The sequence below is a fragment of the Lepidochelys kempii genome, chromosome 10, assembly GCF_965140265.1.
Source record: "Lepidochelys kempii isolate rLepKem1 chromosome 10, rLepKem1.hap2, whole genome shotgun sequence".
Taxonomy (NCBI): Eukaryota; Metazoa; Chordata; order Testudines; family Cheloniidae; genus Lepidochelys; species Lepidochelys kempii.
In genome coordinates this window covers 78,062,667-78,205,424 of record NC_133265.1, presented here as the reverse complement: position 1 = coordinate 78,205,424, position 142,758 = coordinate 78,062,667, and the positions used below count along the sequence as shown (strand labels likewise).

The window sequence follows — 142,758 nt, the reverse complement described above, 5'->3', positions numbered from 1 at the left end:
GGTTCCAACCCTTGGAGAGGGTGCCAGATAGAAGGTCTGTGCATAGAGATTGTGCCTAGGGACCTTGAGATTGGGGCAGGGGATGAGCTCCGTTCAGGCTCTAGAAGCTTGAAATACCTCAGGGAGCCAGAGGACAAAGGCTTAAAATTCCCCTCACAGCAACCCTAGCATGTGGCCAGGCAGGGGAACTCATTAGGATCTGTGACGCAGGCATAGACGAGACAATCAAGACTTCCTGAGAAGTGTACCTGGTCCATGGCATGCCATAACAAGAGAGAGTCTTTGCCCCAAAGAGTCTACAGTCTATTTAAAACAGACAAAGCGTGGGAAAAGTTTACCTCCATTTCATAATTGGAATTAAGAGATTGTACAAGGTCCAACAGGAAGCCTGTAGCCGAGCTGGGAATTGAATTCAGGTCCCCTTGTTCTGGTCTAGGGCCTTAACATGAGATCACCCTCTCTTTCAAGAGCCGGTGTTCCAGCCCTGCTGTGACACCTCAGGAGGGTGGTAGGATATCAAGCAGTAACAGAGGGGCATTTTCTAAACAACGATATTTAAAACTATAAATGGGAACATGGGGGAGAAATGTAAGGACAGATTGTTTAACTCAGCTGAAATAGATTGCACTATGAAAGCTTTTGGAAGGACACAATGGAAAACGGTAAATATTCTGCAGCTAATTAAGGACTGTCCCTGCTAAGTTGTGCCAGTTGGCATTTTCATAGGAAAAGACACAATAAACATATTTAAGAAAAAAAAAGAAAATATCCCTTGCTCACAAGCAATTACATCTATGACTAATTCAAAGGAAAATCAAATGCTTGAGTTCATCTATGTGACAACATTATCCCTGTAATGTTGCAAAGGGCAGAGAGGTGATTTGGATCAGTTACATTCTTTGTATGTCAGTTACACCAGAAAAAAAGCCTACATCCAAATTTTCCAGATCTCAAAGACTGTGCAAAACTTGATTATTTGAGCCACCACTTCCCACCTTCTGGAATTGTGCTGCTTCTCTGCACTTTCTTCAATTGGACACAGAGCAGAATCTTTCCTTCAGTTCTCTTCCAAATTTCATGAAAATTCCTGTTCATGCAGGGCATACGTCTTGCATAAGCCATATTTCATCTTACTCGATAAACATGATATATTAGTTATCAACAAAATTACAACAGAAGCCTTTGTTCTTCTCTTACACTCAGTTAAATATTGTATTCATTTTACCTTTATCCTTTTAAATGGGAAGCCAATGTTATTAGGCTGAAATCTAGAATTTGGTTACACACTTCAGACAGGAGGACTCATCTCAAGAAAACAGGAACTAATTTTCTGGGGAAATGTCCTGCTTTTATAAAAAAAACAAACAAACAGAAACCTTTTCTGTTGGCTTGTGTTGTGTAAAGTTCACATCTGGCTATATTTGCTGGTATTGTACTGAGGAGGCCATGTTTTGCAAAGCCTTGTAAGCCATGTCCCGGTTTTTGCAGAATTTAAGCCACATGGGGGCTTGGATCCAATTCCATTTTATCCAAAACAGTGAGATAAGATAGTCAAGGTGCGCATGTGGAAAGTGGGGGTACGGAGAAAAGTTTCTGATATAAAGCCACTGCTATGGTACAGTGACAAAGCCACTTGTAATAGATGTTCACAGAAAGTGAGGCGAGAATGAGATGCAACTTTAATGGCTTATTTCTGAGGGGCTATAGTCATGTCTTTCACTAAATTAACAGCCTGCATCTAGAATGAAACTGACACACATGGGTCTATGGTGGTGGTCAGTCTAGAGATGAAAAGATGTCACTGTTACCAGAGATTTGATCCCTGTGTTCGTGTCATCAGCTCTTCAAGTGCCTTATCTCTATGATTCTCACAAAGCAGAAGAACCTCTTTGATTTCAGCTTGCTGGAAACCCATATCCTTAAATTGCACTAAAAGATGCAGGAATTCAGCTGCCTGGGGGGGGAAAAGGAACAAGAAGGAAGTTATTGTATCATTATCGATTCAAGGAGAATTCATTGTAAGGTTTCAGCAGAAGCAGCAGTATGTGAAAGGATGCAATCGATCTATATGATCTAGCAGGATTAATTACATTTAAAGAACAATGTTGAAATCAATGGCACAGAATGTGGATGGTAAAGCCCTGATTCTGAATGCTGCTCCTTACAGGTGAATTCCTGTGCTTAGGCAGGGCCCCAGGGAAGTCAATGAGGCTCCATATACTTGCAGGGGCTGCCCATGCAGAACCAGGAACAGAACAATTTGAAAACCCTGGGCCAAATTCACCACAGATAAAAGTGGACACCTGTCCACTGATTTAATGGAGTGACACCTGCCGGCACCAGTGGTAAATCTGGTCCCATCTCTCTAAAAGAGAGAAAATGTCCTTTTTCTGGACACACGCCATGGATGGAACTGACAAAGAGGCTAGCTTTTAACGGCAGGTAACAACTATTGTTTCTTTATTTCAATACTGTTTGTGATAAAACAGTCACTCACTTCACCAATTCCAAAAGGGGGTCAGTCTGGTTCTAAAGTGGCCCCTATCCAACAGAACGGTGAAATACTCCTAGTTTGGGGGAAAATTATGACTATTATCGAGTAACGAAATAGAATTTCAGTCTATATTAGGAAATAATTACATGAAAAAGATACATCAAATCAGAAAAATATACTAAGCACAAGCTGGTATTTATTTCCCCCCCCCACCCCATACCCTTCATTCTTGCACCAGATCTTTACTGGCCTCAGTATTTTCCACAGCCTCTCATCTGCAACTAAATCAGCAGAAGTGAAAGGTACAATCCTGCATGTTGTGAAATTCGGGGTTCTGCCAGACAGTCCAGACCCGAAGGTAGGTAGTGTTTCTCCTCTTCCGTGCCAGCTTTTCACACTGTTAGGGGCACCTCCCAACACCCTTGGCCAAAAGTGACTTCACACACAGTCACGGTGCCATGGCTCGGCCGTCTGGGGAAAGGAAGGCACAGAGTGGAGAGCCTGCATAGGGGCCTTGGCAACTCATTGTGGAACTAGTAGGTAGATGGGCCACAGGGGAGGCTGGTGCCCAGGCAGTATAGAATTCATCAGTGCAGGGGCTATAGAACCATAGTGTTTCCACTGCAAGGGGCGGGGGCAGTAATGGAGCCATTCACAAATACTCTGCACTCCCTGTGTGAGGCAGAGCTGGATTCCTCAACAGCTCGGTGTAGCCCACAAGGAAAGGGGTTCTGGAGGTCGTGCTGGGAGTTTGATTCAGTCCCACCTCTAATACAAGGCCTAAGCAACATGACTCTTTGCTCTGAAGGCACCTAACCTTCTTCTCCGAGTACTGGAACATTTCCATGGCTTCTTCCACCTGCCCCTCTTCATAGCCCTGTTTCAGCAACCTGTCGCAGGCACTAAGGTAACTGAGAAACTACAACAGAGAGACAACAACAAAGAAACTGAGTTAATATAACCTCAGGGAGAGAGGGTGAGCAGCAATCAAAATCTATTGCCTGTATATGAAATCTTTGATTGAAGGAGTCTGCCTGCCCACCACTCCAAAGCCCTGCAATATGGAGGCTCTGTCTTGGAGGTTGTTCTTATGATTGAGGTGTTACCAGAGCTCCTCGAGGGGATGAGGATCTTATTACCCAGAGCCAGATGTACAGGAAGGAACAAATTGTTCCATCGTGGTGGAAAATCCCTAAAGGCCTCGAGTGCAGCTTTCCTGGTTGAGAGGCTGGGTCCCCTGCTTCGTAAAATTCTGGCCATTGACTTCAGTAGAGCCAGGATTTCAGCCCTGGTGTTGTATGAGGCTTATTTATGCACACATTCCCTCAGGGTGGGCCAGATCTTCAGCTGGTGCAAATCAGGGTAGCCTGAGTAAGCTACACTGATTTATATCAACTAAGGATTTGGCCCTTTACTTAAAAAAAAAAAAAAAGTGTAAAATTGGATGTTTTTCTTAATCAGGCCTAAATTCTTAGGTGCCCAATGGTGCTAACGCTGGACTGTTCAGATTGAATTTGGGATTGGAGAATAGACTAGGATTGTAACAAGAAAAGCATGGAATATAAGTAATTTGCGCATTGTACCATTATCCCACAAGCTGGCAAAAACTGTATATTACAGCCACACTTCAGGAAACTAGGCCTTTTGTCTTTCAGTCTCCATTAAGGTCAGCTGTATTTTTGCACCAGTTTTTAGTAGAGGGAGGATCACAAATTTAAAAAAAGAGATGGGAAAGAGTCAACACAAACTTGTTCCATTCAGTCCATTGCCTAATGTTTTGTTCCTACGAGTTTTCAGTGACTCAAGCAGCAGGACTTTCATCACTTCCCTGGAGAAGATAATCATCTAAGATCTTCCCATTCTCTGGGTGTGGGAAATATGAACAAATGGAGAGACTTCCCCTCCCCCGGGGAATCCAGAAATCTGAACTCTACTTGATGTGGGGGGAAAAAAGTATTTTAAAGTTTGTTTTTTTAAAGACTGTACCATTAAAGAGCTAGGTGGTGCTGAATTCTAACCTGCCATGCTCACAGCGTCACTCCTGATGTTCAAAACTTCAACCCTCTAAGGGCTTGCTCCAGAATTCTGAGCAGAATATGCCCCTCAACCCAATGGAGGCCTGTTAGCTGTCATTACTGAAAGCAAACAGTTATTTTTGGCTTTCCTCATTGTTCTTGGAGTGCTGACAGCACAATTCCCAGTGGTATCTTATAAATACCACATAAGCCATTCACTGCCCAAAAACTTATGTGACAAACAATAAATGAAATATACAACGGTAAAAATAGCCAGGGCCAAATTCACCACTTGATGTAAGCGGGTGCAACTCCATAGACTTCACTTGAAGTTGTGTCTGTTGATGCCAGAGGAGAATTTGACTTATAATCTACAAAGTCTTTACTACTAAAAGAAAACAAGTGGCCCTCCGCCAGACTAACAGCATCAAAGCCAGTAGAAGGATTCACTAAAAGATCATAAAACTTGCTAAATGTCCAAAAAAAAAAAAAAAGCTTTCTAAAGCTAAGAAAAAAATTTGGCCGAATACTCATTTCTCCCGCAGTGCGGTAATGAGGATTAACAAGAACAACCTAAATTCACTTGCTATTATCAAATCAAATATTACAGCCTCTATTTGCTTGCCATTTACGTGAATAACTTGCTGTTTTTATTGGTCTCATGACCTTCCTTCTTAAAAAGCCAGTTCTGTTGACAATATTTCTTTGACCATTAACAGGGACATTGGCTTACAATGTTCACTGCAGAAGCAAACAATTCAGAGAATCTGACATTTTGTGTAAGCATGGTGTGGAATTGTGCAAAACAGGATGATTTCAGCATTATAAAAAAACATCAGTAAGACTAAACAAAAACAGGTTTCTAAATATTGTGACCTATCAACCTTCATGGTACAGTATAGACTAATCTTTTGCCTGTGGAGGTGGAGAAAGAATGTAGCTAGCTTATCCTGGAGGAATGTATTTAGGAACAACAAGTTTTGCATTTGGTTTTCAAGAATATTAATGCACCCACAAAACATTAGACAGGCATGTTCTCCAAAACTAAAACTAAACACATACACAGTTTTAATGCTTGCATCTATCCTAAGCTGTTCTCTCTGGGTTTTTTCCTGTGTCTTATAATAAGGTTAAGGATGGTTATAAACACCAGGTAGCCTCAGTGCGAGCGTCTTATATCAAAGAAAACTTCTCAACAGAGTTTTTATTCTGGCATTATTATCTATGGAACATACTAAGGTACAAACCAATTTTGAAGTTCTTCAGTACACTTGTAGCTTGGTAATTCATCTGTCCCCCTGCCCCCCCTTCATTATGTTACCTGTCATGCTATGCAGAACAATATTTGTTTTTTCATATCAGAGAAAAGCAATGCAATGACTCAAACAAGTTAACAAGCCCATAGCTTACACATTCACTTGAATGTATTCTCAAGATTTCCATTACAAGTTTGTTTGACCTTCACAAAAAAGGCCTTTCTCTCCTAGGCCACCAATTTCTGATGGTTCCACAGGCGGCTGCTTAAAACAGGATGCACTGTACACTGGTTTTAAGTGTCTTGCCAGCCAAATCAGAGAGCAGCCTGTAAGTTCCAGCATCACAGCCAGAGATGAAGCACAGGAATGGCATTGACTGCAAGAATAGGTCGAACCAAAATGGAGAAAAGTGATGGCTTCAAAATGAAGGATGGGGGAAAACCATTATTCTTCCCTGGGAGCAAGCTCTGGACCAAGGGTGGGGAAATCCACTGTTAAAAACTTCCCTAAAGTATTCTGTGTCACCAGAACAATAAGACAGTCAAATAAGTGGAATGACAGCAAAATTTAAAACTGACAGAACTTTTTTACACAATGCATAATCAGCCTGCGGAACTCTCTACTACAACAAAATAGTATAATTGAGGCCAAGAGTTAGAAGAAGTTTTTTTTAAAATGGGCATTTAGGCAGATAATGAGAACAGTTACATTAGAAACAAAAAACATAACAGCAGCCATACTGGGTCAGACCAAAGGTCCATCTAGCCCAGTATCCAACAGTGGCCAATGCCAGGTGCCCCAAAGGGAATGAACAAGGACTATCAAAAAGTTTTGAAGAACTGTTACTTCTGTCAGCCATAAGCCACCCACTAACTGATAGGGGTTAGGAAGAGACTTCCATTATGGGCAGGTTATTCCACAATTGTCCATCCACTTTGGAATTCTTCCATATCCCTCAGAACCATGTGATACTGGTGACTGGTGGAGATAGGATACTGGATTATATGGCCCACTGACTCATTATAGCAATCCCTATCCCTGTATGAGCCTTTTAACCATGTTCTTTTGTCAAAATTGGGGTGAATGTTGCCTCTTTAAGGCTAAAGCTTGAAAAATCTTGCTTTGGGAATCAGGGTAGTTTCTGGCAGATTTACTCAACACCATAAAGAATGCAGTGATTTTTGGCTACCATATGATGTTACTGTCAATCACCCTGCCTGTAGTTGTCAGCACCACACTGCAGCCCAACATGACACTAAGGAGCAATGAATAGTCTTAATTTTTCTTTTCTTTTTAATTTTTGGTGGAAAAATTTTTCCAGCAAGGTCTTTAGCCTAATTTGGTCAGACTTACACCGGTAATTTGAGCCTGGAAGTCTTCATAGCTAACCATTATATTTCATCTGGGCTGTGCCCCTACACAACCAGAGAGGAGAGAGGAAATCATGCTGGTGAAAGAGAGAGACCAGTATAGGGAGCAGAAGGATACAACCACATATTTAGCTAAGGGCTGCACTGGTAACTTTGTGAGAACCTGAGTGCCACAGACAATTTGCATAAAATGGAGCAGATTGCAGCCAACCTCATCTGTAATATGAAGCACTGCCTGCTGGGATGTATAGCCTCTGTGGGCTGTACCCTCCATATTAAAGATGATGGCGGCACCCATGGTCAGGAGCACACTGCATGACTCCATTAACTACATAGGGCATGTAGGCTGCACTTTGCCCACTTCTCTGTATGTGGCTTGTTTTAAGTCTTTGTGAGTAGAATAAATAACATTCACCAATTTGGATTACAGAAATACTTGCATTAAACAGCAGAATTGGTCTGGGAAGGATGATCTAGTGGATAGAGTGCTAGCCGGTCACTTGGGAGACCTAGTTCCAATTCCCTCCTCTGCCACAAAATTCCTGTGTGACGTTCAGCAAGTCACTCTCTAGGCCTCAGATCCCCATCTGTAAAATGGGATAACAGTACTTTCCCGCCTCATAGGGTTGTGAGGATAAATACATTAAAGATTGGCATGTGCTCAGATATTAGTTAGTGCAGAGAGGCATCCACTAAGATAACTATAAGTGATATGTATGCATTGGTGACAAATTAGAATATTTCATGACCCAGTATAATGCCAAGGCATTATTTGTACGTATCCAGTGACTAATCACCATTCTGAAACAAATTCTTTAATTCTGGTGAAAAAGCAAGAAATCTTAGTGGGAATTACACACTCCAGTTCTGACTAGATGAGCCACGGCGATAAATCATATTGATCCAATGACTGAGAAAAAAAAAATCTGTTAGCAAAAATGTTTCCATACCATGAACACAAAAAATCTTCACTTCAAAATAACACTGTGCTTTAGGTCACCGATGTAGGTTTTTGGTTCTATATAATAAATAGAACACTATAAAATAGTAAAACAGCAACTAGTATTACCTATGGGAATGTGGCTGAACATAATGCAAGCCAATTTTATTACTTAAAAACTGAAGATCTAAGGCAAAAATCCTGAATTACTTCAGTTCTTATTAGGACGTATGATAAACTACTACAGTTTCCCAAAAGCAGAACTGGGCGTCTCTTTTAAGACTTGGCTAGTTACCAGATGATATTGCACTAAGAAGCTTCTTACAGGATTGTTCTTTATCAAGTATTTTCCATACCATTTAAGTAAAGCAATACTGGCTCCACTAACCTGACCTAAACTTTGTCTTCCAGTCTTCTGAAGGGCGAGGATTGCTCTGCGTATCGGATAACCCAAGGCTATAACTGGCTCAATAAGGTCACGTTCCTCTTGGCTTAATGCCGAGAGGAGGTCAGCTGTTGAATCTGGATGAGTTCTGTGGGAACTTGGATGTCGCAGAGCCCCAGAAGGGGGTGGAAGACAGGAATAGGGGCTGAGGGACTGAAAAATAAACACAATACTTTATGTTCGCTAATTAAAACACATTCATTTACAAGATACTAGCATTTAGTACTATGTGGAACTATTAAAAGAATACTTTTTCTCCTCTTCTAGAACAACAAGGTAATTGTGGAGGTTCAAAAGCATCATTTTGGCATTTGTCATTTAACATAATTTCATTAGACAGGGCAACCAGAGGAAAATTCCAATAAATGGAACAATTCCCTTCTGGTTCTGTATGAGAGCGTATAAATAAATGATTACAGTACAGGTTAGCTATCATGCATGTGAATTTGTGTGTTATATATCCTGTTCAAACATATTCTAAAGTTAACTTCAAATGACCTTACTGAGATCAAAATTTATGTTTCCAGGGAAACTCTGAACAGACCGAGATGACAATGTCTGCACACTGGAAATTTGGGAAAACTTTAAGCTGTGCACTCTAAAAATAAAAACAAACAAAAGAACCCAATCTAGTTATTACGTGGGGACAGCTACAACAATTTGTCCACAGGCTCTCCCTTCAAATGAGACTAGACTTAATTAAGTCTAGGCATGGATTCAAATACAGATCAAAGGATGCTGATATGGTAAACTGATCACATCCAGCTTCTAATTCTCAGGGAATCCTGTTCCTAACTCCAATAAGCTCTTTACTTGTCGTTGGTTGGCCAAGCAGGAAATTATTATAATATCAATGAGATGATAGCCAGGTGGCGAAGACTTAAAAAAAGTGACCGTCTAAACACTTGATCTCCTATTTAAGAGTGTGTTGTGTGTATAAAGATATAAAACCATAAGCAAGAGAGAAAGACAAAGCCATCTGAGATCCTAGAAAATGTCTCATGCTGAGAAGTGCTCACCCCGTTTAGGGGCTTACGGAATACAGTATGATGTATGATAGCTGAATAGATTGGGATGATGGATAAGTAATTAAATTTAACAATGGTTTAGTTTACAAGAGTACGCATAGGCATATAACCACCCCATAATTACTCTCTCTAAATCTCATGCAAGTAAATATAACTTGAGGTTGCCTTTCATTTATTTGGTCACTGTACCTGTGGCTTTTAAGTAACAAAAGTCTGACATCTCTCAAGTAGTTATGATAGAATTTGAAAATTTAAGATGACAGAAACTGCAACATTCATTCTGTCATTTTGTGGTACTTACTCTATGCTGACATGATCAGACATTATAATGTAACTATGGAACTAGTTCATAATTATTTCTTTCCTGTTTAGACTTTTTAAAAGTGAATTTTGTGCAAGTAAGAGGTGCCAGAATTGGCAGCAGTGAAAGTTGAGGTCTTTCTACCAACGAAACAGGGACAAAAGAGACAGTTATAGTGTAGTACTTCCACCCTGAGCTGCACCTTAGGGGTGAGAAAGTAGTTTAGTCTTCATGTTCATTCAATCCATGGCATCCCTTCTGAGACTGCCAAAAGAGCGAACTGAGGAGGCAGCTGTGTGTGGGATACAACAAGAGATGGTTGCGAAATGTATTTTATTTCCTGCCAAAAATGTCAAAGAAACAAAAATTGTTTACAGTTTCAGGTTTTCATTGAAAACCAAAAAAAATTTCCGTTGTTGAAAACTGTTTTTTCATTGCCAGTTGGCAATAATCAAAATGGTTGTAGTTCTTTGATGAAAATGGAAACCGTCTCACAAAAATGTCACCCAAAAGGCATTTTTTTCATTGAAAAAAATTTTCAGCAAAAAGTTTAGACCAGCTCTGGTGAAAGCCTGTCCCCCAACCACTACTCAACTTTCCTCAATTAATTTTTTCAGTGTTTTCAGCCTCAACATATAACGAAGGCCAAATGCTTATGATTTCCTCAGCTCCTAAGTTTGGGAAATACTGCTATATAGCTTGCATTGTCCTCTTTCTCTCTCACACCACTTTACATGGGGCTGTGTGACTACTATCGGTAGCACTGACAAAGGTACACGGTATCAAAAAGCCGTATCTTACCGCAACTGTGGGTTTATGGTTTCTTATTGGAGGTATTGATCTAGCAGCAGAAGTTGTCCTGGGACTACAGCAAGGGGTAGGTGGAGGTGTTGGGGTTAAAGTTCCCATCAAGGATACATCCGAGGCAGGTCCGTATCTAAGATTTCTGCTACTTCGAGAGCGCTGGTAGAGAGAAACCGGTCTTGGAGCCAGTTTCCTTTCAACAGATGCTCTATTTAAAGGATGCACTAAAGCAGCTAACTTCTTTTTGGCTTCTTCCAACTCATTCTTCATATTATTAAATAAAATCATGGATCTTCTCTGCTTGATCAGATTTGCGGTAACTGGCTCATGGCAGCAGTTTTCAGAAGGTGGATCTAACAATACCGGAGAAGTCCTTGGTCTAAACTGGTGAACTCTGGAATGCTGAGGCATGGCGCTTTCAACAAATTTGTTATCCAAAATGTTTTCTTCTTCTTTGTTGCTTTCTTCACCAGTAGTTGAGGAATACTCATCGTCCTCAGAATACTCATTCTCTTCAGAGTACCAGTCCTCACTTTCCGTCTCAGATGGGGCACCTCTGGCTGTGGAAGGGCCATATTTCACATCAGCAGCACTTAGGCTTACACATCTCCGAACAGAGGTTGTGTGTGTCACACCATCCTTTGCTTTCCCATCAGCTCTCTCCTCGTTCTGTGTATTGATGACATAGTTTTCTTTAGGATCAACCAAAAGCAGCCAGCAAGGTGGAGCTGTTGGCACAGCACCAGTAGTAACTCCATACCAAGGAGTTTCTTGCCCAGAAGCAGCCTCAATCCAGTAAAGCACCTTTCTTTCTAATGAGAAATCATGCTGTAAAATAGCAGTAAGCAGAATAATTCAGTATTTAAAAAAAATAACCTGATGTGATGTCAGTTAAAAGACTTTTATGGGTTCAAACCTTCACTCTTACTCACCTGAGTAATGCTTAGAATAGAACTAATTGCAAGATTAAGGGGTGCAGGACTGGACACAATGGGCCACATCCTCTGCTGGTGTAAATCAGCAGAGCTCCATCTCAGGCAAGGGAGTTATGCCAATATCCACAGTCTGCCCCAGTATCTGTAATCCTGAACATAGACCTGTATCCGCCTCTCAGAAATAATTACATCCAACTCAAATAAATTCACACTGGAACTTCGGGGTTTTTTTTTTTAATCTTTGAGTAATGCTTAGAAACCAAATAGCTTCCAGAGTTGAGCTCACAATCAAAACCTTATGCTTTGTTTTAAGTATTTATCACCTACAGTACTGGGGAAGGGGAAACACAGAACTGTGGACTGAGGGTGTTGGCATAGAAGTAGAAGAGGTACTATTTTCATATACTTTGTTTTAAAATGTAAATATATTTGTGATGTAAGTCTAAAGACCTGATTGAACAAATAAATCTTATATCATGCCCTGGAGCTCGCCAGACTAGAACTCTCATGGGCTGTCAGACAAATATATCCCATAGTCAGACCACAAGTTCTGTTATTACCACTTACATACAATTAGGCCCAGTACTTGCTAGAGTTACGACTGGAGATGGACCTGAACCAAATCCCCAGAGCGAAAACACACCAAACTTTGAGGAAAGATTTTTAGATCCAATCTTGCAGCTTTTATCAAATTCAAGTGAAGAATAATATTGTTTTTTTCCAAAGTAAAATATGAAGGTCAGAATTTGAGAGAAGGAGGCAACTGGTATGCCTGTGCAAACACAAACGTGAAAATCAGGAGACTGCACACCTCTCAGCCGTCAATTACCAGTTTTACACATGGTGCATAAGGCACAGATGCAGCAATCTCCTTCAAAAAACTATTCTTAGCATATTGGAGATATTTAAAATAGGGAGCAAAGCAGAGCTGAGCAACAATGAACTAGTGAAGAAGTGCGATGTGGTTTTTAAAACTTTGCAGCTCCTCCAGGCAAGAGTAAACAGCATCAATCTCTGTTACGAAGAGTCCTACATAAGACAGGCTTGCCAAGAATAAAGTGCAATGACTCCGCCTATTGGTGAGAACTTGTGGGACATCTCTGAAACCAAAGCAGTTCTTTTTACAAAGAGGACTCCAATTAAAATCCTGTCCATCCTATGGTTGAAACTGTGCTAGCAACAACTGTAACCTAGGAAATCTGCCCTAGTGGGTTCTGGAATAACCACCACCAAAACGATAGTGATAAAAAAGTACTACAGCCAGCCAATGGGGAAAATCCACAGTAGTTTCCTATGACGGACAAAACTGTTCTAGCAATCAATGTGTGCATTTAAACACAATGTTCAACTGTAATGTGAACAGGGTCTAAGTCTGTCAGAATACACCACACTGCAGCATATGTCCTAGCCAGAGTGGGTAGTTTTGGCTGGCCAAAATTCCCTTTCAGGTCCTGGGGCACAGGCCAAAGCAGGATCTGGGCTTTGCCCTACCAATCTTTGGCCTTGTATGAGACTGCAAAAACAGGTGTCTGTTTAGTCCAGGAAAGAAATATTTCAAGGATTTTTTTTCCTTTTCAGTGGGAAAAAAATATTAAGCTACTCTTAATATCATGGATATTAATATGAGATCAAAATTAACAAAGGCTCTAAGAACAGAGACTAACCTACCAGTGTGCACATTAGGATCTCAGTGCAGTCAGGAATATCAAAGTCGGCTAAACTGATTAAGTTGGTGCCTTCCGCAGAGTCATCTTCAAAGCTCTTGGACATTTTAAAAGGTATGTCATCCAGACAGCTCATATTGTCTCTTGATATTTTGCAATCTAACAGAAAATGAGTGAATAAAAAGAAGTCTCAGTAAATTTAATGTGAAACAGTAGGGTAATAGCATTTCACATGCCCCATCCTTAAAAAGACATGAAAGGAGAGGCAAAGTAGATATATTTTAATGACTGTGAATAAAAATAATTTAGCTTTTGAACATAGTTTAGAGAGAAGTGAAAAGCACTATATGCTGCCGATTCTGGTAAAGTAGAAGAGCAGTGTCCACTATGAATAACACTGAAAATCTTAAGAACTGTATTTGGTGTCAGATACTAGAAATATTTACATAAAGGACTAAACTTTATTATTAGATGAAGGAATTTGCGATGTACACAGAATAGGGGCCAAATCTCAAGGGTTCAGGTTTTGGATGATAGAAACTGTTGCAGAACCCAAATGTGATTCATATTGAATGAACGTGTGAACACAGTTTCTTCACTTCACTCACAGAACTCAGACTGTTGATCTTACGCCCTGTAATTTTGCTGCACATGTGGACATGCCTGACCTATGACCCACACATGGTCAATGCTCAACTCTACATTAGTGACATACTGTTCTTGTGTGGAATCAGGTCTGTCCACTCACACACACACACACACACACACACACACACACACACACACACACACACACACACACACACACACCCCCCTTATGCTCGCTGAGGAATGGACAACTAAGCTCTTGCCATGGATAATTAAAGGAGACAAAAAGAAAAGGAGTACTTGTGGCACCTTAGAGACTAACCAATTTATTTGGAGCATAAGCTTTCGTGAGCTACAGCTCACTTCATCGGATGCATACTGTGGAAAGTATAAAAGATCTTTTTATACACACAAAGCATAAAAAATGGGTGTTTACCACTACAAAAGGTTCTCTCTCCCCCCCAGGTGCCACAAGTACTCCTTTTCTTTTTGCGAATACAGACTAACACGGCTGTTACTCTAAAGGAGACAGGTTTTTTTCCATTTGCCAGTTTGCATTCTGCTAAACAGACTAAGTTCCAACGCAGTGCACATCTATACACATCCAGAACGTGCCTGGAGCCAGCTGATCTACCTTCTTGGCCCTATATTTCTAACCTCAAAAGAAGTTCTTATGAAGAACCAGCATGCAATTATTCTTTTATCCTCTTTCCAGAGAAGAGCCTGTAACTGCAACTCATTTGATCATTTGCATATGTGAACTTTCAGTTTGTTAGTTTAAATGGCTTTCCAAATCTTTGACAGCCAACAGTCCTCTCTTCTATCCACTGATCAAGTGTTCTTTTTTGATACCTATGGTAAGTGATAACTTGAACAGGTGGCATATAGTCACTAAAAGTCACCTAGACTTCAGCTGCACTTGCAGCATGATCAAGACTCATTCATTCTCCACTTCCATCCGCCACTATGTTCAAGCTTAATTCCCCACATATTTTCAGTACTCTCCATCCACTTCTCTTTCTTCGTCCCCTCACTATTCCCAGTCTATTCTCAACTGCCACATACCTCCTCACGTCATCCATCCATCCATCCACCCACCCACCCTTCTTCCTTCCATTCCCTCTCCCAACCAGAAAGCGGAGAACAGGGAAGGAACCAACTGGCAGTTCTTCTGGAGATGCAGGCTAAAATGGCATCTCAGGAAGCCACTGCTCAGCCTCTCCACCCTTTATGCAGTTTAAGGATGACCCTGGGTTGTGGGGAGGGGTAGGCAGTTTCAACCATGGACTGGTAGCCAGTGGCCAGGGAACAGTAGAGTGGAAGCACAAATAGATGTCCTCCTAGCCCAGTTGACATGACCCAGCAGCAAGGTCAGAGCTCCGCAGCACAATCCAAAGGGCTTCCCCGCACATGGTTGTCCCACTAGGGGTTTAAAGAGCAGGTGGAAGGTGACTGCTGAGATGGCACTGGGGCATCTTAACCGACGCACACAAATCCAGATGAGATTACTGGAAAGAGGAGAGAATTGCTGACATTACTATTGGGCGCACACGCATCCCTTTCTCCAGCTATGCCTCATGGGGAGAAACGCCCGCCCCTGACTCAAATGTAGCACACTCACATTTATTCCTATGAGTTATTTAAATTTAAAAAAAGCAGAATAATGAGGGTCAGCCCATACAGTTTATTTCTACGTGATTTAAAATCTCTCTCTGCCATACCGGTCATTTTTTGGAGCCCTTCATTTGGGAGGTTTTGCCCACATTGTTTTCCAGACCTTGCTATTGTGAGGGCTGAGATAACAACCACACTTCTTGTTAGAGGGATGTTGCTATTATATTATCTAGATAAACTTTACAAAGAAATCAAATAATGTTTAGTGTGGTAAAGGTTTTTTGGGGTTGGAATGGCAGGGAGAGAAGGGCGGAATCTGGTGAACTGGGATTAGTGGCATGGAAAGTATTCCTACAATAGTGCCAATAGATTTAGGCTATGAATGACTCAGTTAAGTGAAAAATAAAGATTCTGTTGCATAGGCAGATGAAGAATCCCAGTTCCCTAATGTCTTATCTATGATGGGCTGATAACGTTTTGCATAACGTTAACTGGCAAGTCTTGATAGCAAGACTTCTAACAAGACTAGGAATCTAAAGTCTGTACTTATTACAAAAAAAATCCCTACACAGCAATTGCTTATAATCTTTCTGAAAAAATAAAAAGTAGCTGGAATCATGTCAATTTTCACAAAACTGTTCTGCCCATAATTTTTCCAAATAAGAGGGAGGGTTTATTCATTAGTAAGGATAAGTACATCAAAAAAGAAGCAGAATTTATACAAAGAGGACATAGCAGCACCTATGAACAATGTGGATCTCACAAAGAAGAGGCACCTAATCAACTCACAGCCAGACTTCCATTCGTTAGGAAACAAATTTAAATACTGCTGTTACTAGACTAAAATATCAATGTTCCTATGCATAATTCCTAGGTGCAACTGACCTAATTAACATACCCAGTTTATATTAACATTACAGAAGGGTTGTTATTTGGATCGTTAATACAAGGATTATGTGCATCCAGGGCTGTAGTTGTAGCCAGATGGACAGTAACCAGCTTTGCAATGCTACACGTGTATTTTCATTAATACATTTCACGTGCAACAAGTTGGAATCCTACACAGGCATAGACCATCTGCTCCATACTTAAAAGAGGTTCAGCATAAGCTACAGCTTGCGTAAGTGTCACAGAAAAACAGAGCCAAACTGTATCTGAAAAGAAATGATTGTGAAACATTGCTCTTTCAGTTACCAGGACTACATATACTTAAGAGTCCACACTTATGTAGTCCACACTTATGTAATATTATGTTAATATTATCTTGCAGACATTGCATACTGCAGGAAGAGAAGGATGTTCCTGTAGGGTTAAATAATGAACAGTCTCTCTCTCAAAATAGGTGCAACTTCCATTATTGTCAATGGCAGTCAGGTATGTATATGGGAAAAAAAGGACATTTTGTTACCTTTTCCTAAAGAAAGATTTTTAAAAGTCACTTTTATGGATTAAATGAAGAGAGTTAATGCAATCCCTAAAGCCACTGTGAACATAACAATTGGTGTTCTGACATCTGTCTGAAATATTTGCTATCCTGGATTTGCCAAAACATGGGCTTGTCTATACACAAAAGTTAATCCACTTTAACTATAGTTAAAGCAGTACAATCCCCTTGTATCATACAGTCATACTCATATAAAAGTGCTTTATACCAGTATGGCCATTCCCATACAAGGAGAATGAAATATACTGGTGGAACTGTATTCATAGCAGGAGTTGTACTGGTATCACTATTTTGATTAAACCCCTTCCCCCATTAAATAATTATACTGGTACAAAACCTGTGCGTACATCAGACCTAAGAAGTGGTGACTACTAGAGACACACTAGATAATGGTCTGTCAGTACTACAAATATTTTCAGAGGTTCATAGCTTAGATTATAATGCCAAATGGACCATTATGATATACTATAAAAAATATATATATAACTGAGGCTTCCACTTTTAAGATTACAGGGAAGCCTGCCTGCCTAAAAAATAAAAGCAGAGTTACCAGTAAATACTAATTTATACCAAAACACACTTGTAACAAGGATTCTGAACTCATTCATCCAGTGACATCTTCACATCACTCTTAGTCAGTTTCACACTAGAGGATCCAGGTTGACAGATTAATTAATACACATCAAGTCAATTAAAAAAAGATGACACTTAGTACAGGAGTGGACAGAATGTCTTACAACTATACAAAATTGAAATTGAATTGCGACCAAACATGGAATTGGAGCCAAAGGAGCCATGAAAATTTATGATCAACCTTCTTTTGAGCCACAGTATTTTTCTAAACCTCACAAGGTAGCAGGAAAATGCCTTTCTGGACTCAGCTCAGTTCATAGGTTTCATCAGATGAGTGTTTATTTGAAGACATTCTTTTAGAATCAAACCACAAACTTGGATATAATAGTTACTAAGTGGCACAATATTTTAAGAGTTCCTCTTCAGTTGTTAGCTCAAACATCAAAACACGTGTTCTTCATTTGAAAAATCAAAATATTTTAACAAGGAAAAGGAACAGACGTCTATATGAACTATATTAAAACTACATAACTGGAGTATATTTTGCTCTATAGTATATCAACTGGCATTTTAAATTTTATGTTTATAAACAAGATAGAAGTATAAAGTTATGCGTACCTTAAAAAGAAATCATGCAGCTTTTCCCATGAAGTAGAGAAACTTGCGCTGTTTTACATACGCTAGCTGTTTATCCACTGCTCAATTCTTTAAATGCTTGCACACACAAAGTCAGGTGTCTGAGTTACGTTTCTACAATTTTAGATTATAGCTGTCTAATCAGTTAGCCTGCATCACATATCCTCTGACACAATAAGGAGCCTAACCACTTATGCTGAACATCCTCTGGTCACTCATTACCTTTTATAATTTGAGGGTGCTGCTGCCACTGTTTTTATAGAACTGAAGTTTTGTTTTAGAGCAGAGGTTCTCGAACTGTGGTCCGTGAGCTCCACTCAGGTCGTCCGCGGATAATTCCCTCTAAGGTGTACGCCTGGATGGCTGCACACAAGAGAACAAAGGGCCACCCACCTAATTAGTGGAGCTGCGCAGGCGTGGCTCCGCTAATTAGGTGCATGGACCCTGGAGAAGACACACATATAAGGTGAGGGGGTGGCCTTGGGAGGAACAGGGGGGAACAGGGGGTAGGTGTGAGGGAGCAGTGGAGTTAGAAGAGGGGGTGGGGGGAATTTGAGATGTGCAGGGCTGCGGTGGCCAGAGAAAGAGGTGACTTTCCCAGCTCCAGAGCTGTGGCTGCCAGGGAGAGATGGCCCTCCTTCCCAGCCTCAGCTCTGTAGCGGGGGAGAGATCCCCCCTCCTTCCCAGCCCTAGCTCAGGGGCTGCTGCGGTGGGGAAGAGAGGGCACATCCATTGCATTAGAAAGGTGAGACTATGAGTTGTGTGCTTTTATTTGTAGAACAAAAAAAAAAATTAGATTTTTTTTTTAATATAGTGCTTTTATCCAAAGTGCTTTACAATAGTTAGCTAACGGTACAAACATTTGGAAAGATCATTAAGTGGTCCGCCGAGACCCTCAGCAATTTTCAAGTGGTCCGCAAAAAAAAAAAAGTTTGAGAACCACTGTTTCAGAGCAAATACAATTCTAGGGTAAAGATTTCCTGTGTAACAGGAAGCTATAAAGAGCCAATTTTTTCCCCCCTTTTGTAAACCAGAAACCCTGGCATTCCCTTTAATTACTTTATGATATATATCATCATATGGTGTTTAAGGTAATACACATGGAAGCAACAATTGCTGCATTCTCTCTGGCAAAAAAGTCACACTCTCATTTTAACCCTTTCAAGTAAGTAATTCTCAGTGTGCCCATACTGACAGATCTCAACTCTGGGCACAAGTTTCAGTTAAAAATTATGAACATTTACTTGTAAAGCCACAACATAAATGATGTTGAATATGCCACTATATTTTAGTCAACCATATGCTGATTTCCTGATGCAGTTTTAGGGTGAAATGAATTTCATCACATGGAGTCTGAGTAGATACTTTCTATACAGTTGATGTAAGTGAGTTGGAAAGGTTAAATCCACTCCCTCGCGTTGGGGCCAAGATACAGGGTTGAAGCCTATGGGCTGGAATAGCAACTGCAACTCCGAATCACTTGCATAGATCTGGTACGTAGAACTAGAACCTGCATAAACACGGATCCCATTCCATGCCCCCATCACTGTCCTATATATTGGCCTGTACACAAAACAGCTGCAAAACAGAACCTTCTGTAGTGCTTAGGGAAAAGAGCTGTGGAGGTTTGCCTGTATGGCTACTCTGCCAGCAGCCCTCCCCATACTATGGAGATTAAGTGATGCAAAGGCTTGTGCTGGTCCTCTGGTCCATGGAAAATTTCCCCCTCAGAGAACAGGTATTTATGACAGTTTCCATTATTTTTTATTTCTTTAAAGTATAAAATGCACTTACAAAATGAGAGTTGTATTTTTGATCAAATTATATTTTACAAATAGTATCTACTTACAAAGAAAGCAAGTAACTAGCAAGAACAATTACAATAAATTAGACTTCAGCTTTTATTACATTTTTTTTTCTAGTAGGCTTATTTATCAAGCTATATACAGTCACATGGCTAGTCTACCTTTTTGAGCATGATGGTACAATTATGGATTGTCAAGATACTTATATTAGCACCATACCCAAATACAATGTCAATGGAACAGGTATCACATGAATATTAGGCTCGAGTGTCTAGTCTATAGGAGATTGAGCACATACAAAATTTCAGGTTTTATAAGCAAAGCGTCTCTTGGACACAGTGCAACACATGACTATCCAGAGGGGGAAAGACCTTTTCATTCTTATAAAAAACCTGAAAACAAGACTTTAAGCCCTTCATTAAGCAAAAATAACTGATTTTGAACAGGAGACAATCAAAGAGCTAGATTTTTAAAGCTGCATGCATTATTACTGCATGTATAATGCCCAAAAGCTGGCTACTAACCTGCCTGAAAGAAAGAGGCCATCTGTGGAGCTCACACTTTTTATTTGGGAAAATAATCTTAAATTTGTGAGCTACGTTTGATGTATAATGGCTAAACGGCATATCAATTCAAGTAATACTTAGCATTTTAAACTCACTATACAACATTAATCCTTGTGAGGTAGGAAATTATTCATAATTTTGCAGTTTGCTTAAATAGACAAAAAGAGCTTATTGACTGCCAAAGGCCACAAAGCAAGCCAGTGGCAGAGTGAAGACTAGAACTCAGGTTGACCACAGTGACTCTTAGAAATGTCTACACTTCTATAATTATGTGGTGTTGACTGTTTGTTTGTTTTTTGTTTTAAAAAGAGATCTGGAACTTCAGGGTCAAACCTTAGATCGAGAGTGTTCACTGACTTTGATACTACTTTTGGAATAGAAATTTGTTTCAACACTAGTTTTCTATGGAAATTCACCTCTTTTGGCGATAGTCATTCACTATCTCTACAACCAGAAGAGTTCAGAGAGAAGAGATGACTGCTGAACTGAAAGCTTACATGCTAGGGAAACAGCTAAATCTGATGTCCAACGTGAGCATTTTGATTGCACACACATGCTCTGCAAAAGTATCAGCCCACTTACAATGCCCTCAAATTGTAAACAAACTCACTCAAATCCAAAGGCTAGTTAAATAAAGGCCCATAACAGAACTGTAATTCTATAGCACCACAACATTAACAACAAACATGGCTTATACTATCTTTTACACTTGGATATTTATCTGTTAATCCAGGAGGTGGAAAACATTTTTCCCTTATTGTTTTTCTTCACGAAATTCCAACTCCAGTATCTTGCCACATGCTTTACAATTAAAAAAATGAAGTGGTGGTGTAGATTTCAAGGAAAACTTGGGACCTACCTACCTATATGTGAAATTCCTACCACTTCAGACTGACTTCTTATAAAATTATCTAACAGCAGTGGCCCAGGTGTCACTGGTAGGGAGACTTGGAAGGACCCAGCCTGGAGGGATGCAGCTTCCTTCAGGATGATCAGCTGGTACCAGATACTGATCCCATTCATGCCTTTAATAGAAAAAAAAGATTAAGATAGGCATTTGTTCTGTTCCATCTCACACACCTTAATAAAATACATTCACATACATGTTCTTTTTTCATACTGTTTCATATACAAACACATTATAAAATGTACTTCTGAATTACATCTTCAAAGCAAAAACTTGAAGATACATTTTTAAACCAACACGAAATGAGCATGAGTGAGCATGCAAGTTTCTAGCAATTATATATGGAGATTCACTACACTTTATGCTGAAGCCTACAGCATATTTAAAGAGTCAAAAGCATAATGTTCCTGAATTAAATTTAAATGACATCAATATATATTTTTTTTAAATCACGTACTTTACCCTAGTAAGTATGCTGCCTTCATTTTATAGGTTGCACCATTATACACAGTTATACAGTAGTTTAGGATCAGGAGGAGGACACGGACCCTTCATTTCCACACTGGTTTTATGGCAGCTTGGATATTGCAAGTCTATGCACTTTATAAAATGTAAAGTTTGTAAAACTTAATTTTAAACTTCCTATGAGAAGGTAAGCATGCTCCCATGTAAAAGCAGGTCAAGTGTTCCAGGAAGATTCACAAGGTTTTTTTGTGTGCAGAGGGCAGTAATATTGTTGACTTGAAAACGAGGTTTTTAGCAACCACAAGTGCGTTGGTGTGATTATATATTATGATTGTAGTGAGCTAGTGCTTTGAAATTAATATTGGGTGTGAAAGTTGCCTTAATTTATTATTTGTTTGCTTTTTAATGTTCAGGGTGTTGTGAGGAAATATATTTCAGCAATTATAACTATGTTAATGAAGTTTTTTGGGTGGGAATACATTTATGTTAGCTGAAAACGGAGTTAGGCAAACAGAGCTGCCAATTTTATAATCAAAGTCATCTGATGAGAATTCATGGTATAAACTTTATACTCTGGTGGGCAATGAAACAACAGACGATGTAATTTTATCTTCACAAATCTCTACATGACAGACTACCACCTCATTACCACTAATAAACTAAAGATGTTTGCTCTTACCTTATCTGGATAAGGGCTGGTACAGAATGCTCAGCTTGTAAATAATATTGTCTAAAGGGTTGCAGTAGATGATTAAGAGGAAACTCATCTGTTAAAACACATACATAAGAAAACTGTTCAACAAGATATGACCTTCAATATTAAAAAGTGTTAGGATCCTTAAAGGTGCCATATCACACTTGTCACGCCGTGATTACTGTTTAAAGTTATTTGCTAATTAATATATTCTTGTTACAAAAAGTATTATGGGATTTCTGATGCCTACAAGTGGTTAGGACTTTCTCCACTCTTACAAAAGACAATACTTCCAGTAGCAACCTCCCTCCCTCGGAACACACTGGTATTGGGGCTGTACTAAAAGGAGTAATGACACCTGCTGAATCACCAATACTAACGTATCAACATGTTGTGGGACATCTTCCATTTAAATACCAAATTCAGACTAATCCTGCTTGGCTTGTAAGGTTTGGTGAAATCATAGTTTGTGATACTGTGACTATACTCCTCCTACATAAAGTAATTTTCCAATTCTATGAACATGATAATGAAAGGGCATGAATGAACTTGTGTATCTTGTCTCCTGCTCTTCATAGTAATTTCAGCACATGGCAGCTTTTCCAGGCAAAGTTGTGTTTACATTTTAATCTGACTTGTTTTGAAAAAAACCTCCCCAATACTGAACTAAAATATGCAGAAGTGTACCTGGATCCCCAAATAACTTGGAATCAATGTCACGTTTTTGCTGTAGAAGCTTTTCCCTTTCTTTCTTCTGTTTCTTTTCCATTTCTCTTTTCCTCTCTTCTTCCTGTTCTCCTTCTAACATAACTCTTAATGCTCTCTCCTCAGCTTCATACAGTTCAGAGCGTTTTCTGATCAGTGTCCTCAGCCTCTGTATGTGATGTTCAAAGTCTTCATCTGCTGAGGGTGGAGGACAGACACCTATACAGACAGTGAATTAAGTTATAATTTTCAATCACAGAAATGGTACTAATTTCAGTTTCATACTGAGAGTGGAGTTTGCAGAATCTCCAATTAACTTATATCTGGTCACCCATTTTCCTCATGACTATCCTCCAATAAAATGACGTGGGTCAAGAAGGAGTTTGGAAAGAAACGTATATCATGCAGAATACTACAGTTACACACAACAATCTTTCAGAGATACTATCCTATAAGAATGGAATTTAAGGTAACTGCTCAAGCAGTATCTTCCGAATCCTCACTGGCCAGGTACTTTATTCATGACGTTTATTATTTATGTACAAAATGGTGCCGATAGTCTGGTTATTGGGTACACTCAGCACATACTGCTTAAATAAATATAACTTACGATTGTTAATAATACCACCTAATATAAAGTAATTATTCATTATTATTATTATTATTATTACTGTAAAAGTTTTATCATTGGCACATTGGGAGAATGGGAGGTGCTGATAAGTCAAAAATTCTGGTTAACTAAGAGGGAGTGAGTTTTGGTGCGGGAGGGGGCTCGGGTTGCGGGACGGGTGTCGAGGTGCCGGGTCCTTGTGGCTCCCCGCAAGTGGCGACGTGTCCCTGCTGCTCCTAGGTGGAGGTGTGGCCACTCCTGGCCAGGCAGCTCTGTGCGCTGCCTCTGCCCGCAGACACCACCCCCGCAGACACCACCGGCTACGGTCAATGCTCCTTGGTGGAGGCACAGCAACGCAGCTCTCCGCGCTGCCTCCGCCCGCAGGCACCACCCCTGCAGCTCCCATTGGCTGTGGTCACCAGCCAATGAGAGCTGCGGAGCCAGTGCTCAGGGCACGACCTGCGGGCAGAGGCAGCCCGCAGCACCGCCTGGCTGGAAGTGGCCATGCCTCCGCCTAGGGACATGTCGCTACTTGTGGGGAGCCGCCTGAGGTAAGTGCCTCCTGGATCCAGCAGCCCAAAACCCCTCCTGCGCCCCAGCCCCCTGCCCTGAGCTTCCTCCTGCACCCAAACTCCCTCCCAGAGCCCACGCACCGCACTCCCTCCTGAAATGCCGATTTATAGAGCTTTCCGATTGGTAAAGTGCCAGATAACACAGCTTTTACTGTATTAGCAAGTCATTAAGAAAGTCTCACCAACTGAACCTGTTAAATAAAGCATTTGGAATAAATGCAGGAAACCTATTGAAGTTACTAATTTGGCAGAGTCAGGAGCAAGTAAAAAGACACTGGTGCTACTGGAGAAGTCCTTATCAAAATACCTTCGGAAAACCCACTAAAGGCCTGATCCTGGGATTTGCTGAATCAGGTCTCCAAGAGCTTATTGTTCTTAGAAATATCTATTCTGCTGAAATATCCTGAGAGCAGAACAGTTTTACCCAAACAGTAAAGAGGAAAGAAAAAGACCCAAAACCAAAAAAATACCTTGCGACCCAAGGCCCTGATCCTACAAACACTCACGCACATGCTTAGCTTTACTAGAATGAGAAGTCCCACTGATCTGTGATTTCAATTAAAATCCATGGGACTACTCACAGCAGTAAAGTTAAGCATAAAGTTGCCTTATGGGGACCTCTGCAAATAAAACCCCCAAGTGACCACCTGGGTATTGTCTACGCTGCAATTAAAAACCCACGGCGGGGCCATGTCACCTGACTCAGGCTTGTGGGGCTTGGGCTGGAGCCTAGGTCCTAGGATCATGGGAGGTGGAACAGTCCCAGCTCGTGGACACCATAATTAAACAACCCCATAGCCCGCCAGCTGCGGGTTTTTAATTGCAGTGCAGACATACCCTTTATTTACGAAGCGAGGGCACCAATTCATCTTATAGGCTATTTGAAGTCTCCATAAACTTAACAGAAGTTTTAGAGCTTGGAAGGCACCATTATCATATCCCATTTTTAGTAGAGAGTTTGTATTACACAGATAATTACACAGGGCAAGCTTTTGCCAGCCTTACTCATGTTGCGTAAGCCTTTAATCCATAACAATGAAATAGGGGTAATCATGAAGAACGGAACTACCTAATGCAAGAATGGAAAATTCTCAATATTATGGAGTTTTGCAAAATTAAGACATTTGCTAGCTATATTTGAATCCCTATATAATATTTGTCTAAAAATATTTTATTTCTTGTATTTCTGCATAGATCACAAAGTGCCAATAATTTACCTTTTCTTCCTGCTGCCTCTTTTCTCAGTTTTCGAAGCTTTTCTAAAGCACGCAGGATGTCCACCATTCTCTTTGTGTCTGCCTGTTTTTTCCTTACTTCAGATAAGACACTGTCTGCTGCAGCTTTAAGTTCACGTTCCTGTGAACAGAAGAATGTACAGAGAAAACATGAAATTACATACATGGGCAAGAATTAAAAAGAAAGCTCATATAGAATAAAGGGAAAAATAAGTGAAAACAATATTCCAATGATGGAGATGAAGTAAATCAGTCACCTGCCTATTGTGTCACTTTTAATGGAAAGAAATAAAACAGGGCAAAGAAGCCTAAAAAATTGGAGAGCAGCAGAGTAACACCAAAGCAATGGTATCAGAGGCTGCTGGTAAATTCATAAACCGTAATAAATTCTGTCCTCAGATCATCAAAATGATAGATAATGTATGTAGATTAAACAAAACTGGGATCCAAGTCCCATGGTAGGATGCACTATGGGGTAATCAACTATTTTTTGTCAAGATCCAAATGTCTTGGTGAACAAACTCCAGATTCCAAAGAAAATAATATAAAAATAATAATAATAAATGATAGTAATAAGTAAATAAAAAATTTCCTGGTCCATTCAAAAGCATCTGGTGGTCCGGATTTGGCACCCAGGGTTGATGTACTAGTTTGTAAGTAGAGCACAAGGTTAAATGTATAGGGTCAGATCTTGAAACTTACACTGCATGCTTTGTAGCATTCTAGTAACACAACACAACTGTATAGTGAGTGGATCTGGTATCCTAAGTAACTCCTTGGTGGCATAGAGTTAACATTGTGGCTCTTATGACACCCCTCTTCAGGCCCCTAATGCAGGATAAATCTTTTGCTTTAAGAAAAAAAATTATATAAATAAAATGGAGAGCTAAAAAAATGGGAAACACTTTTCCAAACTGCTTACAGTGAGAATTATGCTATGGAAATGAATGGAGCTTTCAGTTGGTCAACAACAGTATTGCCAAGCCCAAGTTTTCAGAAAAACATGGCGTTAAAAAATAATTCACTCTAGGTTCTTCTTCTTTGCCTTCTGGTTTCTAAAGCCTGATATATTAAAATTTAGCCTTACCCAGCTACATCACTCAGGGGTGTGAAACATTCACATCCCTGCATGCTAGTTAAGCTGACCTAACCCCCAGTGTAGACATGGCTCAGTCAGTGAGAGAATTCTTCTGCCAACCTAGCTACTGCCATTTGGAGAGGTGATTAACTACAACGGTGGAAAAACCCTTTCCATTGTGTAGGAAGCATCTAGAGTATGGCGCTACAGCTACACAGCCGAGCTGCTGTAGTGCAGACACGTCCTGAGCATCTAGAGGATACTCGGGTCACATTCTCAAGCTTTTCTCTGCAAGCACAAGGGCTAGAAATGTACTTTAAAAAAAAAATTTGAAAGCAAGGATTTTCACATAATCCCTTGACTCCAGGAAGTGGGGCTGTAAGAATGTTACTAAATTTCTTGCAAAATTTCTTGCAAAACTTGCAAAAAAAAAAAGAGAATTATAATTCCTGGTTTTAGAGTAGCAGCCGTGTTAGTCTGTATTCGCAAAAAGAAAAGGAGTACTTGTGGCACCTTAGAGACTAACCAATTTATTTGAGCATAAGCTTTCATGAGCTATAGCTCACTTCATCGGATGCATATAATAATTCCTCACACTTCTTGGAACTTTCATTAAAGAAGGGCAAAGCATGGAAGCATACGAGCACGCCAGTGAGGTAGCTAAGGGATACAACAAGGATCAGTGCACTCTCCAATTTAGCCACTTGGTACATGGCAACACAATAGTTTAGGACAAAAAAGGAAGAACTGTGTGCAGGGAAAATTTTATGTAGACTGAATGCAATCAGCCATGTCAGGATTTGGCCAGAGCAGTGGAGTCAACGCCCACAATGGATCTTTAAGGCCTACCAATGGTCAGGACCATCTCAAAAAGCACAGCACCCCCACAGGTGCTGGAAGTCGGGGTGCTGCCGCACTCCCTGGTTTGAAGTAGTTTCGGAAACCACTTCAAACCAGGGGGTGCGGCAGCACCCTACCAGGGTTGCCAACCCTCCCGGTTTCACTGGGAGTCTCCCGGAATCGGGCTCTATCTCCTGGAGGCTACTGAAACCAAACCAGTAGATTTTAGGCTGCTGAAAGTCTGGCAGTGCAGCGGGACTAAGGCGGTCTCCCTGCTTTCTCTGGCCTGCTCCCGGAAGCGGCCAGCACATCCCTGCAGCCCCTATGGGGGGCCCCAGAAGGTCTCTGCGCACTGTCCCCGACCCAACCGCTGACTCTGCAGCTCCCACTGGCCAGGAACTGCAGCCAATGGGAGCTGCGGGGGCAGCGCCCGCAGGCAGGGGCACCACGTAGAACCCCTTGTCCCCCTCCCTGCCAGGGGCAGCAGGGACGTGCTGGCCTCTTCCAGGATCGGCATGGGGCCAGGGCAGGCAGGGAGCCCACCTTAGCCCCTCTGTGCCCACCAACCAGGAGCCATCCAAGGTAAGTGCCACCTGGCCGGAGTCTACACCCCTCACCCACTCCCGCAACCCAACACCAGCCGTGAGCCCCATCCCAGAGCCAGTACCCCAAACCCTCTCCTGCACCCAAACTCCCCCTCCCCCCCGAGAGCCTGAATCTCACACACCACCCCTGCACCTCAACCCCAGCCCGGTGAAAGTGAGTGAGAGGTGGGGGTGGACAGAGCGAGAGGGGATGGAGTGAGCGGGTCTCAGAGAAGGGGTGGGCAAGGGGGCGGGGCATGGGCGTTTGGGTTTCTCCGCAACAGTTGGCAACCCTATAGACAGGGTTTATAGGTTGGCTCAATGGCTCTCAGCACCCCCACGGTGTGAATGGCTCCAGCACCCCTGAGCACCCCTCCATGACAGCCCCAGGCAGTGGTACGGGGGGAGGGGGGGACGCAGTACCCGGGTCTTCTCCTCCACCTCCTGGACACACTTGGCTCGCCACTGGTCGATCCTGGCCTCCCTTTCCGCCGCCCGGGCCGCCTCCTCCTCCCGCGCCGCCTCGGCCTCCTGCTTCCTCTTGTGGAGGCGCAGCCGCCGCTTCCGCGCCTTCTCCGCCTTGCGCCGCAGCTCGCCCAGGTAGCCGGGCTCCCGCAGGGGCCGCACCCGCTCCTGCAGCTCGCTCAGCAGGGCGCGGGCCCGGGCCTGGGCCTGGGCCCAGCCCGCCTGGTCCCCGGCGGCCTCCTGCTGCCGCATGGCGCGGCACAGGCCGGCGAGCTGGGCCACCGGCCGCAGGGCCCCCGCCGCCAGCTGCCGGGCCTGGCTGAGGCTCGGGGCGCCCGGCGAGGGCGGGGGGAAGCCCCGGGGCCGGGGCCTCCTCTGGGCCAGGAACTGGGCCAGCCAGAGCTCATCGCGCTGCCTCAGGGCGGCCTCCCCCTCGGCCGCCTCCCCCCGCGGCTCGGCGCTGCCCTCGCCCCACGGCGGCGGCGGGCGCGGCGGCCAGGCCGGCGGCCCCGGGGCCGGGAACAGGAGCCGCGGGGCCGCCTCCCGGCCGAGCGGAGCCGGGCCGCAGGCGCCCCCGGGGGCGGGGAAGTAGGGGCCGCTGCCCCCCGCGGGGCGGTGGGCGGGGGGCAGCTCGGGGGCCCCCGGCGGGGGCGGCAGGAAGGGCGGCGGGGGCTGGGCTCCGGGGAAGGGGCCCGCGGCGGGGGAAGGCGCGAACAGCCCCCCCGGCGGGGGGAAGCAGCGGTACTGGGGGGGGGGCGGCGGCCCCGCAAAGCGGGCGGCGAAGGGCAGCGGCGGCTGAGCCATGAGGGACCCGGCTCTCCCGTGGCCCCGGCGCGAGCGCTTCCGGCAGGGCTGCGCCGCTCACAGCGCCCCCCGGCGGCGGGGAGGAGCCAGCACCGGGGCCGCCCCAGGAGCGGTCGGGGAAGGGTTGATGGATATGGACGCCGGGGGGGGCGGTGCCCAGCCTATGAATATTTATGAAGGGGAGGGGTCTGAGCAGAGCCCTGAGTTTAGATGGGGGGAAAGGTGAGAGGGGCGATGCAGGTGGAGGAAGAAGGGTCTGGGCAAGGGCTGTGAATACATAGATTAGGGAACCTAGAAATACGTGTGAAGGGAGAGGTGTGTAAAGGGCGGATGAATGGGCACCACTCACCCTAACCTCTTCCCCCATCCGCTCCCTTCAGCCAGTGACAGCCGAAAGCAACTGCAACAACAAAGTCATTTCTGAAACCGGGGCCCAGCCTTTCCTAACTCACCGCTACTGCTGCAGCCTGCTAGAGGCGGTCCCACATTGCAGAGAGCGCAGCGCGGAATGGGCGTGATCCCTTCCCACAACCCAATGAGACCTTGTGCTTTAACAGCAGCTCCTACTGTATTACAGGACACCTTAAACCTATCCACATCACAAGCCTCTATCTTCCTCAGCACTAGAGCTGCTCCTTATAGATGCTGGGAAGTTAGACATCGAGTTGAGCAACCAAGACCCTGCATTGCTCCAAGAGATCTGCTCTACCACACCCATAATGAGGCAAATGAAATCACATTTTCTTGCCACCCTTCTACCCCTAACGTTGTCACTCAAGCAGACACAGGGTCAGTTATTGCAAACGAGCAGAGAATGATCCTGTAGCCTGTGCACTCTGGCACCTACCAGTCAAGCACCTACCACCTCACGCAATCAGCCCTGGAGTAAGTGTAAGGCTCTACCAAGTTCACTGCTGTGACAAACATGTCATGGACCATGAAATCAGGCCTCCCCCGTGAAATCTAGCTCCTGGAAGGGAGAAGGGGTAGGGGTAGGGGCACCCCATCTGAGGGGCTACTATCATGGCCCTGGCTCCAGCTGCTAGTCTGGGAAGGTATAGGACTTACTCTTCCTATGCACAGCCATGCTCACAGGCACATCAGAGCCACCTTCCTGAACCTACCCCACTTACAGGAAGCTCTTGGGCTAGACAGCAGCCCCAGAGCTTCCTGCAGCCGCAGGAGGGTGCCAGAGGTGGAGGTAAGTCTGATCTCCCCTGTGCAGCTGGGAGCACCCTGCAGCTGGGGGAGGTACCCAGAGGTCGGTCTGATCTCCTGCAGAGAACCACAGTGTAGGCAAAGAGCAAAGCTCAGCTGGGACTAGCAGCTAGGAGTCTCTAGTTGTGGTGCTCCCAGCAGCACAGGGGAAGACCAGACCCACATTTACCTCCTGGAACCTCTTGCAACTGCCAGAGGCTCCAGTGCTGCTGCCTTCAGTACAGAAGTGAAGGTGGCAATCCTGCCCCCCCCACACAACCGCTTTGCAACCCTCCTCCCTCATGACTCTCTTTTGCATCAGGACCCCCAGGTTACACCACCAATGAGTTTTCAGATGTAAACATCTGAAAACATGTAATTGACTAATTTCCAACTCCTATGGCTATTAAATTGACCAGAATGGACTGTGAATTTGGTAGGGGCCCAAGTATATGGCATTGCCTTAATTGACTCCACCTTGGAGTTGGCCAACTAGAATCACAATGGTCAAGTGGGGCTACATAGCTGGCCTCAATACATCTGCAATGCCAGCTGCTTGAGTGCAAATTCTCTTCCCCTGACCTAACAGAGTGCAATGATCAGACTATTGCATGTGCACAGATGCAGCAGGCAACAGTAGAACGTCACAAGAAGGAGCAGAATTAATGCACAACAGAAGTAATTACAAAACATTATGTAGTATTTGACTGTTACAAGACATTTAATATAGCCAAGTCAGAAAAATACACGTGTTGACACGATTCGCTACTAGTATGGCCTTGTTTGCTTCAGAGAAGTGATCAAAAACTTGTTATAGTGTACCAGTCTACTCCCAGCTGCTTCAATATGTTCATTCTAGCCAAACTAGCAGTTGAAGAACTGCTCTGCTGTAGGTTTGCCTGGCCCAGCCACACTCCTGCTATTCTAAATCCTTTCAGCTGCAGAGTATGGATATCTATTCCATTCCCATAAACCCCATCCCCAGCTCAGTGTCCAGGAGCAGTGAAGCTGTGATTGCACAGACAGTACTAAATGAAACAGTGAGGTGAGGGTCTAATTGAACCTTTTCAGTTTCTCGATCCACAACAGTGCAGAACCGATTTGCTTTAATTTGAAACGTTTTTGAAGCCTGCTGAAAGTCTTCTCCAGCTGGTTCCTAGAATTTCCCCTCACGCATTTGTGTCCCCAGAGTAATGAACAAATAGTCAAATTTGTAAAACTCTTTGCAAAAAGCCAAATCCAACCTCTTCTCCTAGACCTTTGGTGGGGTCCATTATGCAACTCATTCCATCACAGTGCAAGGAATTGACACAGATAACTGCCACAACTGCTAATACAATGTACTTTCTCAATGGAGATGTATACACATGTAAAACTCTTCTTCCCTCTTTCCATCACAAATATTGGTTTGATGCGTTTCAAAAAAAAAAAGCAGCACTGATCTTCACTTATACCATCATTCTAGCCTTTTTATTGCTATTCTGGACACAGCATTTCATTTAAGTCTGACATTTCTCTTGGCTCAGTAGTATCCGAAGAGATAATAGAGCAAGCATTTCAGTAAGGCAATTACTGACTGTAACTGACTATACAGAAGGCAGCTCTAAAAAGGCTCACTCCCCACTATATCAACTTGAGAACAAGATTTCAAATGAGCATGAAGATGCAAGAGGGTGGCCCTTAAGAACCTATTATAATTAGGTAACTTTTTAATTAAACAGTTAGTAGAAGAAGCATTTACCTGGCAATAATAATGGGGATAACCGAAGGCAATTTATATTAAACAGATTTCATTTTCCCAAGTTACAGCTACTTTGCTTTTTTATTGTACTTTTGTTATATGTACCTTTAAATTTTAAGACTATGAAAATAGTTGTGATTAGCTTGCATAACTCCCAAAGAACCATTATTCTACTACATAGATTCAAAATTGTCTAAAAATATGTAAGTGGACTCACAACTGTGAAAGCTCAATATGTAAATACTGTATATAACTTAATTCAGCTTTTTAATAAGGATCCTGAACTCAAAACATTTCCCAGAATGCGTAATCATTTATGTGCCATTACTTAAGTCTCATATTTCATCTACCGAAATCTGTAATTCATGAATATTTGCTTTGTTTTATTCAAATGCCAAACCTATTTTTGAAGTACAAATTGTAGTTCTACTGCATTTGTTTAAACACATTTCTTGATTACACATTAAACTAAGTTGTTTAATTATTTTCACTAAAACATTTCTCAATCATTTAAAAAAAGAATTAACAGAATTAAAATTTGAATTTTCATTCTACAAAAAGGAAAATGAGGTTAAAGTTACCAAAACTGTCAGATAAGTCTATATTATAATCTACCATTGCTTCTCCTGGAAGTATCCTGAACCCTGAGAGCAGCCTTTCCTGAACCATTACTGGGTAGTTTAACTAGAAGAAAAACAGAAATTGCAACAGAAATTCTGTTGCATCTGATTAAATCTCTATTTATTGTGTCCCATTCTATACAACCATGTATGTATTACCTGACTGACTTAAACCATGTTAATTCTGAACTACGAGTGAAGAAATGAAGGCGTGGGCCAATAGAACAGTACCTGTTCTGATCTAAAACATTCACTGTATTTCTAGCCTAAAAACAGTAGGGGTGTTTTAATTAAATTAACTAGCTTGACTCAAAACTTAACAAAAAAGTCAGTATAACTTAGAGCCACATATTGCTAGGAAGAACAAAACAGCGAAGTTGTCAGCATAGATTTTAATTTCTGAAATAATCAAAAAGATACAAGTCCCTTAGTGTTTTACAAATGTTTTCCTAAAGGATCAATTTAATTAGAGTGTAAAACAAAGTTAGGGCTTTTTTTGCTTTGCTGAAAGTCTAAAACCAAGAAAAAAACCCACAAGATGCAGCATTTAAGCATGTAACTTAAAAAAAAAGCACTGTCACGTGAACAGTCTCTACTGATTACATCAAAAATACTGTACATTCACTTTACTTTCTTTCAACTCTTAATGTTATAAGAAGATAGGTGGGCAAATATCTGGCATCAAAAAACTGATGCATGATATCATGTTCCAATACTTTAAACAAAATGTACTATATAGAACATTAATATTTAAATTTTTAGGCCATTTAAAAAGTTTAAATGCACATGGTCTACTACTTCCTGTAAATTGTTTCCTTCCAAAAGAAATTCAGACTTCTGGTTCCACTTGCTTTCACAGTATTCTAAAGGATCCATTAAAACGTACATGTGATGCTAAGGTAAGTAAATAATGATATGACATTTGGTACTGCAGCCAATTATTGTAACAAGTTAGTGTTACATTTGAGCAAAGCTGCATTAAAAAGTAATAAAACATCTGATTTTTTTCAAAATCTAGTTTCTAGGGAATTTTTCATGACAAATGTAACAAGTCTCTCCAGCATCCATCTGGGTTCCAAATGGACATAAATCTAACACTGACATTTACAGTGAATGAACTTAACCCGAATGAAATATATGCAAAATTAAGTTTGCTTATCCTCTATTTTATATTAAACTTGTTTTCCCATTTGTAGAGTAACATTATTGTAAAATGTAACTATTTGCGACACCTGCATCGTTTAAGCAACACTGTCTTTGCTTTCTAGAATTGTTTGTTAAAGCACATTTATTTAAAAACTGAACAAAACGTAATGTACAATTTATATTTGAACGTTATGCTACTGAAGTCCATATAATGTCCACTGAATAAATCAAATGTGATGTTACAATACATGATCTGATTTTTTAAAAAAATATTTTAACTTTTTTGACCATGTATTATATCCAGGATAGATCCAATGCCTTCAGTATCAGACTGTAATGCCAGATAATGATCTTAAAAATAACCAAACACACTATATGCAGGAGAACATTGACACTATTTAATTGTTTGCAGCATCTGCTTGACGAGGCCAGCCTTCCTCTTCAACTCCTGAGTCATACTCTTCTTCAGAAGTATCTTTAGTCGGAGCCCTACAATTTAAAAAAACAAAAAACAAAACAGGTATTCCAGAAAGCATCGTTTCAAGTTGGATATGACATGTGTGCTGCTTTAAATACTGGTCTCAAATGTCTCTTGGGAAGGTAATTCACTGATTAAACCTTATTTACTTTCTTGAAAAGGAAAAATTATTTACATTCTTTATCACAAATTAAATGATCAGAAATAAACAGGGTAAAGTTTAACTTTCCAATAAACACTGCAGGCTCCCAGTTATTTTGCAGTGCACTTCCTAACACTTAGCGCAAGTATTACTGAAGATAACACTTCGCGCTTCAACAACCCCCTCTCTACCTGCAGACTGAGCTCCTCAGAATTAAGCCCGAATACTGATTTGATAAATAATAGTATTGTCTCCTATGATGTTTTTGGGAATCTGTCTACGTACAACTTATGACTGCCGGTTGATGATATGAAATACTTTAATGTGTTCAGCAGAGGTCTCCAAACTTTTTGCTGGCATGACACCACTTCAGTGAAATATTTCCTCATGGGACTCCAGACAGCATGGAGGATGCCATTTTGAAGAGCATGACCTCACACATGCTCATGCATGCAAGGTCATGCTGTGTGAAGCAAAATGGCATCCTCTGCATACTAGGGATTTCTGCGCCCCATCAGCTGATAGCGCAACTTCAAATCCCACAGTTCAGGAACTGCTGGTGTAGTGAGTCAGCCACCAGTTGGCAGGTGCTGTGTCATGTACCTTCTAGCTCAGGGATGGTGCTGAGTTGTTAAATTGTAATGGGTTGCCTATTCAGGCGGGAACCCATTGGGACAATAGGCTGGCTGGAGCTCAGAGGAACAGTTCCCTGAACTTCTCTGCAGGGAGGGGAAGGTGGAAAAATCACCAAACGAGACAAAGGGGCAGGGGTGAAAAGCAGGGGTTTAAAAAGGATTCTCATAGAACCAAGGGAAAGGCTTTTGGACAAAGCATTGGTCAGGAGAGAGGGGCATGCCTTTGTAACAGGGAGCTGTTTTACTGCTGGATCTACTGAGGATGGAGGAAGCTAGCTGCATTAGAGGGGGCAGGCAGAGAGACAGACACTCCATGATTTTGAGAAGCCATGTGCAGAAGAATACTGGGCACCCCAGAAACTTTGTCCTGAGACCAGAGAATGCTCTAGAGCGGTGAGGAAACTGAAACAGGGGACAGCATACAGGTTATAATGTCTAGATGTGTGTCTCTCATTCTACCCAAGTAAAAAGTAATTGTGTTTAGAAACCCTTATAAAGCCTGGGAGAGTGTCTGTTTTTTCTCACATGTCCCTGAAGAGGTGACCTGTAAAACCACAGTACCTTCCAGGTGGAACTCTGGAGAAGAATGTGCTTAAGCCATTGTGGAAAAGTTAAATGAATTCTTCACTGCACAGGATGTGAAGGATATTCCCACACCTGACACATTCTTTTTAGGGAGTGTGAAATCTGAGGAACTATCCCAAATTAAGGTGTTAATAGTTAATAATAAATTGATAAGTTAAACAGTAATATGTCACCAGGACCACATAGTATTCACCCAAGAATTCTGAAGGAACTCAAATATGAAATTGTAGGACTAACAACTGTGGTATGTAGCCTTTTACTTAAATCAGCTTCTGTATCAGATGACTGGAAGGACAGCTAATGTGATGCCAATTTTTAAGAAAGGCCCCAGAGATGATCCTGGCAATTACAGGCCAATAAGCCTGACTTCAGTACCAGGCAAATTGGTTGAAACTAGAGAATCACAGGGTTAGAAGGGACTGCAAGGGTCATCTAGTCTAACTCCCTGCCAAGATGCAGGATTTATTGTGTCTAAATCATCCAAGATAGATGGCTATCCAGCCTCCTTTCGAAAGCCTCCAGCAAAGGAGCTTTCACAACCTCCCTAGGCAGTCTGTTCTGTTGTCCTACTGTTCTTACAGTTAGGAAGGTTTTTTCTAGGATTTAATCTAAAGTAGTAAAGAACAATTATCAGACACATAGATGAACACAATTTGTTGGGGAAGAGTCAACGCTCCTTTTATAAAAGAAAATCATACCTCACCAATCTATTAGAATTCTTAGAAGGGGTCAACAAACATGTGGACAAGAGTAATGCCGTGGATACAGTGAACTTGGACTTTCAGAAAGCCTTTGACAAGGTCCCTCACCAAAGGCTCTTAAGCAAAGTAAGCAGTCATGGGATGAGAGGGAAGGTCCTCTCATGGATCAGTAACTGGTTAAAAGATAGGAAACAAAGGGTAGGAATAAATGGTCAGTTTTTAGAGTGGAGAAAGGTAAATAGCAGGGTCCCCAGAGATCTGTACTGGGGCTAGTGCTGTTCAACATATTCATAAATGACCTGGAAAAAGGGGTAAACAGTGAGGTGACAAAGTTTGCAGATGATACAAAATTACTCAAGACTGTTAAGTCCAAAGCAGACTGTGAAGAATTACAAAGGGATCTCACAAAACTGGATGATTGGGCAACAAAATAGCAGATGAAATTTAATGTTGATGTTGGAAAGTTACACATACTGCAAAACATAATCCCAACTACACATATAAAATGATGGGGTCTAAATTAGCTATTACCACTCAAGAAAGATCTTGGAATAATCGTGGCTACCATAATGTGCAAACATCTGCTCAATATGCAGCGGCAGTCAAAAAAGCTAACCTAAGTGGTTAGGAACCATTAGGAAAGGGATAGATAATAAGACAGTAAATATCATAATGCCACTATATAAATCCATGGTATGCCTATACCTGAACACTGCATGCAGTTCTGGCTGTACTAAAAAATGGAAAAATACAAAAAAGATGCATCAGAAAAGGAAAAAGTAGAGAGAAGGGCAACAAAAGTGATTACAGGTATGGAACAGCTTCCATCTGAGGAAAGATTAAGACAACTGGGACTATTTAGCTTGGAAAAGAAACAACTGAGATGGGATATGATAGAGGTTTATAAAATCATGACTGGTGTGGAGAAAGTGAATAAGGAAGTTTTATTTACCCCTTCACATAACACAAGAACCAGGAGTCACCCAATGAAATTAATAGGCATCAGTTTTAAAATAAAAACAGGAAGTACTTCTTCACACAACATACAGTCAGACTGTGGAACTCATTGCTAGGGGATGTTGTGAAAGCTAAAACTATAACTGGTTTAAAAAAATTAGATAAGTTCATGGAGGATAGGTCCATCAGTGGCTATTAGTCAAGATGGTCAGGGATGCAATCCAGTGCTCTGGGTGTCCATAAGCCTCCAACTGCTAGATGTTATGACTAGACGACAGGGATGGATCGTGTAATAATTGCCCTGTTCTGTTCATTCCCTCTGAAGCATCTGGCATTAGCTTCTATTGGAAGACGGGATACCGGGCCTAGGGCTACTTGGCCACATGGTCCCATTTCTAGTGCTTGTGCACAGGAAATGAGTCAAGAGGCCAAGGAGAGAAACAGTGCTGATGCCTACAGAGACCCCGGAAAGCTTAAGAACACATGGGTCCAGTGTGAAAGGCTGAGTACAGCAGCCTAAGTGTCCAGCCAGGGGGAACTCTACCAGTGCTGTATGTTACATCTCCAGTGCACAGAGAGGCTATGCAGCTTCCTAAACATCACACAAGGAATCTTGCCAGAAACAGGAACCCCGACTCCCAGTCCTATATGTTAAAACACAAAACTGTCTCTCCCCTCTCCACATCATCTGCTATTTATTTAGTTTGGGAAAAAAAAAAATCCAAGATCTAATAAAACCATTAAATCCCAGCAGAATTAAAGTAGTAATTTCAACAGGAACTCAGCCAACCAGACATCTACCTGCAGGAACACCTTTTTATCCCATTCCCTTCATCCCTGTGGCAAGCATACCCTCTGCCATCTCAAAAATATTATCAGACAGATGTATTTGGCAACATGCCTAGATCATCAAATTCAGCTATTTCCAACCAAGGAAGGGAGAGCAAGCTCCAGTGTCCTGGGGCCCTCACAGAGCACAGAATTTTTTTCTTTTCAGCAAATATGACACTACCATTCACTGAAATAGCCTTAGTGATATATTCATAATTTACTCATCATGCACTTTTTCCCCTCTGTTTCTAAAGAAACACACACTGGGAAGAGTTAAAAACAGAATGTAATACATTTAGATTTAATACGTAACAACAGTAATAAAAAAAATCCAAAATCACTAGTACAGAACATGCATTAAGTGCCCTATATCTACCAACTATGTATGATATCCACAAAGTCGGAAGATTATTTTTGGAACAGGTATGTGTGTAGAACTTTATTTTATTTAAAAAAACAAAAACAAAACATTTGTATGGGGCACGGATGACCGACAGGTATTAGGACAACTGTCTAGACTATTAGTCTGGTTTGGAATTGCAATTCCTATGTTACCTAATGTATCCTGGTTCTTTTTTGCCATCCACAACTTCTTTGTCAACCTCCACACACACAATGTCAGAATTGGGTACTTCAAACATGGGCTCCAGCAATAACTTTTCCTATGAGTAAAGAGAAGAAGTAAAAAAAGAACGTATACAATGCTTTGCACAAAAGTAGTTCTGAAAGTCACTTCATAATAGTGGATACCGTACTGGAAGAAATCTGACTAGCTATTGTCATTAGGAAGAAATTTACTTTGTAGATCTTAATATCCCGCCTAGAGATCCTTTTTTAGCATAAGTTGTCTTGGCAAGAAGAATACTTACATTCAAAATACATTATCTACACCTACTGAGGCCGATAATACCCCCTTAAAAAGGCTGCATACTTACCATTATAGATCGAAGACCTCTTGCACCAGTCTTTCTGTCTAGCGCCAGTCTGGCTATAGCCTTCAATGCATCCTCAGTCACAGTCAATTCACACTACATACATAAGAATACATTACACTTTGTTAAATATTTCATTTGTAACTTTCCTAAATCCACGGTTTACCCATCTTTCATTTAACAATAAATACATTTTGCAAAATAATTTGATAAAAATATTATTAAATAGCTAGTTCATTAAGTAGCACTTCTAATTTGTCTTTTGGAAATTTTACCCAAACAACGTATTCACTATAGAACAGACGTTAACAGAAGCTCTTTAATGATTTTGTCATCTTCTGCTCTTGCACCTCCCACCTTTCAGGGGGTTTTTTTGTTTTTTTTTTAAGTTTTCTTTTGGACAGGTTCTTTGAACTGTGCAAGTAAAGCAACAGGAAAACCACAACTATATACATACTAATGCTAGTGTGTATTAAAAAAACATGGGACAAATCTGCACCTAATTTAGAGGGCTGACTTATGAATGGAATAAATTATGGTTTGCAGATAATTTTCAGTTTGTTTGTATTATAGATAAAAAAAATCTTCAGTTATCTGCTTTTCAGTTGCAATTACAGTATGTTTTCTCCTACCATTTCAATATGGCTGCATATTGAGACTAGGATGCATTCAACACAAAGCAATAATGATGAATAATGGGTTATGAAGGCCATTTGCTTAGTTCTGCACCGGTGTATTTACTACTGGCCTCTTGTCTACACTACAGATCCAAACACTTGTAACAGAACCATTGAATTTAAGTACAAACCAGTTAAAATGTTTCCCTAGAAGCCATTTAATTTTAAGACAATTACTTTAAGTTTTGCCTTGCAACCACACACCAGTGCTGTCCTAAAACATTTCCATTGCAAAGCCCTCTGCCCATTCAGGGAGATTTCGCAAGACCACTTGTGCATGCTTGGACTGTAGTGGAAGGACGAGTTGAACTGTTTCAACTTGTCTTCATCCACAGTGGCACTAAACTGGTTCAGACTGAACCAATTAAGTTGTAACTAGTTATTAAATCTTCTGAAAGAATCTGGTCTAAAAAGTGTGGGAAGAACATTGGAGGCTTCTATGGGTGTGAACAGTGTTCTACAAATGCTGCAGGAGCATCAAACAATGTAAAATTTTCTAGTATAGATCAGGCTCTTGAATTAGGCACTAACAGGTTATAATACATGTTAAAAAAAGGCCAGATTATTATTTTTTCCATAGTACCAATACACCAGGTGCTTTATAGAGACAGGTATGAAGACAATGTCCCTGCAAAGGGTTTACAATCTAACTAGACAACAAACAAATGTGGGGATGGGGAGTGAAGGAAATAAGCTACTATAAAGGCAAGCTGATTTAGTGAAATTTAGCACGTGCCTTGGAACTTTTGCAGTTTCTAGAAAGAATTTCAAGCATCTCATACTTTAACACTTCTGAGGGGAAGACTACGATTAAAAGGCCTATTTCCGAGAAAGCAAATAGTGGAGACATAGCAGCTTAGGAGAAAACCCATTTCCCAAGCCATAAGCTACTCAAATCAAAGTAGCTTTGAAACCTGTTTCCAAAATAGAACACAAAAATATCTAGCTAATGGAATAACGCTAGTAATTCCATTATATCTTTAGTGAGACCAGGCAATGTTTTCCTACACTGAAGACAGATATTCTGAAAATTCAGCAATTTTACAAGAAATTACAGCATACACGGTTGGCCAAATTCGATATAGTGCTCTTAAGATATTGAAAAGAAAGAATACATTTGTACACATTTCTCATAGTTTTTTGATTACTTAAGAGAAGCCCAATAAATGTAATAAGATCTTGCTAATCTCTTTATCCCTGAAAATTTCCAAGCACTGGCAACTAATGTAGTCACTGAGGCAATGAATAGGGATTCTCCCAATGAGTGGAGATTTATGCAACTTCCATTACTTACCATGCTTTGATAAGATGAGTTTATTTTCTTTAGTCATAAAGCAGACAGTATATCTTTATACTGAAAAAGCCTTAACATGAATTCCATAACAAGGATACCAAAAGGATGTCAATTAGTAAGACAAAAAAAAAATCTAACCTTGTCCATGCTGAATAATGCCTGGTATTGAGGAACCACAGCATTTCGTGGCTCAGTAAGAATTCGTACAAGTGTTTTCTCATCCAGGCTATGCAGGGGAACCACCACAGGTAAACGTCCCACAAATTCTGGAATCATGCCAAATTCAATAAGATCTCTGGCTTCCACATGCCGCAACAAGCGATCTTTTTCTTCACTATCTTGCTGTGTATTGGACTCCGCACTTATGTTAGCGAGGTCAGCTGCTGCAGCAGCCCTTCTGCCTTTCCCCAAATTAGATGGCGTGCCAAAACCAAGATACTGCAAAATAAACACTGCATGTTCATGAAAGAGCTACAGTTACATGCTTGCTTTATATAAATCTGGTTGCATATGCATATTAAAATACACCAATGACAGCACTAAAACGGAAATGACCAATCAGCTTTAATTACAAATTAAATGTTTCAAGAATGTATGTATAAAGAGCTTTAATTTTAATGTTGTATGAATCAACAGAAACCTGTTGTAACATTTAGTTCTCTCAGCAAGGCACTAACAAATAGTGACTACTGACAGGGCATGAAAGAATTATATATACTTTTCACAAATTAAAATATGATTACATTACATACCTCGTACTAAGTAGCTATGGGATACGAGTACCCTCTAACAATAAAAAGTACTCTTCCAAAGTGAAACAGATGAACCTCTGATAAAAAAAACTACACCAAAAAGCTTTACAAATACCCAGCAAGCTGGGGTAAAAACTTTAGACATCTGCTGGAAATAGAAAACTGACCCAATAATATAGCTCTACATAGGCTTATTATGTCATCCAAAAAAGAGCAGTTGTGTGTCTCCAACTGCTGATAAATAAGGGGGATTAAATATAATATTAAATATAAAGAGTGTGTGTGCGCGTGTGTGTGTGAGAGAGAGCGAGAGTTTCCAATCCTTGCTCTCTGCTTCAAGCTTTCTGCGCATCATATCATACATTTTAAGGAAATGTGATGGTAGGACACCTCCCCAATGGAATGGTTCACATAGGTACCCCATTTTTAAAAATTAAGGGACGTTACAACACCTTCACAACTAACTTTTTAGCACTAGAATTCAGTTTTCTAGGTGCAGTTAGAGGGTTTTAAAAATACATTAGCAAAAGAGCCACTATACATTCTTTCAATACAGCTAAAAAGAGCTATTCTAAAACTATGTGTTCTCACCTTTTCATTTTTCCTCCTGCTGATGATTCTGTCAAGACCATTAAAGGCACCAGAAGCTACGAAGAGGACATTTGTTGTATCAACCTGAACTGTTTCTCCACGTAACTTACGGGAATTTTTTTCTGGAACATTTACTATTGTACCTTCTAGTAACTTTAACAAGCCCTAAGTAAAAACAGAGACGTAAAAGCAGTAAATAAAGAATCCACATTATAGCTTTAGAACAGAATGCACATCAAATCCTGTAAACCTACTCACACCTGATTCAATGAGACTGACCACCTGATTATGACAAGCAGGACTTGGCCCACAGGTCTCGAGTACTTGAGAATTTTATCAAAGGCCACATCAACAGTCAGGGGCAGAGATGGGAACTAAACCTAGATTGCTCATCTTCTACATGCCACCTCCCATATGAGAAGAATTGTTTCTAAAAATGTTTTTCAAATTTCTCCATGAGACATCGGTGATGAAGGGTTTTGGAGAAAGTGAAAAAACTGCACGTCATGTTTTTTAGTTTATGTAACTTGATACTTGAAAGCAGATAAGGATGATTTCTAATAAAACAATTCCACTGAGGGTTTTTGGGGAGGTGGACAGGAGAATGGGGGATAAGGGGCTTTTGATTAACCCTAGAATTTAATGAAATATGAATCTATACACATACAATATCTGCAACATAACAAGACAATATCAGAGACTTCATGTACTTTAACGATTTGATTTACAAGGCTGACATCAAAATAACTGCATACTTACTTGTTGGACGCCTTCTCCTCCTACATCCCGTAACTGATGAATGCCTGGCACACTGCCAATCTTATCTACTTCATCCAGAAAAACAATTCCTAAAAGCAGAAGGAACATATTTAGAGAAGATTATATTTCTCTTACAAATAGCATCTATGCACAGAGAAGAGTGCCATCTTAAAAAGAAGAGATTACTATAGCAATGTTACAGAATGCTTCATGTTACATAAGCAACTTGCTGTATAAAGGAATAACTTGTTATACCTGTTCATAATAGTAAATTAATTTTAAAAATTCTTATTAATCAATCAAATAAGAGTCAAGTATACGTACCAAGAATGCTAAATTATTAAAATGATTCTTGACACCAACTTACAGAATTTAATTGGGTCATGCATATTTTGCGGACAAACATCAGAGAACACATAGTTCAAGTTTACCTTGTTGAGCTTTTTCAACGCTGTAGTTGGCATCTTGCAGTAGTTTTGCAATAACAGATTCAATATCTTCACCTACATAGCCAGCTTGAGTCAAGGTAGTACAATCACAGATAGCAAAAGGTACATCAAGGCATTTAGCTAGAGTCTGAGCCAGCAGGGTTTTACCTAAAAATTAAAAAAAAAAACAAAAAAAACCCCCTACTACTTGTTCTGTAATATTAATAATTTACTTCTGTGGCAGTACAGAAGACCAAAAACATTTTTCCTCAATGAACATAACTAGTGTGGTATTCTTTATCATCAGACAGCTAAATTGAAGCCAAAATGTTCATATATTCATTCAACAAAAGTTTTCTGGGTCAGCTAGCTTTATCAAACAATGTATGCTGTCATCTTTTGATTCTGCCAAGTTGCATACATTTTAATGACAATCTATTACTTTGCTCAGGATTGCTATGATACATACACTACAGTTAACACAAGTTTGTGTGTTTAAATATTGGAACAGCGTGCCATATAAATGAAATGTTAAGTTATTGCCATTCATCTGTTAACTTTCAGGGCACTGTGCAAACCTCATTTGTTTATTCAGTGACATATTTTAAAAACTGAAATATAATTTTTCCTTTTTAGACCCAACAACAGCTGTGGCTTAGAAGGTGAAATGGCATCTTTTTCTAACCAGGACGTATCATCTTGAGCTTACCATGAGAAGTCTGCAAACTATGAACACATTTTTTTCTAGCTACATGACAGTTATATTTTTAACATGGTTTTAATGACAGATTAAGGGGAGAAAACTGAGTAATGAAGGAAGATTCAGTAACAGCCTTCTTCTCCCTTCCCAGCAACGCTAAGCACAGGTGGGTACAGGACCACTGAGTCATAAAATACCATGCATCAATTGCAGCTGCCATTTAGGGGTACGAATCACAGAGACTGTCTTCGCAGCTGCATTTTGTTGTTTAAAAGATTTTTTCAATTACAGCTATGCACATGGGCACTATTTTTCCTCTAGTGTTAGAGTGAATTAAAATCAAAAGAGCGATGCCTTAAAATGAGTGAACCAAAAAGGTAACAAGCAGGAAGTCAGTTCCCTATGGAGTGACTGACATGCATGTCTATTACTCACACTAAGGACTTGACAACACTTAAAATGCTGCACCATTGCAACTGCGCTGTTGTAGCACTTCAGTGCAGACACCACCTAAACTGACGGGAAGCGTTCTCCTGTCAACGTAGGTAATCCGCCTCCTCAAGAGATGGTAGCTAGGTCAATGGGAGAATTTTAGTGCTGTTCTACACTGGGGGTTAGGTTACTATAGCTGCGTCTGGCGTTCCCTCTAATTTTTCCCAACCATGTATAGAATTAATTTTGTTACGGGCACCAATATGGAGATGATGTATGACACGTGACCGTCACATTGGTGCCCATAACAAAATTCATGTGGTGGGCGTAGTGCCAAAGGGTTCGGAGCATGGGAAGGGGCTCAGGACTCGGATAGAGGGTTGGAGTGCAGGAGTGTGAGGGCTCCAGCTGGGGATGCGGACTCTGGCGTGGGGCCGGGGATGAGGGGTTAAGGGCCGGGGCTCTGGCTGGGGGTGTGGGCTCGGGGGTGAGGCCAGGGATGAGGGGCTCAAGGCTGGAGCAGAGGGTGGGGGTGGGAGAGAGAGGGCTCCAGCTGGGGGTGCGGGCTCTGGGGTGGGGCTGGGGATGAGGGACTTGTGGTGCAGGAGGGTGCTCTGGCGGGGAGACAGGACTCCCCCCAGCTCTCTTCCCCCGCAGCAGCACCTGGGCTGGTGGGGGCGGGGGGGGGAGAGGAGGCGCCTCTTCCCACTGCAGCAGCTCCGGGGCTGGGGCCACAGGATAGGTGCCCCTCCCCCATCAGGTCTGGTGCTGGCTGGGTCCGGGCCGGGCCACCCCGCCCAACCCGTCCGCGGCAGGTCCGGGCCGGGCCAGGTGGGGCCGGGGATGCGCCGCTACCCCCGCCAGTCCCCAGGCGGGTTCCTTGAGCACTTGCTCAGCACTAAATAGGCTGCTGCATGGCCGTGCAGCTTACGGGGAACTTAGGTTGCATCTCTCAGGGCTGTGGATTTTTCACACCCCTGAGAGACATAGCTATATTGAAGTAAGTTCCCAGCATTTACCAGGCCTAAGTCACTACATTCATCAATAACCTGCTCCTAAGAGGTGGGAACATCTACACAATACAACCGGACTGCACTGGGTATTCCACATCTCTGAAGATCAGGTTCCAAGTAGACACATTAATAAATATGGTTATGACATGCAAAATAAAGCACCTACAACAAATTGGGTTTAAAGAACTGATTTTCTGAGCACATAGAATTTCCTGATACTGAATTTCATCCACGCAGAGTGCGCTTTGATTTTTTTCTTCCCTACCTGATTCCAGACTATTCTATTTCCACGCTATCAGTCTTTATAGTAACTGTTGTTTTTCACTTCTAGTAGCCGAGGTATGATTCCTATAATGGATTCTAGCAAGGTATTTATATGATCGTTCTGGAAAACTGCCTGAAGCGTGCAGTACAATTGACTTTTGACCAAGATGAGCCACTCTCATTCCACAGTACGGAGGTACCTGTGGGTAACACCAGATGGTCACCTGTCTTCTTGGATTTGAAGACCTTTGAAAATATGATTTGCAGGCACCATTATCAGGATATAAAAACTGTGCATTGTACTTTTGTCTTGTAGTCCAATGATTACACTCAACATTGTCCTGTGCTTGAAAGAAATCATCAAAATGTATGCATTTGAAGTATGGCAGAGAGCAAACTGGATCAGACAGGTAGTTGGAAAGGAGGGAGGTGTAATATAAGCTGGCAGTACCCAGGTCTGAAGTGCAGAATTAAATGCTAACTTTATTCCATGGAGGAAACGTTAATTTCAATCTGTTTTTAAGTGAACTTCAACATGCAGCATGTTTCAATATAGATTTCTTGTCGTTTAGGATAAGAACATACTATACAGCGAAGACTGGAGTTTAGCATTTCTACTTCCTGCTGTTTTTCCTGTTATTAACCAGCTGCAAAAAAGAGCCACCGGAGACTGAAATTTCTTAAAACAGGACCTCAAAATCTGTCCTCGGTCTGGTTCTAGTCAATATCTTCAAAAATTATTTGGATAATGGCATAGAGAGTATACTTATAAAGTTTAGGAACAATACCAAGATAGGAGGGGTAACAAGTGCTTTGGATGACCAGATTAGAATTTGAAATGATCCTGACAAGCTGGAGAAATGGTCTGAAATAAATAGGATAAAATTCAATAAGGACAAATGCAAAGTATTATATTTAGAAAGGCATAATCAACTGCATAAATATAAAATGGGAAATGACTGCCTAGGAAGGTGTACTGCAGAAAAGGATCTGGAGCTTATAGTGGATGACAAACTAAATGAGTCAACAATGTAATACTGTTGCAAAAAAAGCCAACATCATGCAGGCATATATTAGCAGAAGTGTTGTCAGCAAGACACAAGAAGTAATTATTTCATTCTACTCAGCACTGAAAAGGCCTCAGCTGGAGCACTGTGTCCAGTTCTGGGCACCATACTTCAGGAAAGATGTGGACAAATTGGAGAAAGTCCAAAGAAGAGCAACAATAATGATTAAAGGTCTAGAAAACGTAACCTATGAGGAAAGATTGAAAAAAATGCATCTTGTTTAGTGTGGAGAAGAGAAGATTGAGGGTGGGGACATAGTCTTCAAGTATGTCAAAGGTTGCTATAAAGACGAGAGTGAAAAATTGTTCTCCTTATCCACCTAGGACAGGACAAGAAGTAATGGGCTTAAATTGCAGCAAGGGAGATTTACGTTAGACATTAGGAAAAACTTCCTCACTGTAAGGGTGTTTAAGCACTGGAGTGAACTTCCTTAGGAGGCTGCGGAATCTCCACCATTGGAGGTTAGACAAATACCTGTCAGGGATGATCTAGACAACATTAAATCCCGCCTCAGAACAGGGGACTGAACTATATGACCTATCGAGGCTCCTTCCAGTCCTACATTTCTATGATTCTATGCCATGGTTTTATTCACTCAACTGGTAACATAATAAAAATATTTTTATCTTCTGTTCCCAAAGTACTCAAAATCTAGGGAAGTGTTAAGTTACATACCTGACCCAGTTGGTCCAAGCAGCAAAATATTACTTTTTTCAAGCTTTATGTCGTCATGGGTTGAATCTAGTACTTCGCCTCCTCGTTTCTCCTGAGGCATCTGCTGGTTCACTTGTTGCTGCATTGATGCTCCTAAAGCATTACCATGGGGACTTATTCCCGCAATCTGCAGAAGTTCTGAAATTAACAATAAAAGCATTGTTTGAGAACCAGGTTTAACCTGAACTGGCAGAATCTGACACTACTGTTGAGCACGTAATTAAAATTTTAACTGATGGTTCTTGTAATCTTTCAGTAGTTTGTTCTGTGAGCCAGTAATCCTACCTAAGAAAGTACTGCAGTCTACAGACAGGATTGCAACAAACACAGTTAGCATAAACACCAAAAAAAGAGGAACTGCATTCACATACTGTATGTTTCCATAAGCAGATTTTTACATATTTGAGAAGATATTTCAAACAGAAATAGGAATTGTATAGTGACTTATCTAAAGCATTCTAGTATATTAAACAAGTGCATGCAAAATTCCTAGTCCACACACAAAGCAAGTTACCAAGTATTTTCTCCTATACATAGATATATAAAAACAAAAGGCACTTAGATACCATAATGCTGGCAAAAGTATAAGAACTTATATAAAACTGGCAAACTACTAATATACACAAAAACAATGTACAGTTCTACTCTAAAAATTGACTATATAAAAATAACTCCTAACAGATCTGTGACCCGTGAATATTTAGTGGTAAATTAAGGTCTTTATTTTTTAAACACTCCTTTATTTGTTAGTACTGCAGTGTCAACAGAAAGATGGGAGTGTGAACTGGATTCTATTCCTTTTCGTCCATCAGCAGAATTTTAACTAGTTCCAATTGCAAGGCAGAAATCTGTACTTGAAAGAAAATGGAATTGACCAGGTGTAACTAGGATTATAAATTGGTCTGCAGAAGCCTTATTACAGATGATGGATGGTGCATGAGGCAAGAAGAACCCAGTCTGAAAGTCAGCTTGCAGTTAGAAAAAATACTTTAACTTGTGAGCCGAGCAAATGTGACCAGGTGTCAATGAGACAAACATGGAACAGCACAATGCCATTTTGACAGTTACTTTTCAGAGTACAACTATGTTGTAGCAAATATATTAACATAGCATTGAAGGATTAATACTATACAAAAGTTGGCATGAGGCATTACCTACTAGGCAGTGATTCACATTTCCCTTTGCCTTAGACATTTGGCATCAGATAGAAATTCAAGGAAAATATACTGCCAATATCTCAGACTGAGTAAATAAGTCTAAACTTTCACTCTTTTTAATCAAGGTTAATTCTTGGTACAAATACTTATTTAGAAACTTGTGGGTTAACACTTTACCTGCCTTCCATGTAGAATTATATACAAGGTCAAATCCTGTCCGCCTCAGTCACAAATGCTCTTTGAAGTCAATGGACTACTTGTCTGAATAAAAGTAAGCAGGATTTGGCCCATAATTTCAACCAAGCCACCACTAAACTACTGTTCGGATGTTAATTTCAAGAGTAAATATTGCAGAGGAGGACATGAGGAGAGTTCACTTACTTGTAAATCTGTACTCATCCTCCCGTCTTCTTATTTCTAATTCTAAGAGAGAGAGGATGAAAACAGTAATATAAAAATATATATATATATTTGCTCCACCTCTTGCCCTCTTCTGAATACATTTCATGGTGTAATCAACGTCTTACAAACAAGAAATCCCCATGTTAGCTTTTATTTGTCAGATCTAAGAGCTCCCTATTTGGGACTACTTAGTCATCTAGTTTTTGAAAATGTTTGCTTTTATCTAGCATTTATGTCTATATATCCAACAAAATCAGTAAGGAGCCAATAATATATTCTTCATGCAGGTATCACATGCCACTGAATTCATCCCAAGTTTTACATGTACAATAACTGCTTGCATTTATTATAGCACCATATATGGCAATATTGCATGAGTACAGGAAAAAAGTCCACAGAGACAATATACTTTATCAGAAAAATATGAAACATTCTACAAACCTCTTGGTGTTAAAGAAGTCTGCTTTTCAACTTCTGCTTGCTGTCTCAGATTAGCTGGGATATTGTTGTATATTCTTTTGTAATGATTGTACACAGCAACTGAAAGCACCTTCTTGGCAAAACACTGACCAACAACATACTTGTCGAGGTAGTTGTAAATCTAAAAAATAAAATTAACTTAATAAATAAATAAAAATAATTATATTTCTAAGCCACCCATGCACCATCAAAGCATTACAGGGTGCCAGAGGTACAAAATTAACACAGAAGACAGATATCTAAAACTGAACAAAACCTGAGTTTAAGAGACATCAAATTCTGAAATTCTAATGCATAAAAGGAGCTGAACTCCAAGGCTTTTGGAGCACAATGTGCATGGCCCATAAATGGAGACTATACTAACTGACCTAAACAGATTTGATTTTTAAATTTTGTTTCATGGTCTGTGATATAAACTAATAAAGGTCATGGAACTAAGTATTAACTATCCAATACATAAATACAACCAAAGATTATGAAACTAACAAATTTTTCCTTCAATAAAATACTTCACTATGTCCTATAGAATACAAGCAGAAAATCTTTAAATCTGGGAGAACTAATTTATCATTTCTTGGATTTATGTCCCAATTGAACGTTTTAATTTTAAAAATCTGTATCAAAGTTTAACATTCAAATATGCTATAATGCAGATAAGCAAACTGCAGTGAAATTAAGAACCATACTTTTTTCGGTGGAGGAGGTGGCTTTTGTTGGAATGCCAATTTCACAGCTTCTGCTGCTGATTCAGGCTCTTTAATGATGCTCTTCTTTGAGTCTGCCTCTGACAGCACAACAAAAAAATGGTGACATTTTTCACACTTCACAAAACGGGTGGAAGCTATAAAAAAAAGTAAAACAAAGTGGTAAGAGACTGTTTAGACATTCATTCAACTTTCTACTTTCATGCTACACAGAACATAAACACCTGTAATAAATTTCAGAGTAGCAGCTGTGTTAGTCTGTATTCGCAAAAAGAAAAGGAGTACTTGTGGCACCTTCGAGACTAACAAATTTATTTGAGCATAAACTTTCCTGAGCTACAGCTCACCTCATCGGATGCATTCGGTGGAAAATACAGTGGGACATTCTGTTAATTCCCTCCTCTGCCTCCAAGTATATTTTAAGTTGGGATAACATCAAATCTAGAGACAATATTAGTAAATACTCTGCATTTACACAGCACTTTTCATCTGTTCACCTCAAAAGCTTTACAAAGCATTTAACAGATGGTGATATTCATACAGAGAGGCAAAGCAATTTGTCCAAGATCAGACAGTGACAGACCTAGGAAAAGAAGGCAGGTCGCTATTTCCAGTTTGGTGCTCTGCTCAGTAACAACTGTATTCAAAAGATGAAATTCACCCAAGTGTGGCAACCCCTTTCATGCTACTTGAGATATGTGGAGGGAGCATAAAAAACACAGGGAGCTCTGTAATCCTGTATGCACAGGGGAAGGCACGTAATTTGGCTCTGAACAGACTAGCACAACTGAATCCACAATACACAGAGAGAGGTAACAACTACTGGGCCTGGCCCACAAGCTGAAAAAGTAACAGTGCCCCCTTCATGTGTGCTCCCCTGCATGGAATTAATCAGGCTATCGCGAAAGGTGGACATTGGGGTCTGGAAATTTCCCATAAGACCACAGACTATACAAAACTCTGCTTTGTGTCAACGAATGTCTAATCAATTTTGAACAATTTATATCTAATTAGTATTTCAGTTTCTTTTAATGTAGTATGGCAGTATATTGAATGGCTTCAATCCAAATATACTAACTCAGTAGTGACAATTTTTCAATTAACACATTTAGACTATAGGAAAATGTGAAGTATAATACATATGACTTCCGCTCTCCAGTGAGCAACATTTGGTTATCACTTAAAAAATTAACTAATAGTGTTCTAGATTTTTTTTTTTTGAGAAGTCATAATAAAAACCTCAAGAACAAATAATAGATTTTCTTAAGAACATTTTGCTGCCTTTGGGAATCAATTTTTAGGACAGCAGCAACTCAGACTTCAAAGGAAGACAAAAAATCAGATTCAGAAATACTTTATAATAACTTGTGGACTTGCACTATTAAAGCTATTGTCTGTTTCAGAAAAGCAAAGAAAATGGCATCTGTTCTAGATTATTTCAAAGAACAGAACCATAATCCAACATAAGTGTCAATTCCTGCTCCAGCACTTGAATGTCCTCTTAAGTGTGCCAAATAGGTGCAGTATGACCTACTTAGACAAATAACTACTCCTTATTAAAATGACCAGGTGAAGAACTCTATAACAATCTTCTGAACTTTTAAAAAGTCTCTAGAAAACAGATTACACAGCCAAATTCTGGGTAATTTTATTGTCGACCTATGATAAGAACCAAAACATTTTTGACATCGTGCTCATGCTTCCCATAGAGCAGATGTTAGGAGAAACTCATCCAACAGAAAAGATACATACGATTCAAAATTCTGTAGCTGCAAAAATAAAATTAGATTTTTATTAAAAAAATATACAAAACTGTTCATTTTAACAGATTATCGAAGTGCTGCTGCACTGTGGAAACCTCATTCCTCTTAATCCTATTCCTTTAAGCAAAGTGAACAGAGGAGATGGAACACTCCAGGGATAACAATATGAACCGCTGATATCATAGGAGGGAGGGGGCAAGTGAAGAAGAGCAAAGGTCACTCGCTTGCAAGCTACCCTCCTATGATAGTACTATCGATTGCCAGTATCACAGGAAGAGTGTGTGCACTTGCACAAGCTCAGAACATCCCGGACATCCTTATTGACTACAAGTACCATGGGAGCATTCTCCTCCCTCACATAATGCTAGCACTCAACATTAGCACCACAGAATGAACATGAATATAGGTTTCAGAGTAACAGCCGTGTTAGTCTGTGTTCGCAAAAAGAAAAGGAGGACTTGTGGCACCTTAGAGACTAACCAATTTATTTGAGCATAAGCTTTCGTGAGCTACAGCTCACTTCATTGGATGCATACTCACTCTCTTAAGCATGGGAACAAAAGGAAAATAAAGGAGAGGCATTATATTTTGCACTTTTACAGCAGCTTTCATTGGAAGATCTCAAAGTGCTTTACAAACATTAAACCTCCCAATGCCCCTCTGAGGTAACTACTTCCCCCATGTTACAGATAGGGAAAAATGTGGCACAATGGTGATTTTCTCTGAGGTCAGAGCAAGTCAGTGACAGAGCTGAGATTAGCACCAAGATCTTCTGACTAGGAGTTTCATGCTCGAACACGAGTTCATGCTCCCTCCCACAGCTGTGACAAAGGAAAATAAGATCACTTAGTTTCCACAGCAATGGTCATTTTCAAATAGGAAGGAACCAGAACTACTAGAAAACCGTGGGAGGTTGTTTTTTTGGTTTGTTTTTTTGGGCTGCTGAACACTGTCGTGATGCCTCACAGACGCTGTAAATGTAAACTTCACTTATTTTAGACTCTAAAACGATAAGGTCAATGGCAATTGGCAGAACATTTTACATCACCAGCTTCACAGAAGGTCACACTTTTTAGCAATTTCCTCAGGACAGAGGAGGTATAAGAAGCTCTGCAGATCTCCAGAGCCAGCAATAACGTTATATTAATAAGTACACACAAATGTCTATGCAATAGTTCCAGTTTCAAATAACTTCACTGGCATGATGAGGTCTGCAAATGTTTAGATACAACAACAGGTAGTGAAAAGGACGTTAAGCTTGGCTGTTGACTTGGCTCCCATGGCATGTTGAAGGCTGTGCACACTACAAGTCAGTATTTATAGTGGTAAGGTGCAAGCCATGTCACACCACAGCAGAGCATTGCATCAAGTTTTTGCACATATCATGCAATAGTATTATTTAAAAAGCTTGAATCTACACTCTGGGGTGGAGATAGTTACTACACTGCAATTGCTCTAAGAGAGCATGATGTCAAGGAAAAAGGGGCAGGAAATCCACTAATTTCCTAACAGGTTTCAACATGACAAGAAAACCCTGCTCTGGAGTATGCAAAGGGCAGGGAGTTCATCCTGGCAGAGCGAGGGGATGACAATGCCTGTTTTTAAGAGTACTCGGGCTCGAAAGGTACAGGTGGTTTTGACTTCACCTCTCAGGCATGAATTTTCATCTCACTGAGGGAAGCACTGATCACAGGATTTCCCTCCACACAGCCTGACACCTAGTGCTAGGTACAAGGAGCGTTGAACAAATGGGTAAAAACCACCAAGATCCCTCCAAAGAGCCCAAGAAGATGAGTGTGTTGGAATAGCAGAGAATCACAAAACTATTGTGCAAGGTTTGCAGCAATGTGATGAAGAAGCACATTACAAACAAGCTGCACTGGAATGTCAAGCTGTCACTCCACCACTCAATGGCTCTTTGCAACTTGATTCATTTATAAAGAAGCTATTTGACTCAATTCCATTTTAGCATTCTGTTAATCATCTCAAGATGAGTACAGAGTTAATTTGATGTTTAATTTTTTAAGTGTGTGGGGCACATACTGGATAAATGTGTTTTCCTTAGTCAGTAAATACATAATTAAAACACTGAAGATTTACAAGTCAAAACAACAGGTTTGTTTTGTCTTTTTAAAGTAGTGGCATTACAGGCTTAGCTGAAAATGAAGTTATAGTCTGTTTCATAGAATACAACCACCCATTAATGGAATGGGAATGGAACTTGGATGGGAATTTTGACAATTTAAGGAGGACGAGAACACAGCTTGCTTCCCTACAGCTATTCTGCATTCTATAGTGCAAATAAACCCAGAAAAGAAAATAAGTAGAGTAAAACAAAAACAGACTGAGTTAGGAAAAAAATGTACTCAAATTAACAGCTTGAAAGAGAACTGGAAAAAGATGTAAGGAGTCCAATGGATTCAGGAAGAAATTTTTATGTAAGCCTTAAAGGAATATCTGACAAATTATAGCAACTACAACTGATTTTCTTAAAGATCATAGTTACTAGGAATCCAATGACAGCTCTCCCTCCATTCTGTTTCTCTAACAAGCCCTAAACAAAAGAAAAGAGTTGGTTCCACTCTTACTTGTTGCAATGCTGCATTGTCTAAAAAGACTCTTTAAATCCCAGTATCTCAAGAGGGATGAGAAATTAGGAACATCCAACTGCCCAAAAGAGGCCATCCTCTCACTGTATCTTGATGCTTGAGTTCTCTCAAACTTCCATCAGCCTCAATTCTCCAGATAAGGAAAGGTAATTGGTTTTTAGTCTTATGTGCCCCATGATATCCTGGTTAGGTTCCAGTCTGGCTCTGGTCTTCTTTTTAAATTGAAAATATCTCATCAGGCAAGCTTATCTCCTACACCATAAGAGTATGAGCTTCATGGTAAGATCACTTCTAAACACAGGTTAAAGTATGTCTCTCTGTTGTCCATGGACCCAACAAGTTTGATCTCTGCTCTGAAGCAGTTCTTGGATGATGTTTCCAGCTGGATGCACAGAAACAACCCCATCATCAGCCCTGGCGTTGGTGGTAAGCTAGGTGGAGATAGTAATTTTGAGACTCAGTTTCCTGATGTCTTTGTTTACAACTGGGTGTCTTTAGAAGATGGTGAGTCAGATTAAGAATCTTTTCCTCACTTTCAACTACACCCTTTCTGTGGAAAGTCCCATATGGTGAACAGGGTCTGAAGTGTTTATTCCAGCTGTGCAATTAGGGCCGAATTTGCAGAAATTCTGAGCATATACCTTTTTAACTGAAAACAACAGACGCTGCGGGAGCTTAACACTTCTGAAAATCAGTCCCTCTTTCACACTGATCCTTTATCTATCTTGGGACTATCTTGCAACACCAAGACATGTCCTTGGGACCATAAAGTTGGATAACTGCAGTACCTTCCTATCAAGGCTTATCTGTTTACAGTTTGTTCAGAACAAAGCATCAGAAATCTGTTTTTTAGTTTAGGTATCTGTGATATTACACCTACCCTGCACTCTATACAGGGACTTTAAATTGACCTTGTTTTTAACCCTTAACAGCACGGACCTGGCTATTCATGAGACCTTCATCCTTAAGTCTTGTCAAAAGCAGCTGATGAATATTTGTGCTCTGACAACCCAATTTTTAGAGACCTCTGTCACTTGCTAGGTAAGCAAGAGTTTGTGCTTCACTCCAGTAGACCCTAAGGCATGGGATTCATGCTGCTCTACACTACTGCCTCAGCTTATCTGTCCAAAGTGCTTTTAAGTATGACTACTTTTAATCCTATAGTTGTATTCCTCTCCCCATTGCTCCTCCATTCAACATCTCTGGTGTGCTACAACCTCTTTAATCTTCTGTTCAAAAGAGTTAATTCTAAATATTTTAAACTTAATGTATTAAAATTCTTGCTGTACAGTATACCAAGTGTCCAGGGAAGGCAAAGGCTGCACTTCAAAAATAAGGTTGATCTTCAGTGGTGGTCTGGCATTTGATGTTAGAAGATTTTTTTTCCCCATTCACTGTGAACTCAACTACTCTTCTGAACACACTATGGCTCTTATTCTGGCCTACAAGGTCCAAAACATATATTTCTTCTAATATATTCTAAAATGTGGTGATTCTCTTAGTGGATCAGCAATTCATACTACTCTTCCTATTGCTTAAGAAAAAGGTTTTAATGGTAAATAAGCAAAAAATCATGCACATGCTCATTAGAAAGCCAGTTAGGAGCTGAAGTAATATTGTCTACATGAACACTTCTTCCACTAAGATACAAAATGTAATAGGTAAAATAAGCTTACATTGTTCACAATATTGCTCTGCATACTGTTGACCGAATTCTGCTCCTGATTATACTCATGCAGTTCCTCCTGATTTACAGTGTCAGTGACATTATTCTGGATTAACACCATCATAGCTGGATATTTATATGCATGGCATAAGTATCTGAAATTCTCAGTATTCAAAATAAAACTTAGCTATCGGAACAGAATGGTTAAAATTTTAGTTTGGCAATAATGTCAATGTTTTATAGAAATGGAGAATCACCCATATAAATCAGAACACAATAATCCTTTGTTAACACTTACACACAAAGGTCTCTACATGTGTGCACAGGTCTCCACACTTTGGGCACCGCAGCTGGTTTCCTCCTTTCCCCGAGCTTCCAGAACTGGACTTTTTACTGCCTCCCTCACTGACAGATTTCTAATGAGAAACAATAAAATAATATTTCAATTGTTAGTTCCAGACAATGAATTTCAGATTTGTTTCATTATACATACCACAGTATATAATGAAAAAAGTTAAAAAATCGGCAGCTAAAACTCTATTTTCAGTATTTGAAAAAAGACTTCAAACAGCTACAGTAAGAGAGTTTAAAATTTTATGCTTAAAAACAGGCTAACATTTTCCTGTCAACAAGCCAGAAGAAGCAGCATGTCACAAGAGACAGAAGAAGTGACTAGTGATTTTGGATGCTCAACCTGAAATACATTTGAGACACCTGGTTTTTCAGAACATACTGGCCACCCATCCTCTCAAAAACAGGCCCTTTCAAGGTGTCTCAAAATGAGTACTCAGAAATTAAGGCATCCAAAATCACAAGTCCCTTTTGAAAATTTAGATTCTAACCACTAAGGCATCAGTTCCCAAACTTTTGAAAGCTGAGCCCCAATTTGGTAAAATTAAACTAGTTGTGCCCTCCTGCAGTCCCACGACACGTTATTAAAGGCCTATCCATCTCAACTTCTAAATTAAGGCACATCCCACATTTTGGGAAATAATAGAAATATCTTCTCTATCTCTCCCCCCCCCCTTTTTTTTTTTTAACATTCTTTGATTAGCAAGGAAATAGCTAACAATGCTGACACTTGAAATATCTTAATTAGCACTCACTGAAAGATGGGGCTGTCCACATCTCAAAACTATTGTTTCAGGGTCTCTGCAAACTTATATAGACAACACTACATTGGTTACGCCCTCTTTACATTTTGAAGGTTTTCTCTGTAATCATAACAGCTATAGACTGACTTTAAAAATAATTATATTCACACACAGAAGCCTCTGAAAAATTAACACATCTGTCCATGCCCCATGGCTAGTCCTTTACATTCCACGAAATATCAGTGTAAGGAAAAGTTATTGAAGTACCCCATACACTTTCCAAAATCCTACTTGCTGACTAAGGAACAACCCATCAGGTAAGCAGATTCTTCAGGTGTATGATTATTAATTGCAGGTACAAGACAAAGAACAGGGTAAAACAAAGATTATAAGTAAGTTCATAAGAAGAATAGCAATTAAACATATAAGACTAAAATGAGTCTTTTCCACAAAGCACTCTTTCTTAGTTCCATGGCAACATATTACAGAAGTAATTAGAAAACCATAATATGTTTGGTTTAAAGAAACCAAACTAAGATGTAGTCAGTTTTTAAAAAAGTGTTAAAAGACTTTCAGATACCACTTCTATGTGAGTTCCTGCAAATGTTTGTGATTTTATAACCATATTTCACAATATTTTCAAAATATTTATCACACTTTTTGCTGTTTGAAAGACCCAAACAATTGGGAGAAAGTGACAATAAAAGTATTTGTGTACTGTCAAGGGCACAAACCATACAATGAAAATATTTTTCCTCTAATCTTTTCAGTTACAGTAATCTGAAGGGTAACTTGTAACAGTAGGTAAAAATTTCAGAAAGGAGTGTGGTTAAGAGATCCCTTTAAGCAATAGGTAGTGTATGCAGACTACCTTATTGCCATCGCCAGAACCATCCTTGCTCGTGCCATCTTTTGAAGCAAAGTATGCTGGTGTTTCTGAAAAACTTCTAAAAGGAATCCTTCTTAGAGACCGAGTTTCAAAAGTCCCAATTCTTCCTAAAACAGCGAGACAAGTACGACCACAAGTAATACCTGGAAATGAAACAAATCCTGTAAGTCTGTGGGACACACATCTTGCTCCCCACAATTCAAACAAACTCTTTGCATAAAATAGGGAAAATGCGCCACGTTATCTATTATTAGTTTGCTTTATGGCGTAAGAGAGAATAAGATATAGTTACCACTCTAGCTAGTATTTTACCATTTATCAGAAGACATCTGAAGTGCCAATGTGCCAGGCCTGATTTTGATTAAACTGTATAGTGATTAATCAAGGCCATGTCTACACTAGGAACGCTTTGCTGTTATAGATATACCAGTTTCTTATACCAGCAAAACACTCCTCCTACAGACACAGCTTATACTGGCAAAACTGCACTTTTGCTGATTTAGCTTATTCTAGTTCCTCACCCCTCAACCCCAAAAAAACCCCACTCCATAAAAATAACCTATTCAACGTATAACAGAAGCACAGTTTTGCAGGTTTTACACTAAGGATTTTAGTTGGCACAGTTAGGTCTGTCAGGGATCAGACCTCCTCATGCCTCTGACCACCATAGCCAGGCCGTCAGAAGCCTGTAGCGCGGACATGGCCAAATTATCAATAGTGGTTAGTTAGCAAACAGTACTACAGTTCAGCTCTCAATGTCCAAACGTCAGTTATCCAAGATAGCATCATGTCCCCACCTCAATATCTGTCATATCAAAGATTTTCTTGCTAATCCAAAATTATTTCAGGTCCCCAGCAACATTTAGGTAATTGAGGTTATATTATGCTAGTGACAGTTACAGAAAAGCGCAATCAGGATGAAAAAAAGATCAACCTTTAACATGTATTATGAAATGAGGTAACTGCAGAGATAATAATGAAATGACCTTTGAAACGTCTCCTAACCATATGAAATGTACCATGTAAGTGTCTTAGCAGCGTAGTACACTGGTCTTCATTTGGCAGAATCAGAATCCTTGACACTTACTTGTAAACATTTCCAAAAGTCAGTTTCCAGGAATTTTCAGAAGGTCAGATTTGAAGAAACAAATTCTTAAGGGGGAAATGTAGGGGGGCTATTATGTTTGGCAGCATGGCTATCTTCTATAAACAGTGGGTACAAATTTTAAATTAAATACTCTATTTTTAACTTTGACTGTTTTAAATGATTTATTTCCAACATGAAAAAAACTCATCCATTAGGCTACCCAAACTGTTGGTAGTCTTGCAATAGCCTGGGAGAAATACTCCACATGTGGGTGGTTATGAGCCCACCTACACTATTCCTACAGTTTTAGAAGCTTTTACATAGATTAAAATACAAGAAATGGTACAAAATTCAAGTAGCAATGATACATTTGAGATCTAGATTTCATGTTAGGGAGCTACTACACATAACTAGTAAACAATGTGAGGGGAATTCTAAGGGCCGACCTACAGGAAAATGCTACTTAACAATAATGATATAGCAGTATAGCATCAGCTCCTATTTTTTTATTCCAGCTAACTTTGGACTGGGGTAAGTGGAGGAGGATTGAACCCTGGGAAGAAATCTCATCCACTGAAAGTTTATCATCTCAGCAGAACCTTCTCAAGCAGGGACACACAAATGAAGAGAATATGGATGATAGGATGAGTGGAGTTGGTTTGCAATGAAACAGAAAATGATTTCCAGTAATTTCTAAGACAGTTTATCATAAATCTAAGTCTATCGTTTTAATTTATCAGGATTTTGTTAAAATAAGTTCAAAGACAGACATGTAATTTTGTTCCAATATTTGACCCTCAGAATTTTTCACTGGCTATCAATTCCCCTCAACATTACACTTTATTCCCTTAATGCACACATTTCATTATGAGAATATATTTTAAATGATTTAATAAACAACATTCTTAGGACTTTCAGCTTAAATTCTTGGTGTCCTTTGAGAGAGAGGAGGGTTTTTGAAAATGACACCTTATTACTTTAATACAAGGACAGACGACAATAAGGAAGAGTATTACACACAGACATACATATGGTCAAAGAAAAAGCCCCTGCCAACATCTGCTACTGCAAAGTCACAACCAGTGATATTGAATCAAATCAGATTTGCGGATTTTTTAAAAAAACAGTTTACTAGCAAAACACTACCATAAATTAAGGTAATTAAGATATATGTTTAAAAGGGACACTATCAACTCAAAATATATATTTAAAAAAATAGCTGTGTTTGTACTTGACCCTTAGTCCCAACCAATTGAAGATGTCTCTTGCCTGCTGCAATAAGAGAGCAAACTGAATCTAAGGGTTCCTTTTCTTTTTGTGAAGCTAAGGGAAATCATGAAACTAACTATACACAAACTGCTGTCAAATGCACAAAGTAAACTGAAAACAAAAAAAGATTTCTCTTTCAGTTACTGTAATGTTAGGGCACGGATGGGCAAACTTTTTGGCCCAAGGGCCACACTGGATTCCAAAACCGTATGGAGGGCCAGGTAGGGAAGGCTGTGCCTCCCCAAACAGCCTGGCCCCCGCCCCCTATCCGCCCCCTCCCACTTTCTGCCCCCTGACTGCTCCCCTCAGAATCCCTGACCCATCCAACCCCCCCTGCTCCCTGTCACCTGATTCCCCCGACCCCATCCACACCCCCCACCCCAACAGCCCGCTGGAACTCCCATGCCTATCCAACCCCCCCCGTTCCCCATCCTCTGACACCTCTCAGAACCTCTGCCCTATCCAACCACCCCCTGCTCCCTGACTGCCCCCCGGGATCCCCTGCGGCTGGAGACAGACATACTGCCACACTGCCCTGCATGAGCACGCGGCGGCGTAGCTGCGGGGGAGGGAGACAGCGGGGGAGGGGCCGGGGGCCAGCTTCCTAGGCCAGAAGCTCAGGGGCTGGGCAGGACGGTCCCATGGGCCGGATGCAGTCCGTAGCTTGCCCACCTCTGCGTTACAGATTACTTGAAAAAAACAGTAGATACAGAATTTGAAGTTGGTGTCCTTTCAGTAAAATATTTTTACAACACTCTGAAGTTGAAAAGCACTGTTTAAGTGGTAACACTAACAGTTAAATGTTTTGCTATTCAAACCTTGACAAGCATTACTTTAAATACCATGACAATCAATCTAAAAAGATTCTGCTGGGTTGTGATACTATTTACTGTGTGGTATTAGCTATGATACCATGGCAGTCGACACATTCTAGTTCAGTGGTTCTCACCCGGGGTATGCATACCCCGGGGGGATGCAGAGGTCTTCCATGGGGTACAGCAACTCATCTAGATATTTGCCTAGTTTTACAACAGGCTACATAAAAAGCACTAGCAAAGTCAGAACAAACTAAAATTTCATACAGACAATGACTCGTTTATACTGCTCTATATACTACACACAGAAAGGGGTACAGCAGTCTGGAAAGGTTGGGAGAAAGTTGTTGGCAGAGCATTTCAGGGCACCCTGCAAGAATTATCTTTTTACCCAGGCTGGGTTTAGGAGGGTGTAAATAGGTTCAGAAGGAAAAGTTAGGTATCACCAGTATGAGTTGGTTAGATAGGAAGAAGGCTTTTCATGATACAGAACCATCTCGCAAATTTCAAAATTGGTTATTTTGGAGAAAGTTTATTGTACATGTACCTAAAGAGTAAAATAGGAAGAAATTTACTGCACCCATTTCCATAAAATGTAAGTAATCATAAAGTGCAATTTTCCAAGAATATTCCACATTCCAGTCAAATACCTGGTTTATTTCCACTCCACATTTTAGTCAAAACCTGAACAATTCAACCTTCCCCCGCCTCTATTTCACCTTTATAGCAAAAATTTATTTTGAAGAAACTTGTGATTAGTTAAAAATAATCAATTCAAAACTGAAAAGCTTGTTGATACACAGTAGAGTATGTTTTGCTAAATCCTTATGTGTACTGCATGAAAAATAAAATCTTTTACTCAAACGATTGCTATGTTTGACAGCAGCTATATAATGTGCAATACCACTATCTCAGTTCTTCGTACTATTCCATGGTATCCGAGTGCCTCACAATCTTTTAATGTATTTATCCTCAGTATCCTAGTAATGTAGGAAAATTATGTTATCCCATTTTAAAGATGAGGAACTGAAACACAGACACAAAAGTCACACGTGGAGTCTCTAAATGGAGCAGGAGATTGAACTCAAGTCCCAAACTAGCACCCTAACCACCAGACCATCCTTGAATTTTCTACCATTTGCAGGGTTAGATCCATCAGTGACGGCAACAGGTGCCAACCACAAGCACCTAGGATACTGGATAAGAGTTGCAGGCATTATTATATGGCAAAATGTGAATCGTCTCCTCTACAACTATTACAGGAAATTGGACTCAAAAATCATTTTTTGTTACTCTGAAATTTCTAGTTTTTCATTTCTCTTTATAGATTCAATTTACATTATGTATTTTGAATAAAGAAAAACACTGGATATGCTGTTTATAGAAAATACTTGATTCAGATACTGACAAGAACTTTTTACCTTTTAAACTTTATTTGCTTTTAGAGGGTTCGTGTAAGGTAGAGAGTTCACAGTTGAAAGTATTGATTTGAACCTCCCAGTGTAGGTCATGCTGGACTGGCAGATATGGAATCGGCTAAATGGTTCACCGCAATGTAATGATTAGCCCTTGTTGAACTACCACATTAAGCTATTGTTACTGAGGTTGACAAAACGCTGTGCCCACTACACATGCATTAAACAGGCACTGGCAGGTTTAAAAATCCTTACCTGTGATACTATCACCACCTTACACTATTAACATTTATGTTCCTTAATTCTTGCATTTCTAGTTTAAACTATGAAAATAAACTTGAAGGTACTTGCCAGTCAGTCACAAGTTTATTCATCAACATGATGTTCCATTCTCATTAGTAATTAAATATTTTAAATCCTAAAACCCATTTGCATTTTCTCTTAATACTAGTTTTGTAAACCTTTCTTCTAGCCACTCAATATACATTTAGGCCTGAACTAACCAAGTGGCCTTTTGGACTTAAAAAAAAAAAAGAAAGAAGAAGTGAAAGAGTAAACTATTGCTTGATTAAGGACCCTACAAAGGTTGAACACCACAGAAGTCTGGTTAGAATGCCACTGGCTGTAAGAACCAGAAATACATTGCACATAGTGACTTGAGGGAGGTGATTTCTTTCAGTAAAGCCTAGACAGGAATTAATAGGAGTATCCCCAACACTGCTTCTGCACTGACCCACAACAAAGCCAGCTAGATGGAGATTTAATATCTCTTGCCAATTGTACATTGGTTCTACAACAAATCCATTTCAAGTGAGCTATCCTACAAACATGTTTCAATGCTTGAACTCTTGCTATAAGCATGTTTGGTACTCTATAGTTCAATGACAGGTATGCTTCCTACTCCCCCCACCCCCTTTCTCCAAACTACCCTCTTTACAAGAGCCATCGACTGGAGCTATACAAAGAAACAAAAACCAAGTTAGATCCCTCATTTCAGACCCGACTCCAGCCCCACCATTGAGCTTGCGATACCTCCCGTTCGTAACTAGATTATGGACACCGGGAATGTAGAGTCACGAAGCCCAGGCTAGAGAGCGATCACTGTGGCTAACGCAGGGCACCCCGCTTCCTTTGGGCCTCCCTCCACCGACACTCCTTATCTGGGGGGCGATCGCCCCGTCGTTTGGAAAATACTGAACAGCGGCTTAGTCCTTGGTGTGACAGAGGATGCAGCGGGGCGAGGCACAGGCAGGGCAGACGCGTGAGAGCAGCCCCCCGCCGAGCGCAGGGCTGGGGCTGGGTGCTGGGGGCGGTGCAGCGCCGGCAGCGGGGACCTGGGGGGTGCGGCCGGGGCTCAACCCCGCAGAGACACGGGGAGGGGGTGTTCGCCCCCGTCTCCGCGGGAGGATCCAGGCCAGGGCTCGGGGAGGAGCGGGAGCCCCAGCGCGGGGGGCGCTCACTGGGGCGCGGTCCGGACGACGGTGATGCCCCCCCCCCAGCGGACTCAGTCCCACGGGGCGGGGGGGGGGGCTCTCGGCCCGGACCTTGCAGAGGGGGGCTCGGCGGGAGTTGGCATTCAGGGCTCGGTCTCCGGGGAGCGGGGGAGCAGGGTACGCCCCGGGGGCCGGTCTCCGGGGAGGGAGTACCCGGCCCCGTCTCTCTAGAGGACCCCGGGCAGTGGGGGCTCGCAGGCGGGCGGGGTCATTACCTCTGTGCGCGGAAGGCAGTGAGGAGCCGAGCAGCCGCGCGGCGGCAGCAGCGCAGGTGTTACAGGCGGCCATGGTCCCGCTCGGCCTCAGCGCCCCGCACCTGCTCACTAGGCCTCCGGCCCGCAGCCTCCCGCGCCGCCCCCCCTCACACGGCTGCCGAGTAAACACCGCCCCTCCCCCTCCCCTTCCTTCCCCTCCCTTCCCCCAACTACCGTCACCACGCTCGGCGCTTGTGTGTCGTCACGGCCAGCGAGCGCCGGCTCCCTGCGAAGCAGCCCGTGCCGGCCCGCACTGCATCTTGGGACACGTAGGCCGGCGCGCTAGGAGTGACGAGATGGGCGGCCGGCGGCGACCCACTGCCTCGCTGGAGCGTTGCATGCCGGGAGCTGTAGTTCAGGGGGACTTTGCATGCCGGGAGTTGTAGTGCAGGTGGGGGAACTGGCAGTGGGAGAGTGGCAGGGGTGGTGAGGCGCCGCCTGTTGGCAGACACCTTGTGATGCTTTGGGTCAACCTGCTGATGTAGGGAGAAGAGGGATGGTGCCCGGGTGTTGCCGGCGTAGCGACTGTGTCACTAGATTTAGGGACGTTTTGGTTTCCCTAGCGAGGAAGGAAGTGTCACGGCGTCGGTGACAAATCTCACGACTTTCACTGCCCATGACAGCATCACTCACAAGCAGCAGCTCTGGTGTGAACAAAATCCATTCCACGCTCTTCTCACTACGTTCTGTTGCCCTAGTCCCATGTCCTAGTCCAGGGGTCGCCAGCCTGGGCCTGAGAAGAAGCGAGAATTGACCCATGTCCATTGCCAAAGAGCCACAGTAATACGTCAGCAGCCCCCCATCAGCTCCCCCACTCCCCCGGCTCCCGGCGCCTCCTGCCCACGGGCAGCCCCATCGATCAGCGCCTCCCCATCCATCCCTGCACCTCCCGATCAGCTGTTTCGTGGCATGCAGGAGGCTGGGGAGGGGGAGGAGCGAGGGCACGGCAGGCTCAGGGGAGGGGGCGGGAAGGGGTGGAGTGGGGGCAGGTCCTGCGGCAGAGCCAGGCAGAGAGCACCACCCCGGCACATTGGAAAGTTGGCGCCTGTAGCTCCAGCCCCGGAATCGATGCCTGTACAAGGAGCCGCATATTAACCTCTGAAGAGCCGCTTGTGGCTCCGGAGCCCCAGGTTGGCCACCCCTGTCCTAGTCGGAAGAAAGCACATTCCAGAGTCTTGGTTGCCAGAGAGGCTGTGAATGAGAGCAAGGGTTTGAGCAGAGCAGTAGTTCTCAGCTAGGGTTATGTGTACCCCTGAGGACACGCAGAGGTCATCCAGGGGCACATCAACTCATCTAAATATTTGCCGAGTTTTACAACAGGCTACATAAAAAGCACTAGTAAAGTCAGTACAACGCTAAAATTTTGTACTGCTCTATCTACGGTACACTGAAATGTAAGTACACTATTTATATTCCAATTGATTTATTTTATAATTATACGGTAAAAATGAGAACGTCAGCAATTTTTCAGTAATAGTGAGCTGTGACACTTTTGTATTTTTATGTCTGATTTTGTAAGCAAGTAGTTTTTAAGTGAGGTGAAACTTGGGATATGCAAGACAAATCAGACTCCTGGAAGGGGTACAGTAGTCTGGAAAAGTCTGTAGTCACTGGACTAGAGCCCCTTCTGGCAGAATAAATGCTTAGCACATAACTGGGGCTCAGTTTGATTCCTTGGTGGCAGGCACAGGGTGAAAAGCCAGATCTAATGGGGGAAGGGAAGCTGGAAGAGGGGAGGGTACACAACCACCCTTGGGGGGAAAGTTATGATCTTCTGCTCAGTAAAAAGTTAAAAACCGTTAGTGAGCAGGGCAGGCACCACTCCCTGGGCAAGGGCGATGCAGGAAAAAACATTTGTCAACAGGTCTTTGAGCCTTTGGCCACTGAAATGTTAACTGATCAAAATCCCCGTGCAAGGAATGGGAAGCTGACTGGTCTAGCTGGGCAATTCCTTGGGACTCTACTAAACCTGCCCCCCATTACTAACTTCTACGCTTACCCTGCTCAGGCAAGAGAATAGTCCCAGCTGCTGAACAAAAAGCAGCAGCCATGCTGGGTGCTCCCTCTCCAGCTGGATAGTCTTGGCAGCTGAGTTATTATCATTGACGGCTCTATTTGTGTCTCTCAGCTGGTAGGGGGCTGGCAAGAGGTTTCTGGCTGTCCTGATTACATGGGGCAGGGCTGGGGTCCCCCCTACCTCTTAACCTGGGCATTTGGCTGCCCCTCCAGCCCTCTCTTTGAGGTTCTGCTCCCTGGGGACAAGGTCCAGATTCCATTAGCCCCTGCAGGGATGAGCTGTCCTGAGCAAAGCAAACCTGCCTCCCCCAGAGCAGACATTACCTTGAGACAAGGCTCCTGTGGAACTCCGTTCCGCGCTGTCCACAAGGGGCAGTTTGGTTTCTTCAGACATAGAAAAGGTTATTCTTTGTGCTGATCAAATCCCATCAGAGCAGGGGAGGGCAAACTACGGCCCACAGGCAGCATCTGGTCCACCAGCCATTTTAAACCACCCCTCAAGCTCCCACTTGAGAGTGGGATCTGGGGCTTGCCCCGCTCTGGTGCTCCAGCCAAGGAGCAGGGTCGGGGGCTGTTCCACGCGGCTCCTGGAAGCAGCAGCATGTCCCCCCCCTCTGGCTCCTATGCATAAGTGCAGCCAGGGGGCTCTGCTCTGCACGCTGCCCCCACCCCAAGTTCCGCCCCCGCAGCTCCCATTGGCTGGGAACCATGGCTAATGGGAGCTGCGGGGGCGGCGCCTGTGGACAGGGCAGCGCACAGAACCGCCTGGCTGCACCTCCGTGTAGGAGTCAGAGGGGGGATGTGCTGCTGCTTCCAGGAGCTGCTTGAGGTAAGCGCTGCCCGAAGCCTGCACCACCTGAGCCACCCCGCTGCACCCCAGCCCTGATCCCCCTCCCGCCCTCCAAACCACTCAGTCCCAGCCCAGTGCACCCTCCTGAACCACAAGGCCCTCATCCTCAGCCCCACCCCAGAGCCTGCACCCCTAGCCGGAGCCCTCACCCCCCATGCCCCAATCCCCTGCCCCAACTCTGATCCCCCTCCCACCCTCTGAACCCCTTGGTCCCAGCCCAGAGTACCCTTCTACACCCAAAACCCCTCATCCCCACCACAGAGCCTGTACACCCAGCCAGAGCCCTCACTTCCCCCACAGCCCACCCCTCCTGCCCCAGCCAAGAGCCCACTCCCAGACCCTGAACTCCTCATTTCTGGCCCCACCCCAGAGCCCGCACCCCCAGCCAGAGCCCTCACCCCCTCCTTCACCCCAACCCCAATTTTGTGAGCATTCATGGCCCATTATACAATTTCTATACCCAGATGTGGCCCTCGGGCCAAAAAGTTTGCCCACCCCTGCACCAGAGGGTCACCCCTTCTCTACATCCTGGGGCTCAGCTCCCAGCCAGCAACCCCCCCAAACCACGCCTGAGGGGCTTTGCTGCAATTGCTGGTTCTGAATTCTCTAAACATCACTTTGATTCTCTCTATCTGCCTGTGCATGCATTTTGTCTGCCTGGGTTTAGTCTTTCCGCTGGCTCTGGGCTCTCCCTTTCACTAACCTGTCGGCTCAAGATAAAAGATGGCCGGGGGAACTGGTGCAAGGAATCGAACACTGCTTTGCAGGGTCACCATTTCCACGGCACCAATTGCCTAGCCTTTCGTTTGCTTCCTCTCCTTTTTTTCCCCATTTATTGTCTTTCCTTTTCTTTCTCCCCCATATTCTTAACTTTCTTCATTCCCCCTCTCCTTTCTGTCAAGGGTTTATTCCCTTTCTCTGGTTTCCCTCTGATTGAATCTCATGCAGAAGATCCCTTTGCATTTCACTCCTCTGGATGTTTTTGCTACTAGGCTAGCTGTCGCTGGAGTTGTCTAGAAATGCGCGGATCCCTGTTCCATCCCCCCCACTCCCAACCTTCTTCCTCCCCAAACAACTAACCCCCAGGCAGACAGAATGCGCACACACGCAAGAATCAAAACCCAAGAAAAGGAAGATAAGAAAAGAAAAGACAAAAGGGTCTAGAGAATGTACTGGCAATGGCAGAAGTGAAGCTGAACAGAAGGACTTAGGTACCCAAAGAGTAACCAGAAGAGACATTTGGGGAGTCATTAGGAATGAACAGTTGAACAATAACTGTGTTCATGTTATAAAGAAAACAGTATGACGTTTGCTTTAATTGGGATGATTATGTAACCCTTCTGCCCGTCAGAGTTGGCAGCAACACCGGGTTCAGTATCTAGGGGATCCATTCCAATAACACAATGCAAAACCGGCTCGAGCCCCCACCCAGTGACCTGGGACAAATATATACCACCCCCGCTGGGCGCCTCCAAGAGGCAATACTTCCCCTCTCGCAAGCACAGAGTCTGAGTGTAGCAAAAAGCCTTTTAATAACAGAGAGAAACAATGTGGCATTATGTTGGGGAAACACCACCAACAGGATTCATAACACAACCCATGAGCAAAAATCCACCCCAAGCAAATTGGGGCATGTCCTTTCCCTTTGGTTCTTGAGTCCAGCAACCCCAAATCACCCAAAGTCCAATGACCCAAAAGTCTCTGTCCCTGGTCAGGGCAGCCCCAGAGTTCGAAAGTTTATCTGCAGAGCTTTACCTCCCAACCTGGGTGGAGATGGGGGCGGGGGGGAACAGAGAGGTAAGGGGCACTTTACATAATCTGAAGCTGACTGCCCCGCAGCTCCATAGGGCTTTGCTCCGCTCCGCTCCACCAGCCGCCCCACGAACTGCTTGGCTCAGCTCCGCAGCCCACAAGCAGCTCCCGCCGTCCCATGAACTGCTCTACCAGCCAGTCCACAAACTGCTCCGCTCCGCGTCCCACAAGCAGCTCCCTCCCGCCATCCCATGAACTGGTCTACCAGCCAGTCCACAAGACGCTCCAGCCATCCCACAAACTGCTCCACAATAGATCTTCAGGCTCCCCCACTACTTAACACAACACTCAGTGATTTCAGCTCTTAGTCAGTTCAGCTCTTTTGTGAATTCAGCTTGTAGTAGGGGCGCCTCAGTGCTGGTACACCATTAGCCCAAAATGAGCTCAGCAGCCTGTAACTAGACTCCTAACGGAATCAAAATTAGCTCTAATAGTCCATAGTGAAGAGAGGAAGAAGTACAATTAACATGTAAGGCCCTCACCAGGGAGCCCATACCACCAAGTATTAATACCTCTTCCCAACCTTTCTCCATTGACAGCATTTTGGAACCCATGGCCCTTGCCTAGCGAGTGCTACTTAGTTGATGGCGAGTCCCTCCATCATAACAAAAGGCCAAGTACAGTTCCAAGCACAGTTCCCATAATCAGGGTAATAACAATTTATTCTTCCTGTCCCAATAACAGAGACACTGGGGATCCCACAGCAGGCAAAGTGACCATTTGGGCAGCTATAGCCTCATTCTAGGTGGGGTGGGTGTGCCTATGCAAATGAGATAGGCCCCTAAAGTTCTTTTCCACAACTTGCCACACCTCACCACAAGGTGTCAGGGTGGAGCTCATCCTGACTCTGCTTACAATTATAACGGATAGCTATGTCCAATATTTTAAAAAGTAGAGACAATAGGTGGGCAATGGGTTGAGGGAGGGGGTGATCCACAGGTGACAGAGATTGGAGAAAATAGAGAGGGGAGGGGCCCTTATGGGCTCTGTAAATCTCCCTTGTGTAACTTAAACAATCAGATGGTAATCTACCCCCAAGGGTGAGGGTTGAAGTCCCATAAGTGGAGAATGTATCTCCTCTGGACTGTACCTCTCAAATGTTCATGGAGAGAGTACAGGAGTTCAGGGTTCAGCAAAGCATGGTCTTTGGGGACTGATTTATATGTTATGTTGGTATTTTATTTTTGGATTTAAACTAAGGGGAATGTAGGAAAGGGGAGTGAACTGGGAAGGTGGTGGGAAATTGATACAAGAAATAGCTATGTCAGTTTACAAACAGAAATCAAGCCATATTCAGGTACAAATGTGTGAATACAACATAATTAGAAATAAGAAAGATGTTGGCCACATCATGCCATCAAAAAACAGCCAAAGGACCCAATCATTTCAAGTTTTTCAATAAGCTAAATAACAAAACATAAGAATGGCCATACTGGGTCAGACCAAAGGTCCAACTAGCCCAGTATACTGTCTTCCGACAGTGGCCAATACCAGGTGCTTCAGAGGGAATGAACAGATCAGGTCATCATCAAGTGATCCATCCCCAGTCACCCCTTCCCAGCTTCTGGCAAACAGAGGTTAGGGACACTTCAGAGCATGGTTTTGCATCCCTGCCCATTGATGGACCTATCCTCCATGAACTTATCTAGTTTTCTTTTGAACCCTGTCTTGGCCTTCACAACATCCTCTGGCAAAGAGTTCCACAGGTTGTGCATTGTGTGAAGAAATATTTCCTTGTGTTTGTTTTAAACCTGCTGCCTATTCATTTCATTTGGTGACCCCTAGTTCTTGTTTTATGAGAAGGAGCAAATAACACTTCCTTATTTACTTTCTCCACACCAGGCATGATTTTATAGACCTCTATCATATCCCCCCCATAATCGTCTCTTTTCCAAGCTGAAAAGTTCCAGTTTTATTAATCTCTCCTCATATGGAAGCTGTTCTGTATCCCGAATCATTTTTGTTGCCTTTTTCTGTACCTTTTCCAATTCCAATATATATTTTTTGAGATTGGGCGACCACATCTTTATGCATTATTCAAATATTGGCGTACCATGGATTTAAATAGAGACAATATGATATTTTCTGTTTTATTATCTATTTCTTTCTTAATGATTCCCAACATTTCTGTTAGCTTTTTTGACATCGCTGCAAGGTGAGTGGATGTTTTCAGAGAACTATCCACAATGACCCCAGGATCTCTTTCTTGAGTGGTAACAACTGATTTAGACCCCATCATTATATATATATAGTTGGGATTATGTTTTCCAATGTGCATTACTTCACACTGATCAACACTGAATTTCATCTGTCATTTTGTTGCCCAGTCACCCAGTTTTGTGAGATCCCTTTGTAACTATTCGCAGTCTGCTTTGGACTTAACTATCTTGAGTAGTTTTGTATCATCTGCAAATTTTGCACCTCACTATTTACCCCGGTTTCACAGTGTTGCCAGCTCGCACAGCTGTATTTGTGAATCCTATATATGAAAAATAAAACTGTGTCTTGAAGGAATGACCTGAACAGAGTTTGGTCCGGGCACTAGTCCTTCCTGGGCTGGGGGAGACAGGCCAGCTTACAATTATTCAGTCCATTCCACTAAATGGGAACAAAGCCTTAACAGACACTATTGAGACAAAATTTCAGGGGCTGACTCCTTAGGACTCAGTTAGAAAGCCACCAAACAGAGGACGCTCCTGAGCAGAGCCTCCTCAGGGAAGCTGGTTAGGAAGCTATTCCAAAGGTATCTCTCTGGAGAGCAGAGGCTTACGGAGAGAGAAACAGGCCCAGACAAAATGTGCTTGCAGACAAGGACCCAAGTAGCCTAGGAGAACAAACTGGGCATGGGAACTCCTGGGGAGCTACGGGGGACTGGCTCAGCAAAGCGTGAATTTGGCTGAATGCCCAGAAGAGGCCCAAGTTCCAGTCAGGGAATTCAGCCTGAGAGTGCTCTGGGGCTAGAGGAGCAAAATATAAGACTGATTAACCCACACGTAGAGAGTTTCCAGAAAAGTAGCCGACAGAAGCTTTTTTATGTTTTCATGTTGTCCTTTTCTGTTACATAAATGAGACCCTTGGAAGAAGGTGCTCTTTAATACTACAAAGGTCTATTTGGACTTGTTTATACCCTGTCTGAGGGAAAACTGAGGCAGGGGTCACCTGCAGTGTTGTGTCTGATCATAGGGGGCACAGCAGACTGATCTCCGTAGCATTATGAAAACCTACAGCTATAATTCTGGAAACAAATACTATGTGTACACAGCCATTCTTGCAACAATGACTGGAGAGAATAATTGGGTCAGTTCTCCGCCCCAATCAATATACATTTCTGGTGCCATCTCAGAAATAGCATTCAAAGCACTCGTAGCTCAAAAAAAAAATTCCAACAATAAATCCAAACGGAAATGTGGCTCAAGTCATTAAATCACCGTGACAAATCCTTGCACAGAACTGTCACTCTGCCAGCCCGCAGCACTACAGTGAAACGTGCAAAGCTAAAGCAGACTCTACCAAACACAGAACCGTAATTATGAAGGTACAAATTGGAGACACAAATAGTCAACAGTGAAAACCCAGGAAGATTTGACCACACACTATAATATGACCCAAGAGAAACTGAAATGGGGAGGTGTATATATTTTACTTCAATATCTAAAATACCCAGGACTTTGAGAAAGATCTTTCCTCAGATTGTCAGAACTGATGAAAAGATTTTACATTTAAAAAAATGAGGCCAAACTGTGTACAGCTTTGGGGAAAGAGATGTAAATCATAACATCCTGCCCTGGACAACGTGCAATCTGATCAGGAATGGACAAAAATGACAAAGAGACATGGGTCAAACCCCCAAATACATGGTATAGACTTATCCTGGGTAGAATGTACCTACCTCTGACAGATGCTGGGGGGTTCTGTTTCCTTTTTGCATTTGAGCAACACTTGCAGCGCTTGTGATACTGGCCACATATGGATGAACTGCAATGAGTTGGTCCTGACTTTCCTCTCAAGTAATGGGGCAGAAGAAGAAACTTACTACTTGATTCCTTTGTGTGTTAAGGGCACCTGCAAATCATCTGTCCATCCCTGATAGCGGAGTTATATAGCGCAGCGATTCTCAACCATGGATCTGATGCCTCCTAGGGGGCCACGAGCAGGTTTCAGGGGTCCACCAAGTAGGGCCAGGGTTAGACTCACTGGAGTCCAGGGGAGGAAGCTGAAGCCCCGCTGTGTGGGGCTGAAGCCTGGGTCCCCAAGCCCTATAGGCACCAACTTTTCCCAGCACTGGTGGGTGCTCGCCCCTGCCCCGACTTCACCCCTGTCCCACCCCCATTCCAACCCCTTCCCAAAAGTCCCCACCCCAACTCCACCCCCTCCCTGCCCCTATTGGACTCCTTCCCCAAATCCTCACCCCAGCCCCACGTCTTCCTGGAGCGCGCCGTGTTCCCCCTCCTCCCCTTTCCCTCCCAGCGCTTGATGCTGCAAAACAGCTGTTTCCCAGCGGCAAGCGCTGGGAGCGAGCAGGAGAAGTAGGGACACGGCGCACTCAGGGGAGGAGGCAGAGGTGGAGCAGACGTGAGCTGGGGTGGGGCGGGGAGCTGCCGGTGGGTGCAGAGCACCTACCAATTTTCCCCTGTGTGTGATCCAGCCCCGAAGCACACATGGAGTTGACGCCTATGCCAAGCCCTGCCACCTTGGGCTGAAGCCGAAGCCTGAGCAACTTAGCTTTGCAGGGCCCGCTGTGGCCTGGGGCCCCAGGCAATTGCCCTGCTTGCTACCCCCTAAGGCCAGCCCTGGCTTTTATATGCAAAAAAACAGATTTTGTGGCACTGGTGGGCTGTGGAATTTTTATAGCATTTGGGAGGGGGGGCCCTCAGAAAGAAAAAGGTTGAGAACCCCTGATATAGAGAGACACTGCCATATGCAGCACGAATACTAGTTGTTTTTTTTGTAGTTTCTGATAAAATTTTGGATGTATTTTGAGCCTTATGAAATACAGGTTTAACAGCACTATCTACAGCCAGACATAGGGCAGATAGGTCCCATGCAGTGTTTGCTTCTAATGCTGTATCTACAGAGCTCCTTGTGAAAGGCCTGGAATGGGACAAGCAGGGGAAGTGCTTTCAACAACTGAAAAGCACCGATAGAAATGGAATGACTTGCACTCATAAACCATGGAGGTCTGGGGGAAAGGTACTGTTGGCTTCAAGTATGTGTGCTATTTTATACATGAAGGTTTGTTGCCAAATGTATACCAAAGTTCATTCAGACCTTTTAAGATAATTAGCTAAACCTGGACTTCTGTGGCATTAATATCGCTATTTTTAATTAGACTTGAATTGAACTTTGAATAAAACTCAGGAAAGTGGTCCAGATTTATGAAATAAGATTAGGATGATAGCTTCCTCAGCCCAAAGCTTCGTCTTCAGAAATCTTTTGTCACTAGAAAATCCAGTGTAGTGTTCAGATGATAGTTTGTATGAAATACGCTATCTAAAAGAAAAGGAGGACTTGTGGCACCTTTGAGACTAACACATTTATTTGAACATAAGCTTTCGGGAGCTACAGCTCACTTCATCGGCTAAATTTGTTAGTCTCTAAGGTGCCACAAGTACTCCTTTTCTTTTTGCGGATACAGACTAACACGGCTGCTACTCTGAAAACTATCTAAAATAAGATTCAATCCTACAAACACGTATGAACACGTTTAACTGTATGTACTCGTAGTTCTGTTAAAACTAATGAGACTATTCACATGTGAAGTCAGCATATGCATAAGAGCATGATCAGGGATATAAATTGCAATACATTGCATTGAGGAATAATGATATTCTCTCTCTCCTCTAGGCGGCAGCAGCAGTCCAGAGTTATTCCTTCTCCACAAGCATAATGGGCGAGGGGCTCACAGAAATCAGAATAAAGTAAACATTGGTTTGGAAAGCCTTTACTGGTAATTTGCTTTTCTACTTCACAAATTCCAGATGTTGCCCTTTGAGGCATGGCAGAGTTCAATGGGAGATGTGCATAAAGCAGAAAAAGGGCACTAACCTACTTTCCCCCCTTGGTCCCTTAGGTCACCTTTAATTACTTCCCTCCAAAATGTGGGCTCTCTTTTTTTCATCAGGACTTCCTGTTGTTGCAGCATTGGTTCAGGGAAAAGTTGCTATCTTCTTTTTTTTTTTGCTGTTAAAATACATTTCAACCACCTTCAGCTCACTTTCTAACACATAGCAAAGGATTTTTACCCCTAGGTCCTTGGCTTTCCTGGTAGAGAATACAAATGCACTGCCCACTTTCAGAGTATTAATGTATCTTGTGTCCAAAGGAAATATTTTGCCCCCCTCACCCCAATGATGCATCATTTGAATTATGCAGCTGTTGTAATCAACCGACATCTTATAATGTGACGAGGGCCTTTTCAGAATCTGATACATACAAAATGGTACCTGCCAAAATGAATTGAAGCATCATGTTCTGCCCATTATAATCAAATCCCAAATGGCCAGTTTTGAAAAGAGTAAAAACAGAACATTCATCAGAATCTTTGTAAAAACAACAGCAAAACCCTGTCTTCGGCTGTGCTAAATCCTGGTGTCAGATGTACAGGTACAGCTCTCATTGAAAACCACAGGAGCTGCAAGATAATCATTTGAGAGCAAAAATCAGCCTTTAATCTTAAATTTTGTACAGCATAACTTCACATAGCTCTAAGCGGAGCATTTTTATTAGGGTTACCACATGTTCCTTACTTGAAGGGAGGGTCCCTTATTTCATTGGGGTGACCACCTGTGTACTGAAATGTATTAAAACTGGTAAGTACTATTTTGAACATTTAATTGATGCTGATGATAATTGCATCAAATACTTGAGGGCAGTAGAAATGTACACTTGAGAGAAAAATACATATGCTAAGGGAAATGGTGTTTCCCTAAAACATCTCTTAAATAAAGTGTTGTCCCTTATTTTTCATTTTCCCGGATTTTCATTTAGTTTTCCCTGATTTCCATCCAACAAAGGTGATCACTCTAACTCTTATTGACCATGCAGTAGAGTTGAACTCATTGATAGAAATAAAACTGCTGGAGCTCCCCTCTCCAGTTCCTCGTATGAGTACACAAATATCTGCAAGGTTATCTGTTCTACTGGCTTTCACTAGTTTAAAAAAAGTCATTATAAAGAAACTGCTATCCATAGACACTGGAATGGGGCTGGGTTCAGATTAGATCCCAATAAGACCAACTCTCATATTTTATCAGGAGTCTTGCAGTGATTTTCATGGTTACTTAAAGCTCCAGCTCTTGGAGTCATGTTTATTAGGTAACAGAGTAGCAGCCGTGTTAGTCTGTATTCGCAAAAAGAAAAGGAGTCTCTAAGGTGCCACAAGTACTCCTTTTCTTTTTGTTTATTAGGTAAGAATCTCACCTTTCATTAAATAAGTGTCTAGCCCTTGTAGACAGAGAAAAGCTTTAAAACTCGTCCTAAGCGCACCCTAAACGACTCCAACACCAGAAAGGCAAAGAAAAAAAAACACCGGAGTTGTTCTCTTTTTATGAAACCTGGGGATCTTTAGGCCAATCTCATAAGTTGCAGGGAGGTCCTGCTTTGTGGGTTTTGAACTCCTGGGGCTGGCAGTACTGGTCCAGAGTCACCACGGAGGACGCCGCCCAGTGTCGCTGGACTCGGGCCCAGGGGGCACTTTGGGGTGAGCGAGGCCCACGTGGGAAGCAAGGGAGTCACCACTTCTTTGAGCGTCCGGGTTGGGGCGGGGGATGCCCCTCGGCCAGCCGGGTTGCCGGCCAAGGGTCACGTGACCCGCTGAACCAGTCATATGACCCCCCGCTTCGTCTCGGTCACGTGAGCCCCGCCCCCGAGGTCGTTGCCGAGACCTCAGGTCACGTGTCGCCACTGTTCCGCCTCGGTCGCGATGGACGCCGGTCGCGGGGAACGCGCGCCCGTGTGATGACGTGCTCCGCGTGTACGCTCCCTCCGCCCCCCCCGGACGCAGGCCGAGCACCCGGAAGCGGGTTCTTGGGCCGCTCCTCACGGGGAGGACGCGGGAGCGAGGCTCGGCGACAGACACCCCATCCCCCCCCGCGGGAGGAGCCGGTAAGGATGGGGGGGGGGTTCGCCCGCGCGGGACCCTCCCCCCCCGAGCCTCCCCCCGTTCTCTTCTGCCACAGCGGGGCTCTTGGTCCCCGTGCTGGGGGAGGGGGGGGGAGCGAATGGGGGGGCAGAGGGGGAGGAGGGCTCTTGGACCCCCCTGTGCTGGGGGAGGGGAGGGGAGTGAATGGGGGGAGGGCTCTTGGCCCCCCTGTGCTAGGGGAGGGGAGGGGAGTGAATGGGGGGAGGGCTCTTGGCCCCCCTGTGCTAGGGGAGGGGAGGGGAGTGAATGGGGGGGAGGAGGGCTCTTGGCCCCCCTGTGCGAGGGGAGGGGAGTGAATGGGGGGGAGGAGGGCTCTTGGCCCCCCTGTGCGAGGGGAGGGGAGGGGAGTGAATGGGGGGGAGGAGGGCTCTTGGCCCCCCTGTGCGAGGGGAGGGGAGGGGAGTGAATGGGGGGGAGGAGGGCTCTTGGCCCCCCTGTGCGAGGGGAGGGGAGGGGAGTGAATGGGGGGGAGGAGGGCTCTTGGCCCCCCTGTGCGAGGGGAGGGGAGGGGAGTGAATGGGGGGGAGGAGGGCTCTTGGCCCCCCTGTGCGAGGGGAGGGGAGGGGAGTGAATGGGGGGGAGGAGGGCTCTTGGCCCCCCTGTGCGAGGGGAGGGGAGGGGAGTGAATGGGGGGGAGGAGGGCTCTTGGCCCCCCTGTGCGAGGGGAGGGGAGGGGAGTGAATGGGGGGGAGGAGGGCTCTTGGCCCCCCTGTGCGAGGGGAGGGGAGGGGAGTGAATGGGGGGGAGGAGGGCTCTTGGCCCCCCTGTGCGAGGGGAGGGGAGGGGAGTGAATGGGGGGGAGGAGGGCTCTTGGCCCCCCTGTGCGAGGGGAGGGGAGGGGAGTGAATGGGGGGGAGGAGGGCTCTTGGCCCCCCTGTGCGAGGGGAGGGGAGGGGAGTGAATGGGGGGGAGGAGGGCTCTTGGCCCCCCTGTGCGAGGGGAGGGGAGGGGAGTGAATGGGGGGGAGGAGGGCTCTTGGCCCCCCTGTGCGAGGGGAGGGGAGGGGAGTGAATGGGGGGGAGGAGGGCTCTTGGCCCCCCTGTGCGAGGGGAGGGGAGGGGAGTGAATGGGGGGGAGGAGGGCTCTTGGCCCCCCTGTGCGAGGGGAGGGGAGGGGAGTGAATGGGGGGGAGGAGGGCTCTTGGCCCCCCTGTGCGAGGGGAGGGGAGGGGAGTGAATGGGGGGGAGGAGGGCTCTTGGCCCCCCTGTGCGAGGGGAGGGGAGGGGAGTGAATGGGGGGAGGGCTCTTGGCCCCCCTGTGCTAGGGGAGGGGAGGGGAGTGAATGGGGGGAGGGCTCTTGGCCCCCCTGTGCTAGGGGAGGGGAGGGGAGTGAATGGGGGGGAGGAGGGCTCTTGGCCCCCCTGTGCTAGGGGAGGGGAGGGGAGTGAATGGGGGGGAGGAGGGCTCTTGGCCCCCCTGTGCTGGGGGTGGGGATGAAGTGAGCTGTAGCTCACGAAAGCTTATGCTCAAATAAATTTGTTAGTCTCTAAGGTGCCACAAGTACTCCTTTTTTTCATGGGGGAGCAGAGGGGGAAGAAGGCTTTTGGCCCCTGTGCTGCGGGAGGCGAGTGAATGGGGGGCAGGAATGCGGAGAGGGTTGGGGCCTGTAATCTCACATCCCCAAAGGTGCTGTTTTTACTCTCTGTGGTGATACTTTTAATTTATTTAGTAAGTTAAAGCGCCTGCAGCTGTTGTGACTATGCTGCCTGTACCAATATGAGCAGAGTTTGTTTCAGACAAAGTTTTACTGATTCAGATTTTGCGTCCATGGGAGCAGGAATAGCATGGCTGATGCAGCAAGAAACGTCAGGAGAGCAAACATTTTGATGGGTGGGCTGAGTAGCGGTTCCTATGGGTCTGTTGCTGGCAGATCAGATGCAGCTTGGGGGAATAGACATCCAAACAATTCACAGAATATATGCCGCTTTCCCTCTCCTGTAACAGGCTCAAAAGCACTTCAGACCATTAGTGATTGAAAGTTACTAGAGAGGTGGTGTGAATGAGTCTCAAAAATGTATCAGACACATTTGATCTCTATTTCTGCTTATGGGATGTACATCAACACGCAACATTTTCCTACATGTATTTGTTTAAAAATATTCATTTTTTAAAAATTCAAATACACTAACTACACTGGCTTGGTCATTAGCTCGTCTGAGAGTTGTTGATATTCACTACATATGAGTTGTATTGGTTTGTTGATTTCCCAGCTACCTTTCCTGGCATTGTTTCTGTTTCATGACTTCAAAGAGCGTGCAAGCATTAATGGCACAAATACTTATGGGTGTGAACTTACTATTCTGTTTCTGTGCACACTTGCATATGTTGCTTTGAGTGTTCACCGAAAGCGAATTTCATACCATTGAAATTCATTTGCACAAGCACTCTTGAGAGACAAACACAAAAGGGGTACAGGCATGGTCAGAGCAAACTTTAAAAACCGAGCAAATTTAAGGGGAAATGTTTTGCGGTGGTGGTTGGCTTTAGTTATCAATTGATGGATGGCTTGCTTACATGACGTGAGTTTGAGGATCTCAATCCAATTGCTAGCAGATAGCTGTCCACTACACAAAATGCATTGATTGGGATCTTTATTAGCAGTCTCAGTAGTGATCCCAAGGGTTGAATGGGCATGGAGATTGATATGCTTTATCAGTCCAATGAGGGGGCCTCTTCAGGTCATTGTTGAGGTACATTGACAGGACAGTGAGAATAAGAGGGAAAAGTTTGAACAGATGCTGCCTGTACCCAAGATATGGATTGAGGAACCCTGTGTCCAAAGTTGTAACTGGCACCTATCACCATCACCTAATAATGGTACTAAAACAACAGATAGGAGAGGAACGATGAGAACTGATTATAGCTAGAATTGATTTCTAATCCTTTTGTAGTGAACAAAATTATTCTTTAGCATGCCATTCCTTTTAACAGACTAAACAAATGCTTCCTGTTTAGCATTTCCTTACATGTGTTCATACAAGGTCTTTCTCAGTGGGACCCTGATCCTGACTTGGGCTTCTGACTGCTACTATAATGCAAATAATAAATATAGTACAAAAGGATAAAGTTCATTGTACTTTTTTGTTTGTAGTTACTATTTTTGCTGTACTTCATTGCATCATCCCATCCCGTATGCCATACTTTTGGCAGGTGCAAATTAGTAGAATGAACTACTCTTCTTTTTCTAATGCACAGCTGCCCTTCCCATTCCAGTAATGTCTGAGCCTGTTGCACTTTGCAGTCTGTTGGGTGGAAGAGGCATTTGGCCTCTGTTATACCTTTTTTGTGCATCCAGAGTAGCACAAGTGGTAAAATATGTGCTGTAAACAGTAATTTAGCCAAAATTGAAATGACAGCCAACACAGTTGGATGGGAAAACTCTGAATCTGTTGTATAGTGAAAATGAGACTTTCTACAGTACTAAAAACTGTAGGTAAGAGGTGTGCATTTTTCTCGATGGGTGGGGTGAGGGGAAATATGCCCTTCCTTCAGAGTTCACATGTCATTAAACAGCAGGAGAATGGGCATCTGAGTTCTGAAGACATGAAAGTGAATTGTAACTAACTCTTCAGTGCAGGTGCAAAATGAATTAGTTTTTAATGGATTTTATACACCGTTTAGACTAGCCCTCAGGGAAACTGACCAGAATCTGTTGCAGAATCAGCAATTGCCTTATTCTACTAAGAAAAATGAACAAGTGGCCATTAATTATAATTGTGTAATGATAATTAATAAAAGAAAACTTATTATGCATTCCTTATCCACTATATTCTTGTAAGCACATGAAAAGAATCACTAGCAGGATTTCCCTTGCAAACTAAAGTTAACAAGCAGTCAGCATACAACTATGAACTTAAAAAATTATCTGGCATCATTTGCTGTACAAATGGAAGTTCTTAATCAAGCAGTGAAATGTGGGTCCCTTGTCAGTCATGTAAGTTTCATTACTACAAATAAGTAGGATCCCATATAGAATATATAATATTCAGAATGTGCAGGTAATCTTATTAAGACTTGTGTACATCGAGAAACTGACTGGAATAGCTATTCCAGAATAGTGCTATGTAGATACTTTGTTCTGGAATAAAATCACTTTTATTCCAGAATAATACTCTCATTTTAGAAGTACACTAATTATTCCAGAATAAAGTGATTTTTATTCTGGAATGCTATCCGCACAGGAAGCTATTTTGTGATAGTTATTCTGGTCAATTTCCCTATGTGGACAAGCCCTGAAGTTTCGACTGTTCTTTACAATAGGTATCACGTAATCTGAAGAGAGCATTTTAACATGTTTTAAGATGCTTTTAAGTTAATTATACTTAAATGAGAGGTGTTGTCTGAATGCTTGACTAAATGGACTGTAGACCTATGAAACATAACTACTTATACAGTCCATTGTCTGAACTGTGAGCGAAGTACCAACAAATTCAAATAGAGGCTACCTTGGAGCAGTTGGGCTTAAAACGGGCTTAAAAAAATGTTAAAATATAACTTACTGTTGACAAACATCTTAAACCCTGCAATGCTGTCTTCCTTTCAGGAGCTGCTACACTGGAATGCTTTGTTATGAAAAGTTCGTATTGCACAAGACACCATCGATTCCTAGTTAGAGGGTTAGTAATATTCGATCAAGAGACTACATTTTCTGACTATCCCTAAGTTGTTATAACTAAAACTAAGGATAAGTAAACACGGCACAAGTTGGAAGACTGACAAGGGAGGACAGTCAACTGCGAAGAGGTAAAAACAAACGTATCCTTTGTATACACAATGAGGCTTCTATGCACTGGATTAGTGTAAACCTACATTCTTGATCTGAAACATCACATGTCTGTGTTTCAGGTTTACGCAACCTCAGTTTCATCTAAACATCATGGGAGAGATTAAAGTCTCTCCTGACTATAACTGGTTCAGAAGTACAGTTCCTCTTAAGAAGGTATGTACGGTTTTAGTTGTCTGTTTATGAAGTGGTATCTTACTTTTGAAGGGTCATGGGGTGCAGGGGTGGAAATTGCCTAAGCAATGGGCCTTTGTGGGTAATGGAAAATAGTCACAGGAGGTGGCAGACCTAGGTATCGACATGGCCCCCATCACCATGGTATTTGAGTACTCAGCAAGTACTTTTATATTAATGTAGCTTTCACTGGAGGTGGTGTATTACCTCTAGTGAGATTCATGGTGCCACCTGAGCTTTGGGAGCCTTCTGGAAAGCAGTGCCTGTTGGGGGGCCACGACTGTGCTATTGTGGCCAAAAACATTTGAAGCTGAGATTAGAAAACGGTTGTGGAGCTGAAAGGGTTGCTATGTACAATCATTGCTGGGGCTGAGGCTGGCTTTCCCTCTATGCCCAGCAATTCATATGCTTACACAGCACTACTGTCTTGACTCATCTAGATTTGTTGCTTGGTTTGGGTTTCAGCTCACCTTCCTCAGGGTTGAGCTGCTTTCTCGATTCCCACAAGTAGAAAGATGCATGGGCTATATTGGAGAGCAAAATCACTATTTGCGATAATTGGGTGGGGGAGGATTTGAGAGCTTCTGCATGTTCTCGCTATCCAACCATCTTCCCAGCTTGCCCAGAGCAAGTGTTTGGGATGTGCAGACCTCTTATTACCCCTGCTCTGGACATTAAGTGCTGCAAAAGGGTGTTTATGTGATTCCCAAAGAGCACTTCTTTGCAGCAAGTCTTGCAGCCCAGTATGCTAGGGGCTGCATTTCACCCAGGTCACTATGTAGAGACAACATATCTGAACCACAGTTACTGTGGGTATCTTTGTTCTTAAATACAGCTTATGCTTGGTCCCAAATCTACATGTGCAGTTCTCCCCAAGAAGTGACTCTCTTTTTTAAATAAAAGGCATGTGGGATTCTCTGCTCATTGTATCTCACTGATTTCCATGTCAAATTCATTCCGTTTGCAATTGGTAAAATACTTTTGCTGTCAGCTTCACAAATTCATCCTGGGTTCTGACAGTCAAGCTTTGGATTCTTTCCATCTCACACGTTATTATGAGTAATAATGGTGCTGCAGGCCAAATTACCTCTTTGTAGTCCCATTGCCTCCAGATTATGCCCAAAATGGGTATGCACAGATGTAATTGCACTTAACCTGTAGGCCGAGAGATAGCATAGGTGTACTGAGGTCATAATTTAGCCTGCATATCATCATACTGGAGATTTAATGAGATGGAAATAACACCCATAAGAGTCAGTGAGTATGGAATACTGTGCCACTTTCTACAGGAACTGCATTGCATGTAAACTCTTGAGCAAGTATAACTCTCCACTTGCTGCTGATTGATTTATTAAATAAAAATATGTATAAATTGCAGGGTAATCAGTGAGGAGGATTTTATCTGAGCCTCAAAGTATGTGCATAACTTTCTTGACTGATTGTCGCTTTTTATTTTGAAGTAGGCAGAGTCAAAGATACCATCGTGATGAATACGGGTAGTGGGTGAAACCTAAAGAAGCCAGTCTTGGTCTCTGACGGGAAAAAGCTCAATTTTAATTATACTACATTGTGGGGGTTGTTTCTAGGAATAAGACCTTTCCCTCTTTGCCTGTGATTGTTAGCAATATGGTCAGCAAGGAGGAGGAGGCAAGGTTCTCTGACGCAGAGAGAGGGTAAACAGGACTGGCAAGAAAGCAGCATAGTTAGTTCTTCCCTCCAGTCCTAGCTGCTGTTTTGTGCTGCCACCAGATCAACGTAGTGAGCTCCCGCAGTTTGTCTTTATGGAGTAGTGGGGATGAGAGGCTTGGAGATATTAGGCTATTTCTCATTGCTTTTCCTGCACCCGTCACGTGTTGTCACTGCTACTTCTCCCCCTTCTTGCTGAGATCATAAATACATGGAAGCCAGTTCCTTCTAGAAAGAGGCTTAGTGGGATGCTGAAAATTAAATCAGTTTTTAAAGACTGTCTTTCACTCTGCCTCTGATCCTAGTTTGAGTGATGCTATGTGTTTATAGCCGTACTCCTTACTACCTGTGATCAGTAACGACCAAAGAGTGCAACGGGATCAGGGCTGAGTACTTACTGTGGCGTACTGGCTAAAGTCCACTGCAGATAACTATGCTGCTTACATAAAATTCACCCTGCAGTTCCAACTGGAGAAATGGCTCTTCACTTCCTCTCCTTAAAGCTACTAGTACTTCTGGTGGAGAATGGCTTCTGCCTTCCATCCCACTGGTGATTGCATTTCCAAAATGTGAGAAGTCATTCCCATAGTTACGCTACAGTGTTACAAAGAAAAGTGCTTTATAGGTACAAGTTGTGACTTGCAGATGTGTGTGGTGGGGAAGAAAGTTGGTTTTGTGGGTAGAGCCAGGAGCCCTTGTGCTGTTTGTGTCATTCAGGAAGCCCTTGCAAAACTTTGAGCAAGTCATTTAAACTGCATATAGCACAGTTTCCTGAGTGTAAAGTGGGGCTGGGGGTGGGGAGAACGCAGAGGATAAATGAACTCAACTTCATAAAGTGCTTTGAGAGCCTCAGGTAGGAGGTGCTGTACGAGTGGAGTGTTCCGTCTCTTTAAAATGTCACACCGGCTATCTGTAAAACAGTACATCTTACTATCTAAAATATTATCCTGCTCTGAGACAGTCATAGGGTGAAATTCTGGCTCTGACGTCAGTGGGAGTTTTGCCATTTATTTCACTGGAGCTAGATTTCACCCAAAATGTAAATTCAATGATCAATCAAGTGTGGTATAACAGAACAGAAGAAGATCAGTAACCTGTCCGAATCAGCTGTTAATCAGCGTGACTCAACTGTGCAACATTTATTGCAGATGCAAACGCATCACAGTAAATCTACATATTATGTGACTCTCTCAAATGGTACAAGTGCTTGCCACACTCTGGGTGCTGCTAATTGTCTGGCTTTGGGGAAAGTAATTTAATCTCTCTGGACCTCAGTTCCCCATCACTTGTATTGAGTCTTAATCATTTCTTTAACACTTGTTAATATCCTCAAGTGAAGTACTCAGTGTAAGGTATGTTTCATTTTAAAGTTATGAAGATGTACTCTTGTTACACAAACACAAAGGGCCATGATGAGCAGATTCAATTAATAATCTTACGTAGCAGAGGAGAACTTTCTTTTGCTTAATGTAAAAATAGAAATGCGAGTTCCTTAGCAGTTCCAGGGCTCTGAGAAGTCCTGGCAGTAAGTCCTTTCTAAATTGCTTGGAAACTTACAAAAACTACTGATGTGATAATCACATGCTCTCTGAACCTCAAGTACAGACTTCCTTGTAAACCACAGATTTGTCGTCAGCCTAGCAGATTTTAGGATTTGTGATCTGGCATTCCCGGCGTATCGAGAGGGGTTGTACTGCTATGACAATGAGAAAAAACTTTTGGTGCTACCAGTTGAATAAGTTGTAAATTTAAAATGGATCACAGCTACATAAATAGAGAGGTCATGCATCTGTTGTACTGCATAGGCTTTGTCTGGGGGTTTTATGGTCACCGAGTTTATTTGGCCTATAGTTCTGTACTACTGGTGAGTTTTGTACCTTTAAAAAAACATTTTAAATATACACAGCAATATGTCTGAAAAGCAAACCCTGAAAATGGGAGATTGAGACTTCTCAAACTCTTATTCTTTAAAGATGGCATTTGTGTAGGATTTTCATTCTTGGGTCTTGAATTCCTAGCATAAGACAGGCAGAACACAAGGGTCTGAAGGATTTTGGCCTGTAAGGGCAGCAGTAGTGGCCGGGGTCTAAGCTAGCCACTGCTTCAGTTGGTCTTGTGCTGCTCTGCCTCTCCAACTTCTCTCCCTTGAACATTCTAGTGAATTCCTCCTTGACAGTAAATCCGCTCCCTCTGTCCCATTCCAGCTTGTACTACTTTGGGTATCCTCTGTACAGTGTCCCTGTTTTACAATCAGACCTCCATTGTTTCAAATTAGTGATCACAATTTTCTGGGTCTATTTAAGACAGTAGTGTTGAATAGTCACCAGAGCTGCAAGTTCTTGGCCCACCCCCATCTACCTCCATATATCAGGGCCTAGAAAAAATTAGTCGGTTGCAGGGTGCTGTCCTTCCAACCCAGAACTTTGATGATGTTTCACAGTCGGAGGATGTTCTTGGTGGTATAGATGATCAGGCCTTTAGCAGGCAGGGGGCTAGTCACACCACAGAAGGAGTTTTCTTCCTGGCCAAGCATGTGCTGCTACTTGTGGTATACTATCTTCTGAGAGTCTGTCCTGTTTGTAAACAGACTATTGGGATGTTCCCATGATTTATTCCTATACAGTAATTTTAGGTATGAAAATTGGTATGTGATACAGGGGACCAGAGTGCCTGATTCAGGAAGTTGGTAAACTCAAACCAAACATTAGCTCAGCTGGGGTTATGTAACTTGTATATTGGTAAGGAAAAGATTCCTACCTAAAACAATTTCTGCAACCTGACAAGTTACTTTATCTCTGAACAGTATGGTTTTAGTTAATACAACAGTCACTGTCTTATCGAAGTTTGTGATGTTCTGAACAACTGAAGTCCAGTGCAAGTGCCAAAAGTAATCTAGCTTGTATCAGATAGTCTGACCAGCTTCTTTTCTGTTTCACAACCAGATGTGTGTATGCGGACAGTGTAAACATCACATTTATTAAATAGGCAAGGGGTGAAAAGTTTTATTCTGAAGGGGAGCAAAGGGTGAACTTGTTTGAAAGAAAAATCTTGTAGCACAGGTTTGTGAAAAACGTTACTAGAAACTGAAAGGGAGATATCTGGTATCACGCTTATTCAAATTTCACTAAATTCTCTTCTTCCAGATCATAGTAGATGATGATGACAGTAAAGTGTGGTCACTATATGATGCAGGACCTAAGATCATCAGGTGCCCACTCATATTTCTTCCACCTGTAAGTGGAACTGCAGATGTGTTTTTCCAGCAGATTTTGGCACTGACCGGATGGGGTTACAGAGTTATTGCTGTGAGTATTCTCAATGCTACATCAACATTCAGTGTTTGTTTGCTCTTACATTACAGTTTTTAGATGCATCTGGGAAAGGTCAGCTTCTAAGTCCATTTAGTTCATAATTTTTGGAGGAATCAAAGCAGAGAACTCCAGGGAAGCCTATACTAAGGTATATTCTGGGGTAGCAAAACTAGGCCTAAACCAAACCTGTGTTCACAAAAATGAGTAGGTGAAACATACAAAAATGTATATTAGATTTATACCTAGTGAATTAATTCTGTGATCTGTTTTTTTTTTTCTTTACTCCATGAACATCAGGAGTTGACGTTTGCTGATGTCTCATTCATAGGGTCTTACCAAATTCACAGTTCATTTTGGTCAATTTCATGGTGATAGGATTTTTATAATCCTACATTTCATGATTTCAGCTATTTAAATCTGAAATTTCAAGATGTTCTTGTAATTGTAGGGGCCCTGAGCCAAAAAGGAGTCGGGGGGTGGGGGTGCAGGGAAGGCTTGCAAGGTTGTTGTGTGTGTGTCGGGGGGGGGGGGGGGGGTTTGCGGTACAGCTACCCTTACTTTTGTGCTGCTGCTGACAGCAGTGCTGTCTTCAGAGTTGGGCAGCTGGAGAGCGGCAGCTGCTGACCGGGAGCCCAGTTCTGAAGGCAGAGCCGCCGGCAGCAGCAGCGCACAAGTAAGGATGGCCTGGCATGGTATTGCCACCCTTACTTCTATGCTTCTGCTGGCAGGGCACTGCCTTCAGAGCTGGGCACCCAGCCAACAGCCACCGCTCTCCAGCCACCCAGCTCTGAAGGCAGCGCCCTGCCAGCAGAAGCACAGAAGTAAGGGTGGCAATACTGCAATCCACCTAAAATAACCTTACAACCCCCCTATGATCCCCTTTTGGGTCAGGACGCTGGTCTCCCTTGTGAAATCTGTATAGTATAGGGTAGAAGCGCACACAAAAGACCAGATTTCACGAGGGGAGACCAGATTTCACAGTCTGTGATGGGTTTTCATGGCCGTGAATTTGGTAGAACCCTACTCATTACTTTCTCTTGGAGTTTTGTACAAGAGGAATTCTAAGTTTGCAGGTGACAGTCTTTCCAGTGCAACCATTTCCCACTGCCTTGCTTTGTCTCCAGTTGGATCTCTGTTAGCTCCTCTCTGATTCAGCTTGATATTGGTCAGGAAAATAACCATGGTAGTTGGCTTCTCTGAAAGGCCAACATAACGTGATGTAACTTTGGTCAAAATACAGCCAGACTACACCGCTTATCTACATCATTTTAAGAAGTGTTACCTGGTGTTTAAAAATTTAACTGAGTGGGTAATTTCAGTCATACTGGAGCCTTTAGGTTAACTGTCCTCATGTAGTTATGGGTCTCTGCCCCTCAGGCCTTTACTGCATTTGTTTTTCCTTGACCGCTTCTGGTCCTATTCCCCTTTCTATGTCTGCTTCCATCTTTCAAAATGGAGCAAAGCTGATGTGTTTTTTTTTTTTAATATGGGTAGAATTTATAAGTCTTTCTACTGGATCAGACATTGGTCAATCTGGTTTCCCTCCAGCAGTGACCAGTGTCTGTTGTTTCAGAAGGAAACCTTTCAGCTCTGCCTCCTGTTCACAAGTCAGTTGTACAGTAGATGAGGGGTTGCCATCCTTTATCTTAAGAGGATGAGTTTACTGAAAAGGCATATAACTTGATTGGCCTAGCTAGCATGTCTGAAAATATTAAGTCACAAGATGTTTTTAGAAGGACTTAGTTGTAGTAAGAAGAAAAGGAGTATTTGTGGTACCTTAGAGACTAACGAATTTATTTGAGCATAAGCTTTCGTGAGCTACAGCTCACTTTATCTTGATGCCTCTCTGCTGCTGTGAATTCCACAGGGAGGATCTGAATTTTTTAGTAGAAGCCTTATTTATGCAAACAGTAGTGTAGCTTTAAGTGACTCTCTACATCTTTACTAGCTAATGATTTTAGTTTTGCTGATTTTGTATGGTATGGAAACTCCAGAAACAACATCAGTCTAGTATGCAAAATTCTCATTCTGTTGTACATCATCCAGTGATCACATTGAACGTCTTATCTACATCTGTTTGGCCAGGCTTTAATATGCAGGGCTTTAAATATTTTTTTAAGCAGAAAGCCGAAAGGTGCTTCTGAAGATATGAAAGAGCAGCTGCTCAAAGAACAGCTTCATTTGATTACTGACTATAGTTTAATTTTATTTTATTACTCTAGTTGCAGTATCCAGTGTATTGGGACCACCTTGAGTTCTGCGATGGATTCAGGAAACTACTAGACCACCTACAACTGGATAAAGTTAGTGCCCTGAGATTGGCAAATAACGTGGGGTTGCTATAAAAATGTTAGGTAAAAAAGCCTAGAGTTTATTAAGAACAAACATGCAGAAAACGTCTATGCTATGATGCAAGCTAATTAAAAACCAGAAATTCAAAATCAAAGCAAACACGATCCAAAAGTTGTCCTGCTTTGATTCATTAGTCACTACTGTCAGGACTTGTTTTTTTGTTTTTTGGGTTTTTTTTAAATTGCATGTGTTTTTTTGTATTAATTTCCATTTTTTAGTTAAAACCTCAAAGTTAATCCTATTAATTAATGACTTAAGTCTTTGGGGCAGAGACAGTCTTTTTATTCTGTTTGGACAGTCCATGGCACAATGGGTGCTACAATAATACAGATAAATAATGCCCGTAGTAAGTAATGGTAGTAAATGACCTATCACAGCATCGTCAATCTGGAATAGCTATTGAAGAGTGGTTAAAATAAGTGTTCATACCATATTGATTTTGGCATGATAAATATACTAACGTCCTGATTTGAATTTTTGAGACAAATATGTTGCCTGTGCCTTTATTTTCAGTCTTTAAAGTATCTTTTTTTTTTAATTACAATATCTGAGAGGAATTTTAGGTTTTTGGGGTTGAAAATAAAATTGTGAACTTCAATTATTTCTAATAAGCTTTCAGTTTATGTCAGGATACAAAGAAAGGAATAGCATTGTAATGTTATGCTTTTTGTAATATGTTATACATGGATATTCAGGATTGATTTAAGTTGTTACACGACATGTACTTATGTTTGGATTTAAATTAGGTTCACCTTTTTGGAGCTTCTTTGGGAGGCTTTTTGGCTCAAAAATTTGCTGAATACACACACAAATCCCCCAGAGTTCAGTCTCTGATCCTGTGCAATTCTTTCAGTGACACTTCCATCTTTAACCAGACATGGACTGCAAACAGGTGAGAAATATTGATAAGTCAAAGACTGACATTGACAGTTTATAGTAAAATGTCAGAGTTTTAGACAAATGCAGTTTCAAAAACCGATTACTTGCTGGTAATCTGAGCAGGCAATGGAAAAGCAGGTGGCAAAATACTTTGAAAAGCCATGTTACCAGGAAGGTGCACACTTTCACAATCAGGATTTTGAAACGTGGAATTTTAACATTGGAGAGAAGTTTCTTTGTTTTTTGTCTCAAACTTTGATGACTGATACAATCAGACATGGGAAAGACTGGGTCAAGACTCGTTTCAGAGTAACAGCCGTGTTAGTCTGTATTCGCAAAAAGAAAAGGAGGACTTGTGGCACCTTAGAGACTAACCAATTTATTAGAGCATAAGCTTTCGTGAGCTACAGCTCACTTCCTCAGATGTGAGCTGTAGCTCACGAAAGCTTATGCTCTAATAAATTGGTTAGTCTCTAAGGTGCCACAAGTCCTCCTTTTCTTTTTGGGTCAAGACTAGATCTTTGTTTTGCTTACCTGGGTATATTAAACTCTATATACAGAGAAGCTCGAATGAAACCACTGTGTGGCAAAGAATACATTTAAAATACACTCTCGCAGGATAAAGTCAATAACTTTCAGTGTATTATATTCCTATACACTGAGTGCTCCATCTGTTATCTTAAAAGCTTACGTAATGATTGCCCTAGTGAAGTCCTGCACAAACCACTTGATTTGAAATGAAACAAGTGTTCTTGCAGAGCAGGGAGGGGGCAGAGGAGAGATGCATACCAGAAAACACAACTTCTTTATTTTTGGAGGTCTTTTAAACTTGAAGAGAGTCATGTGATCTCTTGTTTATATTTCAGCTTTTGGCTAATGCCTGCATTTATGCTGAAGAAAATTGTTCTTGGAAACTTTGCTTCTGGTCCTGTAGATCCTGTAATGGCAGATGGAATCGATTTCATGGTTGATAGGGTGAGTCCTGGATGTCTAATTCTGGTAATGTTGGGCATGTTTAACCTGGCTTCTAGAGATGGCATATATGTTATGCTATAGGTACACTGCTGCCATCTTTACTTATCTAATATAAAGGATAAACAATAAGTGGCAGACCCTGAGCTGGTTTTACTTTGCATAGCTCTATTGACTTCAGCGGAGCTATGACCGTTTACACCAGCTAAGGATCTGCCTCTTGTTTGCCTCCGTTCCTTAAGGGACACTTGATATTTTCAAGATGCTGTGCAAACAGTGTTACTTGCCCAGCGAGCTGTGGTTAAGTTCAAGCTCCAGTCAAGAGAAGAAGGCTAATGTATGTGGAAGTGTGTTGACTCCCTAGCATCCTCTAGAGAAGCAGCACCTGGGACACTGGAGACCCTACAGGATGCCTCTGTCATTATGTAGTTGAGGATGCTTTGAAGTCTGCTTCTCATGCCTGGAAGGGGATACTGTAGGGGATGTAAAACTGTAATTTAAGCCCTTCTTAAGGAAGTAGTGGTCAGGGTTCTTTTTAAAAATGACCAGTAGCCACCATATTTCTTTGCAGGCGTGCAATGATTGGGTGGGGGGAGGTGGCCCCCCCAGACCAGATGATGGAGGGGCAGCCAGAACAATTGAGTGGCATTGTGACCCCGTGCACCAGGGTGCAAAGTCATTCGTTCGTATTTGGCCTGGTCACCCTCCTCCTTGCCCCCCCATCACGATGGACCAAATCTGAGGGAGTGTTGTGGCGACCTTGTGCCTGGGGTTGCAGTGCCACTCAAATTTGGGGCAACTGGACACCTAACCTAGGTCCCGCTCCTTAGCAAAATTTGGGTTCTGCCCATTTCTTCTGCTATGTTACCATAAACCTCCCCAAGTGAAACTGAATTCATAGTCTTTATTTCCATTTATTGAAAGCTGGAAAGCCTGAGCCAGAGTGAGTTAGCTTCGAGACTTACCCTCAACTGCCAGAACTCCTATGTGGAACCTCATAAAATTCGAGACATTCCTGTAACTATTATGGACGTAAGTTGTTCTTTTTTTTTGTTTTAGCCTATTGCTTCACCTGGCTGGATTGGGTAGGATTTAGCTATTCCATGAGTTAACTTTAATACTTCATCACCTATGTATAAGAAAACAGGGAAGATCTAATTTCATGTTAGATGTTACTTTCTACTCATTATGCAACCCTGTGAATTAAATGTAAAATGTCATTGGGGTATCATGCACAGTACAATCTGAGCTCAGGGTGCTATAAACTAGGGCAGCATGACTTCAATTTTCTGGATTATGACATGCCTATAAAATTTTAGTTGCTCTTAAAGATGCAACTGTTCTCCATCCCTATCAATTTCAGTGTCATGTTGAGGTCAAACTGTAATAACTGAGGCAGATGTGAACAATATAGGAAATCACTCCTCGGTTTATTACTGGAGGGCAAAGCCTCACACAGTAAGACGGGGGGCTCTATTCTTGGAGATGGATTTCACTGCCAGGCAAATATCACACCACAAAGAAGCTAGAAAGCAGTGAGGTGATTGTTAGAATTATTCTAAGGGCAGCACGCTTCTAGTATGCTATGGTAAGTAGCTACAAAAAACTTGATTGGCTTCAGAATTACTCTGATTGTTTTCAAGGTGTTTGATCAGAGTGCACTTTCAACTGAAGCAAAAGAAGAAATGTACAAACTGTACCCCAGTGCCAGAAGAGCTCACCTTAAAACAGGAGGCAATTTCCCTTATCTCTGCAGAAGTGCTGAAGTCAACGTCTACATCCAAGTAAGCCTCTGAAATTCAAACCTTTCCTAGCAGAGTCCCATCTTTCTCATACCCTCATCTGCTGCTGTTCCCTAACCTTTGGGAGCTGCAGGCACTGAACCCAACTGGTGAGCAGGGGTCGGGGCTACACAGAAGCCACACTGATTGATTGGTCCTGGGTTTGAGGCTGGCTTTCACGTGCCTGATGTCTCTGCAGTCCACCCGCGCTCTTGTGTTCCGTGTAGGTGGAGCAAATTTTGGTGTACGAACGAATGCTGTGCTTTGACTGAACTATAATGGGGACCGGTTCCTGGATTTTGCTGGCTGGGGAGGCAGTGCTGCTTTCCTTTTACCTTGTACCTTACCCATAACTCTGTATTACTGCTTCAGAGTGCCTTTTCCTGTCCAACAGATACACTTATTGCAGTTCCACGGTACACGATATGCAGCCATTGATCCTTCTATGGTTAGTGCAGAAGAACTGGAAGTCCAGAAAATCAAGCTTCAGAGCAGCAGTGAACAAGAGCAGCAGTAGCTTTCTCACGATCAGTTAAAGCAGTGAACCAATCTGGTTGTCTTCCTGTATATAATCCGCTGTTTACAATCTGCCTTTTCTTATGGTAGCCGGTTATCACTGTGTAACTCCAATAGGGTTGATGATATTCAGTGTAATGCAACTGAGAACAGTAATCTACAGCAGTGTAACAGGATACTTTGGTTTAAGCTTGTCTTTGAATATAAGGAAGCACCTTTGAGAAGACTCCAGTTTTAAAGAATTGAGATACATTTTGCTACCAAAGTCTTCACCACATTCTTAAAACGGAAGCCCATTTCTTTTTTATATTTTTATTTAGCTGTATATATTGCACATGCAGGTTGTGTACTTAAAAGCGCATTTATAATTTTGTTGAATATTTGGATTAAAAAAATGCTGAAGTGCCGATGTTGCCATCACTTATTTGCTTCATAAGTTATGTTGCAAGTTAGTTACTTTATTTCTACCTGAAATATAAAGCATTACCATTTTTTAACTTTCTTGCTAGCTGTAACAATGGTTTTCAATAAAACTTCAATTTCAACAAGTGGCTTTTTTCTAATAGACTAAATAGAATTACTGTAGCTTAACATGATCTTTCAGAGCTGCATGTGGATGTAAACAGCATCAAAGTGCAGAGCTACCATCAGAAAAGGTCTGTTGAAAGATGTTAAATTCTGCTTAGATTTGCTTTAATGGTGTTTCTTGAACAGTAAAACCGCTTGAATCATAGTGAATTCCGATTTACTTGTGTTGGATAAGAGTGTTTTCAGCATGTGGATGTGAATTTTAAAAAGTGTTTTATAAAACACAGATTGAACTGAGAAAGAAATCACCAATCACCTTACAGGAAAAATATTCTTGTTTATTGGAGAACAGATTTTATTTCCCCCTTAAACACTGTAAAAAATACAAAACTTCACATGAGAAATTGCTGAGTGTTCATTAAGAAAAGTGTGCTCTTTGTGAGGGTTGGTATAAATAACAGGTGATTATCTGTTCTGTACCGAAATCGAGTAAACCATGTACTGGCACTCAAGGCAAGGCTACCTGTGTGGTGATAACATATTAGCGCATATGCTGACATTTTTCCCTTTAGGGAATATGCAGATGTTTATGTGCCAAGGAGGGGAATTGACTCTTCAAATCCCTCTCGCTTTTGAGTTGTGCACTTTTAGAGCACAAAAAGTAAGTGGTTCATCTATATAAGGTAAAATGAATTGGAAAAGTATTGACTCTCTAACAAAACTGTACTTTGGTTTCCCTAAATTGTGTATTTGTGTGAAGATGGCTCAAATCTATAGTATGACTTTAACCTTGGAAAGGGCAGATTCTAAATAACAAACATTCAATTGCACAGCACTATGGAATTTGTAGCCTTTAAAATGCTAGCTAATGAGAAACTGTTGAGGCTTTGGGATCCAAAACCTGATCCCTTTTTTTCATACAGTCCAGATAACATCCCCCCACCCCTCCCCACCCCACAACAAATGTATTGACACCAGCAGCTGAACAATTGAGCATTCCTCCAACAATAAACCACAGGTGACACAGACAAAAACTGAAGAGGTTTGGGTAAAGAACACAACTTACTACATGTTAAATAGAAAGGTTCTCCCCTTTGTAACTTATTTAAAAAAAAATTATACATACAAAAAATGAGATGTAAACAAATTACAGTAAGAAAATATCAGAGTCCTGATTGAAACGTAGTCACAGTATCACAAATGAGACTTCACCTAGCTTGTATTATAGTCACCAGCATCTATGCAACAGCAAATAAACCCCACATTTGTATAAAGATGTTTTAAAACGATTAGCATGTGCTGATGTGTCTCTTCGTTTACCTGAACTCAAGTGGAAGCAGCAGAAGTGCCACTTGTCATGACAAAGAAGCCCTTAAAAGTTTTATGGCCACTTTTTAGTGAATAGTTCAATGATTCCGGTTCAATCGCTGTGGTTCTAGGGGGAAACCAGCTGAGGCAGCATCGTACAGTCATTTCCCCTTCAGTTGTTACATTGCTGTACACTTCCTTGGAGAAGTGGATTCTGCATTTGCCTTTTTCCTAATGCTTTCTGTAAAACAAACATCATAGGTGTTTTTCCTCTCACCCATTAGGGGAAGCGGAATGAGAAATATCACTTGTACCTTTGTGCTGAGTGGCAGCTTAACATCAGTGCTGATGTTTTCTTTTTTTTTTAATTTTACTCCTGAGGGGTGTCTACTCAGTCTGGTTTTTAATCCTAGTTACTTAAAGGAGGGTCTACGTGTCTGGGTGTGGGTATTTTTGCTCTAGTAAATGCTTCTGGCAAATGGGAGATACAAAGCGGCAGGAGAAACAGCCCAGCAGTATATATAAATGTGCATACTTGATAAAACAAGGCGGGGAAAAGACAACTTCCTGAGGACTTTGAGGATGTTAATAGCTTAAGACTCTGTATTTAGAAAAAGGACTGGCTGTACTTACATTACGCAACAGCTATAGAAATTAAATATAGATGTATTAAAAGGTTAATTCAAATGGTGCTAAGTTTGTATTACTCAAAGGAAAAGGAAAGTGATGGATTGTTACCTGCTAAGTCTCTTCTACAAATCCCCACCAGGCCTTCGTATAGTCCTTTGATTGGATTTTCTCCTGCTATGATCACACCATGAAGCCAAATAAGCAACATTCTGTGGCCATGCTCCCTGTAGCTTTTAGTACCTGGTAAGAATGATACATGGATGAAACCATATTTCACTCTGCATGGTGGCCGTAGACTGCGTCCAGTTCTGGCGTGATACCCGTGGAACTCCCTTCAGCGGTGGTGGGAACTGAGTGAATGGATGTGAGGGTAAATTTGGCCCTATTTGCTGCCCAGCCATGCTACTTTTTTTTTTTTTTAATTGAAGCGAGCCGAGATGGAAATTAAACAAACCTGCTCTTTAAACCGCAACTCCAACTTCTTAAACCATTTGGACTCTCAGCTGCCTGCACTCACACCAGGTAGCACACTGGTTCTGCAGTCGGCCGGGACAGAATGGGTTGGTGCTATAGTAGCTTTGATTCAGTCTGCATTTTGTAGGTGTAAGTACTTCATGTTCTGCTATTTTGCTGAATAACTTTCTCAGGTCCCTGAAACCAGAGCCCCCTCTCCCCCTTTCTGCACTGTTCTATGTCTGGCTTTGCAGGAGGGGACACATCTTAACTGCTGCCCTGGCGGCATTCCCTGCTCTCCTGGAAGGACAGAGCTCAAAAGCTGCACAGGTATTTAGAAGGTTTCTAAGAGAGAACAAAGTTGCAGGAAAGAGAATGGTCTCTACTCCGATCTATTGGCCTAATCTATCTGGGCACACTAAGGGTTACAGTCTCTTACTGATGGGACAAATTTATGTCTCTTTTAATGGGTCATGCTTACATCTTGTCTGAAAATATCTCAGCCGTGACATTCTTGTAACCTTCATAGTGTGAATTTCAGAGCACCTCTGTCTTTGCTTACACTCTTAATCCACAACTGCTGCTCCCTGGCAAAACAGGAGTAGGAAACAAGGCACGGACCTCAGGGGAAAGTGAATGAAATTGTGGTTAGCTGAAAGGATTGGGTCAGAATAGGTTGGCTTCAACAAGAAATCTGGCCCCTTAAAAGCCTTGGTACCACATCCAAAGTAATGTCAAAGATTTAATGGAATAGGCTGCAAAAAAAAAAAAAAAAAAAAGGGGTGGGGGGGAATTCACATAATTATTTATGGCAACCCAGGCCCTTGAACTGGAAGTTTTCTGAAAGCCATCTGCAAGTAAATGACTGAATTTGGCTGAGTATGTTTTGGTCAAATGTATGACTCTTTAGGCTTTTCCATGCTTCCACTCAGAGCTGTGATTTGCAAACACAGGGATATTTCCAAGCTCAGAATGCAGTCTGTTCTGACATACCCTTCTAACTGCCCCCATAATTCTCCGTGTGCTGAGCCAAAAGGGAAAATGAACACTGCCTGTTCCCTGGGAGGGCAGGCATACGTTGCCGGGGTCGCAGTGCAGGTTTCTCTTTGGTGGCCCTCCAAATGCTTTTCTCTAGGTCTACTCCTAATTACCAGAGGGGCAAGCCAAGGACAAACCGGCCCAGTGGGGCCAGGGTCTTTGGTGGAAGCTGGCTCCCCTTAAGACCAGGGCACCACTAATAAAATCTCTCTGTTGAAAGTCTGTGGTCTCCCTGTGCAGAACAGTAAGGAATGTTTATCCGCTTGCCTGAAAATGCCCTCTCTCTGTAGAAAGGAGTTCAGACCTCTCTTGCTTTGTCAGTTACAGCAATCAAGTTTCCCTTTAGGGACAAGGACTCCTATGCTTGGGCTGTCTCTCTAGCAGCCAGGGAGAGGAAGCAGGCCCCTTGTTTAGGAGCTGTGGATTTTCCTACTAGCCATTTTCAGGTGAGTACACATTTTCGTATTTATTTTATAAAGCATTTCAAACGCGATCTTGTGGCTGCTCCATCTGAACCAGGTGGCTTCCTTAGCATGTGGCCCAGTGCCACTGTTGGAGAATTATCTACTAGCAATAGATAGATTAAAGGGATGGAAATGCTTGGTGGAGATGAGAGGCCATCTGCTTTATACCTGCCCACTGCTGCTCAATGGCTCTGATATGTGCATCTGTGAATTTCCAGTAATGTGCAAGCTTCTTCCATTCGTTGGGTTTGAGGTATTTAGTAGCTAATCTCCACATCACTGAGCGAATGTGCTGCGTTTCCAGCCTGTGATCTTGTTTAAAGGTTAAGTGTTTTGCCACCCAGGAGTCAGAGTCACTGTTGAGACTGTCCTACGATGTTAAAATAGGAGTTTCAGTGTGAGGCTTCACATTTCTTTTAGGGTCAGAGACCACTCCCACCCCCACAATATCACAACCCTGAACAATGAATCCCTTCACTTCCAAAAAGCAATTTAACTTTCCTGCTAGCAGTGCTGTGCTGAACTATGCCCTCTCTTCGCATTACCTGATTAGAGGCTATAATGTTCCACAGGCTGATGCTCTGATGACAACAGGAAACTAACACTGGGTTGTTAGCAGTAGCATCATCCTTAGTAACGTTTCCTGGACTAAAATGCCCAGGTGCTCTTCCAGCAATAGACTCACCATGCTTTTGTTTGTAATGGCCGGTCTGTCATATCCGACAGCCTTGCCCCTGGGGCAGCTTAAGTTCATTCTGACACAGCATGTTTCTGTTTTACTAACTGTCCTATTTCATCCTGGCCCAATTCCGTGGGTTAATAAATCTTGTTAATGGCATCCTGGCTACAGAAGCCCATGTAGGTAACAATTTGCATTTCTACAGCACCTTCTGTCTGACGCTCTTGAATAACATGCTTCAGCAACATGAATGAAAGCTCACAACTGCCTGTGATGGAGGCAAGTGTCTGCCCAAGGCCACACAGGTAGCCTGTCTAAGGGCCTGGAATAGAATCCGATAGCCTGGCTCTAGGCCTTCACTACAAGACCATCCTCCAAGAAGTCCTGCTGGGATTTACAAGAAGGCCTAAACAGGTTGGGTGCTGCTTGGGAGGGTGATCTGGGAAACCTATTTACAATTTAAGAACTCTGGCTGATAATATCGTGTTGCTATGAAAGCTGTGGTATCAGGAATGTCCCTCTGTCGGTGTGTATCTACCATGCTGACAAGCGTACCTCCCAGAAAGGGACAATGTTGGGCCGTTAGAACTCAGCCATGGTCTACTCAGTGAAGCACCTTGGGCCAATGGGTTTGTTTGAGTTGGGAGAATGATACTTCTTCCTCTGGTCTGAAGGAAGTCGGGGAGTGGAGAGAGCTGAAATTCTCCAGCTTGGAGACAGGGCTGACCAAGCAGGCAGTTATAACTCATGGGGTGGTGGAGGGGAGACGGACAGGAAGTTTTGGGCAGGTAGAAGGAAGGGGATGGACTGGCAAAGAGAGAAGAAGTGAGGTGGGGGAGAAGGCTCTGTGTTTCTGAACCCAAGCCGTGCACTGCAACAGGAAGACGCTGGATGACCCCAGACGCCCCATCGCCCAGAAGACTTTGGAGTGGTGGGGGAACTGAGGTAAGAAGGTGCTAGGTTTGCTGATTTTGGATGGACGTAGTTTTGGAGGTTTCATCACATGACGATCTTTAATTCCTGGAGACTCCAGGGCATTCCTGGTCGGATTTATTTTTTTTAGAACTTTGTGTGTCTCGTGCTATTAAAGAAAGAGCAATAATGTGTTAGGATCCTGTGCAGAGTGTCTGTACATTATCTGCTACACCTAGCACGTGCCCCTGCGAGCAGTAAACTATAGCCAGAATACTCACGCAGCAGGAGTTTTGGAAGAAGGTGTTAAGCTATGAGCATATCTTGGGGGGTCAGCATTGGTTCCAGGGACTAAGCAGTTGGACTGCGAGGTCTGAGCTCTTAGGAGGGGCTGCTAGGTAGACGATACCAAGAGCATTGTCTAGGGGTCCCAAGATAGGAACAGTGCATGGGATCTATTCAGACTCCAGAGGCTTAAAACATCGGGGGATTCACTGGCGGGATCCCCTCACAGCAGTATGGTGAGTGGCAAAGAGGGAGCACTTGACTGGGAGTTGTGACAGTGTCTAACTCCCTTTGACTTTCAATGGGGGCTAGATGTGTAACCTGCTTAGGTGCTTTATAAACTCCCACTAGGCACCAATCTGGATCTTTTGGTAACTAAATATCTGTGAAAATCCAGCTTCCCTTCCTCCCAGTGCAGCCTGGGATATTTAACAGCAGGGACTCCTATATTAATAAGCAAAGTCTTTGGTACAGTTGTGGGCTGCTTTGTTGTTTGTTTTTCTAACGGGGCAGTGAAAACAGAGAGCTGTTTGCCATGGATCTTCTGCATTTCTCTTTCCCTCGTTCCGGTGAGCACAGAGAATTGCCTCCATAGAAAGGATGCTTTTCAGGATACTCGGCTCAGTGTATGATGCCTACCTTCTCCCATTTGTAAAATCGATCCGCTTTGATAATCATGTCCGCCAAGTTGATATGGTTGCCCCGGGCAGCTACATCCAGGGATGTTTTTCCTTGCTGAAATTGAGGGGATTTAAAAAAAAAAAAAAATGTTGTGCCCAAAATATATATTTGCCATTTGTCTCTTTAAGAGACTAATCAGACCCCCCCTGTCACCATAGTCTTTGAGCACCTCCCAGTCTTGAATGTAGGGATTATGCTATTATCCCCAGTTTACAGATAGGAAACTGAGGCCCAGAGAGACACAAGTGATGTCTCAGTGGTTACACAAGGAGTCTGGGGTGGAGCTGGGACTTGAACGCATGTCCTAGGCCAGCACGTTAACCACTGGACCATCCTGCCATTTCATCAATCTGCAGTGATTACGGAGCTTCCATCATACGTGGAAGCTGAAACACCCCACTTACCACTGGTGCTAGACAAATGTGATCCGCCATTACTTTATTCCCAGCTCTTTAAGAGGATAAAGCAAAATTATTTTTACCTGTTGTTACAGGAGCAGGGTTTACAGAAGCCAAACTAAGGGGATCAGCAACATTTATATAGGCAAGGTAGATTTGGGTGCCTTGCAAGCCTAGTGCCTCCACGGGGTGCGAGAGGGAGTCTCAGAATGGCACTTGCTGCACCACTGAGCACTAAGTGCAGGGGGCAGGCTCTAGCCACTCTCCAAACCCAGCTGGTCACTCTAAGTGCTGAATGCCACTCAGTGCTCACCTTCTCTTCCGCTCTGGGAGCCCAGTGGTAGCTTTGCTAATTGCCTGGTGCCCCGCCCAGATCCAGGTTCCCTATACCTCTCTCCGACAGCAACCATGCCCTCTCTGCGTGCCCTCTCCCCCCCCAGGCAGAAGCAACCACAACTTGGCCCGAAATGTCTCCGATTTCACCACTGAGAGAATAGGGGGCTTCAAAGCACTTTACAGACATTCACGGAGTAAAGAACGCTTGCACCCATGTCTCCGAGGGCACAACCCAGTACTACATGTTAAGTCCAAGACAAACTATGGCCCTTTGTTCAACAGATTCATTGAGGTGTATGAATCGGAACTGATCTGTGTAATCCCACAAAGTTCTGCAATTCGTGTATGAACAGAAACCATCTCCTAGAAAACGACACAGGTCAGTTTGACTATTAATGTATGAACAGTATGTTGCATGAACTCAGTGTGTGCATAGATAGATAGATAGGAATGGGACTGGAATAGCTATCTAATCTATCTATCTAATCTATCAGAAATAAATGCAGCATACCAGGAGAGGAATTCTGTGTTGGGGTTGGCTTTTTGGTAATGAAGAGTTCTCACTTTGTACCGAGGATAAAATGTCCTCAATATAGCAAGCACGTTTTCTCTGTGCAGTGTCTTCCTCCAGTTCAGTGGGTCTCAACCAGGGAGACGTGTACCCCGGGGGGATGCAGAGGTCTTCCAGGCGGTACATCAACTCATCTAGAGATTTACCTAGTTTTACAACAGGCTACTTAAAAAGCACTAGCGAAGTCAGTACAAACTAACATTTCATACAGACAATGACTTGTTTACACGGCTCTATGTACGATATACTGAAAAGTAAGTACAATATTTATATTCCAATTGATTTATTTTATAATTATATGGTAAAAATGAGAACACCAGCAATGTTTCAGTCATGGTTTGCTGTGACACTTTTGTATTTTTATGTCTGGTTTTGTAAGCAAGTAGTTTTTAAATTTGGAGGTTCCCAAGACAAATCAGACTCCTGAAAGGGGTACAGTAGTCTGGAAAGGTTGAGCACCACTGCTCTAGTTCCAAGAGCTGCCAGATGGTGGCAACAACAGACAGTTATTTCGGTTCTGTACCTAAGGCTAAGTCACTGGATTTGGTTTTTGTTTATAAAACCTGCTGTTGTTTAACTTTATAGCGAATTGTAGCTCTGATATTAACCTGTGGCTGAATGCTCTTGAGTTTTCTTCCTACACATGCAAATATGTCCAGCTACACTCTCAGAACAAAGAACAGAATTTGCCAGATCGTCTTAAAATTCTTTTAGTTAATTGGAGTTCTGGGGTTTCTTTTTTCTCCCCAGCAAGCAGAGCACTGAATGCTGGGTATTTCAGATCTACACACACTGGATCTTTTATTTTTTTTACCCATTAAAATGTTTCTTTGCACTATAATCCCAATACTTTGTTATTTATGATTGTTACAGAAGAACATTGTTCAGTTAGTATAAGTGAAGATATGTGGCAGGAGCAGGAGTTGGGTCTGAGAACTTTGCATAGCAAAGCATGAACTACCCTGTACTTTTCTAAGACTCATTCACATCCCCTTCAAAAATTCAACACCCTCTGCTCTCTCCTCAAAAAGCATTATTTTAACTGTTTACGCCGTGAAAATGTTAGTATGTTAAGAACACTGTCAGTTTTACTCATGGGCTGAGATCAAACAAAACATGGCTTTCCTCCCAATCCCCACGCATCTACCCCATCCCTAAGGATGTTTACCTTATCAATTAACTTCAAGTTAACTCCTGCTATGAGAATCATCTCAGCTATGTCTTGTCTCCCGTGTTCTGCAGCAATATGGAGTGGTGTCTGCTGCCTCTGTGTAAAAAGAAAGCAGAAGCAAGATGAAATACCTGGGAGGAAATGCTGGCCAGGAACGGTGGGAAGAAACATGGCCATTTAAAACAGTACTGGGAGACAAGGCTAAGTGTGAACAGAGGAGCATGTTCCGTACTCTCTCATGCCCATTCAACGTCCATGTAATTCTCCCATCAACATTCTATGGCACGTAAGGCCACAGGTCAATATGAATACCCCTGTAGTGATTTTTTTTCATACTGAAGGACTTCTGGAAAATCCCAGGAAATTTAAAAGAAACCAAACAAAATAATGTGGCAATTTGATGCAGGCATGGAGCAAGCAAGCGTGCATTGAGATAACTGCAAGAGTAGAATGAATAATAACTAAAATCAAATGCTGGGTGATAAAGATCTTTTTGTGTTACCAAATCCAACCTTACCCCCCATTTTCAGACATTCTTAACTGTCTCAAAATATCCTTCTGTGCTGAAATTCTCTTTGTGTACAGCTCAGAGGTGAGGGGCTGAATTGGCAAACTTTGTGTCTCGATCACCCAAGGAACTCAATAGGAATCCCATGCACAGAGAGCACTTGCAGGGCCAGGCCCTGCATTTGCTTGGAAAATGTGAACAATTCAGCTGTTTTCATGTTTCAGGACCTGAACTTCCACGTTTTCCACATTTAAAAGTGTTGTTCTTTTCCCCACTCCTGCTCAGAACTGGCTGATTTAAAACCTCGGTGAATGTGGTTCACGTCTCAGAGATGGAAGGGTTCCGAGCCTTACTTCATCCGGGATGTCCAAGTTGCACTCTGCGTCGATGAGGAGTTTAACAATGGCTGGGAAGTTCTGCAGCACTGCAATGTGCATGGCTGATGCATGTTGCTGTGGGAAAAAGGTGCATTATTTGCATATGAGGGGGAAAAGACATTGGGGTCTCTAGCTCACACACAGCTTGGGGTCCTGGAGTCTGCTTGTAGGGGGGGAATGTAAGGATCCAAGGATGCAGGTCTGCATCCTGGGGCTATGGGGGCCATGGCTTGCTGACGCTAACTTGTCAGCACCAACGGAGATGAGCAAAGCACCATCTTGTTAAACCTGGAAAGTCAATCACCACAGGACGGTCTATCGGAGCCCCCAAGGCCTGCAGCTGCCTGATTGGCTCATACCCGCTACCTAAGCCAGGAAGTGAGCCACGTGGGCTGTCTGAGCAGCTGTGCAGACTTCCTGCTGCTGCCTCCACGTTGGCCCCTGCTCTTGCCTGCCTCCTGCAATTCTGATCCAGCCCTGCTCCTGACCAGCTCCTCGCTCCCGCCTTGCTCCTGCTCCGTGTCTGATCCGTGCCACTCTCCAGTTCCTGCCCTTTCACCTTGTTCCTGACCACTGGCTACCAATCCTGGCTCTGCCCCCGTGTTCTGACTTCTGGCTCCACCCTTGGCTCTGGCATTTAGTATCCGACCCCAGCTCCGATCCTTATCTTTGATTACTGGTCCTGACTCTGGCTCAACCCCCTAGCTCTGGGACTTGGCAGTTGACTCTGGCTCTTACCCCCGCTTCCATTCTCTGACCTGGATGCCTGCTCTGCCCACTAGGCCAGTCAGCCTACATCCTGGTTCCTAACAGCAAGGGCATCTTGGCTGGAACACAATGGCTACTTCTGAAACTTAACTTCCATTCATGCAGCCTTTGGCTTAATGTATAAACTGCAGCCGGGATTGTTCCAGGTTCTGCAAGGGAATGATTTACGGCTAGGTTTAGCCGCCTTCCCGCTGAAGTCAGTGGGAACAAGCTTGCAGCTACTGTTGTCAACTAGCAACTCAACTCTGCTTTCTTGGAACCAGCTCTCTTGACAATGGCTGGTGATAGTCTACACACAGGTGCATGCAGACTCAGGGTGGCCTGAGGGAGCAGCAGTTTTCTACCCAATTCTGGCCCCGCGACATGAAGGGACCCTCCGTATGGTAAGCACTCCATAACTGAGCTGCCCAGGGGCATTCTCAGGCAGGGCCCAGAATCAGAGGACACGTTTTCCCCGACGCAGATCTTGCCTTGGCTGTATGGAGTGCTGTGATTAGCCACAATACAGGCTCGTAGCAATACATACTTTTGCAGTGTTGAATTGAGCCTCGTATTTTTTTTTACCAAGAAAAGAAAGCTGGAATTTGGCTCTATCTGTTCATCAATGCTTAAAGCCATTTAATGTGACTTACATGATTAACTGCATCTATGTAGATTCCTGCATCAACAAGGATCCTGGCCATGTCTTCATAGCCATGGAGTGCTGCATAATGAAGGCAGGTCATCGCTTTCTGAGAAAGACAGCAACACAGCTGATATTAGTTGGGACCTTTTATCAAGCCAAAGGACGTATTTCCAGCGGGGCCTCTGTTCGTTCTGCTTCCCAGTGATCCCTGTTGTTTTAGAGGCCACCCCAAGAGTTCTCCCTGCATTCCTTCCACTGTGGAGCAAGGGAGGAAATCAGTGCACACAGTTAAGGATGCGACAATACTAGGATGATAGATTTCAACTGGCTAGCTCCACAACCAAAGCCATAGCCACTTTCACATGGGAATGCAACGATTTGGTTGAATGGCCTTGATTGCCCATGCCCTGCAGTGAAATCAGGAGTTTTGGAGGTACAAGGAATGCAGGACTGACCCATTTAGAGGGAATCTTCTCTAAGATACAAAATTCAGATGAGTTTCGCCTCGCCTTTTGGCAAATGGCTTTTCCACCTGCACCGATACTTTATTAACAGAAGTAGCATTCCGGAAGGTGAATGGAGATTAGCCCTGTGTGTGCATTGCTGACCTCGTGTGAAAGGCTGTGCCAGCCACATGGTTGCTACAGGTAGCACGAACGTGAGGTGCTCAGAGACAAAATCATCTTCAGACCGTTCCTGCTCACCTGGGTTTGGGCATTAATGTCACAACCAGCTTCCAAGAGGAGTTTCACGCAGTCGTAGTGGCCTCCCTCCACAGCCAAGTGCAGAGCAGTCAGACCATCCTGGAAACACAGCAGAACAAGCTTGACATGGGCATGCTAGCTTAGGCTGTTAGAGCCTCTAATAAAGCAAGTGTTACTCTCTGTTTCATAGGGAAGGACAAGCCACAGCTGTGGGGTGGGAGAATCCACTCATTAACTTGGGCTTCTTTGGCAACTTGTCTTCCGAACCCCTGATGTGTTAAAATCATGGTTCTAAGGACCAGGGATTCATTCTCCCTCCAGACTACAGTTAGAAAAAGGAAGGAAATTAACACACACATGCTAACAATACAGTGACATCCTCGCTCCATACTGACTGCAGTGGCCGTTTTGCGTGTAGCATGGGACTCTGAATGTTCTGATCAGTCATATCTAATACACTGTTCTTTAATCCATCTGCCCCCGGGTCTGTAAGCAAAGTGATTTTACCCACACGTATTAGCTAGTGCAATTCTACCTAGGTACAAAAGAGTCAGTTTGAAAAGGACTCCATGCCTAACCCTGTAATTTACTAGCTTTGATTAAACAAGGTCACAATCTTAATGTGATCTAAAGATGTTTTTGTGCATCAACAAGAACACACTATAATAAAATAATTAAAACATGTACTCCCAGGGAGTATCAAATGTCACCTTACCAGAATCTTATTTACTCCGCAAAGAGAGCGTTAAATAGGGTATAAGGGGAATGCTGATAAACTTAACTAGTACTGTGCCCTGCAATTGCTAAGGACTTTACTGAGCCAGTATTTGCTATCCAGGGTATTAACTATGTTTAGGTCTTCTGATTTTAGGTTTTAACTGACAAAATATCCCCAATACTGATTTTTTTTTGTTTGTTTGTCCAATAAACAGCAGAAATGCTTCCATGTATCTAAGGGCTTGTCTACATGGAGCAATAATGCAGACTACGGGAGCATGATTTCTGAAGCACGTTAATGTGTTGCACATTAATTGGTCCATGTAGACCCTGCTGGTGTGCACTAAAGGTTCCCTAATGTGCTTTAATGTAGTGCTGTTTGAACCAGTACTACTGTTGCACTAGGGAACATCACAAAGAGATTACTCATTACACTATATATTACTGTATATTCAAAGAGAAATCCCTGAATCTCCCGATTTCTGGACATTACATAAAAATAAAAAATTGCTAAGAAAATAAACACCCAAAATGAAATGCATAAACCAGAAAAAAACCAGAAAGCCTTAACTATGTTCCAATCACAGACACTTTCGATGTTCGTCTGTAGAGAGAAAGATCTCAGATAGAAGGGTGATTTGTTCAGTGACTAAGTCAACATTGTTTCAGCAAGATTTATTTTAAAACATAATTCATTAGCTGCTTAGGCATCCCGAACGTGCAGGGGTGAGAAGATAAACAAGCGTCACAATGAGGGATTTTGGTCTTGGCTGTTGGTCCAACAGGTATTTTGTCTTTCACCGATATTCTGTACACATGCCCAGCACTTTGGATCAGTGCATTTTAAATAAAACCAGATAGCTACATAAACTTGTTCGAGATACAGTCCCTGTAGTGAGGCGGTGTGGGTCTCCGCTGCCCCAGAGAGTGACCAGCCCCTCCAGACACCGGCGTGGGCGGAGCCTGGGAATTCTGAGCTCACCCCCTAGAGGGTCAGGCGTGGCAGAAGAAGTATAAAGACCCAACCCCAGAGCTCACTGAGAGAGCAGCCGCAGGGGAGACCAGACGCCTCCAGGCTCTCTCCCGGTTGGGAAGCCCCAGGTACCCTATGGCAGACACAAGGGCTGGCCAAGCCTGCCCTAGGCCAGCTACCTGGAGGAGTGGCCAAGCCTGCCCTGCACCAGCGATCCTGAGGAACCCGTGGTGCTGGAACCCCCGAGGACACCACCCGACCCAGGTCCCTCAAGAGGGAGACTCTGGAAGTAGACCGGGGGCAGCAGTCTGGCTGCAGCACTGCCTGAACCCATGTCAGTGTGTTGCGGCCAGGATCCCCACTGACACAGCCGGTCTTCTGCTGCTGCTAGGGCCCCGGGCTGGGATGCAGTGGAATGGGAGGGCCTGCATCCCCCCTGCCACCCTAACTCGCGGGTGGCCATCTCCCCCTCTCCCAGGCCTTTGGACCCAGGGCCTGGGCTCGCTGTGGATAAACTGTTCTTGCCCAGCCCCTGCCTGAGGGCCTGAGCACCTGATTTACCATTGCCCTGACCTAGGACCTTGCCTCCTTGGTTATATACTGTTCTTGCCCAGCCCCAGCCAGAGGGCCTGAGCACCTGACTCACGATTGCCCCGCCCTGACCTAGGACCTGGGCTGCCAACTAACTGTGTTGTTTCTGCCCTCACAGAGGCCGTGGAGGAAGACTCCTTTGGCCAGACTAATTCCCTGCTAGACCTCCTCCCAAACTTAATGAGGCAGTGGGGGTCCCCGCCGCCCCAGAGAGAGACAAGCCCCGGTTAACCTCATTACAGTCCCCATCAGTCCTGGCCAGTAGAGTTGGTTAAATCAGCAGGCGTGGGAGATCACCTCTAAGGATGAAAGGGAGGCTCTGGTCTGGTTTGTTTTGCACTCACCATGTTCTTTTCTTCTAGGCTCAGTCCAATTTCCACAATCTTCTGCAGCACTGTGGGGTGCCCATTTTTAGCAGCCAAATGTAGGGCTGTGTTCTTTTCCTGCAAATAAACATTGCTTTGTGTGTAAATAAACTACATGATCAAGTACCCAGACAAAGCAACTCTCTGCAAACCAATATTTAGGGTGATTTCGTCTGACCGCAATTCCTGTAGTCATTCTCTTATCTACTAATCATCATTTAAGAAAAAAAACTATCCAATTCTGATGAAAATGCTTTAGTGCATCAAAGGGAGGTCTAGGAGTCTCTTAATATACATAGAACATTACTTTGTAACAATAATATGCTTCTCCCAGATTCCCAAATTTATATCCTAGGTGATGTGAATTATTACTGTTACGGAACACGTATCAGTCCCCCATTGCAGCAGAATCTTGTTATCACTGTAGTGTCAGTAATGCCTCAGATTTCACCCTCATGAGCGATGGTGCATTGGTCTCGTGGACCTTCTCTGAATGGGGCAAATGTCTTCTGTCTCCTTTATCTGTCTAGTTACTGAGACATCTCCCATAACCATAATATAGGAGTGCCCCTAATGTTCAGCAAATCATAGGAGTATGTACATTCCTTGATCTAGGTGACTGAACAGATGATCCTTTCATCTGTCATTCTTCTCAGTCTGGGCCCAAGCATAGAAATCCCACTGTGTCCTTCTCCCCACTAGGGACCTACCATCTACCTGCAGACAGGCCAATGGGACGGCTTTTTCTGGTAGAGTCAGGTTGCAACTTCATCACAATGTACCTTAGAGTTATGACATCCAGAAAGCTCAGGGAAGCGTGTCACCCCTGTCCTTGCCCCACTACACCACTACCGTGGTGTACTTGGACTGCAAACAGCTGGGCGGAAATTTCCTTGGCACAGACACTGCAGACGACTGTGCGACTAGCTGATGAGCTTATGCTCACAACCCACCTGCGCTAGATTTCAGCCAGCCACCCAGCTCCGTATCCCATTAACAGTCCCTCGAGCCATCTAGTCCCTGGTTACATTTCTCTGGCCCTGTCCAATGGCTTTTGCTTTCCATACCTTGTCTTTAACACTGTGACTACAACCTGACCCAATCAGGAACTCCACCACTTCTAACCTCCCATGCTCTGCAGCCAGATGAAACGCCGTCTTGTCCATCTTTAGGTAAAAGAAAAAAGAAAGGAGAAATGTGGAAAACTGGGAAAGCACAAACACCATGATTTTTGCTAAAGGCCCAAAAATAATGTCTCTGTGAATACTCATATCCTGGCAGGCTGGTTGTATTTCAACCCCTAGTTATTAGTGCTGTAACTTAAAGGTGATAATATAAATCACCAGTATCAAAACATTTTTTGTTTTAAATTTGGAGGTGATCCTATAGAAACAAGCTGATCTGAACCACGCCCGGGTATGAACATTTTGGTGTACTTTGGTTTCATCTGGCACAATAAAAGGGCAAGTTAATCTCAATATTTATTTCACAGGAAGAGGGGAAAGTAAAAGGCTTATCACAAGGAAACTACAGTTTAAAAACGAGAAAAGGAAAATGATCTGCAGCATCAATTATCTGGTGAGTCATTTATTTTAATAAAGGTTTCAGCTAAAGGTAATTTGCATGTTCAACCCACTTTTTCTGAGCAGCAAAGCGAATGGATCACTACAGGAACTGTGTGGTAAGGAAAGAAAGGGTTGCTATTGACATCAGTGAGGGGTCTGTGTGCAGGAGGGCAGGATGTGGTGCTGGAGTTGTGCCTTGTGAATGCAAGTGCTTTCTTTATTAACAGATTGAAAAAAAGGCCTGCACCTTGAACACGTCGGCAGCAATCAATCAGTAAAAGACCTGTGGGAGATACAGTAATAAGAAAAGGAAACTATTACCCATGCCCCACTGCATCAGCTATGTTAGGGAAGCAGGCTTCAATTAATGGAACCTGGATTGAAACTCCAAGGGACTAGCATGGGAGAGAGAGTGTTAGCTGTAGAATTCTCTACTGATTGGAGCCAGAGTCAAATCACCGTTGAGGTGGGATTCAGGGCTTTGGAGCGGAGCCAGGAGCTGGAGCGCGGAGCAGCTCCAGAGCAGTGGAGCTGCAGGTTTTTGCCTGGAGCTGGAGCAGAGCCAGAGCATAGCTCCAAAGCCCTGGTGGGATATAAGATTCACCTCCTGCTGCAGGCCTTTGCTTGAGAACCAGAGGTTGAAGTGTGATACCTGTAATATTAATAATCCCCAGCTCCTACCTAGCACTTTTCATCCATACATCTCAAAGCACTTCACAAATGAGGTCAGTATCATTATCCTCATTTTACAGATGAGGAAACTGAGGCTCAGAGAGGGAAGTGACTTGCCCAGGGTCACCCAACAAACCGGTGGCAGGTCTGGGAATTGAACCCTGATCTCCTCAGTAACAGTCAAGTGTCCTGTGTGCTAGGCTACACTGCTTCCCTTGCCCATGTTGTCTAGCACCTTACTCCATGAGTGGCGTCATTGACTTTCATAGGCATGCAGTATTGTTAGAGTGAGGTGTTATTTAACATCAGTAAAGGTATCAAGAATCTGGGTGTGAATGAGGAGTCAGCCCTGCTATGTTCTTAAAGCCACAACCCAGATTTGCCCTCTGTGTGCATCTGAGTGCAAAATCTGGCCCTGAGGACTTAATCCTGCTCCTGTTGAAGTCCATGGGAATGTTCCCATTAATGTCAATGGAGCAAGATCAGGCCCTATGAAACTGGAAGTGGTCCAGCATCTTGCTACCTTGTCTGTCTTATCCACATGCACGTCCTCCAGGTCCTCCATGATGAACTCCATCACACTGATGTGCCCTCTCTGAGCTGCACAGTGCAGCAGGTTCCTGCCGTTCTGCAGAGGGAGGAAACCACACTTCTTTACTGAATCGACAACTGAATTGCTTGATTTTTTTTAACAGCTTGTTCCTGTTAGAAAACCTGGGTGGCACCACCTAGCAGCTCGGTCAGAATGGGCTGCAGATGGCTGCTCACTGCTCCTATGAACAGACGTGCTCTGGCCCACCTGAGGTTGATTTTTAAACACATCTACTGCTTATTTATTAATACAGTAGGACCTCAGAGTTATGAACCCCAGAGTTACGAGCTGACTAGTCAACCACGCACCTCATTTGGAACCAGAGGTACACAATCAGGCAGCAGGAGAGACCAAAAAATAAAATAAAAGGCAAATACAGTACAGTGCTGTGTTAAACATAAACTACTAAAAAAGTAAAGGGAAAGCAGCATGTTTCTTCTGCATAGTAAAGCTTCAAAGCTGTATTAAGTCACTGTTCCGTTGTAAACTTTTGAAAGAACGACCATAATGTTTTGTTCAGCGTTACGAACATTTCAGAGTTACGAACAATCTCCATTCTCCAGGTGTTTGTAACTCTGAGGTTCAACTGTAATATTGTCCGTTTCTATAGCACCTTCCATTTTACGCTTTCAAAGTGCCATACAAACCTGAGCTGATAAAGCCGTATACAGCTTTGCAGCAAAAATTATTGTAGCCATTTTACAGATGAACCTAGATGCGAAGAGATGAAGTAATTTACCCAGCCATACACTGAGTCAGAGTCAAGAACAGAACCTGGACAGCTACTCCCCCACTCCAACCATTATACCGTATCTCCTCTCTAAAATTAGTACAGAATACCAACAGCTGATGAGAGGGACTAAAGCAGCTGATAATAGTAGTGAGTGTTGCAATGTTTCTTCCTAATGCCATGTAAATCTTTCCCTGCATTACACAGTCAGGGGGGTTTACAGCATGTGTTTATCATAGACTGGGCAAAAAATGTACAATCACAAAGAAGCTGTCCCATCACGATAATAAACTCACTGTCTATCTCTAGTTGTTTTGTATAGTTGCCATAAAAATGGCTCAAGTCTTCTGATTTCATTGTTAGTGAAAGGTTCGTGTTCTCTGTTGTGCAGGGTGGGTGTACTGGCTTGTGGACCTCTCTCATAAAAATACAAGTTCCCAACACACAGACATGCCGGTTTCAAAGGTTTCCAGCAGAGATTAGAACAGCTCCAAACTGGGAAGGCCACTTCAACTCATTTAGGTTGAATCCCCAAAATTCCCTGCAGCTTGGCTAAAAAGTCCACTCTCCAGGCCAGATCCTCTTCAGAGAGGATGGAGTCGAATGTCAGATATCGCAGAGGGAACAGCAGCTATTGGAATCGCTGGCTGCTGCCCCTGCCATGTCACGGGAGGTAATAACCTTTAACCATCAACCTCTTACAGATGCTCCTGCGTGTCACACCCTCATCACCAGAGCAGCCAGACTGTGCAAACACCATAACCGTGACATAATGTAACAAGAATTAATTTTATAACACTCCTCTGGGAAGTGACCTTCCTTCAGCAGGAATGTCATGTATACAGATGGCATGAGTCTGGGTGTGGGGGAATGTGAAGTCGCGATACGACACCCAATCACGTCTCTCAAAAGCAGTGATACAGCACAGAATACGGACCGTCATATTCCCCTGGGTTTGCTACACATATTTGACTGCTGAGAGATCTGGAGGAGTTTATTGCCCATGGCAAGGAGGAAGGGCTATAGCTCAATTTAAGCCCATGGGTATATTCTTCTTATAATATTACAGAAATGAATGATAAGATCCACACACCCCCAGACAGCCATGGAATCATGTAAGAGGAGGACTAATGGCATTAGAACTATGAGACAGAAGCTCCAGAAGACACTGGTACGGGTACAACTATCATGCTCTGTGCGGAAGCTCAAAAGCAACCCCTGCAACAGGGTCCTCAATGTAGACAGCCCCGCAGTGCTTACAAAGATCAGGTTTCCTAGTCATTTCCTGGTTCCTGCTTTCTCAGCACTCCCAGGTTTTCCCCACTGTAATTACACACAGAAGACTAGTTTGAAATTACCTCTCTCCTCTCTCTCTCCCTGTCACCTACTGGCAATGAATAGCTGATATCAGGGTGCATGAGGAAGCTGCCTCACCTTGTTGACACAGCTGATCTTGGCACCGGCGTTCACGAGGATCTGAAGAATGCGCAGATGGCCAAACCAAGCAGAGAGGAGAAGTGCGTTCATTCCGAACTGTGTCAAAGGAAACAGAGCCATTTCCACCTCTCCTGCACTCGCCCTTCCCTGCCCCGCCCGCTCCCCCCGACATTGCAGCGGGTCGTCATTCTTCCAGATGTCAAAGGAAATTTGAATGGAGATAAAAAATAAATAAATAAAATGTTTCAGTGTTTCCCCGTTTTCTGGCCCAGCTTCCTGTCTCATCACCAGGACCCCGGCTCTGGGTGCGAGCTGCATCAGCGACCGCTAAGCAGCCTTTTGTCGAGGCTACCATCTCATACCCACTGGCAGAAAGTTGTTCCCATCTGCTGGCTTGGTTTGCTGGGCTCCATTCGTTACCGAGCGGATGAGTCCCACAAACCACCCATCCAGCTAGTCCTCCCTTGCAGCCTGGTTCACAGCCTCAGCAGAGAGGTGAAGGATTTCATTGACCCTGAATGACCTTCTCACCCCTAGTGTTTTGAGACAGTCAGAAGGAAGCTTGGCTGATGTGGGTCCCTTGCCTTCTACCAGCACTACATTAAATTTAGGAGAAATCCCCACCCCCAACCCCTGCAGACAGGCTACAAAGGAGAGTCACATTCATACACTGTCTTTGTCGTCCACCGGGACTTCGAGCTCCAGCAGCAGTCGCACGGCTTGCTCGTTCCCAGCTCCAGCGGCCCAGTGCAGGGCAGTCCTGTCTGTCTGGAAAGGAGGAAAGGGAAAGTGAAGGTGGATACAAGCACAGCGTGAAATCCCAGTGCAGCAGAGTCAATGGCAAAACTCCTATTGCCTCCGTGGGGCCAGGATGTCACCCACAGTGCGTATTCACGCACCACTCTGCAGCTTGCACCATAAGGTACTGCAATGAAACAGAGGACGAAGGGCAAGTGGACACCCTGGATTTTGCAGGTTCAGGGCCAGACCCCGGAATCTAAATGCAGGCAAAGCTCCCACTGCAATGCAAGGACTGTAGGATTGAGCCACTAGGGTCTTTGGGCCATATAGCTCTATATTGTGGGGAAACACACTTTCTTTTAAAAACCAGAGTGAGTTGGAAGCAAGTAGGACTGACGGTAAATGCATGAGATCTCTCCGAAGGGAAACAAAGGGAGGGACAATCTCAACCAATGGCCTTCAGGGATAATTTTCCAAAGCACTTCTGTAAATACTTGGGAGGGACCCATTTGTTCATGAAGCGCCCCATCCAGTGAGTAAGTACAATGGGTTCTCGCGCAAGGACCTGCTCTGGAATAGGGGACTGGACACATATTGCAAACACATTGTTCTTGGAAAAGCCAGCCCATAAAAGGAGTGGTACCATCCAAAGAACAAGCTGCTCAGATTCTGCGCTCAGGAGAGCTATGGCGGCACCTGGATAAAGGGATGGATGGAACAAATCTTCAAGTATGGCCCCAAGTCTGAATTCCTTGTGCACCCCAATTTCCCACGGCTCTGCTGATCAGTACAGGGGGAGTTCTGAGTGTGGGATCAATGCCTGTCTTTGTAGCTGCAACATACTCTGTGCGTCATCACCCAGGGAGACTGACATGACCCTCACTATTAGTAAACATCCTGAGACTCAACGTCATTTTTAGTTACGTCCCCTCAAAATCACCCTAATCAACTCCTCTCATTCCACAGTGTTTACAGCTTTCAAATCCTTTTAGGCCATGGGGTGTTTGCGCCATACATGAAAGGGTGAACATGGGCCCGAGAGGCCAATTAACCAGGAGAATGGGCCAGAACTAATTAGAGATAAAGGCCAGCTGGGTGAGAGGGGAACTGTTTCCCCTGCCCATGAAAAACTGGGTGAGCCCAGTTGCCAGGGGGAAGACCGAGATGTGAAGTGAGGGGGAGTGGAGTGTTTCCTCTCTCTGGGAAGCAGCCCGAAGGAAGGCTGAGAGGAGCAGACAGGCTACTCCAGCGAGGGAGCCGGAAGCCTGACTGGGGCCAGGGGCCCTGAGGAGCTGTAGCCTGCCTGAACTCTTGAGTGAGGGGAGGAGTGTGCCAGCCCCTGAGCCCATGGGGTTGACCAAGGCCCAGAAGCCTGTGGCTAGACAGATGGCCAGCACAGAACAGCAGCGGCACGTCTGTGACAAGATGGCTGTCAGCTAACCCCAGCTGGGCTAAAGATTTGGTTCTGTTTACATTTGTTGGACTTCGGTGAAGGACTCTGTGGCAAAGTGCTGCGGCCGGAGAGCTAGGACGCTGCTATGGCTGCAGTAGGCCAAAGGACAGTGGGGGGAAACTGAGGCAAAGATGCTGCAATGCCGCATCCAGCCAGGAGGGGTTGCATTGGGGCAGCAACTTTGATACAGGGTGCAACTCCCTGGATTTCAATGCGGTGAAGAATGTGCTCTACCACTGACTACTTGGCCCTGGGTCGATGCTTTTACGCTTTGCCCAGAGGAGCAACTAATGAGGAGAGTAACGTTTCTTTTATGTCTGGAGACACAGTTTGGATGCTAACGCTTTCTGCTGGCTGCAGCTCTGAGGGTCCCCTCTGCAGCTAGAAAGCAAAAGGCACCTACATTGTTTTTGGCTTTGACGTTAACCCTTGTCCTGATGAGCTCTTGCATCCTGGCTATGTCGTTCCGCTTTGCTGCATTGTGGAATTCTTTTTCTGAATGAAGCACTGAAGCACGAGAAAAGACAAGACAGGCAGAACGGTAAGTGGTGGTGCTGAGCAGAAGCAAGAAGTAATCGCCGTTCCTGTTGAATGTTTCCTGCATCTCACTCATGCATCATAAATGGGTTTTAGGAAGGATAATTCACTGGCTAGGCTTCTACCTCCTCTATTGCCTGCTAAAGTCCCAGCCCTCCAGACTTCAGTGTGTACAATGCTGCTCCCTGCATTCCCACACGTACAGGAGCATGACTGCGTCACCCCAGTCCTCTTCCAGCTCCACCGGCTTCTCATCCATTTCAGGAGCCAGACTGAAATTGCCTTCCTGGTTTCCAAACCTGCCTCATGGACTTGCTCTTGCCTATCTTGTCTCCCCGTGGCCCTTTCGCTCCCGCTGTCATTCAGCACTGGCCTCCTCTGTCCCTCCACACAGTCTCCTCCCTGTAGGCGCAAGGGCCTTCTCCTCTGCAGTTCCTGCCATGAAGAACACGTCACCTCCACCTCTCTGTCTTCTTGACTCTCCCGTTCTTTGCAAACCTCAGCTGCAAACACATCCTTTCTCTCTTTCCTACACATCCCTATCTTACTCTCCCTCTGCTGGTATTTGTTCCGTCCCTCTGTAATTGTCTTACTACCTTCATTTTGCTGCTGAGGAAACTGAGGCACAGAAAGCTCATGTGATTTACCCAAGGTCACCTCAGCAGGTCAGCGGCGGAGATGGAAATAAGCCTCCTCCCCTCTTCATCCCCAGTCCCATATATCCGCTATAACCCCACGCTTCCTTTTCTCTCTGTTACAGGAAGGTTGTCCGACACTTCCCATTAAAAGACCCTGTTTCTAATTGCTTAGAACTTTGCCAAACTTTTAAGTGTTTAAGCTGAAATATATTGGGGAAAGTTTCAGCAAGAACAGTACAGCTGCTCTGAGAATGAGATTGGGGGCAAAAATACAGTGTTTTGCCCATGTTCAAAAAATTCTTACAATCATTTGATTGAGAACATCTAGCGCCTCCATGCTTTGGAGCAGGGGTTTGGAATTTGGCAGGGGGTCACTTTGGTGTCAGGGATGTGCCTTTGCATGTAATGATGTAGTTAAAGATTGTATCATATGCACATGTAGGGGCTGAATTAAGGTTGCATGGGCAACCTTAATACTGGCGTATCCTAACCTCTGAGTGCTTGACTTTGCAACCTTGATGTTCTTTGAATGAGGTTTTCATATGTAATTAAAATAGGAAGAGCCTGGTTTTTATTGACACCTAGGGTCCTTTACACTGCTGTCAAGGGGTCTTAAAGTGAGTGTAAATTACAGCTATGCTCACTTTAAGGCCTCTTTATATGGCCAGAGCAAAGTAAAGGGGCCTTAGTGTTAATAAGAATCTGGCCCCTTGTCTTAATTAAGCAGTAACTGCTTTAGGGCGAACATGAGTCAGCAGCGTTGCATAGTATAGTGAGGTTCCTTAAGTATCTCCCAGCATGGGTGGCAGGGACTAGTTTTTAAATACGTTAATAGACTATGGTTATTGTGAACATCACTTCTGCTAAGAATAACTGCACTAATCCTGCAGCGGTAGGAGCGAGTTAAATGGCTTTACTTTTCAGATGGGGCACTGGGTTAACACATCACACCAGTTCCCTGCTTTGTTGAATAAACCTTCCTGCTAACTAATGAGATCAAACCCCAGTTCTGGACTCTGCATCTTTCCAGCATGTTTGACAGAGAGGCTCTACAGCTGGATTTGTAAGGAGGAAACATGTCTGGCCATTTTGCAGAGGGATTTTTTCATGGATCACATTCTGTCTGTGCCGCTGCTCTTCCAGGGGAATTCCTCTGACAAGTTATTAATTCAGACACTAAACCTGTTTCAGCAGATTGTGGATCCATCTTGGCTGCTCTGCACTGCTCTACTTTTGCCCCTTAATTTTAAAGTGAGAATCCTTAGTATAGAGTGATGGTCTCAACGGCCCACCCTTGCCATCCTTCTGCCATTCGGGATTACAGATTTCTGGGGGCCGCTTTTTTCACTTCAGATGCAGATGTTGCCTCCTGAACTTCCTCGTCAGAGGCCAGATTATCCCCTCTGACATTGATGGACAAGGAATCCACCTCAAATCTATTGTACAGCAGCCTCCCCTCAAAACCCCCCTTCCATGAACTCTGCACTGTTCGAGTCCCGCTAGCTGGCTGAGCAGGAATGGGACGGAGCCATGAGTATCAGCTTCCACTCTGTACCTCCTCCCCCCTGGACAGTGATGTTAGACCAGATACCAGTGAAGAAGCCCCAGTGGATGTGGGGCTCAGGGTGTCTGGGCCTCCCAGTCTGCAAGGATCTCTTGATCTATGGGATTTCCCCATAGAACTCAGGATACACCAAGGGTTAGGAGAGTCATGCCCCTGCCCAATCCACAGCTGGCCAATCCATGCCCCCGCTGAACACACCAGGTCTAGAGGCTGTAGATTTTTCTACGTAACTTTGGCTCGTCAATGGATTTTTCTCTGGGGGAATATGTTCTGGGCTCAAGTTTTCATGTGTTCCATCTCCATTGTTCCAAATTGGTTTAACCTTGAATTTGGGACTAGATTTTCCACCACAATTAGTGTGATGTTACCATTTCCTTCCCTGTCTTTCCACCTACTTTCCCCTGACTTCTTACAATGGACAGCGGACTCAGGACATGTATGTCAGCAAGAAGAAAAAAGGAAGATGAAGGATGTGATAGGCCAGTATTTGCCTGTTCAAGAATCCACCCAAGGAAGTGTGACATTCTCTGATGCATCTGCACAGCACAAGGGCCATGTAACTAACCCAGTGTCCAGCTTAATTTTTGGGAAGATCTGTGTTGACCAACTGGTGAAAGGTTGGTTTTTCTGACATTTCTGTTAGTCAAATCAAGCATGGTCAGATTTTAACCCACTCTTGAGTCTTTATGTGGTTTGTGAATTATACCTCTTTGCTCCTACAATGTGCCTCATTCTGGCTTTCAAATGCAAATGGGGATTTCTAGTTCTTGCTTTACCTATGACAGCAATGATCACCTTTCTAAGTCTCTGAACGGCATTGTCCAAAGTATAATAGGATGTTAGACAATCCAGCATGGTCCCAACAGCTAGCCCTGAAGTGATGGTCAAGGGAGGATCCTAGACAATAGTTAGAATAAACATACAAGTGGGGGATCCCAGAAGCCCTTACTCAGGTAAATTATCCTTACTCTCCTGGGCGATCCTACTGACTGTCATGGGATTACCTCTGTACTAGGACTTCTCAGGCATGACCTGCTTTGAAGAATTGGGCATCACATTTGGAAAGAGAAAAATCTAATTTCTACCTTGCCCATAACTAACTCTCAAGTCATACTCCTTAGCTGTTGGGAATGTCAGAGTTTCAGATGGACAATGTCATTTATGATTCATTCTAGTCAATATTTGTTCAGGCGTCACCTAGAAACTCATCCCTGGCTTTTAACACCAGCAAGTTTCTTTGTCTTGTCATTTACAGCACTATATCTGTGGATGGATGAGAGTTCTTGGACTCCTGCTTTTATGGCGTCCATTAAACAGTTGGCTATAGTGGTCTGTGAGATAACAGAAAAGTTACAAAAGGTTAGAGAACAGACGGGTAGTGATCAATGGCTCCATGTCTAGTTGGCAGCCAGTATCAAGTGGAGTGCCCCAAGGGTCGGTCCTGGGGCCGGTTTTGTTCAATATCTTCATAAATGATCTGGAGGATGGTGTGGATTGCACCCTCAGCAAGTTTGCAGATGACACTAAACTGGGAGGACAGGTAGATACGCTGGAGGGTAGGGATAGGATACAGAGGGACCTAGACAAATTGGAGGATTGGGCCAAAAGAAATCTGATGAGGTTCAACAAGGACAAGTGCAGAGTCCTGCACTTAGGACGGAAGAATCCAATGCACCGCTACAGACTAGGGACCGAATGGCTCGGCAGCAGTTCTGCAGAAAAGGACCTAGGGGTTACAGTGGACGAGAAGCTGGATATGAGTCAACAGTGTGCCCTTGTTGCCAAGAACGCCAATGGCATTTTGGGATGTATAAGTAGGGGCATTGCCAGCAGATCGAGGGACGTGATTGTTCCCCTCTATTCGACACTGGTGAGGCCTCATCTGGAGTACTGTGTCCAGTTTTGGGCTCCACACTACAAGAAGGATGTGGAAAAATTGGAAAGAGTCCAGCGGAGGGCAACAAAAATGATTAGGGGACTGGAACACATGAGTTATGAGGAGAGGCTGAGGGAACTGGGATTGTTTAGTCTGCAGAAGAGAAGAATGAGGGGGAATTTGATAGCTGCTTTCAACTACCTGAAAGGGGGTTCCAAAGAGGATGGCTCTAGACTGTTCTCAGTGGTAGCAGATGACAGAACAAGGAGCAATGGTCTCAAGTTGCAGTGGGGGAGGTTTAGGTTGGATATTAGGAAAAACTTTTTCACTAGGAGGGTGGTGAAACACTGGAATGCGTTACCTAGGAAGGTGGTGGAATCTCCTTCCTTAGAAGTTTTTAAGGTCAGGCTTGAGAAAGCCCTGGCTGTGATGATTTAAAAGGGGATCGGTCCTGCTTTGAGCAGGGGGTTGGACTAGATGATGGTCCCTCCTGAGGTCCCTTCCAACCCTGATATTCTATGATTCTATTTTGTCAAACACTACAGTTATGCAATATTTGTATTCGTCACCTACCATATGTCACCATTACGTGTGTAATAGAGTATGTAGCTTAATATAGCTGTACTGCCTTTCATAGAAAGCTACGATCCACCTTACAATGAATGCAATAAAACCAAGAGTCTGGGGAAATGTACATGCCATTATATAATGAAACCGAGAGCAACAAATCAGCAAGAGATCTCTAGCCAGTGTATCTGTATGTTATTAACGGGGTTACCTTCATCCTCTCAATCCCTTCCCATCTATTTATTAAAGCAATTTGTCTTACATTAGATTATAAACGCTTTGGGGGCAGGGGTGATGTCGTCTGTTACATTTGTACAGCACCTAACTAGTGGGGTCCTGATCCTGACTGGAGCTTTTGGGCATTACTGCAATACAAGAAATAAACAGTAACTGGCCAGTTTCATTGTTACAAACTAATACTCCGTGTCTGACAGCGTTTGAGGGTAAAGTTTGAGAGATTTCCAAAGTCACACATGAGCGAGACAGACAGTGCCCTACTGGCTAAACTGCTATAAACACATCAGAAATTGGTTCCAAATCAGCATATGAAGAACTTCAGCTTTCTGGTTTTGCTTATTTTGGGGCAGGACAAAACCCATTTTTTAGGGATCTTCAGAGCTATGCTTTTGGGTGGGATGATGTAACCTGGGCGAATGATACCATGTGTGAGGAACTTGCCCTCTCACCCCATCTTGCCTAACTGACCGTCAAGCCAAAGAGATGCATAGCAGGGCAGATGGCGGAACTGGATGGATGGTTTCGACCTGACAAATCTGCTGCATGGATGAGCGCTGGGGATTTTAAAGGCAGATGATGATGGTAGATTTGTTGGGCCAAATCCTCAGTGGCTGTAAATGGATGTAGCTCCATTGACTTCACTGTGGTTTTACATCAGCTGAGGGTGCATAGTGTGTGTTTATATATGCACTCTCTCTATATCTATATCAGTACCAATTAAGCATCAACTGTGTACTCTTTGCCATACATTCTGATAATCCATATGCCAGGCTTCATGAGTGGCAGAGACATAACTTCAACTTTCCTTTTGCTCATTCCTCCCTTTCCACGACCCTCCGCCCCCCATCTCCCAAAACACCTTGCCAAGGTTTTCCATCAACAGAGCCACGATTAACACAAAGCTGAATGGGGAACAGTAGTATCCTAGAGGGGACGGCCCTGCTGCTCCCACCGAAGACAAGGGGAGTTTGGGCACTAGCTTCAATCGTCATATGTCAAGGTTCCTTCCCCACTCTGAACTCTAGGGTACAGATGTGGGGACCTGCATGAAAACCCCCTAAGCTTACTTTTACCAGCTTAGCTTAAAACTTTCCCAAGGTACAAACTATTTGTTTTGCCTTTGGACTTTCACTGCCACCACCAAACGTCTAACCGGGTTTATTATTGGGAAAGAGTCATTTGGAAACGTCTTTCCCCCCCACAAAATCCTCACCATAAACCTTGCACCCCCTTCCTGGGGAAGGTTTGATAAAAATCCTCACCAATTTGCATAGGTGATCACAGACACAAACCCTTGGATCTTAAGAACAATGAAAAAAACATTCAGTTTCTTACAAGAAGAATTTTAATAGAAGAAAAAGTAAAAAGAATCACCTCTGTAAAATCAGGATGGCAAACACCTTACAGGGTAATTAGATTCAAAACATAGAGAATCCCTCTAAGCAAAAGCTTAAGTTACAAAAAGACACAAAGACAGGAATATCCATTCCCTCCAGCACAGCTTATTTTCTCGGCCATTTAAAGAAATCATAATCTAACGCATATCTAGCTAGATTACTTACTAAGTTCTAAGACTCCCATTCCAGTTCTGTCCCCGGCAAAAGCATCACCCAGACAGACACAGGCCCTTTGTTTCTCCCCCCCTCCAGCTTTGAAAGTATCACTTGCAGAAAGCTTATTGGGCAAGAGATTTTGAAAAACAGCAAAGGAAATTTGTGGGCAAAAATGTATTAAAATAACGGTCTTTGTTCTATTTAAATCAGTGGAACACAAAGAAGATCAATTATTCTGGTTGCTTCAGCCTTGCAGTGTTACCATCACTCCATGCTGTGCTTAGAGGGATCATGAATTAGTATGTGATGAAAATAGGATGATGATTGGTATTAAATTTACCGTCATAGAAGTGCATGATGCGTTACAGAAAAGATCCCTGTCCAGATTTTACAAAGCCTATGTATGAATGGAATTTTCTGAGGTTTCTTTAGTTCAAACCATCACCTGCTTTACTGGAGACCTAAGATCCAAAAGCTGACACTGACTATAAATAAAAATGAAAACTAACCAGTTTCATTTCAGTAGCCAAACTGAGAGAAATGCAAAAGTAAGAAAATCAAAGAAATTATGCAAAGTAAATTAGGTGCTTAAAATTCTGTTTCAATAGTCTAATATGTTAGTAATAGGAGTGAGGAAAATTTAAAACTATAGTCCACATCCCACTTGCCTTACCGTTTATGCACTGAGAATGATCGCAAAACCTACCCAATTCCATATAAAAGATGTATGCAATCCCCACTTGCTACAATGGGGTGAATTAAGATTTGAGTTTCATTTCTTCCAAATTTCCTGTCTAATTGTCTCTGGCTTTCAGCCATACCCTGAGTGTTACTTTAATATTTGGAATGCCACAGTTATTTATAATGCATGGAGCACTCAGTGTCTACAGGGTGCTCTACAAAGCCCATAAGAATGGGCCCGTTTTTCTAACGTTTCCTGTAAAAATAAAATATTAAAAAAGTAACTTCCCTGATTTCACCCAGTGGGCCCAATTGCCCTAAATCACCCCAGTGTACAGTCAATCTAGAGCTAAACCCTTGACTCTAAAGGAAATAGTGCAGATTTATGCTGACATAACTGAGGGCAGAATTTGGTCCGGAACTCTTGAAGAGCCATTCTGAAAGAGCATCAAAAATAGAAACTGCAGGGAAATTCCTGCTCTGTAAAAAAACATCCTAAATCCCTAGGGACTTCAACATGCAAACCTGATTTACCTGGGACGCATTCAAATACTAGGATGATGGGCGCTATAGAAAACCCCCAATAATGGATTTACAAATAATGACAATTCACTTCCATTTTCTACAGTCTAATGACAAACAGGAACATAATAATAAAAATGGCATCCCTCGCACAGCAATCCCTGGTCTTATTTTCATGTTCATTCATGTATGAATGAAACCCAAAGGGCAGGTTTCTTAAGTAATTTCCATAGTCTCAACTTTGGCAAAGTTCCCTTTCCCACCTAAAGACTAACAATAGTCTGTGTAGGAGTAAAAGAGTCCATCCTCTTCCAAATGGGTTTTATTTTAAGGTAGTTTTAAAAATATTTGCCTTTCCTGATAACAATGGGTTCTCACCCCCCCCGCCCCCATTTTTATTTGATTTCACCTCTGTGTGTGTGTGTGTGTGTGTGTGCGTGTCAGTTGAGTGTGTCTTTGAGTGATCTTGCTGAGTGTGTGTGTGAATGAGTGTGTGAGCTGGCTGAGTTAATCTCTGTGAATACGAGTGTGAGCTTGCTAAGTGTGCATGTGTGTGTCTCTGTGAGCTTGCTGAGTGTGTGAGCTTGCTAAGTATCTGTGTGTGAGTGAATATGATTGTGTGTTCTTGCTCAGTGTGTGTCTCTCTGTATCTGTGTGAGCTTGCTGAGTGTCTGGGCGTGAATGAATATGAGTGAGCATGAGTGTGTGCTGTTGCTGAGTGTGTCTGTGAGCTTGCTGAGTGTGATGGTGTGAGCTTGCTGAGTGTCGGTGTGAATTAATAAGAGCGGGAGTGTGTGCATCTCTATCTGTGGGGGCTTGCTGAGTGTGTCGGCATGTATGTGTTTCTGTGAGCTTGCTGAGTGTCTGTGTGTGAACGAATGTGTGTGTGCTCTTGCTGATTGTGTGTCTCTATCTGTGTGCTCTTGCTGAGTGTGTCTGTGTGTGAACATGAGTGTGTGCTCTTGCTGAGTGTGTGTCTCTGTCTGTGTGCTCTTGCTGAGTGTGTGTCTCTGTGTGAACGTGTGTGTGTGCTCTTGCTGAGTGTGTGTCTCTGTCTGTGTGCTCTTGCTGAGTGTGTCTGTGTGTGAACATGAGTGTGTGCTCTTGCTGAGTGTGTGTCTCTGTCTGTGTGCTCTTGCTGAGTGTGTGTCTCTGTGTGAACGTGTGTGTGTGCTCTTGCTGAGTGTGTGTCTCTGTCTGTGTGCTCTTGCTGAGTGTGTCTGTGTGTGAACATGAGTGTGTGCTCTTGCTGAGTGTGTGTCTCTCTGTGAACGTGTGTGTGAGCTCGCTGAGTGCGTGTCTCTCTGGGTGCGCCTGCTGCGTGTGCCTGAGTGTGCTCTGGCTGAGCGTGTCTGCGTGTGAACGTGAGTGTGAGCTCGCGGAGTGTGCAGGTGCGTCTCTGCACCTACGCTCCACTGAGCCGTGCCCCGTTTCCCAGCCCCACCACCCCCGCCCCGAGCCCACCCGCCGCCCGGCCGGCTCCAGCCCCGCAGCCCGGCCCGCCCGCCCGCCGCCCGGCGGGTCCCACTCACAGGTCTCCTCCTCGGACCCCAGCCCGTCCTCCATGCTGCAGCCGCCGGAGCGCCCGGGCTGCGCTCCCCGGTCAGCGCCCCGGCATCGCTCGGGTCCCGGCGGCGCCCCGAGGGGATCCGAGCCCCGGCGAGCCCTCAAGCCCCCGGCATGATGCGGCGCCGCTCGCCGCTGCGCGGAGCCCGGCAGCCGCCAGCGGCTTTGTTGCCAAGATGGTGTCAAATGACACTCTCCAGCCGTGCCCCCCTCCCCGCCCCCGGGCTGAGGGCTCCTCCCCGGCCAGACCCGGGGGAGACTCCCCAAAATCAGCCCCCGCGCCGCGCTCCGGAGCCGAGCCCCCCCCCCCCCCCCCCAACGCGGCTGGCTCAGGGGTGCCGGGCTCCAGCGGAGGGTGGCTGGGAAGTGGCCCCATCCCGGGTCACTCTCCTCCTCCCTCCAGGAGCCAAAGAAGTCAGGAGCCCCAAGCAGGCGGCCTAGAATGAATGGGCCCCCCCCAGGAGAGCGTGGCCCTGTCCCACAAGGCCTGTGCCCAGCCCAGCCAAGCCGGCAGCTGGGCCGCCCGCCTGGAAAGATTGGGCCTTTACTGGTAAATGTTGGTCTCTAAGGTGCCACACAAGTACTCCTTTCCTTTTTGGTAAATGTTGGTAACCGTTGATTTCCCCGTACCGAAAACGGGAGGGGAAATATTTCCATCCATAATAATTACAATGTACAGAATAATGCTGGGTCCTGATAGGGTGACCGGATGTCCCGATTCTATAGGGACAGTGCCGATTTTGGGGTCCTTTTCTTATATAGACTCCGATTACCCCCCACCCCGGTCCCGATTTTTCACACTTATTGTCTGGTCACCCTGTGTCCGGAACTTATTGGCATTTGATTTAAGGGCATGTACTATGGGCTGGTCTACACGACCAGCGTAAAAAGTTACGTCGCTCCGGGGTGTGAAAAAACCACCCCCCGCAGCGACATAAGTTACACCGCCTTAAAGTGGTGTCCACACGGCGATAGGCCCGTGGGAGACGCTCCCCCGCCAACGTCGTTTCTGCCTCTTGTTGAGGTGGAGTCGTTCCTGAGACGGGAGAGCGCTTTCCCATTTACACGGTGCGTCTTCACCAGGCGGCAGGGGTGAAAGTAACTTAAAGGACTTACCGGTACTCCGGAGTCCTGAGTGAGGGGGCATGCCCTCAGCTGGAAGAGGAGGGGCCTTTAAATACCCGGGCCCTTTAAATCACCCCCGGAGCTACCAGCTGCAGAGGCGGCTGGGAGCCCCGGGGCTCAGGGACGATTTAAAGGGCCCTGGGCTCCAGCCGCCGCTACCGTAGCAGAGCCCTTGGCCCTTTAAATCACCGCCGGAGCTCTGCTGCTGCTACCCCGGCAATGGGGCTTGGGCTGCACTTTAAAGGGCCCAGGGCTCCCCACAGTGCCTGGAGCCCTGGGCCCTTTAAAGCGCCACCTGGGGAAGCCGGTCCGGTCCCGCACGGCGTACGGGCTCTTGCCAGTATGCCGGACCAGACCGGCTTACTTTCACCTCTGCCGGACAGACCACATCAGCGCCGCTTTAGCGCCGTCATGAAGACAAGCGCTTTGTCTGTTTTGACATGGGATGTTGGTGATTCGGTGTTTTAAGTATTATATATCTCAACTGTCAGGAAAGACCTGTTGCCTGACAGCTCTCTCATAATTTCCTGCAACAGTGACAACGTAAATCAACAAAAATGCTTAAAAATAAACACCAGGATTTTCTGTCAAAACGATAAAGATATAAAAATTGGATTCTGCCAAGCATACTCGTACACTTTCTCTTTCGCATCTGAGCCTGCTGACAGAGCCCAGTACCCCACTGAACTAAATGGGTTTCTTACCTGTGTACATCAGTGTTTGCAGGATCAGGAATCCATCAGTACCTGCCTGAGTGCCTGTTTTTCTCCATGCTGTTCTGAGTTTAATGCCTTAGAAACTAGAACAGTGCTGAATTTGTGCCACGGCTTGCCAGGGCTGAGCCTCAGCACCTCTCGGCTTGGCAATTCATAGGTCCAGCAGTGCACCTCTGGGCTTGCTGCGTCTGTTATGAAGGTAAAAACATTGCTTGAGCCCCGGCACCTAATTGCTTGAGCCCCAGCATGTCTTTCATTACAAATTAAGCACTGCACTAGAACTGGGTGAATGGTTTTGGCCAAAGCTTGATTTTGGCAAAAAATGTAGGTTTGGTGACTCTGAAACCTTTTGTGAATTTGCTTCAATTTCACCAAATTGTTTCAGTCACAAAGAAAAAAATCAGAGAAAATCAAAATGTTTCGGGTAGCCTTTTTCTAAACAAAACGTTTGGATTTTTAGGTTTGAAATTTTTGGTTTCAAAGTTGTCTTTAATTTTTTTTTTTTAACCAACTTGAAATGGTTGAAATCGCAATGAAACCTTTTGATTTTGTTGAAATGAAACGTTTTGTTTCACCTAAAATGGTTTTTTTGGACTTTCTGATTCATCAAATATTTGGAAAAATTCATTTTCGGTCCTAGAATTGCTGTGTACAGTTGCTCTTGCCACATATTATCTCAGAGGTCAACGATGGGCCAAATGACCCTATAGGATAGGTTGCGCTGATACTTGGATAAGAGACCCTTAGGGAATAAGGTAGTGCGGTGAGTAGACAACCTCTGAACCAATACCCCTGCTTACTGTAAGGGGATCCTCTGCTAATGGAGGTCATTAATGATCCAGGGCACTTCTTGGAAGAACAAAGCTGTTAACCCGCCTCGGGGCCAAGTCACAGCTGGTGATTGCATCCTACCTCTCTAAATTGCCTCGGCAGTTTCAGTTAGATATGGAATCGTCACTTCCTGTCCTAAACTGTTGAGCAGTGCTGCTGTATGCTGTTAGTCAACTGCCATCGCAGAGGTGGCTGCATTTCAATGGGGGATTAAATCATTGCTTTGGAGGGTTTGTATAATAGCTCGTGAAGCACTTTGGAATCCTTCAAGATCCCAAACCATCATGCCTGATTTAAATCTGGGGATTCAAATTCACCTCCCAACCCCAGTATTCAAAGGGGTTTGGATTCAAGGTCCTGCTTTTGACCCATTTCTAATTACACCCCTCCTCCCCACCCACGGCAAAATGTTGAAAAAACTGCAGCCCTGTTGCTTCCCCCAACTTTTCCCCAACTAGGCTTTTAACTGGAAGAGATCACATGACTTCCTATTCTTGCCTGTCTTCTTACAATCTCTCTTCTCCCCCATATCTTCTCCATGTTCCTTCCTCTTCTTGTCTAAGAAAATTCTTATAACGGAATTCTAAAACTCAGCCACGCTGCAGTCCAGCCAGACCCTCTCTGGTGGCTATACCAGTCCTTGCCATTGACCGGAAGAAGAGCTTCAGGAAGGACATGGACTAAGGTGAGGGAAGAGTTAGGAGATATATTTGGAAAAAGGCAAATATAGAGTCCCTGCGCCCCCTTGCCCCAGCTTACCTCCGCTCCACCAGTGCCCCCAACCACTTGGTGCCCTAGGCGACCGCCTAGTTTGCCGAGTGGTTGCAGCGGCCCTGAATATAGTGCCCATCTTCAAAAAAGGAAAGAAGGAGAACCCGGGGAACTACAGACCAATAAGCCTCACCTCAGTCCCTGGAAAAATCATGGAGCAGGTCCTCAAGGAAACCATTCTGAAGCACTTGAATGAGAGAAAGGTGATCAGGAACAGTCAACATGGATTCACCAAGGGCAAGTCATGCCTGACCAACCTGACTGCCTTCTATAATGAGACAACTGGCTCTGTGGATATGGGGAAAGCAGTGGACGTGATATATCTTGACTTTAGCAAAGCTTTTGATACGGTCTCCCACAGTATTCTTGTCAGCAAATTTAAAAAGTATGGGCTGGATGAATGGACTATAAGGTGGATAGAAAGTTGGCTAGATTGTCGGGCTCAATGGGTAGTGATCAACGGCTCGATGTCTAATTGGCAGCTGGTATCAAGTGGAGTGCCCAACGGGTCAGGCCTGGGACTGGTTTTGTTCAACATCTTTATTAATGATCTGGATGAGGGGATGGATTGCACCCTCAGCAAGTTCGCAGATGACACTAAGCTGGGGGGAGAGGTAGATACACTGGAGGGTAGGGATAGGGTCCAGAGTGACCTAGACAAATTGGAGGATTGGGAAGAATCCCATGCACCGCTACAGGCTGGGGACTGACTGGCTAAGCAGCAGTTCCGCAGAAAAGGACCTGAGGATTACAGTGGATGAGAAGCTGGATATGAGTCAGCAGTGTGCCCTTGTTGCCAAGAAGACTAATGGCCTATTGGGCTGTATTAGTAGGAGCATTGCTAGCAGATTGAGGGAAGTGATTATTCCTCTCTATTCGGCACTGGTGAGGCCACATCTGAAGTACTGCGTCCAGTTTTGGGCCCCCCACTACAGAAAGGATGTGGACAAATTGGAGAGAGTCCAGTGGAGGTCAATGAAAATGATTAGGGGGCTGGGGCACATGACTTACGAGAAAAGGCTGAGGGAACTGGGCTTGTTTAGTTTGCAGAAGAGAAGAGTGAGAGGGGATTTGATAGCAGCCTTCAACTACCTAAAGGGGGTTCCAAAGAGGATGGAGCTGGGCTGTTCTCAGTGGTGGCAGATGACAGAACAAGGAGCAATGGTCTCAAATTGCAGTGGGGGAGGTCTAGGTTGGATATTTGGAAACACTATTTCACTAGGAGGGTGGTGAAACACTGGAATGGGTTACCTAGGGAGGTGGTGGAATCTCCATCCTTAGCGGTTTTTAAGGCCTGGCTTGACAAAGCCCTGGCTGGGATGATTTAGCTGGTGTTGGTCCTGCTTTGAGCAGTGGGTTGGACTAGATGACCTCCTGAGGTCTCTTCGTACCGTAATCTTCTATGATTCTATGATTTGTTTTTTTAAAGAGAAAATAGACCCAGTCGGCAAATTCATTCTGGTGCGGCTCCATGATTTCACTGGAGCGACCCAACATAGCCATTTCTTTAAAACTTCAGTCAGCCAACTTAGAGACATTGACTCGTCAGAGAATAAAGATTTATGAGAGAAGGTATTTTTGTTTTCTGATACGAAGTCAATCACTGCAGCTTTGAAGTTCCTAGGAGGCCCATTGGTGTAGGTTCATTAGTTTGTATAATATGTTTTCAGTGATGAGTGAAGAGCTTGTTTTGCTTGAACTTTTTGTCGTGGGGCTGCCATTGTGGCTCAGAACATCTAGTTCAGGGAGTTTATTTAAGATGTATCACGGTTAGGCAAGGGTAATTTTGTTGTATTTCTTCTCTGGTTTATCAGCTAACATTGGCACCCTATGTGCTAGGTGCTGTGCAAACATTGGCTCTGATCCTCCAGAGAGCGATGCATGTGTTTAAAACTATGTGCTAGGAGTAGACCCATTGACCTCATAACCCCAGTGTGTGGAGTGAACACAGACCTAAATCTTTGCAGGATAGAGGCTGTAGAAGAGAAGATGGTCCCTGCCTTGAAGAGCTAACAATCTACAAAGACAAGTCAGGCTGATACGCTGAGATAAGCTACAGATAAGAATTCAACATTGCCTGCCCCCAGCATTCAAAATTATGTATCATAAACACACACACCACCCAATAATTATGAGATTGTCTTAAGAATTGAGAGATTTTATTTTTAAAATGGGGATTTTTTTTATTTGCCATCCAGTTTCTGAGCTTTTTGGAGTCCTGTCTTCATGTCAAGGGCTAGAAACTTTTGTTTTTTTTAAAACAAACTGAGACTCTTACATAATCACATGACTCCAAGAGCTGGGGCTTTAAGGAAAAAGTGTGGCCTAGCAGATAGAGCAATGGCCTAGACTCTGAAGAGCTGGCTTCTATTACCAGTTTTGCCACTGGCCTGCTGGTTGACTTTGGGCATGGCGTGTCACTGCCCCATGCCTCAGTTTCCCCATCTGTAAAATGGGGATAATGACTCTGCCCTCTGTTGTAAAGCACTTTGAGATCCACTGATTAAAAGTGCCAGATAAGAGTTAGGGATTATTTGTACTGTGAGCCATGGGATAAAATGGTGAGAGCTGGCAACTGTGATCTGAATGTGTAAATTACAATTTCTGTCCCATTTCACCTGCATAGAACAGCCTCCCACAGCCAAATCCTGTGTTGTTGGTGATCCCCCACACTGCCTTCCTCCCACCCTTTTCTGCCCCCCATGGGAGACCTTCAGTCTGGAAGAGGTCAAATGCTTAGAGGCTTGTGCCTGTTCACATCTCCCTGGTGTAATTTTGTTTGTTATTAGGCATCATCATAAGCCCCACAGTGTGAGACTGTGGCAGGGCACCCAGGCTCTGTTACGCCATCTCACCCCATGCTGGTGGTGATCCTCAACCTCTGACTACCAGAAGCTGGGAGTGGAAGACAAGGGTGGATCTCCCGATAATTGCCCTGTTCTGTACCCTCCCTCTGAAGCCCTGGTGTTGGCTGCTGCCAGAGACAGGATACTGGGCAAGGAGGACCATGCTCTGACCTACTATGGCACTTATGTTTTTACACTTCTCCGAGGGGCAGATATATCAACACCAGCATGGAGATACACAGTGAGCCCATTGCTGAGTCAGGTGCATTTCATTAGTGCTCACTGATCAGACAGAACCGGCCTCCCTGCAGGTGGAGAAAAAGCCCTGGGACTAGCCAGCTCAGGAGGTGGGGAAGGCTAAGTTCATGCTGACCTAATTTAGAGGATAACCTGCTTCATGTGTGGTGGTTTGTTCATTTGGTTTTGTGGTTGCTGAGGAGGCTGAGGAATGAAGAGGGCGAGCGGTGTACTAAGGGGGAATGGGGGGCTGTGTAAGCCCAGTGATGGTTGTGGTGATACTGTGGAATTTTACTGCTGCAGGTAAGAATTTGGCCACGTGTCTGCAGCTGGTGAATGTCCTTATAGCTCAGAAATGCTCCACTTGTTTTCCCAAGGCCAGGAGGCAACCGCAGGAAGGACTGGCTAAGCTGTAAAGTCAGGAGTTCCTCTCAACTGCTGAAGGCCCCAGTGTTGCCCAGACAGTTCAGATGGGGGATGTCTAGGGGGGAAGCACAGTAAGAAATTGGTTCCCCCCATAATGTAATCTGCCATTGCTCACCCAGACCCAACAGAGCAGAGATACTGAGATGAAAGACAGGGGCCGATTGGAATCAATAGGAGCTTGCCATTGACTTCACGGGGGCCAGGTTTCACCACATGTCTGAGTCCTAAAGGTCGTACAGCCCCATCCATATTGCTTATGTGATGAGCAATAAAAATAAGATGGGGACGGGAAGAATCTAGGAAGGAAGAGAAGACAAGGGACCGCTGCTCTTGAGAACTCACTAGTCCCAAGGGGACAGACCTTTTAGGGTATTTAGGCACCTAACTCCCAGTGATTTCCCTGGGAGAAAGGTGCCACGCCCAAAGGGTTCTCCTCACTTCTCCTGTTACACTTGCTGGCCCTATTTTTGGTTTTGTCTTTAACTTTCTTTTCTCTTTTAACATGAACAGGTACGGGGAGGAGCCAGGTAGCACCAGAGCTGAGATCAGAGAAGGAAAAAGAGCCTGAAGAAGTGGGGTAAGTGAGAGGAGAAGCGGGCCTAATGGTCCTACTTGTATGAGCAAGGACTAATCCTGTGGGCAAAGGGTTGCAGGATTGGGCCCTTCTTACTATCCCTGGTCTGCAGGATTGAATGCCTCACAATGGAGGTTCCCGTTGTACCCTGGGAAGACTTAGTGTGCGGAATTTACTCACATTTGCCAGTCTTTGAATGCCTGCCGGCCAATTGGCAGCATACTGCCCAGCTTACAGAAAATGCTGTTCCTGGTATTGGAGTAATGTATCAAATTGACAAGATATCACAATTGCTTAAGCAAAGCATAAAGTCATCATTGGCATGGGACATTAGCACGTGATGCTGTACAAGGGAGATTGTATTGATGCGAAACACATTGTAACAATGTTATGCAGTGACAGCCCCTCCGTGTGGTACCAGAAAACACTCCAGAAATGTGTTACACAATGCTGCCTGTGGATATAAGCAGTATCTAGCTAAAACTCTCCCTGACTTTGTCTTAAAGACATCATCATGTGTTTTACAGCAAGGGAAACTCTCGGAATAGCTGATCAAATGGAGAGAAATGGCAGAATAACTGGTTAACGTGACAAAGAACAGCAGAATGAGATATTGATGCTGAATACCACTTCCTCGTAGGTGAGGATTTAGTTTTCAATGGGCCTCCAATGGCATCTATTATTGTTGCCCATGGTCCCACAGGTTATTTTTCTTGGTCTGCAAGCAGTGTGTAATCTCTGGAGAAGTGCTGTACTGTTGTTCTGGGTTGTTTGACTTTGTGGGAGCTCTGACAAGCCCCAAGGGAGCTGACTTTCTGCCATATTCTTTCTAGAGTTGACTTTTGGGTTGTGGTTGTTCCCTGGGAACTGAGCATTGTTGTTTCTGACAGAGACGTTTGCCCTCATGCTGTTTGTGATTGCCCCTGTTCCAGGACTGGTGTCCATAGTATAAATGTAACATCTTGTATTAAGATAATACCCAGGCTTCATGTCACCAATTTCTTCCCCAATGGGAAGGTGACTTGCAGGGCCCTGACATGTGCTGCCACACAGCAGTATTAATGATTGTCCTTTGTACGGTAGCTTTTGTGTGCAGGGGCAGCGATGAGGAGGTAGGGGATTCCCTCTTGTGCTGTAGTTGCTTTGGACTGGTGTGCTGGAGTAATGTGGCTGCAAAGCAGATGTAAGGCTGGGGAATGTCCCAGGGGGCATCCCTGGAGGTGCTGAGCTGACTTAGTTGCCACTGGGCTCTGGACAGGGGCGGGAAGAATCATGACTGGGGTGTGTCTATACTGTGACCGTTCCGTGCTGCCTGAGTGACCACTAGGGGCTGTTGCTGCCAGGGTGTAGGTCAGTGCAACTCCAGCGGACCAGGGATGTGTGTTGCCTCCCCTCTCAGTCCCTGCACTGGGCTCAGCACCAGACTCGTGGATTTCCCTCGAAGTCTCTGTCATGAGCAGGCTCCAGTCCAAATCAGTGAGTCCTAATGATCACAGGCAATGGGGGTGGGGACTGCACCAACTAGAGATTAAAACACAGGGAGCTGCATATGGATCATCCACGTAGAGGGGAGGGTCAGACGCCCTGCGATCTTCCCCTCTCCTCCCCAGAGCAAGTGCAAGTCTCCATGGGAGACTGGGCAGGATGGGGACATCATTTTCTTTCTCCATCTCTGTGGCGCGTTCCCGTGAGCGTCCCAATGAATGGCCTGCTCGGACACCCGTGAGCGTTTATACCTGGATGTGGGGCTATCTGTAGCGTTCAGTGACCTTCCAACACTTCATTTTAAAACTTGACTGAAATCTTGAGGCGCTTGCAAGAACATACAGCCCTTCCCCAGGGGTGCTCTGGGCGGTGTGTACAGCGGGGCCCCCATTTATTTGTCACCCTCTTTCTTGTTCCTAAGATCTTCACTTACGCTCCCCCTAGAAAGGTACTGCAGAATGAGTCCTTTCCTGGGGCCATCTGGTGGATCTGCATAGTAACTGCAGTACTCTCCGGATTTTCCTGCCTGCCTTGTGGAAGGCAAGGGTCTGGGGTAGCCCTGGATGAAAGATTTGAGTTTTGAACGGAGTATTCACCAATAATTTCCCCAGCTCCGACCTGGGGCATGCTAATGGGTTTCCTGCATCGGCCCCATGGGAGCCAGCAGACGCTGAAAGATCTTCTCCCATATTGATTCTTACGCTGATGTCCTGTGAAAATTGGGGCCTCTTTCTTTTAACTTGGGACTGGGCCTTCACATAAGTACAGAGCACCCAGGGGATGCAGATGCGGTCTAGACGCCCTCTGTTATCCACCCCTTCACTTGCTCTAATGGAGCCTTCGCCACTCCCTTTCCTGCACGGCGATGCTCTAACCCGCCGCCACCGTTGTGGCGTGGGCTGGGGAGAGCAGTAGGTAAGACCTTGCTCGCTGGGGAGAGCAATCTGGCATCCACCTTGTCCCGGCTGTCATTCTACGCTGTGACTTATGGGCCTGATCCTGCATGGAGTCCAGTGCCTCCTATGGCCTGGCCCTGGGCACTCTCAACTCCCACTGAGTTTAATAGAATTGAGAGTGTTCAGAACTGAGTCCTATGCCGTTGACCTGGGAAACGGAAGCTGGCCTGGCCAAGAGGTAACTACTGCCTGCAAATTGGCTGCCTTCCTTGGCAAGAACAGCCCGCGCCAGCCTAGCCATGGAAGTGAATGGGAAGCTGCCCATTGACTTAATCGGCTGTGGATCAGGCTTCTGTTTCCAATTCGAGCCCGAAGGTCTGCTGCTCGGCTGCCAAATGACTATGTTCATAAGCGCTGAGTGATTTCTGACATGGGCTCCTGCTGTTCCCCGTTCCGGCTGCTGCTACTTGTTGACAACTGACCTCGCTCACCCCAAAGAGAGAGCAAAAATGTTGGTTACCTGAGGAAACCCTCCAACTCTAAAATACCAGCAAGGCTGGGGTTCAGGATGCTCCTTTGGCTTGTGTGATTGGAGGTATAAAGAAAATAGTGCGTGTGCCTGTTTCTCATAACAAAGTTTTTCAGATGTGGGTGGTACCCAGAACTCTGCTCTTTACCTGGCTTCCATCCAAAGAAAGATTTAGGAGTTTGCGCGATGGATCAATTTCAGTGGCTCCATGTACATTTCATCCTTTGTTGTTCTGAATGGCAATGAAATTATTGCACTTGTAGGGCTTGGGATTTGAATGCACAAATTGCAACCTTTGTTTTATCCGCATTGGTCGGAGAGTTCCCACTTAGCAAAAGCAGATGTCTATCAGCTGGCTTCCACTGGAAAAAAGTTTCTGGGAGCTTAGGCCATAAGTCACCATTTTGTAGCATCTTTAGATTTTCTGTGGCCACGTGCAGCCTGGTGCATGCCAAAATCCACAACTGTCACATTTATAAATCTCTTAAAGGGTCAAAGAGGCATCCGTGCTGGATGTGGCTTTCACTATGAGCTGGGAGGGGTCATTCCACTATTTTGCAAATCCGGAAAAAAGATACTGGGACTTTGTTTTTATTTGTTGTTTTCCAGTAGCTTCTAGAGGCCTCAACCAGGATCAGGATCACATTATGCTAAGTGCTGAACGGACTCGTAGTCAAACAGTCCCTGTTCCAAAGAGCTCACAGTCTAACTTGGACGAGACAGACCAAGGGTGGGAGAAAAGAATCATTTCCCCATCCTATAGATCAGTGGTTCTCAACCAGGGAGACGTGTACCCCTGGGGGTACACAGAGGTCTTCCAGGGGTACAGCAACTCATCTAGAGATTTGCTAGTTTTACAACAGGCTACATAAAAAAAAAAAACACAAGTGAAGTCAGTACAGACTAAAATTTTCATACAGACAATGACTTGTTTACACTGCTCTATACACTATACCTAAGTCATTATGCAAGGTAGCCTATTTCCCCTTGTTTTTTCCTACCCCCCCCCCACCCCCAGATGTTCTGGTTTAACTTGGATTTAAACTTGGAGAGTGGTCAGTTTGGATGAGCTATTACCAGCAGGAGAGTGAGTTTGTGTGTGTATGGGGGTGGGGGGGTGAGAAAACCTGGATTTATGCTGGACATGGCCCACCTTGATTACCATGCACATTGTAGGGAGAGTGGTCACTTTGGATGGGCTATTACCAGCAGGAGAGTGAGTTTGTGTGTGTATGGGGGTGGGGGGGGGGTGAGAGAACCTGGATTTGTGCAGGAAATGGCCCAACTTGATTATCATGCACATTGTGTAGAGAGTTGTCACTTTGGATGGGCTATCACCAGCAGGAGAGTGAATTTGTGTGGGGGGGTGGAGGGTGGGAAAACCTGAATTTGTGCTGGAAATGGCCCAACTTGATGATCACTTTAGATAAGCTATTACCAGCAGGACAGTGGGGTGGGAGGAGGTATTGTTTCATGATCTCTGTGTGTATATAATGTCTGCTGCAGTTTCCACGGTATACATCCGATGAAGTGAGCTGTAGCTCACGAAAGCTCATGCTCAAATAAATTGGTTAGTCTCTAAGGTGCCACAAGTCCTCCTTTTCTTTTTGAGCCTGAGAAGGAGCCAGAATTTACCAATGTACATTGCCAAAGAGCCACAGTAATACGTCAGCAGCCCCCCATCGCTTCCCCACACCCCCACTCCCAGCGCCTCCCGCTCCCTCCCCGCACCTCCCGATCAGCTGTTTCGTGGCATGCAGGATGCTCTGGGGGGGAGGAGCGAGGACACAGCAGGCTCGGGGAGGGGCTGAGAAGGGGTGGAGTGGGGGCAGAGCCAGGGGTTGAGCAGTGAGCACCCCCCGGCACATTGGAAAGTTGGCTTCTGTAGCTCCAGCCCCAGAGTCGGTGCCGAGACAAGGAGCCTCCTGGGGCTCTGGAGCCACCCCTGTACTATCCACTGAAATGTAAGGACACTATTTATATTCCAGTCGATTTATTTTATAATGATATGGTAAAAATGAGAACGTCAGCGATGTTTCAGTAACAGCGTGCTGTGACATGTCTGTATTTTTAGGTCTGAGTTTGTAAGCAAGTAGTTTTTAAGTGAGGTGAAACTTGGGGTACACAAGACAAATCAGACACCTGAAAGGGGCACAGCAGTCTGGAAAGGTTGAGAGCCACTGGTATAGATGACAAATAGAGGTTAGATTTGTAGACGTATATATTGAAATGAAGCAGGCTTTGCTTGTCTTGTAGAGACCGTTCTCTTTTTGCATATTAAATGCTAAAAGGGAGAACTAACCAAGTGAAAATTTTCTGTAAGCCTCCTTAATGCATGACAACGAGTGTCTAGCATAGTTTGTGTTCATATTGTAATCAGCACATACGAAGTTTAAGGAAAATACCATTTGACTGTAAAATAAGAAGTTAAAACAGTTCAGGAATAGAGAGACTTTAATGACCCTTTGTGACATATGGGAGAAAAGTAAGGTGCCTCGATCTCATTAAAGACTCATGGGAAGGGTGCCATGAGGTGAGGGAAGAACCAGTAATTGAGTATGTTCAGAAGGGAGTTAAAAGACAAGATGGAAATTGTCCAAAACAGCCTCCAAGACAGTCAGTATGATAAACTTACTTGTAAACGCACTTTTGACATAGGAGATTTGGTGATTGTACTCAGCCCCGCAAAAAGTTTCAAAATGCAAAACTCTTGGGAGGGGCCCCTTTTGAGGTGGTAGAAGTGGCAAGCGAGGACACCGATCAAGTTAAAAAGCCCCATGATGATACTGGTTTCCCAACTGGTACACATGAACTGGCTCAAAGCCTGTCACCGTAGGGAGGCCAGGGTAAACATGATCTGCTGTGTGGAAGGGGAAACTGAGGCACACCCACTCACTGATTTGATGGCTGAATGCCAAGATGGATCAACTCTGCAAAGCATTGAAATCTGTAAAGAATTAACCCCAGGCGCAAATGGAGAGGGGTTGTCAGTGCTGCAAGGGTCCGGCGAGGTGTTTTCCAACGAGCCAGGGAGAATGCACTTGCTGTCCTATAAAATCCTCACAAAAGGGACACAACCTTCCCCCCACTTCCAGGCCTTGCAAGGTGAAAGAGCAAATTCATGCAGAAATACAGACCATGTTGGACCTGGGAGTAATTAAGGAATCTGACAGCCTCTGTGCATCCCCGTGCTCTTGGGCCCCAAAAGGGATGGCACTGTAAGATTTTGTGTGGACTATAGAAAGCTTAATGCTGTTACTGTAGCAGATGCGTACCGTATGCCAAGAAATGATGATCTGCTCAACGTGCTGAGCCAAGCCAAATCCCTCAGTACCTCTCATCTAACTAGAGGCTACTGGCAGATCCCTCTGGAGGAGGAGGCACAGCAAAAGTCTGCTTTCATCACTGACATAGGGCTCTATGAATTCGCAGTATTACCTTTTGGTTTGGTAAATGCTGGTGCTACCTTGCAGAGACTGGTCAACAAAGCTTTGCAAGGGCAGGCTCAGTGGGACCCCAGCACAGCGGGTGGCATCCCGGATGGGGTCCAACCCATCACACCCCTGTGACGAGAATGGCAATCACTGACTAGATCTAGGTTTCAGAGTTGTAGCTGTGTTAGTCTGTATCAGCAAAAACAACGAGGACACCTTAGAGACTAACAAAATTTATTTGGGCATAAACTTTCGTGGGCTAAAACCCACTTCATCAGATGCATGGAGTGGAAAATACATTAGGAAGATAAAAGGAGTACTAGTGGCACCTTTAGAGACTAACAAATTAGGAAGATATATATATATATATATACATAGTACATGAAAAGATGGGAGTTGCCTTACCAATTCTACTAGATCTAGTAGCCTTTGTGGAAGGCTTATTCGGACAAACTCCCAGTGAAGAAGTTTTTGTTTCAGAAAGTGGACGCAGTAACCAGGGGAGCAGCCAGTTTAGACTTGATTCTGACTAACAGAGAGGCATTTGTCACAAATCTGAAGGTTGAAGGAAACTTGAGTGAAAGTGATCATGAGATTTCATGATTCCAAGAAAGTAAGGAGTGAGAGCAGCGGAATAAGGAGCATGGCCTTCAAAAAAGCAATCTTTAACAAATTCAGATACCTGGTAGGTAACGTCACATGGGAAGACAACCTAAGGGATAAAGGAGTTCAGGAGAGCTGGCAATATCTCAAGTAGACAATACTAAAGGCACAAGAGCTAACTATTGATGTGAGGGAAGGATAGGAAGAATAGCGAGAGGCCGATGTGGTTCTATCAGGAGCTCTTTAATGACCTAGAAATCAAACGGAAATCCTACAGAAAATGGATATATGGAAAAATTGCTAAGGAGGCATAAAAAGGTATAGTACAAGCATGCAGGGACAAAATCAGAAAAGCTAAGGCATAAAATGAGTTACAACTAGAAAGGGAGATAAAACAACAACAAGTTCTATAAATACATTAAGAGAAAGACAAAGTGTAGGTCCTCAACCTAGTGGGGAGGAGAGCTAATGATTTCAAGAAGGCCGAGGTGTTTAATGCCTATTTGGCTTCAGTCTTCCCTAAAAAGATTAATGGTGATACTTGATGCAATTAATATTCAGAGCAAGGGGGAAAGAACAGGTTAAAGAATATTTAGCTAATTTAGACATAACAAATTGACATGGCTTAATGAAATTCATCTAAGGTACTTAAGGAACTAGCTGAAGCAATCTCAGAGCCATTAGCAATTATCTTTGAGAACTGATGGAGGATAGGTGAGATCCCAGAGGACTAGAGAAGGGCAAACATAGCACCTATCCTTAAGAAAAGGGAGCTATGAGGGCCTGTGGAATTATAGACCAGTCGGCCTAACTTTGATACCTGGAAAGGTACCAGAACAAATTATTAAACAACCAATATGTAAGCACCAAAAGGATAATAGAGTTTTTTAAGGAATAGCCACCATGGATTTCTCAAGAACAAATCCTGTCATGCCAACCTAATGCCCTCCTTTGACAAGGTTACTGGCCTAGAGGATTGGGGGGAAGAAGCAGTAGACGGGATTGTGACATATCCCCAGAGTGCAGCCTGGGACCACAGGACCGCTGTGCCCCCTTCACTCTCCAGTCAGGGCTGTCTCTCACAATGCTTTGCTAGTAACAAGCAGCAAACCAAATTCACGGCCATGAAAAATGCGTCATGGACCGTGAAATCTGGTCTTTTGTGTGCTTTTACCCTATGCTGTACAGATTTCATGAGGAAGTGGCAGCTGCTGACTGAGGGCCCAGCTCTGGAGGCAGTAGCATAGAAGTAAGGGTGGCAACACCAGACCACGCCCTCCTTACTTCTGCCCTGCTGCTGCTGGTGGCTCTGTCCTCGCAGCTGGGATCCCAGCCAGCAGCTGCTGCTGCTCCAGCCTCCCAGCTCTGAAGGCAGCGCCGCCGCCGGTAGCAGTATCGTGACCCCCCCAAACTCCTTTTTGGGTCAGGACCCCAACAATTCCAACACCGTGAAATTTCAGATTTCAGTCGCTGAAGTCATGAATTTATGATTTTAAAAATCCGTGAAATTGACCAGAATGGACCGTGAATTTGGTAAGGTCCTATGTATAATATGGATATTCTTATTCATAGAAATGTCTAATATTTTGTAGACTCATGCTAAGCTCTTTGCTTCAATATCTTGTTGCAGTGAGTTCCAGATGATACTTTTTGTTGCCTTTTAATTCAAAGCCTCATTTTATTATTGAGAGGAGGCAAAGAAGAGCACCTGATTTTCCTTCTCTTTATGCCGTGGCAGTATTTTAGATACCTCCATCAGGTTTCCTGTTTGGGGCTGTTTCTTTAGAAAGGAGGCAATCTTATACGCTCT

General features: G+C 43.8%; 5 protein-coding genes and 1 long non-coding RNA gene across 15 annotated transcripts; 2 read left to right on the top strand and 4 right to left on the bottom strand.

The window, feature by feature from the left end:
- Nucleotides 1–1,141: 1,141 nt before the first annotated feature.
- On the bottom strand, nt 1,142–18,503 carry UBAP1L (ubiquitin associated protein 1 like). The gene is made up of 6 exons (XM_073304329.1): nt 18,330–18,503; nt 13,257–13,411; nt 10,651–11,481; nt 8,464–8,673; nt 3,312–3,413; nt 1,142–1,954 (listed from the first exon to the last, which is right to left on the bottom strand). Exons 2-6 carry the CDS (start codon nt 13,386–13,388, stop codon nt 1,805–1,807), a joined length of 1,425 nt encoding a protein of 474 aa, XP_073160430.1. The 5' UTR covers nt 13,389–13,411; nt 18,330–18,503; the 3' UTR covers nt 1,142–1,804.
- Nucleotides 18,504–19,911: 1,408 nt separating this feature from the next.
- PDCD7 (programmed cell death 7) lies at nt 19,912–29,478 on the bottom strand. The gene is made up of 5 exons (XM_073304327.1): nt 28,592–29,478; nt 25,649–25,787; nt 23,232–23,468; nt 22,530–22,617; nt 19,912–21,503 (listed from the first exon to the last, which is right to left on the bottom strand). The coding sequence occupies exons 1-5, from the start codon at nt 29,435–29,437 to the stop codon at nt 21,386–21,388; spliced, it is 1,428 nt and encodes a 475-aa protein (XP_073160428.1). The 5' UTR covers nt 29,438–29,478; the 3' UTR covers nt 19,912–21,385.
- Nucleotides 29,479–31,336: 1,858 nt separating this feature from the next.
- On the bottom strand, nt 31,337–65,322 carry CLPX (caseinolytic mitochondrial matrix peptidase chaperone subunit X). 4 transcript variants are annotated; one of them, XR_012154097.1, is made up of 15 exons: nt 65,152–65,322; nt 58,840–59,000; nt 57,173–57,290; nt 50,819–50,973; nt 50,094–50,253; nt 49,632–49,673; nt 48,055–48,231; nt 43,907–44,071; nt 43,476–43,564; nt 42,717–42,881; nt 41,512–41,811; nt 39,406–39,498; nt 39,026–39,132; nt 36,680–36,855; nt 34,526–34,630 (listed from the first exon to the last, which is right to left on the bottom strand). XR_012154097.1 is itself a non-coding variant. In XM_073304324.1 (14 exons), the coding sequence occupies exons 1-14, from the start codon at nt 65,222–65,224 to the stop codon at nt 34,540–34,542; spliced, it is 1,896 nt and encodes a 631-aa protein (XP_073160425.1). In that variant the 5' UTR covers nt 65,225–65,322; the 3' UTR covers nt 31,337–34,539. The 4 variants fall into 4 exon arrangements, 3 of the variants coding, with proteins under 3 accessions (XP_073160425.1, XP_073160427.1, XP_073160426.1); XM_073304324.1 differs by lacking the exon at nt 36,680–36,855 and having other exon boundaries at nt 31,337–34,630; XM_073304326.1 differs by lacking the exons at nt 36,680–36,855; nt 43,907–44,071 and having other exon boundaries at nt 31,337–34,630.
- A 12,445-nt stretch (nt 65,323–77,767) lies between these two features.
- SPG21 (SPG21 abhydrolase domain containing, maspardin) lies at nt 77,768–96,985 on the top strand. The gene is made up of 10 exons (XM_073304323.1): nt 77,768–77,971; nt 82,552–82,751; nt 82,854–82,947; nt 87,795–87,956; nt 90,185–90,265; nt 91,061–91,206; nt 92,060–92,168; nt 93,090–93,197; nt 93,809–93,949; nt 94,341–96,985. The coding sequence occupies exons 3-10, from the start codon at nt 82,885–82,887 to the stop codon at nt 94,461–94,463; spliced, it is 933 nt and encodes a 310-aa protein (XP_073160424.1). The 5' UTR covers nt 77,768–77,971; nt 82,552–82,751; nt 82,854–82,884; the 3' UTR covers nt 94,464–96,985.
- On the bottom strand, nt 95,943–126,618 carry ANKDD1A (ankyrin repeat and death domain containing 1A). 7 transcript variants are annotated; one of them, XM_073304317.1, is made up of 15 exons: nt 126,442–126,618; nt 117,138–117,241; nt 115,210–115,308; nt 114,538–114,636; nt 112,305–112,409; nt 110,612–110,710; nt 109,524–109,622; nt 106,899–106,997; nt 106,202–106,300; nt 104,778–104,876; nt 103,914–104,012; nt 101,399–101,494; nt 99,052–99,253; nt 97,037–97,168; nt 95,943–96,539 (listed from the first exon to the last, which is right to left on the bottom strand). In XM_073304317.1, exons 1-15 carry the CDS (start codon nt 126,473–126,475, stop codon nt 96,478–96,480), a joined length of 1,527 nt encoding a protein of 508 aa, XP_073160418.1. In that variant the 5' UTR covers nt 126,476–126,618; the 3' UTR covers nt 95,943–96,477. The 7 variants fall into 7 exon arrangements, 6 of the variants coding, with proteins under 6 accessions (XP_073160418.1, XP_073160423.1, XP_073160417.1 ...); XM_073304320.1 differs by lacking the exon at nt 95,943–96,539 and adding an exon at nt 97,863–98,002 and having other exon boundaries at nt 97,096–97,168; XM_073304322.1 differs by lacking the exon at nt 97,037–97,168.
- On the top strand, nt 103,668–114,756 carry LOC140895086 (uncharacterized). Its single transcript, XR_012154096.1, has 3 exons — nt 103,668–104,889; nt 111,037–111,122; nt 114,505–114,756. It is a non-coding gene; the product is annotated as an uncharacterized lncRNA (long non-coding RNA).
- Nucleotides 126,619–142,758: the final 16,140 nt, after the last annotated feature.

What these genes read in the sequence shown, in the direction of transcription:
- UBAP1L (XM_073304329.1), bottom strand. Translation starts at nt 13,388, where the DNA reads ATGAGCTGTCTGGATGACATACCTTTTAAAATGTCCAAGAGCTTTGAA. An exon ending in AGATCCTAATGTGCACACTG is followed by an intron (nt 11,482 to 13,256) that starts GTAGGTTAGTCT and finishes GCTATTTTACAG; the next exon opens with CATGATTTCTCATTAGAAAG. An exon ending in GAAGACAAAGTTTAGGTCAG is followed by an intron (nt 3,414 to 8,463) that starts GTTAGTGGAGCC and finishes TCTCTGTTGTAG; the next exon opens with TTTCTCAGTTACCTTAGTGC.
- PDCD7 (XM_073304327.1), bottom strand. Translation starts at nt 29,437, where the DNA reads ATGGCTCAGCCGCCGCTGCCCTTCGCCGCCCGCTTTGCGGGGCCGCCG. An exon ending in CAAGTTATTTGGGGATCCAG is followed by an intron (nt 22,618 to 23,231) that starts GTACACTTCTGC and finishes GTGTTTTAACAG; the next exon opens with ATGAGTTTCCTCTTAATCAT. An exon ending in CCAGCCCTTATCCAGATAAG is followed by an intron (nt 21,504 to 22,529) that starts GTAAGAGCAAAC and finishes TTTCTATTAAAG; the next exon opens with GCATGAATGGGATCAGTATC.
- CLPX (XM_073304324.1), bottom strand. Translation starts at nt 65,224, where the DNA reads ATGGCCGCCTGTAACACCTGCGCTGCTGCCGCCGCGCGGCTGCTCGGC. An exon ending in ACTGCCTTCCGCGCACAGAG is followed by an intron (nt 59,001 to 65,151) that starts GTAATGACCCCG and finishes TTTCATTTCCAG; the next exon opens with GTATTACTTGTGGTCGTACT. An exon ending in GCTTGGACCAACTGGGTCAG is followed by an intron (nt 44,072 to 48,054) that starts GTATGTAACTTA and finishes TTTAATTTTTAG; the next exon opens with GTAAAACCCTGCTGGCTCAG.
- SPG21 (XM_073304323.1), top strand. Translation starts at nt 82,885, where the DNA reads ATGGGAGAGATTAAAGTCTCTCCTGACTATAACTGGTTCAGAAGTACA. An exon ending in GGGGTTACAGAGTTATTGCT is followed by an intron (nt 87,957 to 90,184) that starts GTGAGTATTCTC and finishes TTATTACTCTAG; the next exon opens with TTGCAGTATCCAGTGTATTG. An exon ending in TCGATTTCATGGTTGATAGG is followed by an intron (nt 92,169 to 93,089) that starts GTGAGTCCTGGA and finishes ATTTATTGAAAG; the next exon opens with CTGGAAAGCCTGAGCCAGAG.
- ANKDD1A (XM_073304316.1), bottom strand. Translation starts at nt 117,338, where the DNA reads ATGCAGGAAACATTCAACAGGAACGGCGATTACTTCTTGCTTCTGCTC. An exon ending in GCCTAGAAGAAAAGAACATG is followed by an intron (nt 106,998 to 109,523) that starts GTGAGTGCAAAA and finishes CTGTGTTTCCAG; the next exon opens with GATGGTCTGACTGCTCTGCA. An exon ending in ACATTAATGCCCAAACCCAG is followed by an intron (nt 106,301 to 106,898) that starts GTGAGCAGGAAC and finishes TGTCTTTCTCAG; the next exon opens with AAAGCGATGACCTGCCTTCA.